Here is a 144179-nt window from a genome sequence, read left to right as displayed (position 1 = left end):
TCATCGGGTGCGTTTCATGACCAAGGAAGAAAGTTGGTCTCTTCTTCGTATGAAGGTTTTTGGTAATGAGTGGTGCCCTCCTCCACTTGAGAAAGTGGGGAGGAAGATTGCAGCCATTTGTGAAGGTCTTCCTCTTGCAGTTGTCATGGTAGCCGGTATCTTATCTAAAGCAGAGAAGACTGTGGAGTATTGGAACGAAGTGGCAGAAAAAAGGAATTCGGTTTTCAAAGATGCATATGATAATATGTATGAGGTATTATATCCAAGCTATAAGCACTTGCCTATACATTTGAAAATGTATTTTCTTTATATGGGAATTTTCCCTGAAAATTACCATATTCCGATTTCAAAGCTTTTCCAATTGTGGGTTGCTGAGGGGTTTCTAAGAATATCTCAGACAAAAGTTTACGAAATTATGACTGTGGAGTGGTTGGAAGAGCTTGTTTCCAGAAGCATCATCATAATCCCTCAAAGGGGCTCTAATTACAGATTTAAAACCTGCAAGCTCCACTCTGCCTTTTGGTATCTGTGTATTAGAGAAGCTGGGAAGAAGAAGTTCCTCCACATCATGAACAACTATTCTGATGGTTTTGCAGAAGGTATGAAAGATCAACGTCGGCTGTGCATCCACAATGGCGTCTTATTCGGAATCAAAGATGTGCATGACTCTATGGCTTCCGTCTCAGCTTTGCGCTCGCTCCTATGTACTGGTCCACCTCATCCATATCCAGTTCCCATGTGTTTTGAGTTGAGGCTGCTGAGGGTGCTCGATGCTCTTGCAATCCGTTTCTATGAATTCCCTGCTGAAGCACTGAAACTGGTTCATCTGAGGTACCTCGCCCTCACTTGTAATGGCACCCTTCCTGCATCAATATCCCTACTTCCGAGCATCTGTTTCCTTATAATCCGTTGTCATTTAAGCTTGAGACCACCTGGAGAGTGGCTGTATCTGCCAAAGGAGATATGGGATATGCAAGAATTGGTGCATCTTCAAATCATGGGAGGCAACCTACCTAATCCCAATGGTTCTGTCTTGGAAAACCTCTTAACACTCTCAGACCTGAATGCTCGGAGTTGTAGGAAAGAGGTTCTAGAAGGAGTCCCTCATCTAAAAAAGTTAGGAATTCAAATTGAATTGGAGCCCGATACTGATGCTACTGATCCATTTTCCTGCTTCGATCATATCTCCCATCTCTACTTTCTAAACTCCCTTAAATGTGTCGTTGTGAATCCAGATCTGTCAAATGGGATTCCCATCCCATCCCCTCTTCCAAACTTCCCCAAGCGTCTCAAAAAGCTGAGCTTGAGTGGCTTCGGATATCCGTGGGAATGCTTGAGAAAGATTGGTCTGATGCCTAACCTTGAAGTGCTTAAACTGCGATGCTACGCCTTTCAAGGTCCAGAGTGGGAACTGCGAGAGGGGGAGTTCTTGAAACTCAAATTTTTGCTACTCGAAGATAATGATCTAGTGCGATGGAGAGCTGATGATCCTTGCTTCCCTTGTCTCGAGCATGTGATCCTTCGCCACTGCTACGAGTTAGAGGAGGTTCCATGGGGGTGGCTGACTTCGGTTCAAGAGGTTGAGCTAGTCGACTGCTACCCTTCATCGCTACAGCAAATGCCAGATTATCAGATGCAGCTAGGAAATGTCAGTGTTCATTCTTCATGGGAAGGTGGGACTATTTCTGATTCATATTTTTAATTACGTTATTGACTTATATTCAAGTTAGTTATATGTCATCTGGATTTGTTTTTTGTTTTTGGGTCACTCCCAAAAGGGAGTCAAACTCTAACCGGGGCTCATCCCGAGACCACATCGGAAACGCAGTCGACACTAACATGACTGCAATATTAGTTTGATATTGTCCGCTTCGGAAACGCAGTCGACACACTAACATGACTGCAACATATGATCCTTGCTTCCCTTGTCTCGAGCATGTGATCCTTCGCCACTGATACGAGTCAGAGGAGGTTCCACGGGGGCGGCTGACTTCGGTTCAAGAGGTTGAGCTAGTCGACTGCTACCCTTCATCGCTACAGCAAATGCCAGATTATCAGATGCAGCTAGGAAATGTCAGTGTTCATTCTTCATGGGAAGGTGGGACTATTTCTGATTCATATTTTTAATTACGTTATTGACTTATATTCAAGTTAGTTATATGTCATCTGGATTTGTTTTTGTTTTTGGGTCACTCCCAAAAGGGAGTCAAACTCTAACCGGGGCTCATCCCGAGACCACATCTGAAACGCAGTCGACACTAACATGACTGCAATATTAGTTTGATATTGTCCGCTTCGGAAACGCAGTCGACACACTAACATGACTGCAACATATGATCCTTGCTTCCCTTGTCTCGAGCATGTGATCCTTCGCCACTGATACGAGTTAGAGGAGGTTCCACGGGGGCGGCTGACTTCGGTTCAAGAGGTTGAGCTAGTCAACTGCTACCCTTCATCGCTACAGCAAATGCCGGATTATCAGATGCAGCTAGGAAATGTCAGTGTTCATTCTTCATGGGAAGGTCGGACTATTTCTGATTCATATTTTTAATTATGTTATTGACTTATATTCAAGTTAGTTATATGTCTTCTGGATTTGTTTTTGTTTTTTGGTCACTCCCAAAAGGGAGTCAAACTCTAACCGGGGCTCATCCCGAGACCACATCGGAAACGCAGTCGACACTAACATGACTGCAACATTAGTTTGATATTGTCCGCTTCGGAAACGCAGTCGACAGTAACATGACTGCAACATTAGTTTGATATTGTCCGCTTCGGAAACGCAGTCGACACTAACATGACTACAACATTAGTTTGATATTGTCCGCTTTGGGTCAAGCCCGCACGGATTTATTTTTGGGTCACTCCCAAAAGGCCTCTAACTAATAGGGGTTGGACAGGAATTATATATACCTTCCAACTTCCCTCTCTCATCCGTGGGACGGGTTTGTAACCCAACAATCATTAGTCGCATGATAGATGTATGGATCATCTAACATGGTTAAAATCATTTTGCAGAGCTACCCAGATTGTGAATGATCATGGCTGATGGTCCATCCATGCATATTTGATCTGTGGTCATCATTTCGGAGTGTGTATTCAAGAATTTTGATTTGAAGCCATTTATGCATTTTCTATGTTAAAAATTCACCGAAAGAGCTACAACTGATATATTTTGTGTCATCAGTAGTCATCTGATATACGGAATACATAGTATCAACTTATAAGTTCTAAAATTCTAATGTTAAAGATAGTTCTTAATTGAACCACTGTTTCTCTAAAATAAAAAAAGATATATCATCATATATTCTCAAAAATTGAAATATACCCTTTCAAAATTCGAAAATGTATGTAGAAAAGGTAAATTATTTTTAAAATAAAATAATAATACAAAAATACATTCCAAAATGATTTTTATGAAAAGAAGACAAATATGATAGTTATAAAAAAAATTCTCTCCATTAATGAAGAGGTAAAGATTTAGTAAAACACCTTTTCAAATACTTTGTACTTGAGAATGATTTTTCATAAAAAAGAAAAAGATAAATATGGTAATCATAAGACTTACTTGACTTTTACAATCGGAATGATTTTTCATAAAAAAGAAAAAGATAAATATGGTAATCATAAGACTTACTTGACTTTTATAATCGGATTAAAACGTGTATTGCTAGTTTTCGGATAAACTAAACACACCTGATTTAGAGTACAACATTTTCACCCAGTAGTAGACTACTCTATAAATCAACAGTAATTTTTTGAGTTTGCAAACCAGAGTTTATCAATTTTTTTCAAGAAAAATGATGAGACAGTAGAAAACAATTCCTTTTGTCAAAATTGAGAAAATCTGCCCCTTCCATTTCATAGTAACACTACTGAGACACAATTTATTTTCTGCATTTATTTTTAAAAAATATACTATAAATAACTAAAGTGGATAAAGAGTAGTAAACGAGATGTATGTATAGAAGACTCTTATGTACAATATTATTATTTTTTTCCGTATTTTACTATTTTTCTATTTTAACTATTTATTACTTCTTTTCGTCCTAATTAAGTTGAGTCAAAACTTTTGAGCACAGAGATTACGAAATTGTGTTGAAAAGTATGAGAGATGATTAAAATAGAAGACATAAATAGAGCATAAAGTATGTGATGAAATAAAGTAAAAGTGATTGAATGTTTTATTTTTAATTAAAAAAAGAAATGACTCAATTTAGTTGGAACATTAAAAAAAATATATAACTTAACTTAACTTAATTGAGAGTAAAGAAGTATAATTTTCATATACAAAATAAAAAAAATGAAATGACTCTAGAGGAGGGAGTATTATAACACAAATCGCGCCACTCCCACCAGTCTATCTATCGCATCCGCCACCGTGCTGCCTGCCTTCGGCAGTTATCTCAGCCGTCGCCATATCTCTCACGGTTAAGGTAGCTAATATATTTTCTATACATTTTTCTTTCAATTTTTTTTTGTAACTGTAAAAGAAATTACTCTTGATTATCGTAATATTATTTGTATTCAGTTCCCATCGTTCTTTCTCCAATTTTGTCTCTCATTTCATTAATTGAACTGTAAATTATTCCAATTATTTGTTGAACACTTGTGGGAGCAGAGAGACTTTGGTTTGAATTTTGAAACCCGTTTGATTTTATTGTTATGCAGCTCATATGTTTGAATAAATGCCAACTCGAACTGGTCTCTCTAACCATCCTATTTCATAGGTCAGTTATTTTATGCTCTTGATTCGAAATCTTGCACTATGTTCAATTGTTTTTAGCTTGTGTTTCATACACCTGAGAAAGTAGAAGATCGGTTGCCTCTTAGGCGCTTCCGTACTTGTTATATCAGTTTGTCAAAGAAGAAGATGGCTTGTACGTGTAATTCTCACAACCTATGACTAATTCTTCAATGGGACTCAATTTGATGCAGTATATTGGTTCTCGTTTGCTGCTTTCTTTCCTTTTTTGCTGTGCATATATACACATGAATATAGTTTTTTACGATAATTATTTTATCAATGCGTGTCATTGACAATCGATACGTTAAGCATAATTGCGAAAAGTATTCAATGTTTTGAAAATTGACATTTGTGTCCCAACATAAATATTCTGGCGCGCCCGGATTATGAAGTGGCACGCCAAAATTCGCATGTGGTGTTTCTTACAAATTGTGACACAGAGTTCTTTAACAAAAAAAAATTTGATTTGAAAATGTCATTTACGTTTAACCCTGGTAGGAGGTTCTAACTTTTAAGATATACCCAAATGGGAGTATGATGATACGTTGAGACATAAATGTTGTACTCTGTGGCAAACATTGGGACAATAACAATTACTCAAGTTCCTAAGACCTTTATTCAAATTTTTTGTACATATATTTGGTTTTGATCATATATTGGTTGTGGTTGCATAAGTTACAATCCCAAAGTCACCAAATGAGTTTTTCAAATTAAATTTCCCTTCCTTTTTTTTTGTTTGCTTTGTTATTGCAGTTTTGTTGTCTCTGCAGTTTCCTGGTACACATTTTGGTCTAATTTTAGTTCAGATTTTGAGAACTTGGACAAGCAAAGGCCCCTGAATTCTTTTGTTAACAAAATGTTCCCGGTAATCATTAAATTGATTGAAACAAAAAAAGAGCATTACCATCACATTATTCCATGATATTATGTTACAGTTGGTAATGCTAAAATTCAATTTTTCAGATGGATTCAATATTTGTTATTCACGGAATTTGACTAAAGAAAATAGCACTCGTCTATTAAGAAATTTGGTAACCATGATATTTTGTTATCATCCTAAAGATTGAATTGGAAATGGAGCTAGAACTAAAGCGGTAAGGCCTAGCTCCTATCTGGCATTTCACCATTATTCTCCTACAGCATGCGTTGTATTTCCAGTCTCTTTTTTTATTTCAGTTTAAGTAATGTATTAATAATCGGAATAGAAAGATGCTTTGAGATTTCTTGTTCTTGTTTATACGCAGAAAGCACCTCAGATATAGCTAGTTACTTGTGGAGGCAACATCCATTATGCACGTTGGTCTTCACTAGCACTATAGTATGAAAAGTGAAGACATTGTTGGTTGGCTAATCAATTACTACTGTTTATGCTACGTACTTCCTTTGCCATCAATGGATTTAGACTTTAGGTGTATGAGATTTTTGTCTTTCTTATACCTTCTTTTTGGTTTTAGTTTTCTTTTAAATAATCAATATTCCTGGTAAACTTTGAATTGAACAGAGTGCAACGATATTATGAATATTTTTAATTAATTTGTAAACTACCTTATCAATGGCAATGGGGAAATCTTCTAAAGATATAGTCCTTATGATGGCTCCTTTAAATTTTAGGAGATTGTGAGTGGGATTTGTTACAGATTGACTTATGCTAGTCTTAATAAATATTTTACAGGATGATGCAGATGAAGAAATGGGGCAAATCACAATAACGATCTGGAAGGAAACAAGAATGGATAGTGAAGACCAAGATCAGAAGTACTGTTATACCCCTCTCAGATAAAACTGTAGTAGAGAATCACTTTCCCCTCACTTTCCAAATTGGTAAGTTGTACCTTCCATCGGTAAAAAATCAGCATGTAAGGTTAAAGACACTTTCAATGATTGAAAGAGGCGTTGGGTTTAGACTCCCAACAGACACAAAATTCCTCACTCAACATTGCAAAATTCTGAATCAGCTCAAAATTATCCATGCCAAACTTGTGAAATGCCCCTTCTCAGCTGACACGGCCACTTTTACCTCTCTCCTCTCAGATGCTGCCAGCTCCTCTAGCATTACCTTGTTCTCATATGCTTGTGTTATATTCCAAAACCTTTGGTCTCGTACTACCTTTCAGTACAATACTATAATTAGAGGCTATGTGCAATCCAATCAACCCATAAAGGCCATCTTGTGCTACAAAGATATGATGAAAGATGGACTTATTAAGAATAACTACACTTTTACACCTCTAGTCAAAGCTTGTTCCATGGTTTCACAGGAGTTTGAGCGTATAGGTTTATTGGTACATGCTAATATTTTTAAATTAGGATTTGGTTCTGATCTATTTATTGCAAGCGCTTTGATTGAGTTCTATGCCTTAAATCTTGACATGGGGACAGCAGAAGAGTTGTTTGGTGAAATTCCAGTGAGAGATGTGGTTATGTGGACCGCAATGGTCGATGGTTATGGTAAAACGGGAGACATTAAGAAAGCGAGAGAATTATTTGAAAGATGCCAGAGAGGAATGTGATATCTTGGAGTGCAATAATTGCAGCATATTCACGGAAAAGTGATTTCAGAGAAGTGTTATTATGCTTGTATAAAACAATGGAAAACTTGAGTTTGAAGCCAAATGAGTCGGTTCTGGTGAGTGCACTTACTGCATGCGCTCATCTTGGTGCATTATCGCAGGGTTTATGGATACACTCGTATGCCAAGAAATGCAGGTACGTCTCCAATCCAATTCTAGCTACCGCATTGGTTGACATGTACTCAAAATGCGGTTGTGTGGATCTAGCTTTAACAGTTTTTGAAGAGATTCAAGAAAAGGACTGCCGAGCCTGGAATTGTATCATATCTGGAATGACACTACATGGGGATGCGAAGAAATCACTCAAACTATTTAATAACATGGTTCTGAGTGGGACCCGACCAACTGATGCTACATTTGTTGCTGTCCTCACTGCTTGTACTCATGCTAGGATGGTCCAAGAGGGCCTATCTCTGTTTGAGAGTATGACAAGAGTCTACAAGATTGAGCCCAAAATCGAGCATTATGCCTGTGTTGTAGACCTCTTGGCCAGATCAGGTGAGATAGAGAAAGCCGAGAAATTTATTGAAGATAACATCCATGGAATTGGGGAAGGGGATGGTAATGTATGGGGAACTCTGCTGGGGGCGTGTAGGATTCATGGGAAGGTCGATATTGGGAATAGATTGTGGATAAAGCTAGCTGATAAGGGAATTGCTGATTACGGGATCCATGCACTGGCTTATAATATGTACTGGGAATCTGGTTGGGTACATGAAGCAAAAAACGTTAGGGAGACAGATTGAGACGAAACAAACGAGGAAAAAAACGGGCTGCAGCGCTGTAGAAGTTGACGGAATCGTGGAGGAGTTTGTTGCTGGTGATGTTTTGCATCCTCGGGCAGGCGATATTTGTAAGATTCTTGATCTTTTACTGTGTGGTGTATCATGTCCTATAATATTGTATGAGTATGATGACAGCACTACATAGTAACTACATGTCTGTGATAGCATTTCATTTTTTTCTAGATAAGGTAATAAAATGTCAAGATTGAGATAAACCTGGCCACAAGAGTAGTTGTACACTTTGCAATTTTAACAACTGTTCCAGTAATTTCCTTTGCAATTTTACACTCATTTTCTATCTTTAACTAGTGTAACACCTGACAGAACGCACAGATCTTAATTTGTTTTAAACTCATTAAACTAAATTTACAAAAATAAAGCACATCTACACCATACAAAAAAAAACAAGTGAAATTGCATATCCGAGTCGGTAAATTGAAGCCCTGAAAATTTATTTCTTTATACGTACATTTCTATTTCTCTTCAATTTTCATGGGGTTCGAGGCGAAATTGCCTATGGAGTTTTCCGGCGGAACTCATTGGACTGACGGTACTGTTTCATTTAGCTTCTAATTAGTATTCCCTTCGTTCCATAGTAGTAGAGATATTACGTTTCGCCACGGAAACTAAGAAAAATGTGTGTGATTATGTATTAAATAAAAAGATAATAAAGTAAAAGTGGGTTAGAGAGAATAAAGTAAGAAAGTGGTAAAAATAAGAGCGAAAAAATGTGTTACAGAATAAAGTAAGAAAGTGGTAAAAATAAGAGCGAAAAAATGTGTTACTTTTCACTAAAAAAAATAAATGACCTATACAATGCTCAAAATGAAAAAATGACTCTACACAGAGAGAGAGTATTTTATAGAATGAATGCATCAAAGATATTGCATAGCATCTATAATACCAGTATACATGCACTTGTGAATAATTGTTAAGAACTTCAAGAATGAATGATTCATTTATAGAAGTAATGCATCTATAATACCAGTATACATGCACTTGTGCATAATTGTTAAGAACTTCAAGAATGAATGATTCATTTATATAAGTAAAAGATCATATATGTAGCATTCAGTTGTCCATCAAAAAACAAAGAAAACTAAGTCCTCATGTTGTAAGAACAAATAAAAATAGAAAAACATTATAATTATTAGATTACGGTACTAAACAAATACTACTAAAAACTTTAGATGATGGAGTCATCTTGAAAGAAAATAACAACAATCAACATTTGAATTATGTAAACTCCATGTATGTCATCACAATAATCAATAGAACTCCGAATTCAAAGCTTACTAAAACTGAGTAAACTGCCTCAAGTTAGTTTTGCTACAGAAGAACATGCATTATCTAAGAGACTACACACATATAAAGGGGGATTTTTGGTCCCAAACATTTTCCATAAAATTCTTTTCGGGTCCCAAACATTAAGTTTGTGACCTTGTTTGGGACCAAAATGTATCAAAACAATATGTTAAAAGCCAAAAGGTCACACACTTAATGTATGAGACCAAAGGCTGCGTTTGGTACTCGGAATTGGAGGTGTGAAATTGGAATTGAAGCCATCAATTCCAAATCCAGTGTTTGGTATTATAAAAATTCTTGGATTTGGAATTGAATTCCAATTCCACAATTTGAATTCCATATCAAAAGTAGTGGAATTCAAAATATTCACACACTACACTTACTTCACACACTACACACGTTTCACACACTACACACATTTCACATATTTCACACACTACACACATTTCACATATTTCACACACTACACACATTTCACACACTACACAAAATACACATATTTCACACACCACACAATTTCACACATTTCACACACTACACACATTTCTCATATTTCACACATTACACACACTTCACACACCACACACACTACACACATTTCACATATTTCACACATTTCACACACTACACATATTTCACACAATACACACAATACACACACTAAACATATTTCACACACTACACACAATACACCCACTTCACACACTACACTAAACATATTTCACACACTACACACAATACACCCACTTCACACACTACACTGACACACATTTCACACACTACACACATTTCACACACTACACACACTTCACACATTTCACACACTACACACACTACACATATTTCACACACTTCATACACTACATACACTACACATATTTCACACATTTCATACACTACACACACTACACACATTTCACACACTACACACACTTCACACATTTCACACACTACACACACTACACATATTTCACACATTTCATACACTACACACACTACACACATTTCACATATTTCATGTATTTCACACACTACACACAAAACACACATTAAACACACACCACCCACTTCACACACTAGACAATTTCACACACTACACACATTCACACACTACACATATTTCACATATTTCACGTATTTCACACACTACACATATTCACACACTACACACATTTCACATATTTCATGTATTTCACACACTACACACAATACACACATTAAACACACACCACACACTTCACACGCTACACAATTTCACACATTTCACACATTACACACATTTCACACACTTCACACACTACACAATTTCACACACTTCACACACAGTTCACACACCACACATTTGAACTGTGTGTAGTGTGTGAAATGTGTGAAATATGTGAAGTGTGTGTAGTGTGTGAAATATGTGAAGTGTGTGTAGTGTGTGAAATATGTGAAATTGTGTAGTGTGTGTGAAATATGTGAAGTGTGTGTAGTGTGTGAAATGTGTGAAATTGTGTAGTGTGTGAAGTGTGTGTAGTGTGTGTGAAATGTTTGTAGTGTGTGTAGTGTGTGAAAAGTGTAAAGTGTGTGAAGTGTGTCTAGTGTGTGAAATGTGTGAAATTGTGTAGTGTGTGAAATGTGTGGAATGTGTGTAGTGTATGAAATGTGTACAGTGTGTGAAATGTGTATAGTGTGTGAAATGTGTGTAGTATGTGTAGTGTGTGAAGTGTGTGAAGTATGTGTAGTGTGTGTAGTGTGTGAAATATGTGAAGTATGTGTAGCGTGTGCATTGTGTATATATTTATCAAACATGTCAATTCAATTTCATATCAATTCTCATATTTTACCAAATATAGGATTTGGAATTTCTTCCAATTCAATTCTATAGAATTCCAATTCCAATTCCAATTCCAATTCCAATTCCAATTCAATTTCAATTCTGTGTACCAACCGGAGCCAAAAAAATTTTTAGAGAAAATGTAAGGGATCAAAATTGAACTTTAGTCTACTTGAAAAAAAGCCTTTTTTCATATTAGATGTAAATACCAATTTATGTAAAAAAACGTATGTTGTGCAAGTTTATAACATATTGGTAAAAAATTTTTTTAAAAACTTGTGTATTTTTTCTGAAAGGAGGATGTAACATATAATATTAAAAAAAAGACTACTGTAATTAATAAAATCAATACGATATGGATAGATCATTAGAGGAATAAAAGATCTGTCACCAGATAAAATCGTAATAAATGCAGTTATTGTGTGATCCGTTTTAACTTTATTAAGTTACTAACTCTGTTAAATGTAAGAGCATCAGCCCGATGCAACGGGCGGGCTATCGTCCGCCACTGTAGCCATGCGGACGATACCTGATGCATCGTCCGCGGTATTGTCCACTCCACTGCGGGTCACGCGGACGATGCAACGCGTTTTCCTTTTTTTAACTTTTTTTGAAATTTTTATCTATTTAAACCCCCATTTCTCTTCCATTTCCCACACCAATAATTCTCTCTCATCTCTCACTTTCCCCACACACCAATATTTCACTCCCAATCTTTCTCACTAAAAAAATGAAACTCGGCGACGAATGAAGTACCTCGGAGGGCATTACTCGAGCCTTGACTCGGGCCTTATTCGATTGCGTTTATGAGGCTGCGGCGGAATGCTTGGCCGAAATGGAGCGCCAAGCGGCGGAGCAGGCCCAGGCGGTGCAGATCCCACGTCCGATTCGACGTCGGACGTTTGTCCGCCGCGAGCACTGAAGGGGTTCGCAGCGGAAGCGTGCGTTCAAACGGATCACATAATAATTCTGATCTATTTTGCAAATTATTTAGACAAATTCTATTCGCGTAATTCTCACATGTATCATACTTATAACTTGAATTTAAACATGCTTTAGCGCAATTAACACCTAAAACATGTTTGCTACGGAGTAAGCCAATTTACCTCGTTGATTCACTGAAGAATCGAAGATAGCTCGGGCCTTCTCCACGTGAAGATCTTGAGTACTAAACCACGGATCTTCTGACTGGTTCCCGGACTGTAATTTGATATCAATGTGGGCTGATCTCACCAGAATACTAGGACTTAAATAAAGATGGCGGAATCTGCTCACGGAGGAGAGCAAAAATTGTCCATCTGCTTGAAGGAGGGGGGATGAAAATTTTATAAAATAAATCTTGTATTTTCTGTCTCCTTTATTCTCCTATTTATATTAAGTCACATATTGGGCCCAGTCAAGGATCTATGAAAGAATTTGGATATGACCTACCCCAATTAGCTTTTTACTAATTAAATTAAACCTACAATTTAATATAAGCTTATATTGGAATATTACGAGCAGCCACTACAGAAGTAATATTGCACTGCCCACCCAAATCCGAAATTACAAGTATTCCGGGTTTTCATTTATTTGTCATTTATTTCTCGCGCTTAAGATAGAAACGTCCATTAATTAATCAATGTCTGATATGGACTTAATTAATTAACATATTATTATCTCCAAGAGTGGACTTAGCAAGAAACTTTTATTTATTATTCATAGAGTAATCAAACTCCAACTAGCTAGGTTCCGAATAATAAAACCTTGTTTCGAACTCCTCTTGTGGACGTTATCAAACGAGACTCACCTCGCGCACGATTCAATATAATAGCAATCCTAGCACCGCTAGATATTAATCACCACTACCCAATATACCAGGATTCTTGGGTTGCGAAAAATCCGTACCTTTTGGTAAGTCAAAGTAGTGCATAATCAATACCGTATGCTCAATGCTAACGTACATTGATTAAGAAATTAATTATCAAGACCTCGTCTTTCAGTAGATAGCATAAAGATTCGTCATGCTGTTAGATCCAATTCAGTGCTATACCACACCATTGTGGGTCGGGTGGCAAAATGGGATCAGAGATGGGAAGTTTACACTCAATGGAGTTGAGTATTCATTTCCTATTAACAATGGGCCCAACAGTCTCCATGGTATGCATCCTCACCATCTATTTTTTTACTTTTATCACATATAATGTCCTCCTAGCAGATACAATGCCATACCGGCAAAATAATGTGAAATTCGATTCTATATCATTTTGCTTCTGCATTTAGTTTTATAAAAGAGAGAGTTTGAGATGTAAAGATGAACAAGTTTGCAGTTTCTTACCTTTGCAGTGCTCCTTTGTAATATTTTATGATTGTAAGAAAAGTTTGCTGAAAGGATATCAGTGTTGGTTTTTCTGAGGGCGTTCTTGGACAAAAAGATTTGGGGTGGAGGAGATATTTTATGAAAAAAGATTCAAATTATATGGATTACAAGAACACCACCATCTCCAAGAAGATATATCGTGAATGCAGTCGTAAATAAGGATTTAAAATCTGTAAGATATTTATCGAAGCAAAATCAAAACTTGAAACCACATCCCTTCTTCCCACAGAGTAAGTATTCAGTGTTGGGACATATTGCCTCGTGGTGTGTCTAACCATCACAATTGCAGAAAAAAGATTTAAAAAAAAGGAGAGAAGTGGTTTATGCAATTGTGATTGGTTGGACACACCACATGGCAATAAGTCCGGACCACTGAATTTTTATTTCTTCAATTTAGGCCGTTAACTTTATAACAAGAGGACATTTCCCCATCTGTAACTTTACTGGTTGAACAGAATTTTATAAAATAACGTGGAACGGACTTCTTTAATCCAACTAGAAATTTCCAGTTTTGATTTAATTTTAATCTTTTTCGCGATACTGCATTTTTTCATGAAGGTGGGAACAAGGGATATGATAAGGTCATCTGGGAAGTGGCTGAATATAAGCAGGGTGATACACCATCAATCACCTTTAAGTATGACAGTCTCGATGGGGAAGAAGGTAACAAATGCATTAGACCTCCTTACCTCGATACAAACTCATACATTCACTTATTTTATCATTTGCAATGCAGGTTATCCAGGTGATGTTTCTTTCAGCGCGACGTACACGCTCACATCCAAGACTACAATGAGGCTCGACATGGAAGGCCTGCCGAAGAATAAGGCAACGCTAATCAACCTTGCGCAACACACCTATTGGAATCTAGCCGGTCATGAATCTGGAACGGTTCTAGATCACACTATTCAGATATGGGCGGATCACATCACTCCCGTAGATCAGAACACTGTTCCAACCAGTGAGATCATGGCTGTCAAAGGCACGCCGTTCGACTTCACTACTGCAAACAAGATTGGCAGCCGTATCAATGAGGTTGGCATCGGCTACGACCACAACTATGTGCTTGACTGCGGGGGAGGAAAAATCAGGCTTGAAGCACGCTGCAAAGTTGAAGGATCCTGCTAGCTCGAGGACTCTCGATCTGTGGACCAATGCTCCTGGTATGCAGTTTTACACTGCAAATTACGTGAACGGCGTTGTTGGTAAAGGTGGTGCTGTGTATGGAAAGCATTCGGCCGCTTGTCTGGAGACGCAGGGATTTCCGAATGCCATCAACCAGCCAAACTTCCCTACCGTTGTCGCCCAACCGGGAGAGAAGTACAGTCATAGTATGTTGTTTGAATTCTCAACCGAGTAGGGTATGTTCAAGTGTATCAATATAAGTTTTAATCCTTTTTAGTATCAGAGTTATGCTAAAAGTACTAAAATAAGTAGTACTTCAGTACATATGGCCTCTAGTTTTTATTTGGGATTTTGAGTGATCAAGTTTGACAATTTCAACTGCAGATTTTGCTTAGCCTTTTTTATTCTGCTTCATTTTGTACATGCAGTTCAAATATTATATATCTTGCAATACATGGAGTGTATCATTATTACGTTTCAGTATGTGTGCATTAAGTGTAATAAATTTACATAAATTCAATGTAGGTAAATAAAGTTCTAATTTGAAAGTTACAAAATAGACACTGTTTGATTAGTTAAACCATTAGTGATCAAGAAGCTACAATCTTTCGGGTCTGCAGTTCTTGTAGAATAAATTCTTGAATCGATTTTACTGCATTGTATCGTGAGGAACAACATTGATGGACAACAGTGTGTGAATCTCTTGTCCATGGATGTAGATCATTTAAGAGATCGAATGACGTAGAATTCTTGTCATTGCATTTCTTTGACAATAGATCAATCTCGATAATCTTTACAATTTGGCGCCATTTGTGGGAATAGGGGAAACGAATCAATGGCGACGACAAGGTTAGTTCAAAGACAAAAACAACTTCGGCCTTTGGTGCATCAAAATGAAGGCCATGCTCGTGCAACAATGGCTTGTGGATGCTCTAAAGACCGATCCTAGGGAGTAGATTGTGGTAGAAGGCGATGATAAGACCACCATCAAGAGGGTTGAGATCATGGAGAAGGCACACAACGCTACTATTTTGTCTCTCGCCAATGAAGTCTTGTGGGCAATGTCGAAAGAGACCATGATCGCTGCGGTATGGCTCAAACTTGAAAGTTTATACTATATGACTAAGTAATTGGCTAATCATTTGTGATAGTTGTCTAATACAATGTGAATGTACGAACTAAGGCCATGAACGAAGGACCTCAAATATCAATTTTCATTTCTAGGGAAAGCGAATGTACGAACCCAATAGCTTAGAGACCTTCTATAGTCTATACAGCCATGATCAGCTAACACAAGTAGTGTCAAAGATCCCATAAGTTCTACTGCCCCAAACATCATTACTATCGATGTAATAAGACTTGAGGCAACACTGTATCCATGGTGGATCTCTGGTAACATACTCACCCGTCGGATCTCTATTAACTCCAAGCAACACGTCCCGCATCTTTGTTAGCTCATCAACAGACTCACGATTCTCAAAAAACTTGTCCTGCATGCCAAAATAACACAAATGACTCAGTTTTTTCTAAAGGAACACAAATGAATAGTTATGTTTATAGTATTACTCACGCCATGGTTAAAATGTTCTCGAACACATTTTCTGTACTCGAGGTGGACACATCAATTTTCCAGTACCAGAAAATGTGTTCCGGGACATTTTTGTGACAATATTTACACATTGGAAATCGAATGAGTAGGATACAACTAAAATAAGTAGAGATTTCAATGGTAGATTAATTTACCCCATCCTTGTCAAAAAGAAAAGCATGGATTCTTGCAGTCGGATCCTCCAGAGTGAGCTGCATTCTGTAAACTCCACTAGGCGAGCGGAAATCCTCTGGCCTCCATGGGGCTAATGCAACAACCCTGACCAAACACTTAAATTTATATGTAACCTGCAATGCACAAAATCAATAGTTGAAAGCGGCAGCAAGCCATATGACCTTCGTGATTCAAGTTGTTAAGTGATACGTAAAGGCATATCCAGTTGTAAGTCACTAGTAATGTCTGTATGATAGGATTTCCCTCATATTCATTTATATTGTGTACAAAATGTTGCATTCAGACCAATTAAAAAGAAATGATAATGCAGTCAGCTCAGCTGAATATCACATATCCAGTTTTTACATTGTTCAACCTTGAAACAAGTAATTCATAGCGGCGTAGATATAGGCATTAAAACATTTTATATAAAATAGAATAATAATATAAAGCTGCACAAAAATATAAGTAAAATCCAATTAAACATTAAATATGACCAAACAATAAATGTAATAAGACTTCTAACAGAAAAGGTGAGATGTCAAAGGGAAGTGGATGAAATAATAACAAAGATGCATGACCAGCAAGTAATCATCAAATGACAAACGACTTGGGAGGAAGAGCATGTTTTTTTTCATAAAGGAATTGCACTAACCAATTCAAATTGACACGAAGGAAATATTACTGTATGGGTGTTTATCCAGTATCCACCACATATGTAATGACAGAGATATGTTGAGTAACAGAAGATAGGTAGGTTGAGAAATCACATAAGAAAGGGTACCTCAGGATAAGTTAGGACGTCCATCAACGTTACCAAGTTCGCATCAGGATGGCTGGTCTCTAATTTCAAAAAATTTAAGCAGTAAGCATGCAATGCAATACACATCATCATTATTGGCAACAGAAAGTACAAAGTCATCATATACTCAAAGCAACAAGACCTGTTATGGAAGAGGGCCAATAAAAACATGAGAAGGGCATCCTTCCATATCGGGTAGGGACACGCTCCTTGTAAATCCTGATTTACACATGCCTTCAGTTATTACTCGAAAAACAAAGATATAACCTTATGAGTAGACATGGGATATTGGTTAAGGGTGACTCAGAAATATCAAACAAAAGAAAATATGAGACGATTAGTTTGCTATTACTATATTTGGAAAGATAATCTATCAAACGCAGCTATTATATTAAGTTTATGACCTTTGACGATTCATAACACTGTAGTCATCATCGGGCAAGTAGCAGAGCTTAGAGGTGGGTGTCAACACTGCACGCCACAAAGCAGCATGAACTTCAAATCTTATGTTGATAAACTTCATCCATCTGTTACATTTAATAAACTTAATGCCAAGCTTCTCCTGGCCTTGATCAATAACCATCCTCAAGACTGTTCCAACAACTGGAAAGGTGCATAGAATGTCTCTTGATAATGGAGCAGGTTCCAACATTAAAGGTAGTGGATTTTGCATCGCGTTGTCATATCTGAAATAGCAGACCACAAGAGCAAAGGATTTCAGTTCATGGTTATGGTTTGGTTCCTTAAGTTAATAGGAATTCTCATTATAATCATAATATGACATAAAATGCATTATGCTCAATCTTGATTATGCATTATGCCTCTCAGAAGTTTTTCAGACAGCATAATCAAGAGTAAATATCTATTCCTTATTAATATCTGTATGCATTTCATAGGTTTATTTTTCTAAATGCATGGTGCATGGATAGGAAAGATGATAAACTGGGCAGGGCTCCTCCTCAGCACAAGTTCCATAGATTAAGTAACTAACTAATACTCAATCAATTAATCAAATTTAACTCCCAAACCACAAATCAACTATCAACAATGACTTAACAGCACTATAGCTAATCCTCAGGTGTCACGTACATTCGAAGGGATACGCATTATAATCAAACAGTATGCAGTTAAATGACATAATCAATTATATACAGCTCCTTGGTCAACTGACACAAAAGAGGGATACAATTACAAGTGCCACATATCCAATTCACATGCACAAGGGGGATACCTTTTGTACTCATGAGTTAAAATTATGCTAAAATATATAGTTTTGCGTCAACTGAACAAGATAGAGAGGAAAAAATTCAGTTCCTAACTACAGACAAAAGAAGATAAATACTAACTTAGCTTCAACAGAAACTGGATTTGTGTCACTTCCATCCCAAATAAAGAGCATCCACTCATCCTCCTTCACTTGAGAAATATGCAAAATCTAACACGGTGATCAAAGAGAAAAAGATAAATATTAGCACAAGTTGCAATACCAAAGATGAAATCCAACTCTCTAAAACCAGGGGAGGGATGTAAGGCCTACAGCATTTCAAACTACCTTGCATACCACGTTAAAGTGTCCGCCTTCTTTGATCTCTCTCAGGAAAAAAGTCTCATACAAGCCTGTCTAGCAAGCATACATGTATAAAAACAACATAAAAAAATGTTTTGAGTGATTAAAGTAATGCAGTGGCAGGCACACACCTTTAATTCTTTCACCAAACGAACATTTCCTTAACCCCACTATGACCTTCTTATCCTTCTCTCTAGGTTCATATCTTGCTGAAATCTGATAAGGCACAAGTTCCTTAATACTAGAGCCTCTTCCTTCGAATATTGCAAACGATGAAAATTTCTTGTTGAACATAGCATAAACATCGTCAGGCCAAGTTGATATCTGCACAAATTAGCTGCTATAAAGCTTTAAAATAAAAGAGGGGAAAAAGAGAGAGAAGCTATTCGTTTACCACAACTTGATAAAGCAGAACTATATCTCCAACATTCTCAATTGCAGGGAGGTCCTCCATAGTTGGAAGGAAAAAATGTATATGAATCCCACTTGGCAGCGACTCATCGATGATCCTTACCGCGCAAAAACAGTCTTCAAAAGCAACCAAAAAAGGCACATGAGCCCCGTGATTTCTGAGAAATATGAAAAAAGGTGGGAAATTCGGAATTACCAGTTCCTTTAGTAGATTTCGGAAGAGTGGTGTCGACTGCTACACCGATGAGATTGACTCGCTGATTGATGCAAGATACTGCGTCAGCAATTTTCATAAATGTGTAATCGGCGCCACTCATGTTGCACGAAAATCGAAACCCTAGCTTTTGTGAGCTCAATTGCGTGGCGAGTGGCAGTTAAGAAAGCAAATTAGTTCCCGCCCATTTCTCTACTCCCATCTCCAACGCTTTCCTATATTTTTCTTGCATAAATAAATCATGTTGAGTTAATATAGCAAGACATGACAATATAATAATTAATCTGTAAGCCGCTTCCTTCATTGAGGCCACACGCATATTAAAAAACAAGTGGGGTAAAACATTTTTAATTGGGATTTTGGCTACTTCGAATTCATCCCTTTAGATTTATTTATGTTTTGCCTGAATCCTATGCACATTAGTTTAAATCTTACCCACAAATGTTTTCTTTATTACAAGTTGCAATAAGCATATATTTGTGAGTGATAATGTGATAACATATCCCACCTCTACTCTTTTGCAGCTTGGTTATTCTCTTTCTGGTGTCTTGTTTCGTGGCGATGAACAATTATAAGAGGAGTTATAAATTTATCAATATAAAGAGTGCAACTCAATGAACAAACACGAATTTCAATTGCATCAACAAATAGTTGGGGTTTAGTTTAATCGTCTCGCCGTTTACGCATAAACATGCCCCGCACCCCCTTCCCGATTCTAAAAGTAGGGAGTGTAGAGGGAGGAGTATCTTGAACTACAACGTTCTCTAGATCCACCCCAAAAAAATCATCTCGCACAGACGACCGCGGTGGAGAAGCGTGGGCATCACTGAGGCCAATATCTTCTCCAGTACCACCGGTGTGGATAAAAGAATGACGACCTCGAACTGCAGATCTAGGTGGAGGTGGATCCACAAAATCGTCATCGGAGTCATCTACCAACTGAGCATCCATCCTTGAAGATGACGACTCTCCGCAGGCAGTTTTCTTCTTGGTTCGTCGTTTCCCCTTTTGCCTCACAGGCATGTCCATGTCCAGCGCAGAGCGCTGGGAAGGACGGTAGTCCATCAGCTCAACCTCCCCAGATATCTGCAGCCCATCTTCAACCATCCTCGAAATGGTTACCAAAGCCGGATGTTCTGTCATATCTTGGCCACTTAGAAAGTGGCGTATGTTGTGAAGTGTCTCCACCTACAATTTTCAAAGTTAATTACATATCATCATATGAATTTAAATAATTAACAGTTTTTTCAATTTACCGCGAAGTTATGAGAAGATGCTGTTTCATGGAAGCCCTCTTCAGCATGCACGCCAGGTTTGGTTAAATACACCACGGTTATTTGGCGAAACCAATTCATATATTCACCGGTTGCAATAGGCTCTATAGTGTACTCCAGATCAGTCCACACCAAGTTGTGCCTATTGTCCCACTCCTGTATATGATGGGCGTGGTAATCAACCCAATTCCGGCCAGCTTTTCCACGGCGACCCTGTTTCGTAAAATCAGAACCGTGGAACTGGTTGACGAGCGGGACATACGGTTGGACAATCCCAAATTGTCGCAACACTCGATGCGGCAAGTGTGGCTCAACCATATTCCAACAAATAAGAGTTGTTATCGACGTCCATATAGCACGACCGTTAACACAACATTCCGGCAAGGTCCGCTGGACATAAGGCCTCCAAATAAACTACATGTGAAACAAATTTACTCAAAATAAATTCAATCAAAAACAACAAACAAAAAACAATGTAAGTTATATAAATTACTTGGTTGCCATGCATTCTGGAGAACTGATCTCGGAAGTTCTCAATGCAATGCCCGAGTGCTTTGACATATGACGCCGGCCCATTCCATCTAAAAAATTTAAATTATGAGCGAATAACACGGAAATTGATGAAAATTATACTTAAAAAATGAATTAGTGAACAACTTACGCGAATGCACATGGTGTGTAGTCCCTATGCTTGGGAATTAGCATCCTCGGTCTAATATTTGGGATTTTCTCCCAAGCCCACAGCTGTAACAAAGTTAAAGCTCCCCCGACATCAGTCCTCCTACCAACGGCAGCTTCACATAAATTGTGGTACAAGTAAGCAAGCGTCGCACCACCCCAGCTATAGGTAGAACACCGTTCTACATCCATGAAAAATTGCAAGTAGAATAACGGAATTTTATTTCCGGAGGCGTTCGGATCATCATACCACCAAGTAATAGCAGGCAATAAATACGAGCACGCTGAACATATATGTAGTGGTCGTGATCATCACTCAGCTCAATCCTCAATTGATTTGATAAGCTTGTCTGCTTCCAAACCATTTCTTTCAACCCAGATGCGTTTGGTACAAATCCTAGATAATCCAGACACAGTTGCTTCCAATATCCCACATCCTTCGTGGGGATGTATCCCGTCACAGCTTCTCCGTCAACTTTGAGGCCCCATAAGACCTCCACATCTTCCAATGTCATAGTCGCTTCACCGACTGGAAAGTGAAACGTGAGAGTCTCTGGCCTCCAACGTTCAATCAAAGCGGTGATAAGATGGTGGTCAATGTCCTTTGGTTGACCACACCTCAATATACCGCCGAACCCCATCTGGTCCACTACTGCCAAAACATGGGGATGTATGGGAACATCCCAAATGATTCCTTCATATCTTCGGCATCAGACGTCTTCTAATGGAACTCCTGCCCATATATTATTAGAGACGTGTTGTCTCTAAAGATACAATACAGAAAGATCCGCAGGACCACATAAGAGCCGACAGCGAGAAGTAAAAGATGATGTCATAATTTACCTACACACCATTCACAATTCAAATTAAACAATAAACAAACCTAAACAATTTCAATAATTAGATACACAAAATGGAACACCAATATCAAATAATGCGCATTACACAAGTTCACCTACACAACATTGCACAAAATCACCTACACAAAGTTACACAAAATTAATAATAATTCACCTACACGATATTACACAAAACAAACTAAACAATATACATCAACCTAATCAATTTCAATAATTTGTCACTATTGAACCCAAATAATGCAATACACTTTAAAACCCATATAAACCAAAACAAGTTGCCCAATTTTTAAGTTAGAACAACATTAGGGTTTAGGTTTTTAATTCAAATTTATACCCTAACTAAACACCAATATCTCAACTATTAATCAACAATAACGTCATTCTAACAATCCAATATGCTAAATAATAATTCAACACAATATTTCAACTCAATTCATAACCCATTACAAACCTTAGCTAACTATCACAACAATTACTCTAATAATGTAAAAGATAAGCATACTAACCGAAAAAAATATACGAATTTGGGGAAGAATAGCACCGATTGATGAATGGAGGGCGAAATCACGGAGAGGAGGACAAAATCGCGACGAGGGGCGCTGCTTTGGATAAAATCGCGAAGTGTGTGGTGTGAGTTTTTCGCGATTTGGTGGAGGCGAGGCTGCTATATCAGTCTGTATAAACACGCCACTCGTGTTGGCGTTTTTCAATTATAAAACACCATCCGTGACAGCGTCTTTATCTAAACACGCCATTCCCTTCGGCGTTTATAATTTACTAAACACTCCAACCAAAAAGGCGTTTTTTAATTATACACGCTAACCTAGTTGGCGTGTTTTAACTTAACTGTATTTGGAGAAAATACGAATAAAATACGACGACATTATAAAACGCCAACTATGCTGGCGTCTTTACGTATAGACACGCCAATGCGCGTGCCGTTTTTCCCATTTATGGAAGAGTTAACAAAATGTGTACATTTTCGGTATTTTAAAAGCAAAGTAGGTATAAATCCGATTTTCTCATCACAACATGCAACAACAATTGATCAGCTGATTTTTCTGCAAAAATGCCGTCTTCATCAGCGAATTTGTGGGTTTTATTAGGGCTTGGGATTGCGGGGATATTGATTATGACGAAGAAGCTGAAGCGGGCGGTGAGGGCTGATTTCGGAGCCTTTATAGAGCGGTTGCAGCTGTTGCCGCCGCCGCAACCCCTCCCTCCCAAAGCTCCTCACCCTCTTACTGGCCTATCCTTTGCGGTTTCTGATGTGTGAGCATTTTTACTTTAGTTCAGCGTGTGTATGTTTATTTTTGCAGAGGTTTGAGATCACTTGGGGTGTTTGGTTGATGATTTGGATAATACTGATATTTACCTTTTGATGAGCTGGACTATGAATTACTCACACACATAGGAAGATATAGCTCTGTATGTTGTTTCTGTTTGGATTGGGTTGGGTTGTTTTTTATCATTTGGTTTAAAAATTGGTAGGAGTTTAAATAGCTTATAAGTAGCAAAAACTAATCTGTGCTTGGAAATAAATGCAATGTAAAGAGGGTGTGGTTTGAAGATTACCATTATCATATTTGAATGTTGTTTGTGGTTTGATTCTTTTCTTTTGCAAATTTTGGTTGGGAAGTCGAATGTAAAACATGTTCATGGGGATTTAATTCTTTAATATCTGAGCTTATTTCTGAAGAATTTTGCGTCTGCTTATAGTCTATGATTTATTTGCATATGATGAATTAAGCCCAAAGTAAATTTTTTATATTTATTTTCAGATTTGACGTTGAAGGACTTGTTACTGGGTTTGGCAATCCAGACTGGTCCAGGACTCATGAACCTGCAATCCGGACATGTCCTGTGGTTGCAGCCCTTGTTGATGGAGGTGCGACATGTGTTGGGAAAACTTTTGTGGATGATATGGCTTTAGGGTATGTTTGTTACCCTTATTCTATTTAGACACAATTTATGGCTACTTCTTTCATTCCCTTTCCTTTTAATATCTAGCTTCCTCTTCTGTTAAAATAGTGTTAGTGGACAAAACAAGCATTACGATACACCAACTAATCCTGCTGCACCTGCACGAGTACCAGGCAGAGCTTCGAGTGGTGCTGCTGTTGCTGTTGCTGCGAAACTTGTTGAGTTTTCATTGGGTGAGACGATAGTTCACAGTTTTTTAATGTTATTTCCTGGCCTCCCCATCAGTATTTTGGTGGACTGGCACGTTAATCCTGTTGTTTAATGTTTTAAACAGCATTATAGATTTCAAATTTTTTCTTTGGACTTAAAACTAGCTCTGCGGGTGAACATAATTGCATGAGTTTTTACCTGATGCTATGAGTGGTAAGAACCAAAGACCCACCTCCACATAGTGGGATGAAGTGAATGTAGTTGTTGTCAGTTAAAACCATTGGAAGTTAGAGGCTTACAAGGAAATTTGGAGCATATATATCTCGATTTAAGGGTTTATATACTGATCAAAATTTCAAATATACCAGCTAGAGATGAAGGTTGTGTCATGTTATGTTTTCATGCTTTTTTAGCCATGGCATAAAAATTGGCCTTTCCTTGATTTTGTGTGTGTAATTTTTTCGTAGATTAAACGCTGCTAGTATGGTGTTTCACTTCAAAACAGAAATTTGTTTCACGATTAGAGGTATTGGAATCTGTTCCTTGACCATCTAAAGTTTGCCACAATCTCACTTATAGGAAGTTCTTGCCTGTATGCAATTTGTAATTTTTATGTTTGTAAATTCGTTCAGTACCTTAAATAATAAATATAAATATCAAATTAAAACCCGATTATTCCAAAGAAATTACCAGGATCACTCATTTGAGTGGGAAGAGGATGCCTTACTAAGAACCAAATGTTATATGTATTTAAATTACTTTGGGTTTCAGCGCTACGCTGTTCCTTTTCTTATGTTAAAGAGATGTGTGATTATGCTTCACTTCTGGGGATGACTTAAATTTTTTTTGATAGGCCAATTTGTCTAGCAGTGAGATTAGCGGTATGTTTTCTATTGTGGGTTGTTACTGTTTATGTACGAAGTTTGATGAAAAATACAGATGATTTCGATGTCATAGATTATTCTTATGGTAATTGGTAAACTTGACTCCTCTTATACTGTTTATGAATGTTATGTAAAATGATGCCCATGTCAGATGCTGTGCATATTTAACTTTGAAATGTAACAGGCATAGATACTGATGGCGGCGTGCGATTACCTGCTGGAAACTGTGCCGTAGTGGGCTTTCGACCATCTCATGGCACCGTCTCCCTTTCTGGGGTAATTCCTGTTTCAGAAAGTCTTGACACAGTTGGTATGTGCTTTCAATGTTATACCCAGATACCTACCATTAACAGTTTGACTATTTTCAAACTTTCCTTTTATACATCACTGAAGTGATTTTTCTTACCCTTATATTTTGCATATTCAAGAGACTTAGTTTGACTGATATGCTGGTAGCAAAATTCTTGGAAATGACTTCACGTGTGGGGTTGGGGTGATTGACATTATATGTAACACTGTACTTTGTAGTTCTTCTCCAATACTTTAACATGACGGCATTGGCATATGATGTGTAGTGAGAACTATTTACTGCTGGTGAAGTTGTTTCGAATGTACTGGTGCTAATTTTTCTCGTTTAGGACTTAATTCAGGACCATTTGCATTCAGGCATTAGAGCTCCTCTCATACATTTAAACTTAGAACATAAGGAATGATATTGTCTTGTCTGTTAAATGTCTCAATAATTTTTTGTGTAGGTTGGTTTGCAAAGGATCCCAGTGTACTTCGTCGTGTTGGTCATGTGCTGCTGCAGGTCCCATATGCTGCACAATGCAATCCAAGGACTTTTGTCATTGCTGATGACTGTTTTCAGTTAACAAAGGTTCCTGCAGACCGGTCTCAGATGGTGACAAAAGCCATCGAAAAGCTTTATGGAAGTATGTCCTTTTTCTCTTAACAAATGTTGTAAAGATTTTTCATTTGAATTCTTTCAGTAATTTTGTCTTTGTTTGTTATCCTGGATTGTTTATTAGGCTCACCTTTCAGGACAAGTTCTACGGCATGAAAATCTAAGTGATTATATAAAATTGAAGGTTCCAAGCTTAAAAACATTCAATGTCTTTCAAGCAAATGGTGATGGCAATTCTTCTCCATTAAGAATGCTAGTGAATGCCATGCAGATAATTAAAAGGTAACATTATTGGTAGTACTTAGATAGTACTACCTTTAATTAATGTGTTTCAGTTTCTTCTTTTAGATTATTTACTTCATTTTTTTTTCATGTGGACCTTTCAGTCCATGATGCATATATTTGAGGACAGTTACAGCCCCCCTTCTTGTTTTGCGTTCCCCCTGTAGCTATTGAAGGTTAAAATTGGAGAAAGTACTAACACTTAAAGATAATCAAGGTTTTCGACTGCTGTGATTGATGTCCTTTTATTCTCACCTTATGCCTTCTCCGTGCTCTAATTTCTGTAGTCTGTGCCTTCTAGTTTATCATTGAAGACTCAGGAGGTCTTTAATTTCATGTTATGCATATTTAATATCTTTATCTCATGATGGAGTCGTATGAAAGTCTTGAAGTTAGCATGACTTGGTTTACATATGCCAATTCTGGAAATCCTCCTTTTGGCCTGAATAAAGTACATTCCTGTTTATATGCAGTTATGAGTTCAGGAAAAATCACAACGGATGGATCAACTCAGTAAATCCTACACTGGATCCTGTTATCTCAGCACAATTACGAGAAACATCGGATTTGAGTGATGCAGACATTGAGAAATGTCGCACAATTAGGATCGAATTGCGTTCTGCTATAGATGCCCTTTTAAAGGTACTGGACTCAATATAATCTTTAATCTCACATCGTATAGTTTTAGAGGTGATCATTTAATATTTCTAGTAGCAACTGGAACACTGCAGAACAATTCCTTAATACTCTTTTCTTTCCATTTCCTTGTTTACTGCTTTATGTGGCTATTTGAACTAATTGCTTACCCATGCTTAGTTTTTAGTAGATATATTGAATAATACACGTATAATATCAAGTTGTTACTAATGAACAAAGAAGTATCAGCATTAAAAAACTAATTTTACGTCTTCTTGATACTGTCAGAATGGACTATCTATATTTGCTCTTTTGAAATGACAAGTATCTTTGCTTTTATGATTCAATCTAGAGATCCTTCCTCTAATCAATTACTTTCCAAGACAAGTGTTGTCATTTTGATACTTATCACATCTCTGATTGTGCCACTGTCCATCTGATGCTTGTTGACTGAAAAATTATGCTCTAAACAGGATGATGGAATATTAGTTATTCCTACTGCCCCTGATCCTGCAAAACTTGAATCCAAAGAGAGTTATTCTATGGAATATTTAATTCAGGCGACCACCCTGTCAAGTTTAGCTACTATGTCAGGCTGTTGTCAGGTTAATCTACCTATCTCTTTCTTAGGTACTTGTAAATTTGGCATGCACATAATTCTTACCGCATTGAGTTTCTTTTGTCATTTCAGGTTGCAGTACCACTGGGCTTCCACGAAAAGTGCCCAGTTTCTTTGTCGCTTCTTGCCAGACACGGTGGTGATAGGTTTCTGCTAGATACAGTGCAATCTATGTATACATGTTTACAGGAACAGCTTGATACAGCCTCAAAACCTAAAGTATCTAGTAAAGCTGTGACAAATGAAGAGTCTGCTAATGTTGCCAAAGAAAAGGTAGATCCTAAGTAAACATATCTTTTCCTATGCTGACATTAACTGCCTTGACAGGTTGTTTATGAATTATTGGCTCTCCTTGGGTATTCCTAAGTTAATGAGACTTTTCTCATCTGACCTTCCAAAATCTCGAGAAGATTGTTTTTGTATCTGTTTAAGTTACAGATGTTGCTATCTTTTTCTCAATGACTCCTAGCTGGTGTTGGTTCTAACTGGAACCCAATGTTGTCAATGGTGTGGAGACCATTGACCACCACAGTTTCATTTGAAATGGACTGGGAATCTTTTGGACAAGTTTCTCTTATGATTTGGGTATTTTAGAAACCATGCGCTGGTTGTTTGACTGTAGGTTACTTGCATTCTTTTTTTTTGAAGTTTGGATTCTGAAATTTGATCGTTTGACTGCCGGATTATTTATGACCAGGATAGTTGATCATCATATATGAGCGGCACAGATGAAGTAACCATATTTTTAGTATCTGCTGGTTCAAATCATTATTAAATTCTAAAATTAAACCTTATTTCCAAAATCCAAACGCATTACTTTATTCGTTTTGTTTTAGCTCAGAAGTCTCAAATAATACAATTTTATTTATTGTGTTCAGACTTTTTTAGAAAATATAAACAAAATATGTAGGAAACATAATTCTCCCTCCATGCCACTTCATTGGCCTGTATTCCTTTTTGGGTAATTATTTTACTACACTACATTAAATATATCGTCCACACATCTTTACACTAGAATCTTACTCTCAGAATTAACTGCAATGAAAGAAATAGGCCAAGTAAAGTGGAGCGAGGGGTAATAAATATGAACTGCCATCAGCAGCGGTTTTGTAACCAAAACCAAGATGGTCTATATAATATGAGACTTCAGTTTTGTTTTTGCCTCTGGCGATCTAAGGGAAACTGGTAATTCAGATCTGTTGAACATCTATAGGTGTAGAGTTTAATCTTGTCTACATAAAAAATCAGACAAGTGGTGTGTTTTCATCCATGTTACATGAGAAGTTCTGTTACTGCTTAGATGGTCCTTTTCGTTTGAGTTTTTGATGGAGAACAGACAGTTCATACTTCTAGCATTACCAGATTATATGTTGCAACTTTGTTAATAACCCATTGCATGAATGTATCCTGATTTGCTCTCCCCTATTTGTACCATGACCTATGACAAACCTCAGTTCTCACTTCTCATCCATAAAATTCGCTTTCTTGGCGAAGTGGATTGAGAGTTTTCTTTTGTTCTCTTCTCCTTCTGTATGATATTTGCTGGTTGCCAAAGAATAAAAATTTTAAATCACTTGCCAATATATCTGCTTTATTTGTAAAAAGCAATCTGGCATCTTGTTAATTTTCTCTTATCTTAGGGCAATCAAGCATTCAAAGATAAACAATGGCAGAGAGCTATTGGATATTATACAGAAGCCATCAAGCTCAATAGTAGTAATGCAACTTATTATAGTAACAGGGCCGCAGCTTACTTGGAGATTGGAAGGTAGTTGAGTTGAAATGGCCGTTTTGATTTATTTATTCTGCATGGAGATTTATGTATATCTTTGTTGTTTATATTTAGTTACATTCAAGCTGAAGCAGATTGTAGCCAAGCAATTGATCTCGATAAGAAGGTCAGCTTTCTGCCTCTCTGGATTTCCCGATATCCCTTCTTGAGTTGGTCTTTTGTGAATGTATATATATCATATCATTCTTTACTATTTTTGGACGTCAATTTTTATTTATTCAGTGTGGACATTGTCCTTTGATGTGTTATCATGCACGGTGCACCCATTATATTTATATTCTCTCACCTTAATTAAAATACACCTCGATGCTTCTGTTATCAAATTGATTGGATGTTCTGTTGTTCATGTATTGTTAGTTTGCCTCTAGCATGATATTAACAAAAGGATACATATCCTTGCCGGTTTGCTAAAAAGCTAAAAATGAACTTCGATATTCAATTGAGCATTGTGTGGTTTATTACAGCAATGGACCCTTTTGCCTAGCTACTTTGACATTCTATATCAAATTGAAATATTGTCTCTTATCTCATACTCCTGTATCCTTTGGCTTGTTTCTGCATTCTCTACATAACAAATCTCATGTGACTATTAAGTAAGCATTTTTTATACTATTATGGTTTAAAGTTGGGTTGTTCTTTTGCCATCTAATTGGCACAATGGTGTATTTTGATTAACTGATAGCTGCATCCTTCGCTAAACAAGTCCTGAATTTATATGCCACTTCAAACACATACGCCACTCCTTGGTTGTGATATGCCTGCAATTCATGTTGACTCGGTTGCAGAACGTAAAGGCCTATCTGAGGAGAGGAACAGCTCGGGAAATGTTGGGCTACTACAAAGAAGCAATGGAAGGTAAGTCTACTTTAATTATTTGGCCAACCAAAACTTAATATTAGTGCTCGAAAAAGGCTTCCTATTTGAAAAAACTCAAAGATCCGTGATGCTTAATATTAGAGGGTCTGCTTTGTTCAGAGTGAACTAGGTCGTTATTCTGCTTCAATCTTTTCTCTTTGTTTGCAGATTTCGGATATGCGCTTGTTCTTGAACCAAACAACAAAAGAGCATCTCAATCTCTGGACAGGCTGACGAAGTTATTTCAGTAGTTAATCGGATATACCTCAATTACCATAGATGTTTTGTGTAAACGGTGCATCCCTCGTTAGTTCGTTTTATTGAAGCAGCTTCCAGTTACCAATTTTCTACGAAAATGATAGCTCCTTCTTGTCATCTAAGCGAGAGACACAGTCCTCGACTCTTTAGTTGTAGCATAGGCCATTTAATTTTTTTTTGTTGTAGCACCACACTATTCATCTGAGATATGGGCCGTCTTCAGCTTGTAATTCTCAAACCTTTTTGGCCTTGCTGTGCCTTAGCCAACAATAAAAGGGTTGGATTATTTTTATAGCAAGTAGAGAATACTTAGTATGCTTACAGTGATGATCATTTTTCTCAAACAAGATAGTATTAATTAAAAATTAATTGAGTTATTGAATTGTTAGCTAAACATGCTAGGCACTACTAGGGTTTTCCCCTTAATTTGCCTTGCTGGCTTTCCCTTAGAAGTTAATGTTTTAATTAGTCACGTTTGAAGTAATAAAGTATCCTAAAACATTGTAATCATTGGTTGGCTGTGTAGACAAATCGACTAATTTGCCTTGTGATTTCTGTAACATTTGTAAGATTCAAATTCAATATTCCATAATATTCACTCATACATCGAAATGGATCTTGCAATTTCCTATTCGTGTAATTTGTATTGAAAATTATTGCAGTATTTCTATGATTGTAGGAGTTTGATACAAATTGTATTGCAACTCTCTATGTATATAGCATATAACTCTTAAAATTTCTTGAGGGATCTGCTAAAATACACAAAATAGCAAAATGACAGCTTGAAGATGTAAAGATTGGTAATGTAAAACTATGGTAACGTGTGTTTGGTTGGGGGTGAAGAAGAGCATGTACATTCTTTTTCTAATACTCGAAAATAGAACTTTTGCAAACCTTATCAGAATAAAGAAGCATCATCCTCATCATCTGCAAAAAGTTCGTTCAACTGTTCGTCTGTCCACTGTGGAGGAGTGGCTGTCGACATCAGAGGCTGCGTTTGCATTTGGACTTCATTGGTCCCTCGACCATTTTCACCTGTAGTTTCTGCAAGAGGGTTGATCATTGTATCAGTGTCGTCACCTTCCGAGTTACCTCCCTTTGTCCCCCTTTTGGTACCATTCACTATCTCTTGGTCGTCACCAGTAATCCTAGTCCTGCTCATGTCTTCAGGTCCTTCATTGCACACATGCTGGCTTATATTAATGTACCCTCCTCTCTGGGTTGCAGATACGTTTGAGCTGTCCCTGTTATTCGATTGACTGTTTCCATCAAAAAGATTCTGCTTCCGAATTACATTCTCATTTTGGGAATTCTCAGCTCTCTTGGACAATCTCATCTCAGCGTCTTCCTGCACCTCATTTTGCATGGAGGACATCCTCTCCACTGCTCTGGCTTTTCGACTAGATTCTGTTCATCAAGTGGTGAAGATTAAAAGGAAGAAAAACCCTTGAATGCTTTAGCTTCCAGTTGATTTAAAACATGAGAATTAAATTTCTCCTACATACCGGTATCGGGATCAGCATACTGGACTGGCTGAACAGACTTATAAAGTACTAAAGTAGATTCCTTGTTTTGGCAGAATACCTGCAGATGAAAGCCATTGGAGCGACAGACAGATCAAATATACACCTAGATATTAATAGATGTAACCATGAAAATATAAACAGTTTTACATGATCATTTCCTGTCAAAAGATGCTAACAGATCAAAATGCTTATCAAACAGTTAAGGAGTGAGTATATTTTGCATAATTCATGACAGCCTCTAGGATAATGTCAATTTCTAATTTACAGGCTTAGGCACACACATCCAGAATAACTCACGAGAAACTCTTTTAGGTGCAGACAACAATCCAATCCATATATAAGTTCATGTGGAAATGAAGCTCTTTTTGGATCACTCAGTTAAAGGGGAAAATTACCTCCACCAAATTCCTTGTTGTTACATTGAGATAACGTGCTGTCCTCACAGGGGCAAAGATGGCTACCTGATACGACTTCTAGTCAGTAAACAAAAATTAAAACCACAGCAGAGCAAAATATGATCCTTCTGACATATCCAACTATGGTATAAATAACATTCACATGAAGAGGAAACTACAGTTGGGCGATACCTTCTGAAGTATTATAACTGCACCAGTAGTTAACTCCTTACCAAACTCGTTTTCGGAGAGGACTTTGTGGTGAATAGTAGCATCAATTGTACCAGTTGGGTCCTAAATTTGAAGACCATCAAGTCAGTTACATATACTCCTCGACCTTATATTAATATTTGATTTTGTTATTATTCTTATCTTTAACGCCCTTTTATTTTTACCTTCAATGACACTAACAAACCCCCAAGACCATTAGGAGTAGGGGTGGGACGGTACGGTATACCGTACCGACCATGCCATACCGCATACCATACCGGAAATTACGGTATGACAAAATTCCATACCGATACCGTACCGAATTTTCGGTATACCGGAATTCCGGTATACCGAAAATTCGGTATAATATTTTTTTATACCGTTACCGTACCGTTATTACGGTATACCGTACCGTGTTTCGGTATACCGGTATACCGAAACACGGTACGGTATACCGTAATAACGGTACGGTAACGGTAACGGTATACCGGAAATAACCTATTTTGTCCAAAATATTTAACATAACAATTCAAGTGTTCAACTATTTTAAAAAGCCCAAAACAATAAAACTTCATCACAATCAAATCTTGTTCATAGCATTCAAATTAATAAAACTTCAACATTCAAATCCAAAACAATTTATGAAGTCACGATCAACAACATTATCTTCATTTCTTGCAACCTCGTTGTCTTCATTTCTCAAAATTCCACAAAAAATCGTTGAAGATGACCCTGCATTTGATAACCTTTATTAATAGTCGAGCATAATAACAATACACAAACAACCAAACCAAAATAAAGTAGTTTCGAGGATGAAGGAGTTACTCAAATGGGCTGCCACTGCCAAGGTCACACAGACAGACATTCTAGATTTAATCCTAAAGTTTAAAATGTTAATTTAATTGGTGTGGCCTTGATCAGGTTTTATAATAGATATGGAGGATGCAGCTGAAGCTGGAATTTGAAACTGGATCACCTCTGATTCTGAATGTATGCATGAATCATTCTGGCGCCACAATCCCAACTACCTCTTCCAACAACAGCCAACTATTTTTCTTAACACCCCCCACCAAAAAAATTAGGAGATGAAATTTGTTGGATAATATTAGTACCTCATCGTTTGTTGGATCAAGTAGTAGATAAAACTTGAGAATCATCTTGACTCATGTGTGCATCTACAAAAGAAACACAAAAGTAATTAACTTCTATAAGACAAAGAAACTTAATAAATTAAAGTAACACTTACTCTTTTCAATTTCTTCAATTTCTTTATACAAATCAAGGTCATCATCAGTTGGATCCTTATATAAGCTAAACTTATCTGCTTTGAGCCAATCATTCGTGCACACCAATGCCTCTACCATTTTTGGACTCAAGCTGGTCCTAAAAGGATCCACAACCCTTTTACCCAAGCTAAAAGCGGATTCACTAGCAACTGTTGAGCTTGGAATTGCAAAGATATCCTTTGCAATGAGTGAAAGGATTGGATATCTAGTTCCACTTCCTTTCCACCAATCCAAAAGATCAAAAGAAGGATCAGACCGCTGCTCCATCTCATCGGCTAGGTACTTATCCACTTCGTTTGATATTTGCTTAAGTTGGTCTTGAGAAATCTCTTCTTGCACTCCATTGAAAATTTCATCAAAGAGATGCAAACCACCTTGACCGATATTGTCGTCATTGTCCACATGTTCTAGGTACAACTTCTCAGTCTGAGTGGACAAGGTATCATTCACCCCCTTGTACTCTCCCCACAAACATACCAAGTCATTCTTAAAACGATCACATAACTCTTGAAGCTCTTGATCATCATCTCTCAATTTATTGCCTCTCAATTTCTTGACGCTTACCTTAAGCATTTTGAGCTTGTTCCTTGGATCCAGAACACTAGCAATAAAAATCAGTGGATTCATCTTATTCCAATCCCCCCAGTATTTTTCAAATTTCACCTTCATTGCTTTTGCAATATCTTGAAGAATCGGATCTGAATAATCACTGCACTTTTTCTCAATCTCAATTTGTAGAGCGAACATTGAAATTGAAATCAAATGAGATGTAGGAGTTTTTGATGCACTTAACCCTAAAGTCGCATCATAAAAATTCTTGAGAAAATGTACAAATGCTTTTGCATTATCCCAATCATCTGCAAGTGGAGGCCCCATTCTTTTCTTACCCTTTTCATCTTTCTCATTAAAGTAAGTCGTGAAAGGAAGCCATTCTTCATACATCCTTTCAAACACCCTTCTAAACTTCAATGCAACGTCAAGCATCTTATAGGTTGAATTCCACCTAGTTTTCACATCCATTGGTACTGTTGACATATTTGAAAACTTGGCTAGTACAGCAAACTCCCTAAATTTGTTCAATCTAGAAGGGGATGAATGAAGGAAGACAACTGCATTCCTAATAGCCTTAATGGAAGAACCAAGCTCTTTCAAGCCATCCTTTACAATCAAATTAAGTATATGACAAGCACATCGCAAATGCAGATACTTTCCATCAAACAATAAAGTTTTTTCAATTCTCATTCTTTTTTTCAAGTAGTCAATTGCACTATCATTAGAAGATGCATTATCAACTACAATCGTAAATATTTTTTCTATCCCCCACTATCTCAAGCAAATCTCAATCACCTTGCCAATTTCCTCCCCTACATGACTAGTGATTTTTGTGAAGTTAATTATTCTCTTATGCAACTTCCAATCACTATCTAGAAAATGAGCTGTGATAACCATGTAATTTATGTTCTGGATCGATGTCCAAGTGTCTGTAGTAATACTCACTCTCTGTCCACTAAGCACACTCTGAATTTTCTTCTTCTCATCTAAATATAAATCATAAACCATACCTGCAACTTTCTTTCGATCGGGAAATCGAAATCTTGGTTGGAATTCATGCAGGAGAGCAACAAATCCCTTCCCTTCAACAGCCCGGAAGGATACTTCATCAATAATCACATATTCAGTGAGCTTCAATTCACACCTTTTCTGATTAAAATTGTGTGAAACTAATTGACTTCCTTGTCCCATGGTCTCTTTCGTCAACACGGTCTGACCCTTCTCGTGACAACTGTGATCATATAGTGGGCATAATGTGCATCTCTTCACTAAATGATTTATCAGCCCACTTGTACTTCCACCACCACATGGTATTTCAACTTGGCAGTATTTGCATATCCCAGTTACTTGTAAACTGCCATCACTCAATTTCTCTACTCTTTTTTCGCAATGATCCCAATATGGGCTACGTTTCTTCTTTTTGGGAGCAGGAGGAGGCTTTTCTGTTGAATGTTCTATTGTTCGCTTTCGACTAGCACCACCATCATTTGTTGAAGTGTCAACTGTTTTTGATGATTCAGGAATATGTGGAGTTGGAAGCGAATGAGAAGATTCTGATTCCATCCTAAAAAAATAAAAACATAGTGAGTCCTATAATCTGTGAATCTCAATCTCATTATTATAAATATACTGTAACTTGTAAGTGATAAAAAATTTAAGGGAAAATAAGGTGCAAATCTGATCAGTTATTGTATTAATTAATTTCCAATCAAGTACACAAGTTGTTGAGTTGTATTCAATGAACATAAAGTTAAACTTTGCAGGAAGATAATGCTTGGCCATCAATGCACATATAAATATGCATACCTTATCAGAAGCTACAACATTAACTACATAAAGCTTCAAGCTTTCCTTATTGATATTTAATTTTTGCAAAACACCAAAATTAATCGTGCATTGTGGTTAATGTTCTGGTTAGTTCACATTTTCCAATTGAAATTTGAAACTAACTGGTAATTGAGATAATAACACACAGGTAATTAAGAAGCCACCTTCAAATTCTTGATCTCATCCCTCTCCAAATCAAAAGAAATTTCCTTCCCCTTTCCGTTTTGTAAGCTTGCGTAAGAATGTAAGACGACGACCTCGGCCTCGTGGTGGCGCAGCGGAGCGGAGCAGAGCTGAGGCTGCGACCCAGGCGGCGAAGATGTGGTGACACCGTGGAGGTTTGATGATTCACGGGAAAGGGTTTGAGAATTGAGGCGGCGGGAGCGAGATTATTGTTTGGAGTTGGGAAAGTAGGGTTTGTCCATTTATCTTTATTCTTTTATTATAATACCAGTAGTTAAAAATTTGTTCATTTAATGCTTTATCATTCAACAATCATCTGTCGTATTTTAGTTTATAGAGTTTTTCATGCTATATTGAAAATAATTACTAATATAATATTCTAACAAAACTGAAGATATTCTTACACTTTTATTTGTCTAGATTATTTTTGCATATATATTGTATATATTTGAGAAAACTAATCAATTCCTAAAATGTTCCGTGCATCGTACGGGCGTGACACTAGTTAGTAATTTAAATTGGACATTTATTTCTCTTTAAGAATTAAGAATGACTGATCAATATCATATTTATTCATCCTTCAATTTAAGTAGTATATAAAATAAGATAACATACAATGAATTAAACACTAATTAAACGATTTGATTCATTTTCAGCTGCACATATTTTTAATTGACATTTTATGAAATGAAGAATTAAACAAAATTTTTAATTACTTTGTATATTTGGAATATGACATTACACAAAGAATCATATACTAAATGGTGTGAGTTAATACAAATTCTTTCAAATGTGCTCTGTTGAAACATATTCCCGAAATCGTATTTTCAATCTTGTTTCGGTGTTACGTGCTATTGTGTTTATTATATTTAATAGGATGAGTTGATAAAAAAATAATTCAGGTTAATTTTAAATTTGTTTGAATAAATTATCATTTGAATGTTTAATTTTATTGTATTAATTGATGTATTAATTTTTTTAATATAATATATATATAAATGTAATATATATATTAACATATTTAATAATAATATATATAATAATCTATCGGTATACCGGTATACCACGGTATACCGAAACTTCGGTATATACCGAATCCACGGTATACGGTATACCACGGTATACCGTGGATTCGGTATATACCGAAGTTTCGGTATACCGTGGTATACCGGCATACCGTGGATTCGGTATACCGCGGTATACCGCGGTATAGAAAAATTGCTACCGTTACCGTACCGAAACATTGCGGTACGGTATCATACCGTACCGGAAACTGCGGTATACCGAAAAATCGGTATTTTCGGTATTTTTCCGGTACGGTAAGTCCGGTATTACGGTATTTCGGTATAATTTCCCACCCCTAATTAGGAGTGCATGACTTGACAATAGCTACAACCTGACAAAAGAAAATCAATCATGTCAAGATTCAAATATAAGTATTCTAAGCTACTTTATAGATTAAGCAAAGAAGCAGGTATACTTTGTCAACATCAAATTTTCTAACTGCACAGCTCATTGACTATCTAATTCCGCTATCAAAAGGGCAGATCTTACTCCTGCGAATTATATCAATAATTTATGCTTCAACATGGCTTCCCTTCACTCAGATTACTGAGTTTCAAGCCATATACCATGATTTTAGTCAACAACCACGCTGGAAATCCTACCTCAAGACAAGAATCGCCTTTATGAATTAATCATCTAGAGTCACTATACTCACCAAAATCTCTCTCTACATACTAATTGAATACCTGAACAACCTTGTCGCCATTGAGACATTTCTTGATAGAGCTGATAGGTGTGCTCGGAATCAAACCATCTTCAGCACCTGAAGGTGAGAAACAACAATTCCGTTACAATCATCGCAATCCATCCCACCTAATAAGACAAACAAGCGAAACTGAAATAGAAATATTAACATATGTGAAACACGGCTGTAGTTACACCAATGGACCAAAATCTCCCAACAAGGAATCAATCAGCTAACTGGCACACACCCTACCATACAGTGAATAGGATTGGACAAATCAATCAAATTAACACGAGGTCACAATTACCGAGAAACTGGAGGGCAGAAAGCCAAGGACGGCGGGAGAAATCATTATCGAATTCTGGAGTATTGTCCAAGGCCTTCCGTATGTAGTCTTGGGTAGAGAGTAGGTCGTCGTTACCCTTATCATGGTCAGAGGAATTGTGTTTCTCGCGGTCATGAGATTTCTGGAGCATCGCAGCATGGACTGCTCCAGCAGGTCCAGGAATAGAGCGGTGTCTCAAAGAAGAAGTTGGCGGCTGTTGCTCGGGTGTTGGCTGCAAAGAAGGGATCTCAGCAGCAACAGGAGCGGATGAGGGGAAGACGGTACGTTGCAGTTTGCAAGGGCGAAGGAGAGAAGGAAGATCAGAATCGTCGAGATCTAAAGCTTCCCAAGGCTCGGACTCCATTGATTACCTCATTCATCGCCTTCAAAGGGAAAACTGTAAGACAGCTAGTTTGCAATTCAGAAAAGAGATAATTCTTAAAGCCTGATAGATATTCAACTTTGAAGGCAAACGAAACAACAGATTAACATGCATCACTCCTTATCAAAACATAATTCCAGCAACCATGCGAACGAAGATCATATTTGATAATGGAAAGAAAATTCAAATGCTGAGATCCATGCACAAACTAAACAATCAATTAATTTCTTCAATTAACAGAATTCGAGAGTAAATTGCATAATAAATAAAAAAATTTCAGAACAAAATCCGCAATAAAGTAATTCATCAACTAGCGCAAATCAGAGCTTACAAACACAAGAATCAATCAAGCGCAGACCTCGCGGCGAGTACGGATGTGTGAGCAGCGTTTAGGGTTTTCTTCGATCGGCAAATTCCGCAGAAGTCGCAGTAATATCCCCTGATATCTGTTAAAACTGCATCTCGCGCTTTGTCTACTTCGTCCGCCGCCAATGTGAAGCTGATATGGAAATAAAGGTGATGAGAGGTAGAAAAGTGGGGGGACGAAGCTAAATATATAGTACATCAGGCCATCCACAATAGAAATAGCCCAGCAATAGCCCAGCCATAGCCTAGCCACTGCCACATCATCAGCACTAAAAATCCTTCTGCCACATCATCAAAACAAACAAATAGCCCAGCAATAGCCCAGCCATAGCCTAGCCACATACTATCCACATCACTATTAACAAATATATACAAAATGCAATAATTAACAATAACGCAATATACGAAATTTAATTTACGAGACATATACGGGAAAATTCACTAATATTAATAAAATTTAAAAAGTACATAATTAAAAAAAATTACATAATTAAAAAAAATTACATTAATTAAATTTACAAATGAAAATTTAAAATAACATTACAACTTAAAGTTAAAAAATAAAAAAAAAAGACATAATTAAAATCTTAAAAAAATAAAAATGACATAATTTAAAATACAATTTTATAGAAAATCCTTGAATGAGATTGTCTCACATCGAAAGTGGAACATAAAACATTCAAGGATATCTCTCTATAAAAGAGAAACATCCTTGAATGAGATTGTCCCACATCGAAAGTGGAACATAAAACATTCAAGAATATCTCTCTATAAAAGAGAAACATCCTTGAATGAGTTTGTCCCACATCGAAAGTGGAACATAAAACATTCAAGGATATCTCTCTATAAAAGAGAAACATCCTTGAATGAGATTGTCCCACATCGAAAGTGGAACATAAAACATTCAAGGATGTCTCTATAAATAAGAGACAACCAAGAATGAGTTTCATAAATTCGCAAGCCCATTAAATATATATGGGCTATTACGAATTTCTAGTATAAATTTATTTATAAAAATTGTTTTTATATATAGAAAACAATTTTTATAAATAAATAATATTTTTTTATATTTGATTTTTTTTTAAAAATTCGAATTTCAAAAATTCGAATTTAAAAAAAAAATCGCGCTGGGCGATCCGGGCGCTGCAATAGCGCCGAGCGGATCGCCCAGCGCACCGCCCAGCGCCACGAAACCGCCCAGCGCTGCGCGGTTTCTCTCTCCAATCGTCCGCTGGGCGGCTGCAATAGATCGCCCAGCGAACCGCCCAGCGCCGGCGCTCGGCTGGGCGGTCGCTGGGCGCCTATTGTGGATGGTCTCAGTGAAAGCGAGGGCCAATTTAGAAAAAAGAAAGTCCAATCATTCAAAAAATTAAATAGCACCATAATCACTAACACAAATTAGGTTAAAAGAGAGGCAAATGCCTATAGCCAAATGTCTCGGGTTTGCCTTTTAATTTAACTTCATTTACTCATTAAAAAAAAGGGTAAACTGTCTTAACAGTCACAAACTTTTTCCATTTTCTGATTTTTCTCACGAACTAAAAAATTGGCGTATAATGTCATGAACTTTATCGGGTTGTTGGAATTTCCCATTTGACCCGACCCTAGAGTTTTCCGGTCGAAATCTTGTGCACGTGGCAAGCCTGAAATTTGACGTGGAAAACGCCGGAAATTCATTAGCCCTAAAAGTCACAACCTTTTCCTATTTTCCGATTTTTCCCACGAACTTTTCCCATTCTCCCGTCACGATTTCTTCTCACGGGAATTCTGTCGTAATCCAATTTCAATTTTTTTCAATTTCAAACAATCGATTTTTGGTCAATTTTGATTGAATGTGCGATTTTTTGATTTGTTCGAAACTAGTCAATTTTCTGGTTTGAATGTATGGTTTTAATCTCAAATTTTTTTTTAGAATAATCACTCTAGCTCCCAAATCTCGACCAATTCAATGTATCTTTCAACAAATTAAACGACTTCATTCCAAAAGGCCTTGTAGGAAAATAAAAGGAATAACTTCTCGACACTTCTCTTTGTGGGAAGCCTCTTGACACCGTGTGCCCCAAAACTCTGGCTATTGCCACGAGTGGCGGCGGCGAAGGGAAGAAGAAGCTCTCTAGCGGCGCCATTGTGGGAAATGCAATTGGATCTGTTTTAGGGCGGTTTCTCTTGCTGTTACTACTCCCTCCGTCCCAAGATAAGCAACTCGTATTCCTTTTTGGGATGTCCCACTATAAGTGAGTCATTTCTCTTTTTAGCAAAAAATTCTCTCTCTTACTTTATTCTCCACCTACTTTATTCTCTTTTCACTCCTCTACTTTTCTCTCTCATACTTTACTATCCCCACTTTAACTATTTAAATATGAATTCCTTAAATCTCGTGCCAAGAAGAAGTGTTTCACTTATCTTGGGACGAAGGGAGTATTATTTATCCTGTGTAGGAAGCAGAGCAGGAAGAAGTCGCGGCCAGTCGACGTGGCGGCTTTAAAAAAATAGGAAAGTGACTCCTCCGCCGGCGCGCAGAAGCCCTTCGCCGCCATCGTGCTCATTGTCGTCGGCACCGATTTGAGAGTGAAGTGAAAGGAATTTGGGGATGAATCTAGGGTAAAAATGGGGTGAATTAGGCTAAATTTGGGGATTTTGTGGACTAAAATACGAGTAAGCTTAATTTTAACACATCAGTACACATTCATCACGCTCTCAGCAACCACGTTAGCTTAATTTTAACACATCAGTACACACTCATCACGCTCTCAGCAACCACGTTAGCTTAAAAGGACACGTCAGTAGGACACTTTTTTAGTTCGTGGGGAAAACAGGAAAATGGGAATAGTTTGTAACTTTTTGGGCAGTTTGACACGTCAGCAGCCACGTCAACTTATACACTCAACAGCCACGTTAGCTTAAAAAGACACGTCAGCTTGCTTTATGGCCGGAAAACCAGTTATGGGAAAACGGCAACCGAATGTAAAGTTCATGACATTATACGCCAATTTTTTAGTTCGTGGAAAAAACCGGAAAATAAAAAAAGTTTGTGACTTTTAAGGCAGTTTGCCCTTAAAAAAAATATAAACCCCTTGATTGGTTTTAATTTTTTATTCTCTTCATTTTTACGACAGGGGTGGGCAATTCTAGGAGGCATAATATTGTTAAAGTGGAAATTATTTCTTTTCTGCAAAATTGTACTGTAAATTGATTCACATACACATTATGGTATCAGTAAATAACCATTCAGAGCTTGCCCCTCTTTTAAACATTTTTTAGGAAAGCAGGTGACTGATGTTCAAAGTCTGGGTCGATTCAAAATGTTATTTATAGGCCGTGGACTCTATATTTATATAATAACTAGTATCACACTCGTGCGATGCACGAGTCATTTTAATTTCTTCATATTTATTTCATTATACGAAATAAAATTTGTGAAATGATAAACAAAAGAATATTCGACATCCTTTTACTTTGGATTATATTTTTTCAATCACATTAACCCCACATGGCCACAAGAGTGCGTTTAAATGCTAATTTTTTTAAAATGTCAATACGATCATATTAAAATTTCAACACATATTTGTGTTGACATTTTAATAAACTATCTTGACATTTAAATATCAGACTTAAAATTAAAAAGCATTTTAATCCTGTGAAAATATGAATTAACCGTTGAATTATAACTGTAGGAGTAAGTTTACGTTGCAATAATTTAAGATTGCACTGGTGAGACACTTCCTAGTCGAGCTTCATTTCATTGCAACATAGTGACCCTATACACTAAAAACCCAAACCTTGAAACCTAAATTCTAAACCTTTAACTTTAAGATATACTCATCATGACCAACAAATGAGTCAAATATCAATAAAATTCTCCCTCCGCCCCAGTTCAATTTTATTTTGTTGATCACTTATTCTATTTTGGGGGTTTTAAATTTGTATTCGATATCTTACACTGGGTTGGCCTACTTGATAATCCTTACTGATAGTAGAGGTTTTTTTACCTGAATCTTGACTGTAAATCCAATTATATGCTCATATCAAGAAAGTGCAATTTTAATTAAAAAAAACATGATGACATTCTGTTTTTTTATTTGTGCAAATCTATACACATATAAAAGAGAGTTTTGGATCAATAAGAGTCGCTCAATCGATACATTTGAATCATAAACCATAAACACTAAACTCTGAACTCTAAACCATAAATACTAAACCCTAAACCCTATTAGCTTCTAGATTTGAGATCAATTAGAATGGCTCGATACACTTGAACCCTAAACCATTAATCATAAACCCTAAAAGCTAAACATTGAACCCTGGATCTAAACCGTTACCTTTATCTCAATTATATGGAGATATGTATTAATATTAATTTTCATAAACTTTCTCACTAACTCTTTCGCCTAATTATCATAAAAACAAAAAAAATATTTCCAACTTCTAATTTTATTGAAATATACATAATAATTTATTATTTTCTATTATCATAAAAACATTTAAATGTCTTTTGTGATTCAACATTTAAATTCCATAATTAATATTACCCTACCTACATTATAAGAAAAAAATCTGTCATTATAGCTTTGAATGCTAATCAATTTTTAAATTTAATATTCAGTTTTCTGACCTAATTAGCATACTTAAAACCTGTGTAAAATTCATGGTCCAAACATGTGATGAGAACTCCATAGCCATCGTCAACCCATGAAGAAGAGCTAAAAGCTCCGCCTCGAAGGTCGACGCAGCTACAAGGGGCGTGCAAAAGGCCCTCAAGAGAGAGCCATCTGAACCACGAACCACTCCCCCACCACAGCCTGTCACGTCGAGGGTTTAGGTTTTAGAGTTAAGGGTTTAGGTTTTAGGGTCAGTATATTGCAATGAAATGAAGCTCTAATAGGAAGTGTCTCACCAGTGCAATCTTAAATTATAGCTTTTGATAAACAATATCTTAAATTAATTTTACATTTCATATGCTACAAAGTTGGGGATTTTCAGTCTTTTGGTATATTTTAATAATTTTCAAAAAAATGTTCTTATTTTTCAAATAATTTTATAAAATAATTATTATTGTTGGATATTTAAAATATATATATATATATATACATATATAAAATGGTAGTTTTGGAAAAATTTAAAATAATGTTGTTTTAATTAAAAATTATCTATCAATTGAAATTATTTTTATTATTTGAAAGGTCAAATAATTATAACTCCATATGTAAAAGGAGAGTTTTAAACTAATTTAAAATAATGTCATTTTAATTAAAAATTTATATATAAATTAAAATTATTTTTATTTTTTGAAAGGTCAAATAATTATAACTCATTTACATAAATGTTTAAAACTAAAATACCAGTAACTAATACCCTAAATAGTAAGGTCATTAACAATCCATATTCCTCAATTTTAGTTTTACTCCTATTGTCATCACATTCCATCAAAATGGCGTGAGTAATGGAATGTGATCATGGGGAGCGCTTTGGCTTTTCACTTCTTATAACATTCATTACCTTAACTTTATTATGAGGGAACATCATTTTAGGTCCACGAACTTTGCCAAAGTATCATTTTAGGTCCGTGAACTTTGAGTTAGTATCATTTGAGGTACTTTCTACTATTTCCAAGTTTTTTTGGACGAAAATACCCTCAATACCCTAAAGTGTATATATTTTTTAATAAATTTATCATATATTCATATTTTTTATAAATATCTTTACAATATATTTTTGACAAATTTTCTAAATATAATTTGACCTTAAATATTAGTATTACTTAATTTTGTGACATGCAAGTAAAATTGCTTCTTCAATTTTTTATATTAATTTTTTTAAAAAATTGAATAAAGAACTTTCTTTAATAATAAAAAATTGAATAAAGATCTTTTTATAAATATCTTTACAATATATTTTTGATAAATTTTCTAAATATAATTTGACCTTCAATATTATCATTTAATTTTGTGACATGCAAGAAAAGATCTTTATTCAATTTTTTATTATTAAAGAAAAGTTCTTTATTCAATTTAAAAATAAATTAATATAAAAAATTGAAGAAGCAATTTTACTTGCATGTCACAAAATTAAGTGATAATATTTAAGGTCAAATTATATTTAGAAAATTTGTCGTAAAGATATTTATAAAAAATTATGAGTATATGATAAATTTATTAAAAATATATACACTTTAAGGTATTAAGGGTATTTTCGTCAAAAAAAACTTGGAAATAGTAAAAAGTACCTCAAACGATACTAACTCAAAGTTCACGGACCTAAAATGATATTTTCAAAGTTCACAGACCTAAAATAATACTTTGGCAAAGTTCGTGGACCAAAAATGTTGTTCCCTCTTTTATTATTTATAGAGATTTAATTTCATGTCTTTTTATATTCTTATTTTGTGCCTATAAAAAGTATCAAGTTGTATATGGATTACACACCAATAAAAGCATTCTCCCTCATCTCTCAAACTCTTCATTTTTTTGTGTATTTTAGGACCACTATATTGCTTGATTCTCGGAGCTTCATCAACTTTGTCGGTGCCTACAACAACATAATTTGTCTTGTGGAAAGAAGTCTTCTCTCGATGCAATTATGGACAAAAGTTATAAAACTGCATTGTTTTGTTCTTTTTCTTTTTTCATATCTTGATTATAGTGTATATTTATTAAAAAACAAACATCAGACATTATGAGTGTTGAGAATTCAAGAGAAAAGATTTATAGGGATGAGTATCGTTCATTTAAAAGCATAATATATAATTGCGAGAATTAATGTGGCAACCACAAATTTTTTATTTGACTTTTGGGATGATTTGCACATAAAAGAGCCATAGTTATTATTTCGAAATAAATTAACGATAATTCAAATACTTCTAATTAAATGATATGGTTAGATATCAATATTCCAAGAGTTTTTTTTAAAATGGCCGAATAATCTAATTTAACTAACTTATTCATATAAAAGGCGAGTTTTAAGGTAATTACTATATGGGTTTAAAATTATAATTATATTTAGTATTAATAAACATGTATAATAGTTTATATAAATTCTGGAATACATAATGTAAAGGGAAAATTTATTTAAATACATAAGTAATCGATATCATTTTAATACAAAGTCAGATTTAATGATTCTTAAAACCTTAGGAAGCTATTTCACCTCCAATTTTATTTGATTTTATAACTTTAGGGTAGATAGAATAAATGGCTAAAAGTGCGTAACTATTTTAGAGTTATAACAAAAGTTTTGTTGATTATGTCTTATTTATCGGAATTCCAGTTTTAATATGCTTTCCACGATAAAAAAATTCTATATCAAACTGATATTATCCCTAAAAAGAAAAAAAAGTTATATCCTACAACTGATCCACTTTCGCATGTCCGATTTTTAATTATTGTAGGAGTTTGTGTCACAAATTAATTCACAATTAGTTGTAGAAAAGTTTATATCACTAAATATTTTCGATTGCAAAAGTTAATACATTGCACATATTTGAGAATTTAATAAAATAAAATTTTGAATGTTCATTATAGAAATAAAGCCAATTTAAATACATAAGTTAATCTAATATAAGATTCTCGTTGTCCTTATCAGAGTCCTCCTCTGTTCCTCGTCCATTCAAATCAGGTATGTCACTCTCTTTCTGGCTTTCTATCCATTATCTAAATTTCTACCTGAATATAGTAAAATCACATAAATTTTTTCAACAACAAATTTAGGAAGAACAAGAAAAAATTGCACGAACCCATTCACATTTGGCACGCGATCTCTAATAACGCAAACCGAAATTTAAGAGAGAGAGAAGAAAATTTTACAATCCAGAGAATCATTATGCACACGAAAGCTACAAAGGTCGAAAGAAAAGCACATCAAATTTCACTCTGTAATTACACTGCAAAAATAAAATTCAAGATGAAATACATAGATCAATGCAAAGCTTTGATGTTGCTAATAGGCAATGAAATGAAATATTTGATTGCTGGTATTTATAGGGATTTGCATAAGAGTCTCTTCATTTCAATTAATCATTTTTATTTCTATGTAAATTCTTATGAGTCCGTTCATTGTCTGTTAGGCTTATAAATAATCAATGGCAATAATCATTATAATAAGCACAATTTAATATGACGGCCGTTTTTAAATAATAAATGGCAATTATCAAAGGCATAATTATTATAAAACGCACAACTTAATGCTCTTAATTAATTGGCTCTCCTAATAATATCATTATTTGTGTGATTAGCCGGCTGTAAAAAAAATTGCTTAGTGATACAAATGAAGCTTGCCCCTTTACTTCTTCCTATAGGCATAAGTAACGCCTCAGCTTTTCTTATTTGTATTTATCTCCCTTGCACAAAATTATTATTCAAAACGTCCCAAAACTCAACTTTTATATATGTATAGATAAAGACCCATTTTGATCCTTAACATATTACAATTTTTTGATTTTGGTTCAAAATATTATCTTTTGAATTATTCGGTCCCTCACAAATAAAAACGGGTCACATTTGGTCCATTTTGGATGGTTCCTTCAAATTTGACGGAAATTCTCCCCTCCAGCATCTCCGCCGCCAAGCTCCGCCATACCATTACCTTCGGTCCTCCTCCTCCCACTTCCTATCTCTGTCATGTCCTTCTCTCGCTCTTTTCTTCTCAATTAGAAGTTCCAAATTGAAACACGGCCTTCTCGGTGTCATCCCCCTCTGCCTCAGAATCGATTTCGCGGCACCCTCATTTCTCCTCGGACATGCCGGCTTCCGACTCCCGGTGTTCTGCCGCTGCTGCTCACCGTCAAGTCGTCGTCTCGCCTCCTCTCCCTCTCCCTCACCCTCGACCCCTCCATCGACCACCTCCCTCTCGCCCTTGCCGTCGTCCAGGCACTCTCCGCTACGACTGCCTCCCCCGCCACAGTTCCACCTCCTCCTCTCAAATAGTGGTTGCGGCAACATCGGAAGGCGTCGTCGTCGCTAATTTTGCTGGAGATGAAATCGATCGGATACACCCCCGATTGCGGCACCTGCAATTACCTATTTCTGACTCTTTCGAAAATCAGTCAATTTGGGGAAGCGGTGGAGGTGTTGAAAGGGATGGGGAGGGCGGGATGCGTCCCCGATTGCGATAGCTAAGAGGGTTGATTGTTGAGTTGAGCGAGGTTAGGAAGGTGGACGTCGTGGCGGAGGTGGTGAGGGAGATGATGTAAGGAGTGTTGGTTGAAAAAAGACTGTGATACAAAGATACACTAACCGGGCATAATACAACCCAATGAAGAATGGAGAAATTAGACGGAAATAAACTGAATTGAAATTACAAAGAAGAATTCGAAATAATAAACCGTAAAGATGTAAGCCGAGTTGAGGAGTCCTCTTTCCGCAAGACGAGATACGCCCCAGTAGTGCTCACGGTTTGGCGTGTCGTCCCTAAAGATAAAACGGCTTCGTCTCTGAAGTAGCAGCACCGCTAGCAGGAGAGCTCCTGCGAACGGGAGTAAGGCGGGGGCAAAGCTTCGACGGGGAAGATTATGCAGAGAGGGAGAGAGCGTGTATGCAAGATGCTTGTGTATGTTCTGTGTAGAATGCAATGGATGCATGCCTATTTATAGGCCAAGTCCACCTGCAGGGCATTGATGGAGTCAACAGCCATTATGTGTGCCATGATGGATTGACTGTAACCGTCGGGGGTTACTGACTGGTGCACTAGCCATTGGGAGCTGAAGAGACACGATGCATCTGGACACACTACACAACGGGATACACCATGGACCGTCGGGGTCCAGAGGGGACCTTTTGTCTCCCGTTATGCGTCGAGGTCCAGCGGGGACCTTTTGTATCCCGTTATGCGTCGGGTACCGTCGGGATCATGACGTGGACCAGGACCACCATGAGTCGGGGTCTGTCGGGGATAGCGTGGAGTTTGAGGTGGTCTAAAAAGAACAAGCGGGGCTTGAACCACGCTCAACGACCAGCTCTAAAGAGCAGCTCAAAGACCACCCAAAGACCAATTGCCAAGATCCAAGGCACAAGGAACACGGCGCCCGGTGCATGGGTCACGGTGCGTGGCTCGCGGCCGGGCGGCGGTGCGCGACGCTCGTGGGCTCTGTCACCCATCTTATTCCATGATAATTATTACACATAATAATCCATCTTATTAGATACTTTATCAAAGAAGTTTATAATCCCCGATGTGGGATAATTAACACTCAGTTAATTAATCCCTTAGTTTTTCTCATAGCTCATTTCTAGCTTTATTGTGACCAACTTTAATATATTATTTCTCACTCACCGGGAATCGGATTTGAGAAAGTGAACATACTACGGTCATCTACTCGGAACGTAGATCGACGCTATTGCATTTAATGTCACAAAATTAAATGTCTTGTAATATTTATTATTAGTCAAAGTTGTTTGACCAAGCACGATTCCAACAAACCCCCACATGAGTGGAAATTGGCAAATGCATATGTATGCAGACACAAGGTCAACCCTCAAGAGGTATGTAAGCATAAGGATAAGTAGTTTTTGGCTTTGAACCATCCATAGTCAACACCATCGGATACACAGGCGGACTAGTAGCTCGATGCTTTGAACTATTCCTCCACGGCGTGCACCGAGACAATGATGTTAACACTTAAACACCTCAACCTCATCCGTTCTCACGTTTTGTGTCCATTTCAGGCCTTGAACACCACTTTGGATTCATAAGTGTATTGTTTGAAGCGGCCACACTTCACACTTACATAGGTGATTCCTCGTTAAGTATCTTGCCATTCTCGGTCTCCTTGAGAACTTCATCTAAACGAGATCCTTTAGGGATCTTTAAAAGTCATAAACTTAACCTCACCACCAGGCAAGTTTTACAACACTCTATTGCTCTCTAGGGAATAGATATAGATGAGTGTTTCACACGAACTCTCATAGCTTAGTTTTCTGATTGAACCAAGTTCTTGAGATCTCCAGTAATCATGGTTGGGTTACCACTATGACAATTCTTTAGTTTGTGGATTTCAAACTCATTCCCTCTAGCAATTTATTCATTTGATCACGATTTAACCCTTTGGTTAGCGGATCCGCTAGATTATCCAATGACTTCACGTAGTCAATTGTAATCACCCCTGTTGTGATCAAATGTCTCACGGTATTATGTCGTCGATGGATGTGTCGAGACTTACCATTGTACAAGCCACTGTTTGCCCTCCCAATAGCGGCTTGGCTATTACAGTGTATCAACACTGGAGGCACAAACTTTGACCAACATGGAATATATTCAAGGAAGTTTTTAAGCCATTCGGCTTCTTCCGCAGCTTTAACTAAAGCTATGAATTCAGATTCCATGGTGGATCGAGACAGCACCACCCCAATAGTAAAGACATATCCACTTGTTGAAAGTGAGTCTTTGTTATCGGATATCCAGTTTGCATCGCAGTACCCTTCAAGTACCGGGGGTATCTCGAAAAGTGTAGCCCATGATTTTGAGTATACTTGAGATACCTCAAAACTCTTACAAGAGCTTTCCAATGCTCTTTGCTTGGGTTGCTCGTATAACGACTCAACTTGTTCACAGCGCAAGCAATATCAGGTCGAGTGTAATTAGTAAGATACATAATGCATCCAATGACCCGTGCATAATCTTCTTGTGCAACGGGCTCACCCCGGTTCTTGCTCAAGTGAACATTGAGCTCTATAGGCATCTTAGCCGGGATGCCATCATAGGCATTGAACCTCTTTAATACTTTCTCAACATAATGAGATTGTGTTAATGTGATTCTTTCGGATGTTCTTAGAATTTTCATTCCAAGAATTACATCGGCTAGACCCATATCCTTCATGTCGAAGTTTCTCTTTAACATGGCTTTCGTGTCGTTAATCAATTGGGTGTTACTACCCATGATTAACATATCATCAACGTAGAGGCACACTATAACGTATCCATTATCAGTGTTCTTAATGTAGACACATTTGTCACATTCGTTGATTTTAAATCCATTTGATAACATCACGTTATCAAATTTCAAGTGCCACTGCAACAACGCTTGTTTCAATCCATAGAGGGATTTAACCAGCTTGCATACCTTTTTCTCTTGTCCAGGTACTACAAAACCTTCAGGTTGTTCCATATAGATTTCATCTTCAAGGTCACCATTTAGAAACGCAGTCTTAACATCCATTTGATGAATCTCAAGATTGTGTACAGCAGCAATCGCGAGAAGCACTCGAATTGATGTAATCCTCGTTACAGGTGAGTAGGTATCAAAGAAATCGTACCCTTCCTTTTGTTTAAAGCCTTTGACTACCAGTCTAGCTTTATACTTGTCCACTGTTCCATCGACCTTAAACTATCTTTTAAGGACCCATTTGCATCCTAAAGGTTTAGCACCTTCAAGTAGATCAACCAACACCCACGTGTGGTTTAGCAAAATTGAATCAATTTTGCTTTGAATAGCTTCTTTCCAATGCAACCCGTCTGGGCTAGCAAAGGCTACTTTTATCGATGTTAGTTCTTCATCCAACATAAACGCAATATAGTCAGGACCAAATGTCTTTGGTGTTCTGACCCTGCTACCACGTCTTAGTACCGCATCGTTTGGATCATGCCTTGTTCGCTTGCACAATTCAGGCTCTTCATCCACTGATTTAGAACTAGTGGCTTCATCCTCAATTCTCGTCTCAGAATTGGGTGCAATATTTTCCTTGTCTTTGCGAGGAAATATATTTTCAAGAAATACAACATTTCTTGACTCGATTATTGTTCCCACGGTCACAGTCGGTATTTCAGACTTGTGGACAATGAATCTATATGCACTAATATTAAGTGCATTCCCAATAAAGATACAATCAACCGTTTTAGGACCGATTGTAACTTCTTTGGGCGGATGAACCATTACCTTAGCCAAAAACCCCACACTTTGAGGTATTTGTAGGATGACTTCCTTCCCTTCCACAGCTTATAAGGAGTAACGTCCTTACCTTTGCGTGGGATTTTGTTTAGGATGTAGTTGGCTGTCAAAACAGCTTCCCCCCACATGTTTTGGGGCATCCCCGAACTGATCAGTAACGCATTCATCATCTCCTTGAGAGTTCGATTCTTGCGTTCTGCAACACCATTAGATTGTGGTGAATATGGTGCAGTCGTTTGGTGAATTATATCACTTGCGTTGCACAATTCCTCAAACGGGGCTACGTATTCACCCCCTCTATCACTTCAAATCATTTTGATTTTACATCCAAGTCCATTCTCGACTTCGTTCTTATAATTTTTGAACGCTTCTATTGCTTCGTCTTTACTTCTTAAAAGATAGACATAACAATATCGTGTGCAATCATCTATGAATGTGATAAGGTATTTTTTACCACCTCTCGTTTGCACCAATTTTAAGTCACATACGTATGTGTGAATTAATTCAAGGGGTTTTGTGTTCCGTTCAATCGAATGAAATGGTAACTTAGTCATTTTCGCCTCAAGACAAGTTTCGCATTTGTTTTGAGCTTCTACTTCATTTGCCTTTAGTAAATCTGAACTTACTAATCTTTTAATGGCATTTGGACTTACATGTCCCAGTCTATTGTGCCACAAGTTAGAACACTCAACCAAGTAAGAAAAAGTAGATGCATTCTTATTATTAGTCAACGGCTTAGGGACATGGCTTACAACTACACTAAGCTTGAAAAGTCTGTCGGTTACAAAGCCTTTGACTTTCCAAACTTGTACAAAGAAAACCTATCAGATTCAAATACAAGTTTAAACCCCTTATTCACTAGTATTGATCCTGACACTAGTTTCTTGCGGATGTCCGGGACGTGCAGCATATCCTTCAAAGTGATGGTGACACCGTACCCCCCACAGTTGCGTGGACCATGGAAGAGACCAAATCCGTTGCCCCCTTAGGATCTAACAATTGGTTGGGGCACCGTACCCCCCACAGTTGCGTGGAGCATGGAGGCCCCCGCATTTGTGCCGACTCCGATGGATCCAGCACCCGTGCCGACCCCGGAGGGTCCAACACCCGTGCTGCCCCTGAAGGAGCTAGCACCCGTGCCGACCCCGGAGGGTCCAGCACCCGTGCTGCCCCCGAAGGAGCTAGCACCCGTGTCGACCCCGGAGGGTCCAGTACCCGTTCTGGCCCTGAAGGAGCTAGCACCCGTGCCAACCCCGGAGGGTCCAACACTCGACCCAATGAAGGATCCAATGGAACCACTGAAAGTGGAACCGACCAATCCACCCGAGGTGAATCCGGAGATAGTCCCAAAGGGGTTGTTAAACACCCAACGGGATGTTGAAGAGGAAGTTGAGAAGCCAGAAGTCGGAATCATCGTTATGTCCGACGACGTGTTGACGGGAGCGACGAGGGACACAGTGGATGGAACGGTGGCAGCGGCGGTAGACGGGTCAGTCGACATCTCCAAGCAAAGGTGTTGATTTAAGTTCAGTTGGTGTGTAAACTCCTTTAGTGGCAAGAGTATCTCGTCTTGCGATTGTTGGCTGAAAAAAGACTGTGATACAAAGATACACTAACCGGGCGTAATACAACCCAATGAAGAATAGAGAAATTAAACGGAAATAAACTGAATTGAAATTACAAAGAAGAATTCAAAACAATAAACCGTAAAGATGTAAGCCGAGTCGAGGAGTCCTCTTTCCGCAAGACGAGATACGCCCCGGTAATGCTCACGGTTTGGCGTGTCGTCCTCAAAGATAAAACGGCTTCGTCTCTGAAGTAGCATCACCGCTAGCAGTAGAGCTCCGGCGAACGGGAGTAAGGCGGGGGGCAGAGCTTCGGCGAGGAAGATTATGCAGAGAGGAAGAGAGCGTGTTGCAAGATGCTTGTGTATGTTCTGTGTAGAATGCAATGGATGCATGCCTATTTATAGGCCAAGTCCACCTGCAGGGCATTGATGGAGTCAACAGCCATTATGTGTGCAATGATGGCTTGACTGTAACCGTAGGGGGTTAGTTACTGGTGCACTAGCCATAGGGAGCTGAAGACACACGATGCATCTGGACACACTACACGACGGGATACACCATGGACCGTCGGGGTCTAGCGGGGACCTTTTGTCTCCCGTTATGCGTCGGGGTCCAGCGGGGACCTTTTGTCTCCTGTTATGGGTCGGGGTCCGTCGGGAACATGACGTGGACCAGGACCACCATGAGTCGGGATCTATCGGGGATAGCGTGGAGTTTGAGGTGGTCCAAAAAGAACAAGCGGGGTTTGAACCACGCTCAACGACCAGCTCTAAAGAGCACCCCAAAGACCACCCAAAGACCAATTGCCAAGGCACAAGGCACAAGGCACACGGCGCACGGCGCCCGGGTCATGGTGCGCGGCTCGCGGGCAAGCAGCAGCGCGCGCGCGTGGGCTCTGTCACCCATCTTATTCCACGATAATTATTACACATAATTATTCATCTTATTAAATACTTCGTCAAAGAAGTTTATCATCCCCGATGTGAGATAATTAACACTCAGTTAATTATTCCCTTAGTTTTTCTCATAACTCATTTGTAGCTTTATTGTGACTAACTTTAATATATTATTTCTCACTCACCGGGAATCGGAATTGAGAAAGTGAATATACTACTGTCATCTACTCGGAACGTAGATCGAAGCTATTGCATTTAATTTGATAAAACTAAATGTCTTGTAACATTTATTATTAATCAAAGTCGTTTGACCAAGCACGATTCCAACAAGGAGGGGGTGAGGCTGAGGGATGAGACGGTGATGACGGTGGGTGAGGCTGAGGGATGATGGAAGGTGGATGTCGTGGCGGAGGTGGTGAGGGAGGTTTGGGTTTAGGGTTTCCGTCAAATTTGACGGAACCGTTCAAAATAGACCAAATGTGACTCGTTTTTATTTGTGAGGGACTGAATAATTCAAAAGATAATGTTTTGGACCAAAATCAAAAAATCGCAATATGTTAAGGACCAAAATGGGACTTTAATCTTTATATAATTCAAACGAACATAGCGTTTTAGTTTTGGTTTTAGGTTTAGTTTTCAACTAACAAGCAAGAATGAAAGTGACTCTTGCCTAGGTCACTTTTCTGCATCTGAGTCTGAGCTTATACGGGATTTATCTAGTGGACCAATGCACCTACATATATATATCTGTGATTATGTGATGTTACTATCTCTTAAGATAAATTGATGATAAACTTTGGCATAGAATTTACTCCACATTTTGAATCCACCAATGCAAACAGACACTGATCTCTTCCTTAATCTGAAGATATCTCTGTTTTGGTAATACAAATCTTTGGAGTTTGGACGCTTTTTTAACTGACATGCTTTTGGTATCTGTCTAGTAGTGCCGCTAACTTTCCAATGATAGATAACATTTTTATCATATTTGATCGAATATCAAATTATTTGAAATGCTATATGTCTGAGTATACATGATTTTTTTCAGAGACCTTTGGCTTTTAACCTTGTTTCTTCAGATGGAGATAAAACTGCACTATGACAAAATTTTGAGTATACCGAAAAATGCGGTATGATAAAATATTTTTTGGGTATTGATGCTGGGTTCGCCCAAGACTAACTGTCAAACTGCATGTTATGTTTTCGACCTAGAATTGGCTATCGGTTTATCCGTGAGCGCGATCATGGATGATTATGTTACGATCATAATTTGAGGAAGGAGGGGAATGCCGGGGAATATTAGGGACACATGGAACAACTACTATCTAACTACGAAGAGAGAAAAAAATGGGGGAGAGAGAAAAGAGTGCTGGCTATAAGTAGGAGAAGAGAATGTTAGGGAGATTTAATGAATCGTGAACAACTGGATATACTGAAAGGCGTGAATAACACTTTCAGATCAAATCAATTTGGTGGTTCTACCAATATTTGATCGAATACAATTCAGGTTTTAGAAGTTTCGTAGGTTGATTCTGCGATTTTCCTTTGAACCGAAAAAAGATCAATAAGAAGAGGCCTGAAACGAAAACATCGCGTCTCTTCACAAAGCATTGCGTCTCTTCCATTTCTTAACTAATTGAAGAGAGGATTTTTGCACGTGTGTCGTGTGCACGTGTTCCTCCTTTCAACAAGATTTATAATATTCCCGCTAATGCAACAAATATTACAAAGTATAAGCGGCAAGAGCGGTGTCGAACCACAGAGACTAGGGACCTACTCGAGATTGTTTCTATGACTCAATCGGAAAAGGGATCGGCTACTGCCACGCACTCATTAAGTGGGTTAAGACTCTAATCTACTTGACCTGGAGGAATTAAACTGGATCTATCTACCTGACCTAGTGGATGAAAAAAGTACGAACACTTGCATGACAACCAAACTCATGGCAACTTGTAAACTGGAGTTAAGCTAACTAGAACACCTGTGACTGAAGGAACATGCTAAAACTTTCCCAAAATAGGCAGACAAAGATGCAAAAGCAAGTGGGGACCATTTTTCCTAAACTGACTGGGGCTGGCAGAAAACTGTGAAAAGCAAAAAAGCAAAAGCAAAAAGCAGATCCGATTTCTAACAACCTCTCACTTCATCTTCTCCATGAATCTAACGGGAAATACAGAACAAAACAGAGCATTAAACACCATGAAAACAGAGCAATCTCATATCTAAATTTAAACATGAAATTAAAGCCTAAACTAACAGATCTAAGCTACAAGGAGTCTAGCAGATGCGAGATCGAACAGTAAACAACCATAATCATGCAGAATAGAAACATAAAACTTCAGATCCACCAACACAGATTCAAATCCACCACAATCTAACAAAATCCCAACGTCTCCACATCCAGATACACAAAATCTAACGACAATCCAACAGATCCCAACTCCAAACAACCAACAAACAGCAATTGTGAAACAGAACAACAGAAATTAAACATCAACAAGGAAAAATCAACAGAAGATAAACTGCAATTTCCATAGCTCCAGATTCAAACAGAGTGTGACTTGAACTTCAGAAACAACTACAACAACTACAGAATTCAGAACCCGAAACAGATCTAAAAACAGCAAGGTCCAGAGCATAAGAATAAAACAAACTTCAAAAAACCGGAAGTAAATGGAGATCCAACGTTGGAGTCGTCAATTCCTCCGTCAAAACCACGAAATTACGCTAAGAAAAAGCAAACTATCTAAACTAAGCTATGAAATCAGCAACTCAACTAAACTAAGCTAAGAAAGCGGTGGCATTAAGCGCCTATGAGTCCGGCATATTTTTCACACACCTGCTCTCCTGATAATTCTCCTTGACCTAGCGGATTTTTGACAAATTTTTACTCCTTTTCTGCTCATTTTGCATCTGCTCGGTCAATTTGCAGCATCTACTTGACCCAACAAATATCTGCACACTTAAGCTCAAATTTGCGCATTATCTCCCCCAAAAAGCATGTAATATCACCCAAAACCAATGCATGAAACGAGCCTTATCAAACTGCTCACACTTAAACCATACTTGTCCTCAAGTATGAAAGACAAAATAAAATACATAAGGAAAGTTTCAATGCATGGTTATCAACTGTCCGACTCTAAAACGGGAAACAAAAGACTCCTAGACCTAGACGCAAAAAGACTTGGACAAAGAAAACAGACACGAACACACATACAAAGACAAAACACATTAACGCATAAACTGATATTTTTCCTAGCAGTCATCCCCACAAGTTTAAGGATCCAAACGTTTACAGCCTCAGATTCTTCCCTCTCCCTTCTTCTATCTAGTCAAGCTGTCAGTTTGTCAAGATAGCCATAAATTTTACATCCTGTTGAATTCACTGGATCACTCATTCCTCACCAGGGATGTTAGGATCATTCACTCTTTATTTACCATACCAGTGATGCCTTAAGATCGATGCCATATAGTAGCTCCTTAAGGTCTTTCATTCGGTTGTAATGGGGTTAGGGGATTACAATGTATATCAGTGAGAATCCTAAGGGGCCTAAGTTCAAAATGCTCAAGTGAAAATAAGATTCGGACATGTGAACTTAAGGACAAAACTTGGTAACAACCTCCCGTGTGTGATTTTATCTTTCCCAACATTTTGGAGATGTTTCCTGGCTACTTAGCCTTATTTTCCTACTAGATCTTCCCTGGGCCATAAAATTTTTTTGCTGCCCTTTTCTTTTTATTTTTTTTATATCTTTTTTGTTTTTATATCTGTTTTTTTTTCTTGGATCAGGTAACAACTGTTCCTGCCCATTTTCTTTTCTTTCTAATTTTTTTCTGGGCCTGATAATATATATATCTATTTTTTTTTGCCCATATTCTAACATTTTTCTCGGGTCAAGTTACAACTTTTCTTGCCCGTTTCTTTTTCTAACTTTTTTCACATTTTTCTCTTGTTTCTCAATCTATCTTCTACCCTTACCATCGAGCTACTCCATCCCTGCCCCCTTGTTCACATGGCATGAAGGCTAAAGGTTCCAAAAAATGGATTCAGTTTAGTACAGGCCCAAAGAGTTCACTAAGGGATGCCCTTCCAATGAGGCAGGTTCAACAAGTTCGAAAGAATTAAGCTCAAAATGGTTGTCCCTATTGCCTTTAGTTCTTACTATCTGTGTCACTTTTCCCTTAGCATCAATGGCAACCACTCTATTCTTTTTTAATGTGTTTAGTAGAAAGTGTTCTACTCTAGGCTTATAACTCACTTTTTAAGAGGGCTTTACAGTTAGTTTCAAATTTAGGCATTTTCTATCGTTCTTACTTCATCCAACTGACTTTGATTTATTAAGGAAAAGGGTTTCACAAATTGGCATGTATTCTCTCTTCAATTACTCTCCCTATGGGGCTTTTGCTATTTATTATACCAGTTATGCATACACAAACACAAAACCTAAAAAAAACTACAAACTCTTAGACCTAACAGATAATTTACATGCTCGACACTAACTGCTCACCCCCTCCTACTTCAGTCATGCTTGTCCCCAAGCAATTCCAATGAGGTGGAAAACAGGGCAGTTAGTGACTACACAGAACAGAAATCACAAAAACAAGTAAAACACACACTTCTCACACTTAGACCAAGAATTGGGCTAAGTGTAAGAAGGTAAAGACAAACAAGACATATATACATAACAGTTTCCTCACACTTAGGCCAAGTCATGGGCTAAGTGTGAGCAGATACACAAAAAACACGGAAAACAACACATGCTAAGCACACAAACTTCGCACACTTAGGCCAAGCCATGGCCTAAGTGGGAGAAGGCATAGAAACAATAGCAAGAAACAACCTAGCATGCATACTACCACACGAAACAGAAACTAAAAACTAAAACTGAAATTTAAAATTTACTTGGTTTACTGGGGGGTGGATCAATTCTGACCCTGGTTCCTTTGGGAGTCAGCCTTCCTGGGGGTGCTGGTGGTGTTTGCCTTCTTGGTCCTCTTGCTGATCCTGAGGGTTGCATTCACACTTGCTGGTACATCAACATCGACAGTTCTGGAGTTTGTAGAGCAGATTTGGCCACCCCCTGCTGGGCGGAATCCCCTGTTTCCCCTATTTCTGACTTGCCATTCTGAAGGGTCAGGTAGTCGTCTTCCTTATTTCCTGAATTGGGAGCTTCATCATTGGAATTCCTTGGAGGTCCCTTGTACTCTCTTTCTGACCTACGAAACTAAAACTTGAAATTCTTAAGCAAACTGGTCAAGTGGATGTAAGATCCAAAAGATTTTTTTTTTCATTTGTAAACTTCTTTCCCAGATTTACTTAGAATTTCAAAAATATTTTTGGGATTAAATTTTTTTCTTTGTTTGGATTTTAATAAGGAATTTCAGAAAAAACATATTCACACTATGTACAACTTTTGCTCAAGTATTCTTGGGAGTATACTGGTTCAGTCCAAAAATTGTCAAATTCCTTCCTATCTACCTGACCCAGCAGATTCCCGAAGAGTACTTAGCAAACTGACCAGTTATGCAAAAATAAGGTGCATGCGTAGTGGAGTTTCTTCCATTACGCGTAACTCCGAATTATCCCTATTTTTTTTAAATAAAATTAATTAGAAAAATGGATTTAAAAAAACTAAAATCTTTTTGCAATTTTCTATTTTTTTTAATTTTTTAAAAATGTTTTTGGATATTTCTTAGAAAACTATTTACAAGAATTAAAAGTCGATTAAAAGTATTTACAAAATGAGCTTCTAAAGTATTCAAGGATCATATATGCAAATATTAATCATAAAATTGAAAGAACAAGAAAACTCCCTGGCCCCATAGGCATTCTCTCAGCCACATGTAATCGGAGAGCTTTCCTTCTCCACTTCAGCCTTGATTTTTTCAACCTTGAAAAACACCTTGGATAAGAAGACATGCCTGGACAAAAGAAAACGATCAAAAACAGAAAATTAAAGAAAACCGAAAGCTATTTACAGTGTCATAGAAACAAAATCAAGTAGATAACATCATAGTCCCCGGCAACGGCGCCATTTGAAGAGGGAATTTTTGCACGTGTGTCGTGTGCACGTGTTCCTCCTTTAAATAAGATTTATAATTTTCCCACTAATGCAACAAATATTACAAAGTATAAGCGGCAAGAGCGGGGTCGAACCACAGAGACTAGGGACCTACTCGAGATTGTTTCTAAGACACAATCGGAAAAGGGATCGACTGCTGCCACGCATTCATTAAGTGGGTTAAGACTCTAATCTACTTGACCTGGCGGAATTAAACTGGATCTATCTGCCTGACCTAGTGGATGGGAAAAGTACGAACACTTGCATGACAACCGAACTCATGACAACTTGTAAACTGGAGTTAAGTTAACTAGAACACCTGTGACTGAAGGAACATGCTGAAACTTTCCCAAAATAGGTCGACAAAGATGCAAAAGCAAGTGGAGACCATTTTTCCTAAACTGACTGGGCTGGCAGAAAACTGTGAAAAGCAAAAGCAAAAAGCAAAAAGCAGATCCGATTTCTAACAACCTCTCACTTCATCTTCTCCATGAATCTAACGGGAAATACAGAACAAAACAGAGCATTAAACACCATGAAAACAGAGCAATCTCAGATCTAAATTTAAACATGAAATTAAAGCCTAAACTAACAGATCTAAGCTACAAGGAGTCTAGCAGATGCGAGATCGAACAGTAAACAACCATAATCATGCAGAATAGAAACAGAAAACTTCAGATCCACCAACACAGATTCAGATCCACCACAATCCAACAAAATCCCAACGTCTCCACATCTAGATACACAAAATCCAACGACAATCCAACATATCCCAACTCCAAACAACCAACAAACAACAATTGTGAAACAGAACAACAGAAACTAAACATCAACAAGAAAAAATCAACATAAGATAAACTGCAATTTCCATAGCTCAAGATTCAAAACAGAGTGTGACTTTAACTTCAGAAACAACTACAGCAGTTACTGAATTCAGAACCCGAAACAGATCTAAAAACAACAACGTCCAGAGCATAAGAATAAAACAAAGCTTCAAAAAACCGGAAGTAAATGGAGATCCAACGTCGGAGTCATCAATTCTTCCGTCGAAACCACGGAATTACTCTAAGAAAAAGTAAACTATCTAAACTAAGCTAAGAAATCAGCAACTCAACTAAACTAAGCTAAGAAAGCGGTGGCGTTAAGCGCCTATGAGAGCTTCCTACCTAAACTACGATAGCGTTAAGCGCTACCTTCTTCATTCATGTTTGTCCCTATGCTTCAAGCTCAAATCCCTAGGGCATGCTGCTCTTCATGATTTGACGTTTGTACCCTTAAAATAGGATCTTTTAAAACTGCTCATTTCTTCACTTTTTCTGCTTCATTTTCCCTGCCTCGGGTAATTTGTGTGCGTTCCTAGGTACGACAGATTTTTCACACACATTCTCTCCTCATAATACTCATTGACCAAGCGGATTTTTGACAATTTTTACTCATTTTCTGCTCATTTTGCATCTGCTCGGTCAATTTGCAGCATCTACTTGACCCAGCAAATATCTGCACACTTAAGCTCAAATTTGTGCATTATCTCCCCCAAAAAGCATGTAATATCACCCAAAACCAATGTATGAAACAAGCCTCATCACTGATTTTAACAGTTTTTAAGGAGTTTCAAAAATTGCAAATTAGTCCTTCGACTATCAGAAATTATATTTCCGGATGAATTTTCTACACAACAACTTTAATGGAAATAAAAATTTTCTACACAGCTCGACCCCAGCCAGGGGCTCTGCCCGGGGACCCCGCAACTCGAGGGCGCTGCCCCCGAACCCCCATCTAATCATTATGAATTCAAACAAGCGTGCACTCCGTACTTCCAAACTTATATGATGTCTCATTATGATAATATTGATCAATCAAGTTAATCCAATTACACTAAAATAACCAACAATCCTCCCATATTTTTGTGCAATCCTTGATTAAGTAAAACAAGTCATCTCAAAATTCAAACTTTTGCATAAATGAAATATCGTAACGATTGAATTGCACCTTAGTACATTACACATTCCATACATTCGAATACCCAGGGTGTCTCTAAGGATTGAACCCTGGGAACTCACATTGAATACACGAAGATAATGTACACAAAATTTTACATACGAATATTTTCTATCTTGACACTATATTTACTAGCCTATGTCCTTATCCTTCATAAACATATCGAAACCAAGTCCTAGTTTCTTGAAGCGGCTAATCTTCATGCTTATATAGGTAGTTCTTTTATTCTTGCACCTACATATGCAATTTTTCAAAAGAGCTATTAAGAATATATACATTCAACCTCCTTAACTTGTAGGTCTGAACACATACCTTGGGATGATTCTTCAATGTGTTCCAATCTCCAAATATTAAGTCTTCCACATTGAATTCAGCATCTAGTTTCATACTAAATGAGAATTGGGTATCTTAATATTAGAGATTTGTTTGGATTTTAATCCCACCCCTATAGCCGACTTGTGCACAAGGTCTCTACTTAACCCTTTAGTTAAATGATCGGCTAAATTGTTATGAGTTCTCACAAACTCCACAGATATCACACCATCCGTAATAAGTTCACGAATCATGCCATGTCTAACACCTAAGTGTCTTGACTTTCCATTATACACTTGACTATATGCCTTAGCCAAGGTAGCTGCACTATCACATCTGATAGATATAGGTGATATCGGTTTAGGCCACAATAGAATTTCATAAATTAAATTTCTTAGCCATTCAGCCTCTTTACTCGCTGCTGCTAATGCCACAAACTCTGTTTCCATTGTTGAATTAGTGATACAAGTTTGTTTCTTTGATGCCTAACATATAGCACCACCTCCAAGACGGAATACCCAACCACTTGTGGAAGAATGATCTTCCATATTGGTAATCCAACTTGCATCCGAATAACCTTCAAGAACATAAGGAAATCCAGAATAAGACAAACTATAATCCATGGTTCCTTTTAAGTACCTAAATACTCGATTCATTGCTTGCCAATGGATTAAACTTGGATTGTGATTATATCGACTCAATTTTCCAACTGCAAAGGCTATATCGGGTATAGTACTAATCATAACATGCATGAGTGATCCAATAGCCTTTGAATATTCAAGCTGATTCACAGCAGCTCCTTTATTAGGCACGAGTTTTGCACTTGGATCAAAAGGAGTCTTAACTGGAGAACAATATTTGAAATTAAATTTTTCCAACACATTCTCAATATAATGTGATTGAGAAATGGAAATTCCTTGTTCTCCATGTGTGATCTTAATTCCAAGAATCACATCAGCCTTCCCCATGTCTTTCATCTCAAACTTAGACAACAAAAATTCCTTTGTTTTATCAACTTGATCTTGGTCAGTACCAAAGATCAACATGTCATCTACATATAGGCAAATGATCACCCCTTTACCAGTAGTATCAAATTTGCTATATACACACTTGTCTGCTTGGTTTAATACAAAACTATTAGATAACACCACGTCTTCAAACTTTTGATGCCACTGCTTAGGGGCTTGCTTTTGTCCATAAAGAAATTTTACCAATTTACATATCTTATGTTCATTACCAGGCATGACAAAACCTTCTGGTTGTTTCATGTAAATCTCTTCATCTAATTCACCATTCAAAAAGGCAGTCTTAACGTCCAATTGGTGAATTATAAGATTATGTATAACAACAAGTGTTAACAATAATCTAATGGTGGAAATCCTAGCAACAGGAGCATAGGTGTCAAAGAAATCAATTCCTTCTTTTTGTCTAAATCCTTAGATAACCAATCTGGCTTTATATTTGTCTATGCTTCTATCCACCTTCATCTTCGTTTTGAAGATCCATTTACTATCCAAAGTATTGTTTTGGATTATAGAATCCATCTCATCTTGGATTGCCTCTTTCCAAAATGCAGCATCCCTCGATGCCATAGCTTCTTTGTCGGTCCTTGGATCATCACCAATATTAAAACAATATTGATATTGAAAGTTAATTCCATTCCTTGATCCTTCTACCAAGTACAATTGGAAATCATCACCAAAAGACTTAGCTTTTCTTGCTCTACCACTCCTCCTAGTCTCAGGAGGTGTATTAGTCACTTTGTTAATCACATCAGAGTTACTAGAGCTAGCAATCATGCCTCCAGGTTTAGGTAAAGACGTGAATCTATCTTCATTGTCAAAATCAACATCTCTTGACTCAATAATAGAGTGCACGGATACGTAGTCATTAGGTTCTATGACATAGAACCTATAGCAGACAGAATTTTCAGGATAGCCAAGAAATACACAATCTATACCTCTTTGACCTATTGTTTTTATTTTTGGGCCAGTTAGTCTTACCACAACCCGACAACCCCAAACTCTGAGATAACTCAGTTTTGGTGGTTTCTTATGCCAAAGTTCATAAGGGGTTATCTTGTTCCTTTTATTAGGAACTCTGTTCAATAAATAACAGGCTGTTAACATAGCCTCACCCCAAAATCCTCCACTTAGGCTAAAATAGCACAACATTGAATTAACCATTTCTTTCAATGTTCTATTCTTCCTTTCTGCTACACCATTTTGTTGTGGTGTATATGGAGCAGTGGTCTGATGTACTATACCAGTAGATTCGAAATATACTGGATCATAATACTCACCTCCGCTATCAGTGCGAAGAACTTTAATCTTCACACCATGATGGAGCTCTACACTTTCTTTGAAGATTTTAAATTTATCAAGAGCTTTATCTTTTGAATGGCACAGATAGATATGGCGATATCTAGTAGCATCATTAGGGGTGGGTCGGTACGGTATACCGTACAGACCGTGCCATACCGCATACCGTACCAGAAATTAAGGTATGGCAAAATTCCATACCGATACCATACCAAATTTTCGGTATACCGAAAATTCGATATGATAATTTTTTATACCGTTACCATACCGTAATAACGGTATGCGGTATGGTAACGGTATACCGAAAAAAAACCTATTGTATCCAAAATATTTATAAATGTAATATATATATATATATATAGTCCCATTGTTCACAAATACACTCTTAAAGACCGAACCACCGAACCATACCAAATTAGGGTTTTTAGATCTAGTTTTTTATGGATGAGAGACACAAATTTATCAATTATTTTCGCCTTCATCACGAGCCTATTTTAATTCATCCGAAGGTAAATAAGTCATACTAACATGTTACGAAGATTTAACTTCATTCCAGTAGGTTTTTACTTCATTCCAGTACGTAAATGCGGTTTCGCCGTCGCGTGCCGTTCTTTCTCTCTACAATATCTATCACCACCGCCACAACGCTGATATGGTGTAATAAACACATGGAATGATGTAATAAATTATTGGAATGAAGTATGTGTAGAAGCATTTGAAGTCCTACTGGAATGAAGTAAAAACCTTATCCAATGAAGTAATAACGTTTCTGAATGAAGTAATAAACGCACTTGAATAAATTGCATTTTTTTAATGTAAATAAAATAAAAACTCAGGTCAATGAATTCAAATGAAACATATGTTGAATCATTTCAAAACCTACTGGAAGAAAGTAAAAAATGTTGTAGTTTCAAGGTATTACGTATGGAATGAAGTAATAAACCTATACAATGAAGTAAAATGAGCTTGTAATGAAGACCGAAAAATTTACACAGCAGCACATCTCATCAAAAAAATTAGATCTAATTTTATTGAAAGGTTGTCGAGTAATTTTAGTTAACATGCAAGTTTTACACCTTTCAATATTCAAATCAAAAGCTGGTATTAAACTCATTTTCGACACACCTTTCAATCTCTTGTAATTTACATGTCCTAATCTAGCATGCCACAATTCTGATTTACTAACATGATTACTAGAACTAGTAGAAGTCATGCAAACAGAATTATTAACAAAAGAAACATCTAGATTCAACTTAAACATGCCACATAGATAACCGAATCCAATAAAAGTATCATGTCTTGACAGAATATATTTGCCACTTTCTAAAACTTGTTTATAGCCACAATTATTTAATACAATACCAAAAACTAAGTTTTTACGAATACCAGGTACATACACAACATTTTTTAAAACTAAAAAGTTTCCAGAAGTAAATACTAGGCTAACAGTTCCTATTCCTTTGATTGGTTCAGTTGCAACATTGCCCATCTTCAATGAAGATTCATCTTCAATTGGTTTGAAATCCTTGAACCATTGACGATCCTTGCACACATGACATGTTGCACCCGAATCAACCCACCACGAAAGATCATCATCCTGCACATAGAGTGCTTCAGAGATTATTGATGCATAATAATTCTCAACAGAATGATCATTAGGTACATAAAACGAACCTGATTGTTTTCCAGGATCCTTGGATCCACTTGTACCAGCCTCGTTCTTTCCTTTACCTCCACCGTTTCTAGACTTACAATCCCTCTTGAAGTGCCCGGATTTACCGCACTTCCAGCACATCAGTTTAGGCTTCTTATTCCCAGCCTTACCGTTGTTTCCTTGAAACTTTCGTTTCCCTTGAAATGTTCGTTTCTCTTTACCAGTTTTGGAGGATTCACCCTCTTCCACCATGTTCACAGAAGAACCAACCATTGTTTTACCATTACCGACAGAGCCTTTTTCCATATCACGTATGGACTGTTCGATTTGGAAGTCACTTCCAAGTTCGACCAGATTCAACTCCTCCTTCTTATGTTTCAGATTATTTTTAAAATCCTTCCAGGAGGGTGACAATTTATCTATAATACTAGAAACAGAAGTGGATTCATCCATTTTCATATCATATTGGGAAAACTGTCCCAATATCCTCAACAATTCGTTGTATTGTTCCATGACAGACCTCGAATCCACCATTTTATAGTTAATAAAGTTCCCAACAAGAAATTTCTTGCTAGAAACATCTTCTGGCATATATTTTGCTTCGAGGGAATTCCACAACTCTTTAGCAGACTCTACGTTTTGATACACATCAAATAGGGAATCAGACATACCGTTTAAGATGTGACCACGACATATGTAGTCGTCGATCTCCCACTTCATCTGCCTCCTCGTTTGTTCCAGAGTTTCATTCTCAACAGCCTCGGGCATGGGAGTACTCAGAACATACACGACCTTCAGATTCGTCAACATGAAATGCATATTCTTTTGCCAGCGTCTGAAATCCTGGCCAGCAAACTTGTCCAACTTCGCGAAACCTTTCGTTGCTTCCTTCGTCGTTTCCTTGTTCGACATCTTCGGAAAAATTGATTTGATCTTTGTTAGGGAGATTTACTGAATCGTGAACAACTGGATATACTGAAAGGCGTGAATAACACTTTCAGATCAAATCAATTTGGTGGTTCTACCAATATTTGATCGGATACAATTCAGGTTTTAGAAGTTTCGTATGCTGATTCTGCGATTTTCCTTTGAACAGAAAAAGATCAATAAGAAGAGGTCTGAAACGAAAACATCGTGTCTCTTCATGAAGCATTGCGTCTCTTTCATTTCTTAACTGATTTTAACAGTTTTTAAGGAGTTTCGAAAATTGCAAATTAGTCCTTCGACTATCAGAAATTATATTTCCGGATGAATTTTCTACACAGCAACTTTAATGGAAATAAAAATTTTCTACACAGCTCGACCCCAGCCAGGGGCTCTGCCCGGGGACCCCGCAACTTGGGGGCTCTGCCCCTGAACCCCCGTCTAATCATAATGAATTCAAACAAACGTGCACTCCGCACTTCCAAACTTATATGATGTCTCATTATGATAATATTGATCAATCAAGTTAATCCAATTACACTAAAATAACCAACAGATAACAACAACTCTAGGGCATGAAATTAGTGTGTTAGCTTGAGAGTTGTGGTCATTGTGAGAATCCAGCAATTCTCTATTGAATGTATCGTGTTCATCTTATCATTCTTCCTTGAGTGATTGTAGTCCTCAACCATTCATGTATCTTTTGTTTCCAATTACATTTGAAGTTCCATTTTGTGCAGTACTCTCACCAACAGTTCCTATTGAGTCTTTCTATCGATTTGTGTATTTGATTTTAGGTTGAGTTGCATCAAATCACGAAGGTAGAGATCAATTGGAGCTCTTCTTGTGGTTACTTCTCTAATACCAGAAAAAAGATGCAACAGATTAATGTTTAAATAAAATTGAAACTGGATACACAAATGACATGCCTGCGTATTTTTGATCAGGCTGAGACGGACTCTTGTGTTTTATAGGACTTCAAGTTAAGCATTTCTATGATATCAAATAAATAGAAAAGTCAACATATAAATCTATATCTTGGCATTGCAGATATTTTTATGCTTTGTAAATATATAAAGATAATTAGTAAGAATAAAGATGGTCTGGAAATTTATTTTATTATATTAAATATTCATCAACAGCCATAAAATACTCTTAAAATAAAATAAAGTAGATATTAAATTTGAAAATAACAATTAAATTTAAAATTTACATAAAAAAATAAAACTATTACAACCAAAATGATCACTAATCAAAGATGGAATTCTTTTCAAATAGCCCACGATAGTGCCTTTTATTTAGAAATAGTTTACTAAAGAAATTTTCTATATATATCAAATTTTATCATAAGTGTGTGTCATGATGTATGCTTCAACTTTAAATAATAACTTATATATTTCCATTTCCCTACCTATTAAAAAATGAGTAATGCTATGTGGCCATAATGTGGCCAGCCACACAATAACATTTTTGTAAATAATTATTAAAGTCAATGCAATAAATTAATAGTAATAGTTAGTGCTAAGATAATTTTACTTAATTACCCTTTTCTCAATTTTTTACTTCAAATTTAAATTTACAACATTCTCTCTCCATAATAATTTATGCACAATTTATTTTGACTTACCTTTTAATTTGTCTATTTCTAATCATTATTATTTAGCATTCTCTCTCCATAATTATTTAGCATTCTCTCTACATTTAGCATCACAATTTACGAGTCCTATCAATAATTTATGTATTAAACACTAAGGTGTATTACAATCTAATAATAATATATTATAGTGCACTATGATATACGATTATTAGATTGTGAAATATTATGACAAAATAGTATTGAAACTTAATATTAAGTTATAACTAAATTATGAATTTATGATAGCTTTTTCGTCATACTTAATTTATAAAAATAAAAATAATAATAGTAATGATAAAAATATTTCTTAAGATTACAGTATATGTCGAGTAATATTATTTTAAATAAACATTTGAATAAAAAGCAAAAGGATATAAAGTACTCTAATAAAACGTAAAGATCTTCTAAAAATAATAAAAACATTGTTGGATGGATGAATATAAAGGACTTACTTCTTAAACTAAGGTAGGGGTAGAGTTATCTTAAGAGTTTTGATACTTTTAAGGTGAGTTAATTATTAATTGAACTCATTTAATTTTTAGCTAAAAGATAAATTATGCTTGGCCTAATATGACCATTTAGCACCCCTCTTAAAAAATTAATTAAGATTACTCCGACAAAGCGCACGCAATTAATGCTTATATACCTAGATAAAGCAAACAAATAAACACTGAAAAAGTTACTCTCCAGCTCTGAGGTAATTTCTCCCTTTGAAGATATCTATGTTTGTTTGAACCGAAGAATATGATCTGGGTTAGGTTAAAACACAACTAAATCGTGTATTTTTTTCGAACCGAAAGCGTTAATTTCTCATTTCCTATAAGTTTTTGTTCATCACACTTTTACAGCTGTGTGCGTTGATACTCGAAATCTTGCTAATCGTGTTCATGGATTTTCAAGGGTTTATATCAAATCTAGGGATTTAAGGTTCAATCCGGTGGGGATTTGATTTTTCAAGTCTAATTTCTGATTTTAATGGCTATGCATGATGCAGGAATCCGGTGCTCGCTGCAGTGAATTTCTGCAGTGGTAACCATTCTGTTATGGTTCATTTGTGACTGTTGACTTGTTAATTTTATTTCTTTTTAGTTTCTGCGTATCTCTAGGTTGAAAAAAAAAGTGTTCTTGGCTTGTGCTGAAATAAACAGACTAGGTAGTGAATTGTTTATGTAATTTAGATTTTCAGCAATCTCACGGATCTACCCCACTGTTTAGCGAAAGGGGTTGTATACGTTGTAGTTGACCGATTTACATCGTGGTTAGATGGAGCAAGGTTTGAACTCTGGTTCAAATGCCCCTCCTAGGCTAATTGATAAGTCTAAGGTATATGATGTGAAGCCTTTAAGAATCCTTGCCCCTGTTTTTCCTAATCCCCCAGGCATGTGTTCGGCTTCAACCCCGAATCCAACTCCTTTTGGATGTATTCCACCTTCTGGCCCTTTCCCTGCTGGAGTCCAACCGTTTTACCCGTTTTTGGTTTCAAACGGTTCTCAGCCCACCACAACTCGAAACCAGTCAGGCAACACTGGTTTTGATAGCAGTATACCAGGTCCAGTTCCATTAAACGCGTTTAGGACCCCTGCTCCACATGTGAATGGGATAAAGAATCAAAGTGACCAGTATGCTAGCATGCCTGTCCCTGATGCAGACGGGGCTAGCAATTCAGGGAAGAGAACAAAGGGGCGTCCAAAGAGGAGACCAGCAGGGAATGGGGAAGAGATTAATGTTGAATCAGTCGCTAATGATATCTTGACCTTGTTTAAGCTTAAAGAGTTTGATGATTCTAGAAGAGCTAATGGTGACAAGGATACAGCTGCAACTGTGCTCTTGGTCTTTGACTTGATCCGGAGAAGGCTTACTCAACTTGAGGAAGCAAGGAGTAATTCTTCTGGACGAGCCTGGCGTCCTGACCTCAAAGCTTCCAATCTTATGATGACCAAAGGATTGCGGACAAATAAGTCAAAGAGGGTTGGCCATATACCCGTGATTGATGTCGGAGATATCTTTTTCTTTAGAATGGAGCTCTGCTTGGTGGGATTACATACTCAGACCATGGCTGGGATAGATTATATGAGCGTCAAGGTCACTGTAGATAAAGAGCCTGTGGCTGTCAGCATAGTTTCCGCTGGAGGCTATGATGATAATGATGGAGATGATACTAATGTGTTGATCTACAGCGGTCAGGGTGGAGTACACAGGAAAGATGGCCAGAAGTTCGACCAGAAACTCGAGGGGGGAAATCTTGCCCTAGAAAAGAGTATGCAACGTGGTAACGATGTAAGGGTCGTAAGGGGTATTAAGGATACTACTAGTAATGCACCCAGCAAGATTTATGTGTATGACGGTCTTTACAAAATTCATGAGTCGTGGATAGAAAAGTATAAGTCTGGTTGCAATGTGTTCAAGTATAAGTTAATAAGGCAACCAGGGCAGCCCGAAGCTTACTCATTGTGGAAATCGATACAGCAGTGGAGGGACGGGACTGCTACTCGACCCGCCCTTATAATCCCAGACCTATCTTTGGGTTCTGAGACTCAGCCTGTGGCTCTTGTAAACGACATAGATGGGGAGAAAGCACCTGCTCATTTCTCCTACGTTGCTAGTCTCAAATACTCTCAACCTTTTCCGTCATCCAAGGTGTTTTCGGGTTGTCATTGTGTAGATGGATGCGAACCAGGCGATACCAGTTGTCCTTGTATCCAGAAAAATGAAGGCTTGCTCCCCTATTCGTCTACAGGTGTTCTTTTAACTACTAAATCACTGATACATGAGTGTGGACAGACTTGCCAGTCTCCTCTGAACGGTCGAAATCGTATCTCTCAGGCTGGTGTAAAATTCCGCTTGGAGGTTTTTAAGACAAAGAACCAGGGTTGGGGGCTTAGGTCGTGGGACCCTATTCGTTCGGGGAGTTTTATCTGCGAGTATGCTGGGGACATCGTCAAGGTCACTGCAGGTGAATTCGAAAATGCAAATGATGACAGTTACATCTTTGATACTGGTCGCTACTACGTACCACTGGAACGGGTTCACGACTCTAATTGCTCCAAGAAGGCCCCATTCCCTCTTGTTATAAGTGCTAAGAACAACGGGAATGTGTCCCGTTTCATGAACCATAGCTGCTCCCCTAATGTGTTCTGGCAGCCCATTCTACGGGAAAGTAACAATGGTGTTTGTCTCCACATTGCTTTCTTTGCCATACGACACATCCCTCCAATGCAGGAGCTGACTTACGACTACGGAATACCCGCAAAAGCAGACAGAGGGATGAAGAGGTGCTTGTGTGGATCAGTGAAGTGCAGAGGCCAATTCTATTGACCATCTCTATTATGGGGATCCATGAATTTCTCAGTGATTCATGCTTTGAAATAAAGGTTAGTTATCTTGATCACCCTTAAGTTTTAGTGTATGCATTTTGTTACTTGTTGCCTTGATGCCACTTTCCATAATTTGTGTGATTGGAACTTGTGTAATTCGAGAAAAGGTGTGTTGGGTCATGCCTTAGTTCTTTCAGTTATTGCCAACGCATATGACTCAGAAATACACACCTTAAACAAGGTACATTACGCATGTTCTTAAATCTTGAGAAATTGTGATAGTACTTTTGTTGTCTATTGGATATGCTTATTTGATATGGTTTTTGAATGAGCCCTGCATCTTTCCCCTTGCCTGTTTGGCGGCAATTTGATAAATCAACCAGTCTTCAGGCTAATCTAATGCTTGTGATGATTTATAGGTTACAGTATAAGCTTGCAGAAATATGGAAATTTTCCCTATGCATCCTTTATGTGCGTGCCTCCCGTCTCTCTGTGAAAGAGAGATGGAAGGAAGGAGCTGGCGTCTCAAGGTGTGCTAGACTAGAATGAGCTCGTCGACGGTAGTTGTTGTAAAATCTATGTAGTTTGCAGTGTGTTATTGTGATACAGAGGTGTTGGAATTTCATTAGCTCTTTTCATGTTTTTCTGCCTACTCCTAAATCAGAAATGCTATTATGTTCTTCAGTTTCTAGGATTAATCTGTAATGTTTAGAAACAATTGCCCCTCTTTTGCTCTCCTGGGATGTTACAACACTCAAGAGTTAGATGTATGTAGATGATATTTTTGCAGGATACTACGGGATGGCAGAGTATTACAATTTTGAAGATTTTTATTATCTTACATTAAGTAGAGGTTTTTATTGCGCAATAAAATATGATTGATAATAGTATTATCCAACTTAATTGGATGTTTCACACGAATCAATCTAGGGTGGGTAGTTTGGTCAATTTATAAATGTTGTCAAGGAAATAATAAGAATAAAGAATAGAAAAAAGAGAAAATCTCTTGCTCGTATTATGAAAGATTTCATCAGCTTTTAAACTCTTGCAAGAATAAAAAACAGTTTGCAACTCAAACAAGAATTTGGGATTTCATATTTTTCATCAGTTCAATTTCTGTTTATTTCACTGAACTGAAGAATATATGGAACCGGAGAAACACGAGCAGCAAAGGCTTTATCAAGTTTGGAGAGGAAGCAATGTTAGTTCTGTTTACGGATGGTTGTATATACATCCAATATGTTTGATAATTTGTTCAAAAGAAATATTCTTGGTTTTTGAATGCAACTCCAATAACTCTCTTGCTGAGGTTGAATTGGATTTGTTCTTGTTTATTTTCATAATTTCATGTCATTGGTGACTGAATTCAGTTTCAGTTGCTCTAACTTTTCATCTACTAAGATCAAAACAGGATCTTCTCAGATGTTGAGCTTTAAACATGGTGAACTTTTCATACTTGCAAGATTGAATTTGAAAATCCCTTTTCTTGTTTAAGATGACACGTTACGACCACAAGCAAGCATTTGCAGTTATCTTTGTTTGAAGAGTTTCTTCTTTGGAGGGAGATTGGTGTTTGGTCCGGACGTATCTTCTTTGTTTTTGCCGGCCTTCTTGATCGCTGCCCCTGCCCTTGGATTTTGTATAAAGGTTGTCCTTAAAGAAGACAAACCTGCTGTTTCTTGTTATATTGTGCTTATAGTAGCTCTTGTACTCACAATTTTGGTAAGCGAATCGATCAAATTTCGTGTTATAGATTCTGTTGTCTCAGGACATGGATGTTTTTGCAGGATGTAGTCTTCCTTCTCCTCACTTCCAGCAGAGATCCCAGGATTGTACCAAGGAACATGAGGCCTCCTGAATGAGATGATCGTTCGAGATGGAACACCCCTTCAATGGAGTGGGTGAATGGCTGAACACCTCATCTCAAACTTCCTCGAACAAAGGATGTCATGAGCTTAAAGGAGAAAATTGACATTGAAATGGGAAACAAATTTGCAGAGGGAAAGAGCTTACACTTCCTGAGATACTTCTAAGCATAGAAATATGGTGCCATTCATGAAAACCTTAAACAAAAGGTGATTGAGCGAGAAATGGTTGCCGATTCAGACAACTTTGCTGTTCCTGTTGATCAAGAACTTGAGGAATCAGCAGCTTCTCCCACAGTTGAAGTTGTGCCCTATGAAGAGGAGAAACATGGTGTCATGAAATTTCAACAGAACACAGCACCAGATCAGACTGATTATTAAAAACACGATTCTCTGAGTTGTTATCATTGGGGGAGTGTGTGTTTTCTCTTCTCAAAATTTCAACATAGTTAAACCAGTTTGCAATGATTTGAGTTGTTTACCTTTGTTTGAGAATCCTGAATCCAAGTGAAAGCTGCTGTTGGAGATACTGGAAAGGATCCGCCTCGTTGCAGCTCTTGCTTCTGAGCTGCTGTCTGCGTACCTCATGAAATCAGCCCCCTCTGTCTCCATCGACTTGGGTTGAGTTCAAACTGCAGCTCGTTTACCGATCGTTCTGCAGAAAAACACAGATTCAGTTCATAAGAGGAAACATTGTATTGTATAATTAAACAAACTTACTTTGCAGTATCTGAAATGACATAATAAAGTTTGCAGATTTCTGCCATCTGTTTCAAGCATTAAGAATGACTAAAAATGCAAAACTGCAAAGTTATGAGATGAATAAAATTAGCAACAAGTTTATTTATAACACGAATTCATATGTTCAACACAGCACTAATACAATTGCAATGTTCTAACACACATCAAAAGAATCAAGAATGCTAATATGCTATCATCTCTAATCTGCAGACTTCAGTTTTGTAGTTGCATCCTTCTTAGAAGCTACGGATTTCTCCTCGTTGTTTTTACCCCGAGCTAGTATGCCAAACACCCAAACTGCTGCGAAAGTGGCCTGAACCGGAGCAAGCCAGTAAACAACCAAATGCTCCTTAGTGATATGTTCCCCATTAGCAAAAGCCCACCCCATCACCTAATGAGCAAACACAAATTTCCAGTTGCTTTCATGGCAACAATTGTATAATTGAATGTATAAAAAATCCGAGGATACTTACAGAGGCTGGATTCATGCAGCCACCGGTTAGGTCCGCGCCTAGGGTATGGAGACTGAGCTTAGATAAGCTGGAAATCCATGTTTTCATGAAGAAACTATCCTTGACCTTTCTAGCCAGCCCGAGGGAGATGAACACGATGCAAAATGTTAGCTGACCTTCTGTTAGTGCACCCTTAGCAATGCCGACATTCAAGACTGGCCCCCGTCCTATCCCAGGAAACGTGCTCAAGATGAGCCTTACGCCATAAATTGCCCCAACGACCTATTCCAAGAGATATGAGAGTAAAAAGCTTTGCTTACCAACACATTTACACAATAAACGAAAACGCAGAGGCAATATAATCATTGATGAGTCAGAAGTTAGTTTCTAAAAAGCACCCCCATTCTACCAAACAGTGATGGAAGCCCGTTTGCTCAAATCAGTTAATAAGCAAAAGTTGAAACACATTCCTTGTCACTTCATTACTAATGTCAACGCCGTTTTAAGACCAAACACTTGAATCACCCAACCCTTAACCTACTAATTGTCATGACAATCTTTGAAAACTCAATAAACCCTGCGAGAGCAAACAATCGCCATGACAAAGAGCACATGCTGCCTCATTTTCAAGCAACTGATCAGCTAAGCACAGTTCTAGATCATGGCAAGCAGAGCTAGGGCGTAATCAAATAGGCTGAGCTCACATCTATTGAAGAGTTAAATTTCTGATTTTTAGTACTCCATATTAAAAATTCAATTTATTATAGAAAATACATCTTAGCACATCTGTCCTGTCCTCATCAAAGTTCCAATCTTGCAAACACAGAGGAGTTTTTATTCACAAAAAGCACAAAATACTTAACACCAGATCTTCAATTCAGTTTATCAAAATATGAATTCCTCATAATTTCCAATCCAGAAGAACTCATAAGACACTATCACAATATTGCCCTATCAATTGAACAGTCGGCTCAACTCACACAGGCACACAAAATATAAATAAGAGTTGTGCAACAAATTGAAAAATTAGAGAAACCAAGAAGAAAATTGAGCTTAAATTTTGGAAATTAGGGAGGGTTAATTACCTGGGCGGGAACTCTGGCGCCAAGAGTGAAGAGGAAATTGGGGAAATCGCAGGTGTAGGCGGAGGAGAGGAGGGAGAGGGGGTTGTAAGCTCCACCGTTGGTTGCCTAGACCATGAAGGCGAAGAAGAACATGTTGAGGATGGAGAGAGCGTATCTGACGATTTGGGCGTCGAGATCGTGAGGTCCATAACCCAAGATTTTGTGCACAAAAATCTTGTTTAGAACGCTTGACCACACCCACATGAAAGACATCGCGAAATCTGCTGCCAGCAGCCGCCGTCCGCCCGCCATTGCTGATTCTCTCTCTCGCTCCAATTCTCAAGAAACGTCAGAGCGAAAGAGAGAGAGAGAGAGTTGACCAATAGAAATTGAGTTTGAAAGAAACCCGAGGAATGCGTGGAGAAGAAAGACATGAACAAACAATGAGTTTAGCAAAAGTTCACCATATTTTTCAAGTCATCGAAACATATACTCAATGTTGGAATCATCTAGAAACCTAGACTAATGAACTCATTACTAAACTAAACATGCTTTACATTTTTAATCACAATAAACTCTGCAAAGCATCTCCCTTCTTGATTCCTCGGAGCAACACGTCTCTCCAAGTACAATGGTGGTCCTCCACCTTGGCTGTCAATCTTGGCTCTTTCACTGCTGCAACTCGTGTGAGATGGAGGATTGGTTCTCCTTGTGTACATGCTGCACTTGCTCTTGTCTCATTCACAACATTAGCTCGTGTGGAGTTGTTTGACACATTTCTCTCGTGCATCATGTTTGGATTTCACACATTGATCAATAGCATTCATCATCTCAGTATTGCACAGTGAGACTTGATCACCTTTGCCTTCACTTCCAACACACCCCCTCAAACCAAGTGAGGCTAAGGACACCACACCTAGTCTCTGTCTTAGCTTCACGAAGGGTTGATGACTCAAGGGCTTAGTGAAGATATCTGCTATTTGATCCACAGTTGGCACATGTCTCAAATCCAACTCTCTATTCATAACCTTATCACGAACGAAGTGCATATCCAGTTCAATATGCTTGGTTCTTGCATGCAAAATAGGGTTTGAAGCTAGTGCAATGGCACTCATGTTATCTACCCAAATCACTGGGCTGCATTTCTTCTTAATCTTCAATTCATTGAGCATCGAAGTCAGCCAAGTCACCTCTGCAGCTGCTTGAGCTAAACTTCTATATTGAGCCTCAGTACTGGACCTAGCCACCACTGTCTGCTTTTTCACACACCATGACACAAGATTTCTTCCATGATAAGCACACACACCTGTAGTAGACCTCATATCATCCAAATCAGCCGCCCAATCTGAGTCAGAAAAAGCTGAAATCTCACCGGTTGTCTTCCTAATCTGAATTCCATAGTCTAATGTTCCTGAAAGATACCTCAAGATTCTCTTTACAGCCTTCCAGTGTGTGTCAAATGGTTTTGCCATATATTGGCTCACCTTGTTCACAGCAAAGTTGATATCTGGTCTGGTGATAGCTGCATATTGCAAGGCTCCTAAAACTTGGGATCAGAGACTGGATCTCCAGAATGTTTGCTGAGTTATGAGCTAGATATCATGGGAGTTGGACAGCCTTTTGCACCTATCATGTTAGTTTTCTTTAGAAGATCTTTGATATAGTTGGATTGACATAGATGAAGACCTCCATCAGTGGTCTTAACAACTTCAACTCCAAGAAATAAGCTCACCTCCCTAAGATCTTTTAAAGAAAAAGAAGAGTTAAGTTGAGAGATCACAGTGTCTATCGAAGTCTGAGAAGATCCAGTAATAAGCATATCATCTACATAGATGAGTAGATAAATAATGTCTTCTCAAATAAACATGGAAACATCTGATTTCGATTGAGAGAAGCCCAACTTGAGTAGAACAGAATGAACTGTAAAGAACCAGGCTCTAGAGGCCTACTTAAAGCCATAGATTGCCTTGTTGAGTTTGCACACCAGATGAGGTCCACCTTGTTCAAAACCAAGAGGTTGCCTCATGTAGATATCTTCTTTCAATTCACCATTCAAAAAGGCATTGTTGACATCAAGATGAGTCACTGCCCATCCAAGAGAGGCTGAGTATAATCCTGATGGTAGTAGGCTTCACAACAGGATTGAAAGTTTCATTAAAATCAAAACTGGGTTGCTGGGAAAATCCCTGAGCAACTAATCTGGCTTTATATCTAGCAATAGCCCCAGATAAATGAAGTTTAATCTTGAAAATTCAAGTACAACCTATAAGATTCTTGCCTGGAGGAAGTGTTGTTAATATCCATGTTTTATTCTTAAGAAGGGCATTAAATTCACTCAGCATAGCAGTTTTCTAGTTAGGAATTAGAAGGGCTTCAAAGGCTGATTTGGGAAGAAGAGAAGTTGAAGCAGAAAGAGTGAAGACCCTAGGCTTGAAATTCCCAGACTTTGATCTTGTTGTCATAGAGTGAGTAGGCTGAGGGGATGATGGAATCGGATCAGTTTCCGTGAGTGGACCAACAGCTGAAGGAGGTTGAGGTAGATGAGAGGCAAGTGAGTCATGAGACTGGGGAATGAGAGCAGGCTGACCTAGTGATAATGAGGTATTATCAGAATCTGAGACAGATGGTGAGGATTCTGATCCAACATCCTCTGCATGGGTTGAAATAGTAGGAGTTTGGATGGGAAGCGAGGGATATTGAACACATGGAGGAGTAGAAGGAGTAGCAGTAGCTGAAGCAGAAGAAGAAGCTTGATATGGAAAAACAGACTCATCAAAAATGACATCTCTAGTCACAATGACTTTTCCATCTGGGAGGAGAACTTTGTATCCTTTTTGAGATATGCTATATCCTAAAAAGATTCCTCTAACAGACCTAAAGTGGAGTTTGTGCTTGTTGTAAGGTCTAGTGTGAGGAAAACACAGACAACCAAAGACTTTTAGAGCTGAGTAATCTGGTTTGGTGTGAAAAAGGGCTTCATGTGGAGAGATGTTGTTGATTATTTTGGATGGCATAAGATTGGTTAAGTGAACAACAGTTACAAAAGAATCATCCCAGAAGTGTTGAGGAAGAAAAGATTGAGCTAGCAAGGCCAAACCAGTTTCCACAATGTGTCTATGTTTCCTTTCTGCCAAACCATTTTGTTGTGGGGTATATGGACAGGAGACTCGATGGACAATCCCACACTCTCTCAGAAAAGGAACTAGCCCTTGAAATTCACCTCCCTAATCAGATTGAAGAATTTTGATTTTTGATCATAAAAGGTTCTCACTCATAGCCTTAAACTGTCTAAAGACAACAGTAAGATCACTCTTGTTTTTAAGAAGATATATCCAAGTAAATCTAGAAAAATGATCAATAAATGAGACATAGTATGAAAAACCACTTATGCACTTAATTGGAGAGGGCCCCAAAGATCACTATGAACAAGTTCAAGGGGAGAATTATGCTGAGTTAGAGACTGAGAATATGAGAGTTTGTGTGATTTAGACACACATCAAGGATAACAAAGTGAATAAGTTTTCATTGCATTATAGTGAATATTACAGTTGTTGAGAGCAAGTTTGACAACATCTAGAGTAGGATGTCCTAGTTTATTATGCCATAAAGACAAATCTGAACTAGAAACTTGATTGGAACTACTGCTGGATTGAAGGCTGGCCAGGCTCAGGGAATGGACAGCTGGACTTTTTGAACTGGAAGAAGAAATGGGGACTATGCCACGCTTGATTGGAGTGTGATCTACTAGGCCACGCTTGATTGAAGTGTGATCTACTAGGAAGTGATATAAACCTCTCTCAAGTGTTCCTTTGAGGACAATTTCCCTGGTGCTCAGGTCCTTAACAAGACAAAATTTGTATGAAATTCAAAAAAGACAGAATTGTCTTGAGCAAATTTGGAAACACTCAGAAGATTTTTAGTTATGTTAGGTACATGCAAGAGATTTTTAAGATGTAGTTTTTTGGAAGACTTAGCTGAGTGAGATTTAATAACACTTTCTCCAATATTTTCAATATTAACAGCAGATCCATTTCCAAGCAAAAGATTCTTACCTCCAGTGTACTCATTGCTTATGTTGAGGTTACTTAGATCATTGGACACATGGTGTGTTGATCTTGAGTCCGGATACCAGCTTGAAGAGGCATTGGAAGCATAGTTGAACTCAGATGGAGTTCCAACAGAGAATGAACCTGATGGAGATCTAGGCACCGATTGAACAAGATGTGCTGAAGGATTAAAGAGTCCTTGATTTTGTTGCTGAGAAGAACTTCCTCTGAATTGAACTTGAGGTGGAGTAAAATTCTGCTCAAACCTGTGTCAACACTTTGCTGCAGAGTGGCCAGGCTTCTCACACAATTGGCAAATGATCTTGTTGTTTCCTCTGCCAAAACCTCTTCCACCTCTGCCTCCTCTATGAAACCTTCCTCCAAAACTTCTTCTATTTCCTGGTTCAGACCTGTTGCTATTGAAGTTGTGTGGCTCTCTTTTCTGTGCAGAATGTTGTTGCACCAAATTCAAAGCAGACTGAGATCCATCTGAGTTGATGGAGTTGTTTCTGGTTGACTCCATTCTTGATTCAAAACTAAGTATGAAGACACTCACATCACCAAGGCTCCATGGATCTGATCTGGATGTGACTGCACAAACTGCAGGATCATAATCTTGTCCAAGCCCTACCAAAATGTGAAGGACTTGCTCAGCTTCTGAAATTCTACATCCAACTGATCCAAGCAAATCAAAATAAGTTCTCATTTTACCCAAAAAATCAGTCATGGACATCCCTTCTTTCTTTAAGTTCTGCATCTGTTGCCGATATTGCATCACCTTGGCTGTGGAGCGGCTTGCAAAGTTAGTTTCTAGTGCACTCCATATGTCTCTAGCAGACCTGAGCCCTACAACCAATGTTAGAGCACTTTCTGATAAGGAGGATAACAGTCATCTAGCCACTCTCCTGTCTTGTCTTTGCCAGCTTATGAAGGCCGAATTGGACACCATGGACTCTCCATCTTGATCAACAATTAGCTGTGGAGGTAGATCAGTTTCTCCCGTGAGAAATCCTTCAAGGCCATAGCCATACACTGCAACATCAACTTGTTGCTGCCACATGAGACAATTTCCATCTGTGAGCTTGACTGAGATTAGAGGAAGTTGAGAGAAGATAGGTGGCAGTGTTGCCACCGGTATAGCTTCATTGGCTTCAGCCATATATTTTTTTAAATAGGACAACAAACTCTAAATTATTTGGGTAGAAGAGACATGATCATAGGAACCATGCTCTGATACCATGAAAGAAACCCGAGGAATGCGTGGAGAAGAAAGACATGAACAAACAATGAGTTTAGCAAAAGTTCACCATATTTTTCATATCATCGAAATGTAACAATGTTGCTTACATATACTCAACGTTGGAATCATCTAGAAACTTACACTAATGAACTCATTACTAAACTAAACATGCTTTACATTTTTAATCACTACAAACTCTGCAAAGCATCTCCCTTCTTGATTCCTCGGAGCAACACGTCTCTCCAAGTACAATGGTGGTCCTCCACCTTGGCTGTCAATCTTGGCTCTTTCACTGCTGCAACTCGTGTGAAATGGAGGATTGGTTCTCCTTGTGTACATGCTGCACTTGCTCTTGTCTCATTCACAACATTAGCTCGTGTGGAGTTGTGGGCACATTTCTCTCGTGCATCACGTTTGGATTTCACACACTGATCAATAGCATTCATCATCTCAGTATTGCACAGTGAGACTTGATCACCTTTGCCTTCACTTCCAACAGAGTTGAGCTGTTGGAAATTGGAATAGGAATAGGAATCTTGTGCTGTTTTTCGGAGAATCAACTACGAAGTGAGGTTTGAAACCTTTTCTGCATTGGTCGGATTTTTTCATTAATGTATGTGGGGCCATGTTTTTAGTGTAGGATATTGGTTCAATTTATATTTTTTATTTTGATTTTGATTACTCTATCAACTTTCATTATCATTTATAGGAGTAGAAGTTTTCTGAATTAAAATAATTTAGAGGAAATCACGTTTTATTTTAGATCAATTCTTAATACTCCCTCCGTCCCATGCTACTCGCACTTTTCATTTTAGGCCGTAAATTTGGGATTGATTTTTTTGTGTAATTAAAAAAGAATTTTAGGTGTAATGAGACATCACTTAATAAAAGAGCTCTTAACTTAAACTAACATATTAATTAAATGCATTAATTCTAACTTAAATTATAAATAGTGTAAGGACTTTGTGACGAGCCGAAAAGTAAACGTGCAAGTAGCACGAGACGGAGGGAGTACAAAATTTACTCTTTGTTTATTCTTTCAGTGAAATCTATTTTAATATTTTTTGGGTAGTATTTTTGGAACCTACATGTGGTCATAATATCAAAAATTTATTTTAAATAAAGAGACAAAAATGCCCTTTAGGTCTTAAAAGTATTTGGAATTTTTTTTCAAAATGTATACAAATCCTTGATTAGAGTTGAGTTAGTATTTATATTATGGATAAATAGAAAAAAATACACCAGCCTTTAGTTAATTCAGGTTTTTATTAAGAATTTTAAATGTGGTGACAAAATACACCAACTTTTGATCATAATTTTTTTTGTCATGAATTTTAAATATCGTGAAAAAATACATCAATTTTCAATTAATTTAGGTTTATATGTACGATTAAATTTTCCGGCGAAACTAATTATACGTGGCGACTTGGATGTCTGCGTCATTGCCAAACACATTCAACACAACAACAAATATCAAGGTTGACTCCCTCATTAGGCCATCCACAATAGGGCGCCCTAAGGCGTACCCTAAAGCCCGTCCCATGCACCGTCACGTCAGCATTTTATCTTCCTGTCCTTCCACCTGCAGTGGGGCGCCCTAAGGTGCGCCCTAAGAGGTGCCATAAGCATTTTACTATTGTTTTGTTATTTAATTTAAATGTTTTAAATATATAAATGCAAACTTATTAAAAAACACAACGATTAACTAAAAGAACGGTAAAAAAATTCATTGATTTAAAAAAAATTACACGAGTTAGAAATAAAAAAATGACTATCCTACAAAAGCCCCAACTTCCGGCTCAACTCATCGCTCAACCTCTGGAGGCGCTCGGCTTGGGCCGGATCTGTACACTTCATAAGGGCGTTGTGTGTATCCAACAACGTCCGCGCCATCGAGGCCGTTGCCAAATCCGCATAGGCAAGTGTCGTCTGGATCGTCGCCGGGGTCGGGGTCGAGATCGGCGAGGGGGGGGCGGCCGAGGAGGATGTCGCCTTCGCCTTCCCCTTGTTCTTCACAGCCTTGACGCCTATGGGACGCCGCCGGGAGGACATCGGTGTGCCGGAACTCTCTTCCTCCGTGAATGTCTGGTTGAGGTCCACCGGACGAGTTCCGCTTTCGCTGGTCGTGTAACCACCAGTGTCGGTGGTCTTCATCCTCTTCGCCGCACCGGTGTGCAGAATCCCGCCTTGGAACTTCTGCTTGTCCCTCAAGAGCGCCAAAATGTTGAAATGCTTGAAGTCGCCGTACATGGACTGGTACGATAACAACGCTCTATCACGCAAGTCGCTCAAGCCCTCGCCGCTTCTCTGATCCCTCGAGCACTTCTCGTACTCCGCCGCGAACAGGTTGACTTGCTTCTTCACCTGATTCCAGTGCTTGCAGAGCTGCTCCCGTTGGCGCTTGTACGCGCTCGGCGGCTTCGCCTCAGTGTAGCGCTCGGTGATGCGCTCCCAGTACGCGAGCTGCTTCTGGTTGTTCGCGAATATCAGGTCCTCCGATATATCCACCCAACACCTCACCAAGACGAGGGTTTCATCCGGCTGGTAGTTCGTACGGCCGGGGGCGTACTCTTCACAAGTTGTCGGAGGTGGCAACTTGTGCGCCCGGTGCTTGGTCCGCTTCTTTCTAGCGGGGGCGGGGGCGGCGGAGGGGGCGCCGGCGCGACGGGAAGCGGCGGCAGGGCGAGTTGGAGACGGCTCCATGTCGGAGAGACCGTCGAAGCAGTACTGAAGTCCGGATCGTACTGCGTGTTGGCGTCGAACGACCGATATTCGCCAGGTTGTGTACCCGGCCACTATGCGCCATCTCTAAACATCGGGCTACTAGGACCTGAGTATCCACCGGAATCCATTTTATTTAAAAGTTAATCGAAAAGTTACAAATGAAAAGTGAAGCTGGGGTATATATATAACAAAATTTTCGAATTAAAAAAAAAAACTAAAACGCGTTGCGCCATCATTCGCGTCGCCCACAGTGGGCGGACGATGAAGCAGACGATGCCCTATCGTCCGCGCTTTGTCCGCAGACGACGCATCGTTCGTCATCCGCGGTGCCACAGTGCTATCGTCCATCGGGCGCGCTATCTTCCGTCCTATTGTGGATGGCCTTATAGTACCTTTGTAGATGTCAAAATAATTAGCATGAAATTTTCAATTATTTATTTAGTATTTTAAGGTGTTATCAATCTAAAAGTTGGTGTATTTTTTTTGAGCATATTTCTAATTTTGTGGAGTATTTTTTTAAGGTGCTACAAACAAAGTCCTCTAAAGGTGGTGTATTTTTATACCACATTCAAAGTTTGCGTACAATATTATAAGTTCGGTTTATAAACTACGTGGAACCGACGGTAAAATGACGTAACATCTCGATCGCCACATAAGATTAATTCACCAGAAAATTTAATCGTGCTAAAAGTTGAATTAACCAAAAAAATGGAGTATTTTTTTTATCACAATTAAAGTTCATGATAAAAATCTGAATTGACCAAAGCTGATGTATTTTTTTAGCTATTTACCCTATTTTATCACCTTAGTATTTTTTATTTTTATATTTTCTACTTTACACTGTTTAATTTAAACATTCATAAAACGTCTCAATTACATAGGGTAAAATATCGTATTTTCGGTTTCAAGCAGTCAAGCTCCTATTCCAATTTTCTTGACAATTCTTATTTTTTTATTAGAGCGTCTCCAATGGTAATAGGTCAGTCATAGGCCAGCCACAAACTCCTCATGCCACATCATCAGCACTAAAAACTCCTCATGCCACATCATTAGGATAAGCAACTGGAGAAGCAATAGGCTAGCCACAATAAACAAAATTATAAAAAACAAATAATTAACAATCACACAAAATACAGAATTAAATTTACGACACAGATACAGGAGAATTCAATAATAATAGTAAAATTAAAAAAAGTACATTAATTAAAAAAAATCTAAGGACGTGCAGTCCTCTGCGCCCACAACTCTTCAATCATCCACTTGGCGCATTTCGACATGTGCCTTTAGGCGGCCGCCTTCATCGTGAGGTACCCCCCTTCGTACCTTGGGGGCGGCCACGCCGTGACTTGGGCCGGGTTCATTAGCATCGTCATTGGCCCAACTAGTCAGTTGTACACATTTATCTTCGACAATCATGTCGTGCAGGATAATACATGCGTACATTATATCAGCAATGCAGGCGACATGCCACAAACGTGTTGGACCCCTAATTGCCGCCCATCGAGACTGGAGCACACCAAATGCGCGCTCCACGTCCTTGCGCGCCGACTCCTGCCGTTCCGCAAATTAGGTCTTCCTCTTATCTGATGTGCATCTGATCGTCTTCACAAAGACGGGCCACCTAGGTTATATCCCATCCGCCAAGTAGTAGCCCATATCATGCTGGTTCCCGTTGGCGATAAAATTGATGGCCGGACCGACACCCTGACACTGCTCATTGAAAAGGGGCGACGAGTTGAGGACGTTGAGGTCGTAGTTCGACCCGGCTACCCCAAAATATGCATGTCAAATCCACAGCCGGTAATCAGCTACGGCCTCGAAGATCATCGTGTGATTCTTTCCCTTGTAGCCGGTCGTGTAGAACCCTTTCCAGGCAGCGGGGCAGTTCTTCTACTCCCAATGCATACAATCTATGTTGCCCAACATCCCGGGGAACCCTTGCTTCTCCCCGTGCATCTGCATCAGATCTTGGCACTCTTCAGGGGTAGGGCTTCGAAGATACTGATCACGGAATATTTCAATGACACCCTGACAGAAATACTTCAGACAATCCAGGGCAGTCGGCTCACCGATGTGGAGGTACTCGTCCCACATGTCTGCCGCGCCTCCGTAGGCCAACTTCCTGATTGCCGCAAGACACTTTTGTATAGGTGTGTGGCCGGGTCTGCCAGCTGCATTGTATCTGAACCGGAAACACAAATATCGACGCTCCAAAGCATCAACGATACGCATAAACACTGCCCTACGCATCCTAAAACGCCGCCTAAAAAGAGGCACCCCAAACCGCGGCTCCTCCGCAAAGTAGTCTTCATATAGCCGCTGATGTGCAGCTACGTGATCCCGATCAATCACTGCTCGTCGGTGGACAACGGGTGGAGGTCGAGGTACCGCCGGATGCAAGGCCCTTTGTATCAACCGGTTTATCTCGCGAGACGTATAGGCCTCCAACTGTTCGTTCATTTGCCATTCGTACTCCTCAGCATCACCACCACTACTACCACCCGCGTTACTCATTTCACGTTGTTGCTCTTGTACAAAAATTAAGATGGAGAGAAAATTCGTTAAAACAAGTGGTGCGGATGAAAATAACGTGCAAATCGCGTATATATAGTGTTTCGAAAAAAAAAAAATTTGAGCTGACCGATCGCTCGCCGATCGGGAGCCTGCAATGGCAGCCAGCCGACCGAAAATCGGCTTGGGTCGCCGATTTTTTCGCCGAAATGGCGCTCGCCTATTCCAATGGTTCGGCGAGCGGACCGGCCAGCACCGGGAATCGGCTAGCCTGTCCGCTCGCCGCCATTGGAGATGCTCTGAGTTTTCTGCAGATTTTACGGGACGAAAGCGCCTCAAATTTCGATTGAGGTTTTCGACTGTGGTGCGTTCTTGCGTTTTCCCTTTCTGACTTGTTTCCGTTGAAATAGGTTATGGGTGTCGATTTTTGTTCTCATCCCCTTTTGTGGTTCTGGAATTAAGGGTTTGTGTGGAATTCGATGTAATGGGATAGTGTTCAACTAAAGCTGCTCTCACTTTAAAATGGCCTTCTTAATTCGGTTATTTGTTCTTGATCTTGTTGAAACGACGAAATCGGTAGATAACTTAGTTTTCAATCTAATTTTATGCGATTTGTTTTGGTTCCGTTTTGATCTGCTGTTTATGCTTTGCTTGATTTATAGAATATTTTCCTTTCTATCACTTGTGTTGTCTAATTCCTGAGCTGGTTTCATGGAATCTTTCCATTATGATTCCCCAATTGTGCTATTTGAGAATGCTGGGAGTATTTGTGCTACTGGTTAGTGTTAAATGGAGTATAAAATGGTAGTAGTAAGTATACTTCTTAATTTCTACTGTATCTGTTAAAAAAGTAAAAAGATTATCTAAATTCCATAAAATTGAATAACTGTGAAATGTGGATTGAATATGCGCAACTTTATCGAGCTAGTTCTCCGGTTAGAAATTACATTATCCAGTTCTTGGTCAGTGTAATTGTTAACTGCACTCTTCTGGTCTTTGGTTGTATGTTAAATATAAATGAGGACACAGAGATGTAGATAATACAATACAATCTTTATTCCCACACGTTTCGATGATTTCACCAGTTGCTTGTATTCGTTCTTTTCTTTTTCGAAATTACTGTCCATGCTTACCCATGCTCGCAGCCTTATCCTTTTTAAAAGGCTTGGCTATTACGATTAAATTGAGTTGGTTGCTAACTGCATGCAGATTCTAAGCATCCAAGGAGGCGCTTACAATGGCTGGTCATAGAGTTGCCCATGCCACGTTGAAGGGGCCAAGCGTTGTGAAGGAGATACTCATTGCAACAGCACTTGGCATTGCTGCAGGCAGCGTTTGGAAGATGCACCACTGGAATGAGCAACGGAAGGTTAGGGCTTTCTACGGCATGCTAGATAAAGGTGAAATCACTGTGGTTGCTGCTGAAGAATAGATATCCCCGGAAACAAATTCTTGATTAGTCCTTAGTTTCTGGACTCGTAAGAGAGATTGCCCAGTTCGAACTCCAATAAATTAAGTCTTACTGTTCTTGATTTCTTTGGATCATCATACCATCTTTTTTCTTCAGTAATCAGTTCTGATATTGAGGCGTTATTGGTTTCTAACTGTCTTGATTTTGGCTATGTTATTTTCGAGATGTATCACGATGATCTCTTTGACTGTTTAATATTTGAAGTAGTTATAATTTGAGCAACAACTTCGGCCACTAAATTATTGTAGTATTTGAAATTGGAAAAATAACGTAGTGTAGCATTATTACGAGGCCATGATTTTATTTAATAAAGATAACGATAAGGAATTTTTATACACGATGACCATAGTTTGTTTTTTTTGAGAAGTCAATGACTGTGTGAATACGAGTATTTATCACGGAGGTCTTCCTCCACAAGAATGCAAATATCTCAAACCATGCTTGATATTTACAGAGAGGGAAAGAATCTAGTTGCAAATTGCAAATTACTATGAAATACTATACAATTTTAAAGATGATGCTTTAGTGGTTTAAATTCGCATGCCATTTGTTAAAATTCAGCTGTAGAATTTCTATAACCAAAATTGTTAAAAATTTGACTGTTTTCTCTTGTAGATTGTGACATAATTGTAAAAATATCGATGCCATTCTATGAAATATATAATCTTTAAATTTAATGAAGACATTTTTGCGCTAATGACATTGACAGAGAGACACAATTACAATTTACAAATGGTGGTTGCCAACTTCTTTCATCGAAATTTACAGATAAAGGATTTATAAATACCTCTTTCTTTTTCATCAAGAATTGCAAAATCCCAGTGAAAATTCCCCAGCTACCTCTTTCTTCTCTGTCCATAGTAAGTCTCCTCTCCTAGCTCTACTCTGTGTGTGTGTGTGCGCGAAGAAATTGACAAATCTTGATGATTTTGAATAGTAGTATATGTGATATTTCGTCTGTTGTTATGTTTGTGTGTACAAAGAAGGAAATGATTTTGGAAATCATTCATTTTTTTCATTTTTGATGCCATTGTTGGCAGTGGATTGAAATGAAAGATTAGTTTTGTACAAGTACTGAAATTGATGATCACCATCTATGCGGCACGGATACGGATACGCGTATCAGTATCCGAAGGATACGGATACGCGGATACGGCTCTTTCCCAAACAACCCGATACGCGGATACGTTTTAACTATTTTTTTAATAAATAATAATAGTGCATAATAAATTACAAAATAGATATTCTAATGTTATTATACAAATAAAAATAATAAAATTACAAAATATTAAAAGCTAAAGTCAATTTCTTTTATGGTCGATTACACCACATCGATTTTTTGGTTATACTTATCCATATTACCAATAATATTGATCAAAATATTTATTTATAGTTACAAAATTAGACAAAGTTAATGGAGTAATAAATTGGCCCAAAAAATGAGCCCCAAATATACTCCTTTTCCATCGTGACTACTTCTTGCCCAATTCATTCTCCCATTTCCAATTTTCTTCAATCCCTAGTTGAGGCAATAGCGGCGCCTCCCCTTTCTTCTTCTTCTTCTTCATATCCGATTAACTGTCGATTTTGTTCCCAAATCGGATTGAAGTTCGTAAATTGAAAGTTGCGAAGTTCTTCGACAGAGATGGACGTTGATTTCGAAGAGGAGAACCTCAGATCTTTGCAGATAGAGGAGGATGAAGGCCCAATACGGCCCAGCTCGCGGATACGCCGAAGGATACGTATCGAATCTGAGGTTTCCCGGCCCAATACGGCCCAGCTCGCGGATACGCCCAGGATACGTATCGACGGTGTATCCGTCGCGTATCGGTATCGGATACGTATCCGATACGCGATACGGCAACAGGGTGGCGTATCGGTGTTATATAGATCACCATCATAGCTTAGAACCCCCAACATAAGCTCTGGTTTTCTTGAAATCGACTTCTTGTAATGACCGGTGATCACATCTCTTTCCGAGCATGGACCAGATTCTAGAAATCATGATCTATAATCTAAAAGTTCTAGCTCATTGAATTCCATGTGATTCGGTGTACACTTTATTTTACGGCCTTAAGTTTTGGTTTCAACTTTAGTGCACCAAGAGACAATACAACATGTTATGCAATTATGTACTATTAATATAGATGTGGCTTTAACCTTTTCGTTAAACTGTTTCAGATCGGTCGTCTGAATTGGAAAAATGGGTCAGACGCTTGGTTGTATTCAAGTGGATCAGTCCAATGTTGCTGTGAAGGAACAATTTGGCAAGTTTCAAGAGGTGCTAGAGCCCGGCTGCCATTGCCTTCCGTGGTGTTTTGGCTACCAATTGGCCGGTACCCTATCGTTACGTCTACAGCAGCTCAATGTCCGCTGTGAAACAAAAACTAAGGTTGTTCGCCATTTACTTGCTGCTTGTTTAACCGTTTTCATCAACTATAATATCTCAGCCAAATAAGAAGAGAAAACAAAATCAGTTTGTAACTGAGAATTCTCTTTTGTATTTTTAGCTATTTCTCAATTATACGAGTTTGTATTATCCAGGACAACGTGTTTGTGAATGTGGTTGCTTCGATCCAGTACCGAGCACTGTCCGACAAAGCATCTGATGCATTTTATAAGCTATCTAACACCAAAGAGCAGATCCAAGCATACGTATTTTATGGTACGTTTGTCTAGATATATTGATTTAACCTGTGTTTTCTGATTAGAAACATAAATGATATGGTTGCGGTGTTGTGTGAATTTCGTGACAGTCATCAGGGCAAGCGTACCGAAAATGGACCTTGATTCCACTTTTGAGCAGAAGGATGAGATAGCTAAAGCTGTGGAAAATGAACTTGAAAAGGTAGCGTAAAACGTATGCTCTTCACAGACGATACAAAGCTTCAACTTACGAAATGTAGACAGAGAGCTTATGCCAATGCGAAGAAATGTGTCTTCATATCGAGAATGCATGAATATGCCTCCCTATTTATAGGCCAAGTCTACTACTCATGGAGCATGTAGAAGCAATGCAGAGACGTTAGATTGTAACGGTCGGCCGTTAGAGACGTTACAAATGTCTATCTTCGAGCATGAACTTGGACAGATGTATCTAGACACCTCTCACGTTGATGTTCGTTTTGGACGACCCGATCAATGAGCACGCATGGACAAATATGTGTCCAATGTGAGATCAATTAACATCTCACTACACCTCAATGTTTTAAAAACTAGACGGTTTGGTGATGAACCAATGCCTAGTTCGGTTCAGTTTGTGCTATAAAATTAGTACAGAATTGGGCCATTTTGGACCAGGTGAGTTGATCAGTTCAGCCGTAAATCGGTGACTGTGTAACCGATTAGTCATTATATAACACCGCTATCACTCCATCACGTACATTTTATCTCAATCCATCCTAGCTTATTTTCCTAGTCACTTTTCACCTTCCCATCCCATCATTTCTTGTTCAACTTTTACTAATGTGCAATTTATGATGGGAAGTTACTTTTTAGATGGAACACCTCTTTCAGTACATCAACTATCCCAAATGAGTAAATTTGGTCCGTAACATTTTATAATATTTTTTAAGGTCCATTAACTATAAGTTAATATCAATTCAACAACTTTTTTACTATTTCCAATATTTTCATGACCTAAATACCCTTAAGGCGATGAAGGGCAATTCAATCTATTTATTCATTCACTTTTTTCTTTCTTCTAATTTATTTGGGATTACCTTTAATAGATCTTATACTATTATTATTAATATATACCATACCTTATTTGAATATTATGATATTATTTTCTAGTTCTAATTAATACTTTTATATGGTTACATTCTCAATTATTTAGATAAAATTAAGATAAATATTTTATTTTAATATATCTCGTAATTTTATTAAACTAAAAATTTAAGTTAATCATAATATATAATATCTACTACATTGAAATAAAAATTTAAAGTAGAAAAAATACGATTCACGAATAGTCAAGAGAATAGATATAAGATCTATGAACAGTTTTCAAGATGTTGTAAATGACCTAATGATAATATTAAGACGCGACATTATGATATTAAACAATTGATAGCAACTATTGATTTTTTATTTAATTAAACAATCATGGATTTAAATTAATCATATATTCAACTAAAAATGTCATTGTCTTTTTTATTAAATTGATTATTGATAATTTCAACTAATTTTTTCAGACTACAATTACTATATAAGAATAGATAGAATAAAACTTAACTCTTTAAATTATTTAAGATTCTATGTATGTTAATAAATTTTATTTTATTTTTAATCATCAATTTTGTAATGCACTTAAAAATAACATATTCTATGTATAGCTTTAAGATTGAAAAATTAATATTCCATCTAATAAATTGAACTACTTTTATATACAAATATTGTATAAGTATAATGTTTACATATATTTATATCTAAGTTATTTCACTATTAATATTAAATATAGTACAATGATTTAAAATATTACAAATAAGTAAAACTAAACGTAAATAATTAATAATAATAGAATACTAATATCATTAAGATATTTATATTTTGAAATTAAAATTAGAGGGAACATCTTTTTTGGTAAATAGACTGAATTGCCCTCATTGGCTTTAAGGGTACTTTGGTCATGAAAATATTGGAAATATGTCAAAAAGTAGTTGAATTGATATTAATTTATAGTTGATGGACCTTAAAAGATATTATGAAATGTTACAGACCAAATTTGCTCATTTGAGATAGTTGATGTACTAAAAAAGATGTTCATACCGTTGGGCTTACTCACATAGAAGAGGAATGAAGGAGGGTCTAAATGAAGGAAAAACTTTAGGGAAGGGGCTTTTCCGTAATTAAACAATTTTCATTTTCTCCAAATTCACCCATCTGCGTCGTCCTAAGGCCACCCGCAACGCGTTATGCGGGTGGCCCGTGTCCCGTTACGCCGTGACGGAACCGAGGCGGGACGCGTTGCAGCGTCTCGTCGTGACCAATCGTGTGACGTCTCGCCACGTCGCCTCGAGCTCCCAGTCGATGCGTGACGCCCACTCGCCGGGCCGCGAGTGGGATTCTTCACGCTGACGCAATAATTCATTTTTTATAAAATTTCGAAAAAAAATTAATTGTGAATACGGTAATGTTACCGTTTTTTATAGCCATTTCCAATTGTTTTTATTTTTTATTTTTTTACTCTATAAATACTCCTAATTCATCCTCATTTCACACACAACTACATATTTATTCTTCCCAAATCATCTCCATTTCCTCTCCAATTTTCATCTCAAATCATCTCTCTTTTATTCTTCCCCCAAATTTAATCGATCTCATGGATCCATATGAGCAAATGCGTCAAATAATGGAAGAATCACTTGAAGAAGATCGACGCCGGGAAGCGGAGGAAGCGCGCCGCCCCAAAGACGCTCCAGGACTTACATCCATCGTAACCGAGAGGAAGCCGCCGCAAGGTTAGTCCGCGACTACTTCTGCGATAATCCGGTGTGGGGAGATACCTACTTCCGTCGCCGTTTCCGCATGCGGCGACCGCTATTTTTCCACATCGCAAATACATTGGCGGACCGGGAAGAGTTTTTCCAAGAAAGGTTCGACGCCGTCGGCCGTCCCAGCCACACGACGCTGCATAAATGTACTGCAGCAATCCGTCAGCTTGCGACTGGACAAACGACCGATGTGTTCGACGAATACCTCCACATTGGAGACAGCACTGGGAGAATGTGCTTGCTCCAATTCTGCAAAGGCATCCGGGCAGCCTTCACCGAGGAATTTCTCCGAAAGCCAAGCACGACACAATACCAGTTCCTGCTCCGCCTTCACGAACAAGTGCATGGCTTCCCCGGGATGCTTGGCAGCGTCGACTGCATGTACTGGCGATGGAAGAATTGCCCGGTGGCGTCAAGGGGGTCGTACACGAGCGGCCACAAAGGCACCCACCCCACCGTTATACTCGAGGCCGTCGCCGACTACCGGCTATGGATCTGGCATGCGTACTTCGGGTCCCCGGCTCGAACAACGACATAAACTTGCTCCAGCAATCCGACCTCTTTGCCGAAGTTTTGGATGGTAAAGCGCCGGCCATCAACTTCACCGCTAACAACCGACGCTATAGAATGGGGTACTATCTTGCCGACGGCATCTACCCGAAGTGGCCAACCTTCGTGAAGACGTGCGCTAGGCCTGTGAACGCAAAGCAGACGCTTTTTGCGCAGAAGCAGGAGGCTGCTCGGAAGGATGTGGAGCGGGCGTTCGGGGTTCTCCAAGCGCGCTTCAACATTATCAAAGCCCCGGCTCGTTCGTGGTTCATGGAGAACATGGTCGACATCATATATACGTGCATAATCTTGCACAACATGATTGTCCAAGACGAAGGACCCGAGGCGGGAAATTGGTTCGACCCCGAAGCCCCCGAAAGCTCAATCGCCAGTAGTCTGCCTCGAAGTGGAGTGCATCCGTCTATACAAGAATGGTTGTCTATTCGGGCAAGGACACACGACTCTTCCGCCCACGCCCAACTCCAAGATGATCTCATGAAGCACATTTGGACAAACTTTGGTGGAGGAAATTAAATTATATATTTTTAATTTTTTTAGGATTTTTAATTATGTTTTTTTTAATTTTTTACGAATTTTATGTTGTAATGTTATTTTATTTTTAATGAAGTGTGTTTTTATTAATTGAATTTGGTGAAAAAAAAATAAAAAAATGAAATTGAATGAATAGTAATTTAAGGGACGGAGGGTTGCCGGTTCTGTCCCTTAGTTAAGGGATGGAGTAAAAAGGTATAGTGGGACCCGCAAATAGTGTTTTAAGGGACGGCTAAAGGACGGTATAGTTAGGGCTGTCAATTTTTGACACGACACGATAGCACGACACGAACCGGCACGAAATTAATGGGTTTGGGTCAGAGCTTATTGGGTTCGTGTCCTTATCGCCATTAAGGACACGAAAATTTCGTGTCGTGTTCATGTCGGGTTCGTGTTATCCGTTAACAAATAATATTTAAATATTATTAATTCTTATTATTTTCTATTTTTAATATTTATTAAAATGACTCTCATAGTCTCATATGGTCGTATCTCATTTAAATCATTTAAATATTTAATCACTTTCCAATACGTGTTGTTATCGTGTCGTGTTGACCCGAAGTGGTTCATGTCGTTAATGGTTCGTGTCGTGTTCGTGTCTGAGGGTAGCGGGTCGTGTTCGTGTTCGTGTTTGAGGTTTTCTTATCTGGTCGTGTTCGTGTTTGTTGTTATCGTGTTCGTGTCGTTATCGTATCGATACGATAATGACCCGACGCGCACGATTTGCCATCCCTAGGTATAGTGACACCGTTGTGGATGACCTAATAGTCTTGTCAACAAAGAAACCTACATATATTTGTTTCTTTAATTATATATATAAAAAGAATATCTATAAGAAAAGGCACATCAGTAGAGAGGGGAAAGATGAGCAGCATAGGCACAGGCTACGACCTATCGGTGACGACATTCTCACCGGACGGCCGCGTTTTCCAGATCGAATATGCCGCCAAAGCCGTCGACAACAGCGGCACCGTCGTTGCCATCAAATGCAAAGACGGTATCGTCATGGTAAAACAAGTTTTCGACTAATCATTTTCTACAGTTTTAAATTGCTAGGCTTTCTCATTTCTCGGATGTTTTTCAAGGGAGTTGAGAAGCTGATTGCTTCCAAAATGCTGCTGCCAGGCTCCAATCGAAGAATCCACTCCGTTCATCACAACTCCGGCATGGTGCCCTATTTTTCCTTAATTCTCCCTATCCATATGTATATGTAAAAATAATTAATAGTTGTAAATTTATAGGAAATTGATCTATTATGCGCTCAAGCTGTAATTTAGGATTTTTACCAGCTGTTAAGTTTTTCTAGAGTTTTGTTGAGGTATTTGTTATTCAAACTGCTTCCTCAGCTATTTTAGGCTTCTGGCTTTCAGGTTTTATTGCCTGTGCTAATGTTGTTTGACCATTGTTAGGCTGTTGCCGGATTAGCTGCTGATGGCAGGCAGATTGTTACACGAGCAAAGTCTGAAGCAACTAATTATGAGAGGTTTGTTTCTTAGACGCTTGTTTGGTTCTCAACTCTTCCAACATTCTTTGTAAGCATGCATACTCCTACATGGAAATAATTCTGATGAGAAGTGATACTCTTATTTTTTTAACTTTATATGTAAGCTCTAGATTGAATTGTTGCCCTATAATTTTCTTCTAAATAAAGGTGAAGTACCTTTAGTTTCTGTTGAACAGCTGAGTCAGGTGAAACTGAAATCTGATAAATAAGGATGTATGGGTGCACCTTTTTTAGTTCTCATAGAGATGTGAATTTCTAGAGCATGAGTTCAGAGTTTAAGGTTCGGAATAGGAGTGAACTGGGATACTAAGGGGTAGGGCTGACAATTTTTGACACGACACGATAACACGACACGAACCGGCACGAAAATAATGGGTTTGGGTCAGAGCTTATTGGGTTCGTGTCCTTATCGGGTCGACCCGTTAAGGACACGAAAATTTCGTGTCGTGTTCGTGTCGTGTTCGTGTCGGGTTCGTGTTATCCGTTAACAATACGTGTTCGTGTCATGTTCGTGTCGTGTTCGTGTTATCCGTTAACAAATAATATTTTAATAATATTAATTCTTATTATTTTCATTTTTAATAGGTTTAACCGTTATCAGGTCGTGTTGTTATCGAGTTGTTATCGTGTCATCTCGTGTACGTGTTGTTATCGTGTCGTGTTGACCCGAATTGGTTCGTGTCGTTAATGGGTTCGTGTCGTGTTCGTGTCTGAGGGTTTCGTGTCGTGTTCGTGTTCGTGTTTGAGGTTTTCTTAACGGGTCGTGTTCGTGTTTGTTGTTATCGTGTTCGTGTCGTTATCGTGTCGACACGATAACGACCCGACACGCACGATTTGCCACCCCTACTAAGGGGTGATCCCTGGTTCGTTAAGTCAGATCATTTTCCTCTATAGAGGGGCGGGGATATAGCATTCTTTAGGCTGGATATCTGTATGAGGTAATATAGTATGAACAGAGACTGCAGTTCATGAGCTTAAAATAAATGAGAATTAGTGGTACAAAATTCAGGCTGGAAATGGCATAATCACCAACAAAATGTTGTACCTCAGATGAATCACTTAAAATTTTTGCCTGAATTTTATCTATTCAATTTTTCTCTGTTTGATAGATGATGGTTCAGAAAAGAAGCTTAGCTTCATAAATTTTTGGTTACCTCTCTATGACTAAATTTGTGATTGCTTACAAGAATTAGTATTCTGTTGTATATTGCTTGGCATATACCTTCACATATTGCTGTATCTTTAATGTCCAGGGTTTATGGTGAAGCAATTCCTGTTAAAGAACTTGCGGAACGAGTGGCTAGTTACGTGCATTTGTGCACGCTTTATTGGTGGCTCAGGTTGATACCGCATTTGTTCTATTTATCAACTTCATTTTCTTGCCTGATTTTCCAATTTAAATCTTACATTAAATTTTGCAGGCCTTTTGGTTGTGGAGTGATTGTGGGAGGTTATGATAGGGATGGTCCACAGTTGTACATGATTGAACCTTCTGGAATATCTTATGTGAGTTTTTATCTCTTGTAGCTTGCAAATGATGGTTATATCATCTAAGATTTGTGTTCAGTCTCAAGTATAGTTTGAATTATATGTAGTGTTCTGAGACTTAAATTTCATTGTACTTATATAAAAATTTAAGCTTTATTCTTTTACATAACCATCTGTGATCTGTATATTTACTGCTACAGAGATACTTCGGTGCAGCCATTGGAAAAGGAAGACAGGGTGCTAAAACGTAAGTTTTCTGTTTCTGGTTTGAAATTCACCAATTCTTGTAAATCATGGATTAATGAGATCCAAAAGGCAGGAAATAAAACCTACTCAGAGCCCCCCGTCTCTTCAATTTTGTAGTCAATACTTTCTCTTTCTCGTTATGTTGCATTAGGGTGCTATAGGTTTGATTCTCGAGGCCATTCAGCCTCCTTAGTTTATGTTATTGATTTCAAATCATTTTCTATTGTGGCGAAGAGCTTTTTCAACTTATGCAGAACTTCTTCATATTTGTCATGCATTTTTCTTTCTATCTACTGCTAATACTGATCTGCTGATGCTGAAACATTTTTTAAACTGTCAGTGAGATCGAAAAATTAAAGCTTTCAGAGATGACATGCCGACAAGGTGTCATTGAGGTGGCCAGGATGTGAGTCATATCTTCTAAAATGATGTTTGGCATATAGTTTTAGACTTTTAGATATATATACAAGTTATGTTTATGTGTTGGCAGTGTCATTATTCATTTTTCTTTCTCCTGGCTTTTCCATGAGCAGCATCTATGGGGTTCATGATGAGGCCAAGGACAAGGCTTTTGAACTAGAACTGAGCTGGGTCTGTGATGAGTCGAACCGCCAGCATGAAAAGGTAATTACTGGTTTAGTATGTTAGGTATCCGTAGCTAATTTCTATGTCCTCTTGCCTTCTAGGTGTATCTTTTCCTGAGCTCGACACGTAATGTTTATATGTCGTATACTGACCAGGTTCCGGAAAATCTACTAGAGGAAGCCAAGGTAGCTGCTAAAGCTGCTCTTGAAGAAATGGATGCAGATTAAGCTGTTGGGTTTTGCTGAGATCCTTAACGCCCTTTCTCATCTGTTTTCCTGATTCCCACCGGTTACATTGTATTAAACCCTGTGTTCGTTTTAATAGACTTCATTTACGGTGAATTGGTAATACGAGACGCTTGCACTTGTTTTTATGGTGTGAGATCATTTGATGGATCAAATGTTGGATTCAAATCTGTCAAATACTTTAACATAAGAGTCCCCTATGAGCAGTTCAAAAGTAAAACTCGGATTCAGATACCAATATGGTGTAGAATAAAAAACAATCTAGCTATTCTTGAAACTAATACACAAGAATTGGCTAATCGTGTTCCAATAGTAACAGCTCATTTCTTTACAAGAATTAATGACAGAATAACACATTATAATTGTTAACAAGAATCAGAAATGAATCCCTCTTTTTTAATCTCATCAAGGATAACCTGTTCTTGTGTTGGTTTGCTGTACACAGGAAGAGCCCCATCACTAAACCAAGAGGCAGAAACTTCACTCGACCCATTGCTATCTGTATTTTCACCACAGATAAACGACACAGGGCATGGTCCATCTTCAGAGTACACCATGATCACACAAAAGTCGCTTTGGGACATATAAAATGAGATATAGCTCTTGCCTAACAAAATGGCTTGATCCTAGCTCGATGTTTCGACTTCCTTTCCACTGTCACCTTCGTTAATCTGTCTTTTCAATCTTCTTAACCAGATTTCATAGTCAACGGAGTATGGGGTACCACATAGACTGTCAACGTAATCTGCAAATGCTTTCAGGACAGCAGAGATGTCACCGAGCTTCTGCTGAATCAGCCTCCTCGACCAAGCTGTTTCCCTCCATTGTAGTGCTCCTTCGACTGAATCCAGAACAGGTAAATCTCCACCAGAGCAGAAGTAGAGCATATATACTAGGCTTTCAGCATCAGAAGCAGAGAACAACTTCCCTTCTTGAAGAGCAGAAGTAGAAGAGAAATGAAGATTTAATGCCGGACGATCCCTTTCTTCCAAAATGGCATGTCCCCAACCGATAAGGACAAAATAAGGCTTCCTGAGACCAGGATTTACACAGATAATGTTTTCTGGCCTGATATCCCCATGTCGAATCCCAGACGAGGCCGAGGTTGAGAGAGCAGATAAACAATCATGGCAGCACCTGATAGCCTCATCAGTACCGAACTGGCCAGCTCTCACCATTTCAGATACAGTCCTACCAACTGGACTGGTCACTAGGACAGGTGTCCCACACCATGGCTGATCACAATTTCCACCTGCGTTTGTTTTCCAACACTGGCCAGGATGAATCACCCGGCCCGATGCAATCACTTCGGGAAGATACTTACTGGACAATCCTTTTTGTTTCATAATACCGAGTACTTTAGTTTGCCTCTGAACTTGATACCATAGCTTCATATCTTTCCAGGCTGGTTCCAATTGTGATGGATGCGAACCAACATACAGAAAGTGAGCCTTTCCTGAATCTTGAATGGGAGATGCAATGTAATATTGAATCTCCCCATCATTCAGAACTTTATTTATTTGATAACCTTTCTGCCAGTTTGAATCCTCCACCATCAATACAGATCCTACTTCAAGCTTCAGTGTCTTTGCCGAATCCACTTTAACAGATGCCTCTTGTACCTCTACAATCTCGGGCGAAGCATTGCGATGTTGGAAGCGAAATAAACCATCACCATTAACCCTTGTATTCTCCAACTGCCTTTCAATCCTCCTGGCTTGAAGACGGGAACTGTGGTCAGCAGCTAAGTCTTCTATAGTGTTCTTAGGCATTCCAGCATATTGTGTTATAGATTGAAATGTAGCATAAAGAACCTGTAAAGCCCCAATATCACCCCAGTTAGCATTTCCAAGCTTGTTCCAGATCCTATCAACAGGAGAGAGAGCAATTTTTGAATGGTTTTTTATCCATGCGGCAGCAGATTCATAAACATTATTCAGATCACAGTCCAGCTTACTCAAATCACCTTCAACTTTAATGACGCCACCACAATTAGAGTCAACTAGAAGTACGAACACAGAATTCAAACTCAGTGGGATATTAGATCTGCTGATGCTTCTGGCAAGCAGCACACGGAAAGCAAGGAATAAAGCTTCACAAATAGTTGAGAGTGGAGGATTAGAGTTCTCCTCTTCTGAAGCATGATTTCCAATATCAGGTCTCAGCAATGCCAACTCAATGATATCATCCCACTTCCCTTGTGGATGTCTTGGGTTCCTTAGCATTATAGCTGATGCACAAAGGCCTCCAACTTTACCTTTTGCTATGGCCTGCTCAGCTTGGTAAAATTTCAAGTTTCCTTCATGTAGAGAGGAAACATAGAAAGGCATCATATTATCTTCAGGCCCCCAGAAAGCTTCCCACATGCCATTCACACTTGCATGCAAAAAATCCTCAAGAGCAAGATAAGCTGTCGCCTCCACGTCAGTGGATGTTGAAGCATAAATAGCACTAGGCATCCGAATTAGCTGTTGAAAGGGAACACCTTCTAGGGCATAATCGAACTTCTGAAGATCTATTAACTCGAAAGGAAGATCAAAGGCAGACCTTGGATTATCTTCATCTAGATCCTCAAGCCACTCCTCAAGATTTGCTTTCAGGACTTCACTGTCCACAAATCTACAAAGAAATTCCTTTCTATCCTGAGCCCTACCACCTGAGGAGACACTGGACTTTTTGGTTGCTGAATCTGCTGAATCCTGATCTGGTGATATACCTGGTAGAAATATGTCATTCATACAACACAATTTGGGACATTATGAACCGATCAAATTATACTTGAAAAAAGTAAGACTGTAAGAGACTACAAAAATCAAGTGCAAGTATAAACTATACCACACAAGCTCTCAGCATTTTCCTTCTAAAAACTAGTAATAGATGCCTATTCTATTCATTGTCAACTTATTGGGTTTTTTCTTTTTTGTTCTAAAATAAAACTTAGATTCCGTGAGTGTACTGGACTTTTTTTTTGTTCCGATTTTGGGAGAGACGCATGACCCTCATGCGTCTCTTTTTAATGAAACGCATGACAGAGATGCGTCTTTAAGGGAGACGCATAAGGGTCATGCGTCTTTCTAACGACGCACAACCATCATGCGTCTTAGGGAGAGACGCATCTCCCTCATGCGTCTCTTAACCCATATATATGAAACCATTCTTGGTTGTTCATCTTTTATAGAAACATCCTTGAATGTTTTATGTTTCACTTTCGATGTGGGACAAAATCATTCTTGGTTGTTTCTCTTTTATAGAGACATCCATGAATGTTTTATGTTTCACTTTCGATGTGGGACAAAATCATTCTTGGTTATTTCTCTTTTATAGAGATATCCATGAATGTTTTATGTTTCACTTTCGATGTGGGACAAAATCATTCTTGGTTGTTTCTCTTTTATAGAGACATCATTGAATGTTTTATGTTTCACTTTCGATGTGGGATAAAATCATTCTTGGTTGTTTCTCTTTTATAGAGACATCATTGAATGTTTTATGTTTCACTTTCGATGTGGGACAAAATCATCTTTGGTTGTTTTATGTTTTATAGATACATCCAACACTTTTTGCCTTTCTTAGGATCATCATTTATCACGTCCAACACTCTTATTTTATAGAATATTATTTTATTTTCTAACAGCCTCAAAATTCTTATCATCAAATATATTTTTTAATTAAAAATATTAGATGATTTTTAATAAAACAATTTAGCAATCGCACGCGGTGTGAGTTTATTTGTAATCAAGGACCAAAAATTAGTTGATTTTTATGGGATTTTTTTATAAAGGTGCCAAAAATAAATTACTAATTTCTCTTGAATTAATCTATTTTCAATAATTTTTTAATCATAAATGAACTCCTCTATGCTTTTTCTATGAATTATACTTTATCTATTCTATTAGAAATGAAACATTTCTTAAAATGTAAAATATCATCGTCTTTATTTTTCCTTTTTTTTACTTTATTCTCATTTCACTTAATTTAAATAAATATATATGAATTCTATGCCAAAAAACAAATATTTCTAAATTAATAGGATGGAGAAAGTATATGTTTTTCTAAGTAAGAGATAACCAGATTTAATTCTTCTTAGCTCCAACAAAATCTATATTGGTTACAACAATGAACTACAAAAAATAAGTCCTGCTATGTCAAAATAATTAAGTCAAGATGGACTTTAAGATAAAATAAATGATATAGAATTAAGATAAAGATTTAGTAGTGTTGCTTGATTAGTAAAATAAGAATAAGAATAAAATAAATTAATTGTATGATGGACTAGATTGTTCTATAAATTAAATGTGAAATGATATTTTTTGCCTTTATAATGAACTCATATAATTTCATGTGTTTTAATGTTTAATTGTATGAAATCATTGACTAATTAACGAAAATATATGTAAAATTACTTAATTAACGATTCAATAAGCTAAAAGGTTAATGAAAATTGTTAATTAAATTTATGGAAGGTTTAATTCATTGCTTGATTAATCAATAAGGTTGTGATCGTTACATTAATTAACTAGTGGTTAATTAATTATGAAATAATATCTCTGTCTGAAGGACTAATCTCATTTGCCAAACTGTCAAAATCAGAAGCCAAACCAATATCAAAATCAAAGTCGATATCAAGACAACATGTGGAATTTGAACATTTCCATAGGGTAATCCATTTCACAATTTCTCCAAGCCAAACATGCTTAACTTTAGAATTCTTATAAGATGGACGCCAACAAATTAAAGAAGATGCATTTCTCCAAGAAAGATTTTGTCCCACATCGAAAGTGAAACATAAAATATTCAAGGATGTCTCTATAAAAGAAAAATAACCAAGAATGATTTTGTTCCACGTTGAAAGTGAAACATAAAACATTTAAGGATGCCTCTACAAAAGAGAAACAATCAAGAATGATTTTGTCCCACATCGAAAGTGAAACATAAAACATTCAAGGATGTCTCTATAAAAGAGAAACAACCAAGAATGATTTTATCCCACATCGAAAGTGAAACATAAAACATTCAAGGATGTTTCTATAAAAGAAAACAACCAAGAATAGTTTCATATATATGGGTTAAGAGATGCATGGGGGAGATGCGTCTCTCCCTAAGACGCATGATGGTTGTGCGTCGTTAAAAAGACGCATGACCCTTATGCGTCTCCCTTAAAGACGCATCTCCGTCATGCGTTTTATTAAAAAGATACGCATGAGGGTCATGCGTCTCTCCCAAAATCGGAACAAAAAAAAAGTCCAGTACACTCACGGAATCTAAGTTTTATTTTAGAACAATAAAAGAAAAAACCCCAACTTATTTAACAGCAAATGAACAGCCTTTATTGCAACTAGCTCCAGTTGGGATAGGTTTTATGGATCTAGGGACAAGCATGTGTTTCAATGTTCAGAGCTATGTTACCTTTAGAGCTCTTCTAAGGCATATTAACTCATCAACTATGGAAGCGCACATTAATTTAACAAAAATTATGCCGGTGATTTATCCAGAATGACAGCACCACGAAGAACAACGCAAATAACATTTCAAGAAAATCCTAAATTTCTAAACTAGAACGGCGTTAGTACCTAAACAGTATACATTCAAATGACGCATAGATCATAAATGATAAAAACATCAATGCTGATTTGAATAATCGAATCGCGAACTACACAAACTGCTTAAATAAATAATCGTGGAACTCAGCACACACGATCTCTCAAAACGGCAAAATTAAGCCGAAACTGAAAAGCATCCTAAGTAAAAATGGGAAAGTGAAAGAAAAAAAACAGAATTAGGGCACAGACAGAAACGAATCGAAATTGTTGCTTACCTTCCATAACAGAGACGAGAAACCGATAAAGATAGTGAGTGAATTTGGGTCCTAGATCGTTGACATCAGTAAGCAGTCATAAACGAGTCTTTCTCTTTCTAGAATAACCCCGCGCTTCTCTCCCTCTAAACAATGCTTCATAAAAGATGCCTTCCTTTTACTGCATCGCATCGCTGCATCGCATCGCAACTGCTTATGGATTCTATTAACTACCTAATATTCAAATACAGAAAGAATATAACTTTTTCTATTGCAAATAATTCTTCTATTTTTCTATTACTATTTCCTCTCTCTTATAATTTATTACCATTTAACTTGATATATATTTTAAAAATTTAATAAAAAGTGAATTAGAAAAATTAATAGTACATGAACCCTATTTTTATATATTAATTTTATAATAAAATTCGGAGAGAGTATAAAATTGTGTTAGTAATAGTTTATTGTGGAGAAGTGTGGAGAAGTAATTAATTAATTAAATAATTGTTCTATACTTTTAGGAACTTTATTGCGAAGAAGAGTATCGATACAATAAAAAATAATATTTAACTCGAGATTACAATGAAGAGAGATTGATTTTTGTGCATATATAGTGATGGTGTCTTAAATGTTACACTTTGATATGTTCTATGTCTTCAATAATTACCATTCCTTTTGAACTCACACTATTGTGATGTGCTATTTTTCCATGATGTACATTTTGACTACTCAGAATATACTATAATGATATTGGACCGATCCGGTCGTGCTCCATACAAAATAATCGATCATGAAACACTTTCGATTTAATTTAGAAATATAAATAAATTAGAGTACATATATAATACATATAAAGTCCCATTTTTGGCTGTGGTTTAAGTTTCAATTTATAAGAGAAAAAAATTTGTTCTTTAACTTATTGTAATAATTGTGTCATTGTATTAACTTTTAGTTCGAAATAATCCAAAATGTAGTTTAGTATGTATGTACATTATTGAGGACAAGAATTCAGTAAATAAATACACAATAGTATATAATTATTTTGAATATGGACCCTAGAATTTAGAATGATGTTAATCATACATAGTGCAAATATATATTAAATCAATTTTACATTTTTCATACTTGACTCATGAAATCTCTTTTATTTAAATGAAGAAAAAGTAGATAGCTAAAAGTGGTTTCAAAACACAACTAAAAAGAGCATTCTTGATCAACTCTAAGCTTCAATTGCTTCTCTTTTCTCCATTGGAACATCTTCTTTAACCTCACTCTCCTTCACTTCTCCATTCTGCAACACAACATCATGCCTAATCCACCTGCAAATCTTCTCAACACCCTCTTCATCTGCAACAAAATAAGTTGATTCATTGCATCCAACACTTTGAAACCAATATCATCCTAAACCAACACTAGATGCAATTAAGAGAAGGCTCGTGGTACCTAGCCTAGGCACGGTGTGGCCTTGAGGGTGTCGTATGATCAGAGGGTCCTCAAACGCTGCAGCCAGCTCCTCGGAAGGAAGTTTCAGCCAATCCTTCTCCCCAACAAAATGAACTGATCTAACCTTGATCACATCTTTGTAAGCAACCTCACATATGGTTGGATCCTTAAATTTTGACCCGGATATGGATACAAACAGACTCATACGCGGATGCTCTTTCAATATCTTTCCCTGCATCAACACACATTTTTCCTTATCAAGATTTTAAATCAAAGATCATATAGTGTGTGTTTTTTTCTCAATTTCATAATGAATCACCTGTGCTTGATATCCAAGTAGAAGTGCTGACAATGAAGCTCCCTGTGGAAAAACAGCCTTGAGATTTTGTTGATGATTTTAAGCAAAAAAGACTGTTTTTCACCTGAGAGAAGCCTAACAAGCCATGAAATGGACCATTTGTTGTAATGTAGTTGCATAAGTAGTCTATACATGCTTCCAAGTTGGTGTACTCGGTAAAATCCTGACCAAAAATCGCGGTTTTTATAAGAATATTGGTCTTGATTTTAGCTTGCACACTGAGATTATACACACATACCTTGTTGAATTGAAACCACTCAAAATATGGTGGTGGAAATATGCCCTCAATCTCAGATTTCCCTCCTGCAGGGTAAATCCCATCTAGAAAATCCTGCAAAAAATTCGTATACCATTTTAGCATTGTTAAGAGAATACTCATAAAGCTCAATGAGACTTGCACAAAGTTTTGACAGTACCATTTGTTGCATAGAAAAGATTGAAACTTTGAGTTTTGATTAAAATGTAGTATATATACCATGTCAAAAAGAGCAAAAATGGAAGGATCCCATTTGCTGATTTGCTTTTTAAGGAAGCTCCCACTGGTTCTGAATCCATGCAAACAAAGGATTTTCTTCTTTGCTACCTTTACAGCTTCCATATTCAACACAGAGATTGACCAGTGTGTGTGTGTGTGTTTTATAAGAACAAGAAGGGCTTCTCAAAGACAACTAACTTTTGAAGTTTGGTAGATCGGTTGGTTAGGAATGTTACCACGTGGGCACCCTTCATGTTACCACGTGGGCACCCTTCAAGATGAAATTTTTTGGTGGTATAAATTGATAAAGAGACATTATACATTAGTTCAAGAAACAACAATACAATAGTACTACTGTCTATATACCAATAACTAAAGTCTTAATAACATAAAATTCATTTCTAATGAAGCAAAAACTTATGATTCCGGCAACAATCCCACGTATCATGTTGGCAATTGAAAATGAATATAATAATATCCCACATCGCTGTATCACCAATTGATTTTAGGATGGAACTCATGGATTTCTATCATGGTATCAGAGCGGGTCGCCGACTGTGGGTTATATTTAACTGACCCAGCAGTATATCTGGGCTGAAACTGAAAAAAAGACTGACCCAGCAGTATAACTGGGCTGAAAATTTGGGCCAGTGGTCCAACTGATCAAAAAAAAATTGGGCCGATTGTCCAATCGATCATAAAAAAGTCCAAACCCTCCAAGATTCATCTTAAGGGTCACCTTGAAGGGTTTGAGGGAGGGTGTTGGCAATTGAAAATGAATATAATAATATCTCACATCGGTGTACACAAAGAGTTTAATCCACTATATAAGTCTCATGGGACTCTCCTCTTATCACCAATTGGTTTTAGGATGGAACCCATGAATTTCTATCATGGTATCAGAGTTTTAGGGTTTAGGGTTCAAAGGGGGTAGGGCAGTGGCCGGAGGAGAAGGAACCCCCAACCTCGCTACCGGCACCACATCAGTGACGACCAACTGGAGCGGAACGGAGGGAACGGTCGGAATGGCGTCGATCGCCAGAGGAGAAGGCGATCCGGATGTGGAGGCGCCGGATATTGATGGAGGTAAAATTAGGGTTGGGAATTTATTCCCAAACCCTCAAACTCCTAAGGAATTACACTCAGAACCCCATACCCAAAATATCTCTAAAAAACCCCTTATGATCCTGGAAAATTACAAACCGAACCCCAGACTCTCAAAAATCCCAAAATCGAGACCAGAATCTCGAAAATTGCCAAATTAAGTCCGAAAGTTCCTAAATATTCCCAAACAGTCCCTATACCTCGTGAAAATCAATTTCAGATCCTCGAAAATTTGCCTACATCTTACGCCCTATCAGCTTCCTCTAAAAATAAAAATAACAAATGGATTTTTGACTGCGGAGCCACTGACACTATTACTTATGATATTGCTGATATATCTTATATGCACAGGGCACCGAAAACTCATATTCAAACGGCCAGTGGAGAATGTACTTCTGTGGAAGGGGCAGGAACTGTCAAAATTTCATCCGCTCTGACTTTATCCAACTGCTTATATGTTCCTTCCATGTCACATAAGTTATTATCAATTAGTCATGTGACAAAATAATTAAATTGTACTCTTCTGATGCAACTCAATTTTTGCCTTTTGCAAGATATCAGAACAGGGGTAATCATTGGACGTGGCACTGAGAGGGATGGGCTGTATTATGTGGACGAAATAGATCAACAAGGAACTGCTTTGCTAACTCATGGATCATCAGACAGGGAAGCTTGGCTCTGGCATCGTCGTTTAGGACATCCATCCTCGAGTTATTTAAAAATTCTCTTTATAAATTTAGTCAAGAAATGTATTGTGAGACTTGTGTGTTAGCCAAAAGTCATAGACATTTTTATAAACCCAATAATACCCGAGTTGATTCATTGTTTTCCCTAGTCCATTCTGATGTGTGGGGTCCATCTCCAGTTATAGGGGGACAAGGGTTTAAATACTTTCTTCTCTTTATAGATGATTGCAGTCGCATGACATGGGTCTATTTTATGAAACACAAAAACGAAGTCTTTGAACATTTTAAACACTTTCACACCCTGGTAAAAACCCAATTTCAGAAGACCATACAGATCCTTAGATCTGACAACGGTGGAGAATTTGTGAACTCGAACATGAAAACCTTTTGCCACGATAAAGGACTAATCCACCAAACTACATGCCCCAACACCCCGGAACAAAACGGCGTGTCTGAAAGAAAGAACCATACTCTTCTAGAAATGGCGCGTGCTATGCTAATTGAATCCAACACCCCCAGAAATTTTGGCCCGAAGCCATTGCCTCATCTGTCTATCTCACAGACCGACTACCCTCTAGCACGCTGCATCTCAAAACACCGCTAGAAGTTCTTTCCACACAAGCTCAAATTCCTTTACCCTTGACCCTTCAGCCTCGAGTGTTCGGATGCTCGGTTTTTGTCCACATACCCAAGCATGAGCGGACCAAACTATCACCTTGTGCCGTAAAATGTGTGTTCGTGGGATATGATGCGTCTCAAAAAGGATACCGGTGCTTTGATCCTAAATCCGGCCGCATGTTTACCACCATGAACTGTGATTTCCTTGAATCCGACTATTTCTTTAACCACCTTAGCGGTCAGGGGGAGAGGAACGACCGTGACCTACTAAGTCGGTTAAATACTTCAACAGCGACAGATCCACCAAAGGACGGAACATCGGAGTCCTCTAAAATACAGCCCACACCAATCAGTGACATCGCCCAGGAGAACCCTTTACTGATATCCACTGTAAGTAATTCCGATACTCCGTCTGAATTTAGGATTACTCACAATATTCCCGATGTTCATATATCAAGAGAGACTGACCCTGAAACAAATAGTGAGTCTGAACCGGACAACCAAACTGAACCAAAGATCTGCGACTTACTGGATGAGCAGATGAATGAGGAAGTTGGAGGATATAAACTACCGCCAAGATCCAACCGAGGAGTTCCACAAAAAAGATACAACCCTGAGACCATAGGCAAGAAAGCTAAGTACTCAATAGCCAACATGGCTAAAGGGCAACTCTCTGAAATGGCGCATGCATTTGAAGCAGCACTTTATGAGGAAGAAGAGATTCCTTGCACGGTGGAAGAAGCTTGGAGACACACACACTGGAAAGAGGCGATGCTGAAGGAAATGGGTACACTAGAAAGGAACAACACTTGGGAAAAGTGCATGATACCAGACGGGAAGAAGGCAGTCGGGTGTAAATGGGTGTTCACTATCAAGCGGCGACCGAACGGTTCCATAGAAAGGTACAAGGCGCGGTTGGTAGCGAAGGGGTACACACAAACCTACGGAGTAGACTATGATGAGACATTCTCTCCAGTAGCAAAGATGAACACTATCCGAGTGCTATTATCGGTTGCTGCAAACAGAGACTGACCACTACATCAATTCGACGTCACAAATGCTTTCCTCCATGGGGAACTAAAGAGAGAAGTATATATGGAAGCACCACCAGGTTTTTCACAGGGGTAGAAAAAGGGAGAAGGATGTCGACTGAAGAAAACTTTGTATGGACTTAAGCAGTCCCCAGAATTTGATTCGGGAGGTTCACAGAGGCTATGACAAAGTATGGGTTCAAACAAAGCCATTCGGATCATACATTATTCCTGAAAAAGCGGGATGGCCGGATCACGTGCTTGATCATCTATGTAGATGACATGATCATAACTGGAGATGATGCAGAGGAGATCGAGAGACTCAAGGGGAGTCTGTCTCAAGAATTCAAGATGAAGGACTTAGGAAATCTTAAGTACTTCTTCGGAATAGAAGTACTAAGATCTGAAGGAGGAATTTTTCTGAGGCAGAAGAAATACATCCTAGACATCCTGCTAGACATCCTGGCGGAGACAGGACTTCTAGATTGCAAACCGGCCGATACACCAATCTTAGTTAATCACGGACTACAAATCTCCGAAGGGGCAGAGCTAGCACACCAAGGCCAATATCAACGTTTGGTTGGGAAGCCCATTTACCTATCCCACACTAGACCTGATATTGCCTATGCAGTCAGAATTGTGAGTCAGTTCATGCATCGACCACAGAAGGATCACTATGAAGCTGCATTAAGAATAGTCAAGTACCTCAAGGGAACAGTCGGTCATGGAATAATGTTCAAGAAGAATAAACTCCAAGGAGTACACGGATACACGTATGCTGATTGGGCAAGCAACCCAGTTGACAGAAGATCGACATCAGGCTATTTTACCTTTGTTGAAGGTAACCTAGTCACTTGGAGAAGCAAGAAACAAAAAGTAGTAGTATTATCCAACGCTGAAGCAGAATTCAGAGGAATCAAAAGTGAGCTAATGGAAATATTGTGGCTAAGAAAACTAATGAAGGAGATTGGACTAACTTTAGAAAAGAGTCAACTCTTCTGTGATAACAAAGCAGCCATCAACATATCCGAGAATCCAGTACAACACGATAGGACGAAACATGTCGAAGTCGACATGCACTTCATCAAGGAAAACATTGAGAGTGGGGCAGTAGAACTACCCTTTGTTCGATCTGAAGATTAACTGGCTGATATTCTCACCAAGGCCGTTAACTCGAGAAGCTTTACGAGTGTATTGGGCAAGTTGAGTTTTGGAGATCCCACCACTCAACTTGAGGGGGAGTGTTAAACAAGAGAAGATTGAGGACAATCAATCTCAATGATGCTCCAGAAATAGCTAGGCGTAATTAGAGAAATAGATTGATAGCATTAAAGGAGATTGATACTATTGAATGTATTCCATATATATGTGTCGTGTAATACCTATAAAAGGGGTCCCCTTATGTAGAACAAAATCATCAATCAATACTCAATAAACATTCATTCTCCTCCATTTCTCCTAAGCCATGCCCGATATACTTTTTATGATCTTCTACCGGAATAACAACATCGACTAATATCCTCCTATAGGTCTATCTCATTATCCACCTCACAGTTTTCCCTTCAGCCAACTCCTTTCTGCATTCATCGTCTTCTTCCTGTTTTCGTGTTTGATTTCGACACCATGCCTAATCCAGCTACAGACCTTCTCAACCGCCTCTTCATCTGTAAGAAAAAAATGTTTATCTGTCAAACAAAGACTCACAAAATCTTTGATGATCCAAATTGTTAATCTGAAAGCCTAATATATATATTTCCTATTTATGAACAAACCTACCTAACTAACAACACACAATGTAGGATGTTGGAGATCTTATTTTGATCAGATGAAGAGAGTAGCAGTACCTAGGTGAGGCACGGTGTGGCCTTGAGGGTGCCGTATGATCAAAGGCTGGTCAAAAGACGCAGCCAGCTCCTCAGAAGGCAGTTTCTGCCAATCTCTCTCACCAACAAAATGAACTGACCTAACCTTGATGAGCTCTTTGTAAGCAACCTCAGATATGGCTGGATCCTTAAATTTCGACCCGGATATGGACACAAACAGAGTTATAGGAGGATGCTGCTTCAATATCTTTCCCTGCATCAAAACACAATCTTGATCAAGATTTCAAATGAAGATCATTTTTTTTTCTCATTTTCATCTGCTCATTACTAAACCACCTGTGCTTGGTATGCAAGTAGAAGTGCTGATAGTGCAGCCCCCTGTGGAAAACAATGCAATGAGCCTTGAGATATTTAAGAATGATTTTAAGCAAAAAAAGACTTTTTTTCACCTGAGAGAAGCCTAAAAGGCCATGAAATGGACCATTTGTTTCCATGTAGTTGCACAAGTAGTCTATACATGCTTCCAAGTTCGTCTGCCCCGTAAAATCCTGAACATAAACGCGGTGTTTAGCAACATCAATGACAAATTCCTGCTAATGTATCTTGATTTTTTAGAACAATGTAAACACTTTTTTTAAGCTGACCTTAGTAAATTGAAACCATTCAAAATAAGGGGGTGGAAATATGCTCTCAATCTCGGATTTCCCTCGTGCCGGGTAGATACCGTCTGGGAAATCCTGCACAACATTCATATATCATTCGTTTAAACGGATTGTAGAATTGATTTTTATTAATACAACTTTTATTTGTGATTTGTCATTGTTGTGACGGAATAGGGTAATTGAGTAATCGAAACAAACAGGAACGTAAAGAGATACGTGGTTCATCAACATTGTGTTAGCTACGTCCATGGGCATGAAAGGAGAACAGATTGTATTACAAAATTTTGTGCACTACTTCTATATACACACATGACGGGATAGGCCCAATGTGAAAATTAGGACCCAATACAACAGCATAGCATAGGGGCAAACCATGTAGATTCAAGGCATACTAACAATCATATTATTATATTTTGATTCAATGCGAAGAAAGTTGCTAAAACTTGGCCCATTGAAACATTATCTTAGCAAGTAGTAGTAAAAATATATGTATGATTCGCTATTAGCAAATTATATATGTATGATTCCATATTAGCAAGTAGTAGTAAAGATATGGTTGATACATAGTGAACATAAAGATTTCATTTCATTGCTAGAAAAAGGATGAGGTCAGTTGTTTAGAATAAAGACCAGGACAAGATTTTCATTTGCTGATTTGCATTTTGAGGAAGCTCCCACTGTTTCTGAATCCATGTAAGCACAAGATTTTCTTCTTTTCAAAGTTTGCAGCTCCCATTTTTGGCAAAATGACGAGGGGGAGAGAGTGTATAGAAATAGCTTTAGGACGGTTGAATGGGTGAGTAGGAACAGACATGCCCGTGGTTCGTAAACCGGCGGTTCCGGTTCAGAACCGCCGATTCCAGTTTCGAGAAATGTGGAACCGGAACCGAACCGTGAGGCTATTTCACGGTTCCGGTTTCGGTTCGAAAACCGGCGGTTCCGGTTCCGAACCGCCGGTTTTTTCGACGGTTTTTTACGGTTCCGGCTAGATTTCATGGTTTTCCGACGGTTTTTCACGGTTCCGGTTTGGAACCATCCAGAACCGGCGGTTTCGGCACAGTTTCGGTTCGTAAAATTTGGAACCGGAACCGGCCCGCTGTTCAAAATATGGCGGTTCTGGTTCAAGAAAAAAGTCACGGTTCCGGTTCCGCGGTTAACCGCCGGAACCGAAAACCTTGGTCATCTCTAGATAGGATTGTTGTCGTACGTGTAACTTTGTTTAAAGATGTTTTTTGTGAGAAACATGTTTTTTTTTGTGACGAAACATGTTTTTTTTATATTTTGAATAAGTCCATCTATTAAAGTAATTACTCCGTCCTATTGAATATGCAATATTTGAAAATCGGCACAGATTTTTATATAGTATTATTTTGTGAATTAATAAAGAAAGAGTAAATTAAGGGAGATGAAAAAATAGAGATAGAGATAATTCTATTTTAGGAAACGTTTCATTTTTAATGGAATCGAGATAGTACTACTAATATATAAAAATAGAGTGGACTATAAAACTTGTACCCAGAATATATGAGATTTAAACCTTTTTAATAACCAATGTTTTAAAAATTACATTTTCAATAAAAAAAAAAACACCACAAATTCTATAACAATCCGACTTTTTATAATCATGTCTTTCATGCCTGGAAGGTTGTTTATGTCCATTTACTGGATAGTTCAAGAAATAGGAAGCAAAGCCCTATTTATAAGAACTTCCTCCTTCCCATAGAAATAAGTCATTAGGATTAGCACGAGCTTTAATGTGTAATTGATAAAGTTAGAGATTGAGAAAAAAATTAGTTAAAATTATATAATGGATGATGTGGTCCATAAATAATAAAGTATAAGAAAAGGAGAACAAAATTACCATTATAGACTGGACGCAAAAAAGAAATACCCCTCCGTTTTTTGAAATATCAACTATTTCCATTTTGGGCCGTTCCTTAAAAATAGAAACTTTAGAATCTTTCTATTTTAGAACATGGATCCCATAATCCATTAACTCTACTTTCACTACATTTTCTCTTCCTCTCTTTTCCTTTACACATTTTTCTTTTCATCTCTCTTACTTTATCAATTTTTCGTGTCGTTTCAAATATTTCTACTTTTTAATTTATAGCTTATTCATTTTAATTTATTAACACGTGTATCATTTAATAAGTGAGAAAATTCATAGAAATGCATTGTGGGTCCCATATTCTCACTTCTCATTTCCCAATCTCTTTCCTATTATCCACTATGGGATAGCCGGGGTGATCTCGGGGCGTATTATAGTGGCGGCGACCTCCGCCCCGAGGCGGACGAAAAATGTGGGGCGGATGAGGCATCGGCGATTTCCGGGCGAGGACACGCTGGTCGCCCTATCGCCGCGCCTCCACGAATTTTTATTTTTATTAAAAAAAATTTTAATTTAACCCTATAAATACCACTCCTCCACCATCCATTTTTCACCCTTTTCACACACTCTCCCTTCATTCACTATCTACACTTTCACTATCTAAAAATGCACGGTGGAGACGACGAATCACCCGGCTCACAAGAATCGGGATATGGTGGCAATTCTTCACAGCCGTCGGGATATGGCGGCTATCCTTCTCAGCTGTCGGGATATGGCGGCTCTCCGTCCCAGCCGTGGGTTTGGAGTCAATCTCCCCCGCCGTGGGTTTGGAGTCAATCTCTCCCGCCGTGGGCATCGAGTCCAACTCCTCCTCCGTCTCATTCGTGGAGGTCTTCTCCCACGCCCCAACCTTTTCAGCGGAATCTGAGTCGGTCGGCGTTTGGATATTACAGATCCAACCTCGACGAGCTTAACCAGCCGCGTCCGGAGACCCCTTTCCTATCCAGCCAATCTGCTTTCACCGAAGCAGATCAAGACGCACTGGATACCATGATGGGTCTGCTCAGTTCCGGCATCCCGGATACGCCTGCAACACGGGTCGAAACACCCGTTCCGACGAGACCCGGCGGGACCGAAGGGGCGGTGGCGGAAGAGGCGGCGGACGCGGTAGCAGCGGAGGCGGCTCGGGCAGCGGCGTCGGCAGTGACGGTGGCTCGGGCACCAAACGAGGCGTGCACTACACCAAAGCGGAGTCCGTGGCGGTGACGAAGGCGTGGGATGCCGTCACATCGGACCCCATAGTGGGCACCGATCAGACCGAGGGGAGCTTTTGGAAGCGCGTCCTGTTGGCATACAACGAGTTCAAACCTAGCGGCGCCAGACCGCGTGACGCATAACAGCTCCGCAAAAAGTGGTCTAGGATTCTGTCGGCTACCAAGTGGTTCGCGGGCATATACCAGAACAACCTGCTCAACGCTAAGAGTGGTTGAAGCGAAGCTGAGGTGAAGACACTTTCGATTGGCCAATACAACACGGAGGGCTGGCCGAAGTTCACAATGTGGGAGGAGTATCTAGTTCTCGAGCATTGTCCGAAATTCAAGGCCATCTGCGCGTAAGAGCGCATTGGAGCTCCTGGGCCGAAGCGAACGAGGCACAATATAGCCGGGGACTACAGCAGTGGCAGCGGCTCGCAATTGTTCGAGCAGCAAGACGAGCAAGCCGAAGAGCCCGCCGCTACACACACTAGACGAGGACGGCCACCGAGACAACAGGCCTCTATCCGTAGCGCCAGAGCGGGCGGAAGTTCCTCCCGCCTATCGTCGGCAAAGTCTAGATCGCGCATCCCGCAGCCCGCCCCTATCCCGCAGCCCATGGTTACTGGTCCCCACGAGGTCTTGAGGGAGAACCTGGATGTGCAGTTGATGCAACAACTGCAGGACGTCTGCAGCAAATACCTAGACGTCGACGACCCGTTCATCAAGAATATATACTTGCAGCTCATTACTCGGCTTCAACGTCATCTAGGGTTGGCTGATGAGGCTCCTGGGGGCAACGACGGCCGGCAGCAGCGAGGGAGGCGGAGAAGAAGATGAGGAATCTGACTCCGACACCGAGTAGACGGTGGCGGAGTTTTTATTTATATTTTATTTTAAATATTCGTTGTATAATTTTACCGTTTCCAATACAACGAATATTCGGTCCCAATTAGCTCGTTTTCTAACTATTTACATTGCGATGATTTTAATTATACTTGATTGAAATTAAAAACATTTTAAAATGAAAATTGATTATAAAATTTGGGAGCTATTGAAAGTGTCCACTATAGTGGCGGAAATAAAAAATTAGGGCTGTGGACAAAAAATTGGGGCTATGGACAAAAAAGGGGGCGGGCTATTGGAGTGTCCACCTTATAGTGGACACTCTTAGTATCTTCTTCCTTCCTACCGTCTGTAACATTTCAGGATCTAATTGTTCTAAATTCTCTTCGATCAAACTCCATCAACGCGTTTTTTTCTAATTCTCTCACGTCGCACAGTCACAGACATAGGCGGTAGGCACCGCGATCGCTATTTTCTTGGCCCCGGCGCGTCGGGGGGCCGAAATAGGCTTCATAGATAAAAATTATTGGAATTTTCCGGCCGTGCTTGGCCGACCCCCTCTTGGATCCGTCGCTGGTAAACGAACTAGAAGACTACTGACACATGACTCATAAGCAAAATATAAACTAAAAAAAGAGGATAACTACAAAAAATCTGCAGGAAATGCAAAATTATAACTAAGGATACCTATCACAAGCCCTCAAAAATGGATCACATGCATAATTCACTAAACAGTGAAATTGATGGGTGATCATGGGCCCCCTTGGCCCTCAAGTGGCTTAGCCATGGAGGGGGATCCTCTGCTGTGCTGGCTGCTGTTGCTAATGCAGCATTGAAATATGTTGGAATCGTTGCCCGGTCAAAGGACTTTGACCAATAATATTTCTAACGAGACATTTAATTTTGTAAAATTAAATGATATAGCGTCGATCTACGTTCAAAGTAGATGACCATGGTATATTCATTTTCTCAAATCCGATTCCCGGTGAGTGAGAAATAATGGATTAAAGTCGCGCAAAATTGCGAGCTAATTAAATGAGCTATGAGAGAACTCATGAGATTAATTAAGAGTTAATTATCCCACATTGAAAGTAACAAGCTTATTAAACAAGTATTTAATAAGTAGGATTATTACATGTAATAATTCTAGTTGACTAAGATGGGCTGTAGAGCCCCGAGCCCGTGCTCGTGCCCGTGTCCTTGGATCTTGACAATTGGTCTTTGGGTGGTATTTGGACTGTTCTTTGGGCCTGGTCATGGGGCTCGGTGCTTGGGTTCGACCCAAGGCTGGTTGGTCTAGTTCTTTTTAGAGCACCAACGTTTCCACGTCAATCAGTGGCCGTTTTATCTTTGGGGACGAAACGCCAATCCGGAAAGAGGACTCCTTGACTCGGCTAGCTTCTGTTTACGGTTTAGTTATTTCATTTTTCGTTGTAATTTCGTTTCAGTTTCCCCATTCTGTATTCCTTCTTTTGGGTTATATTACGCCCGGTTTATATCTTGTAATCACAGAAACCAACAATCGCAAGACGAGATATAACTTGCCTTTGAAGGAATTTGGACATAACTGAACTTAAAAACTTTTAAACTTAACACCTTTGTTGGTATCGACTGAATCAAGCACTGTCGTTGCCACCACTGCCGCCGCCGCAACTCCATCCACCATGTCGACCAATGCACCGGTCAACACGTCGTCGAATCTGACGATGATCCCAATCCCTGTGTTCACCTCTTCCTCGACACTCTCAATGGGGGTTTTCGAACCCCTTTGGGCCCACTGTTGGATCCACCTCGAGTGGGTCGGTTGGTTCCACTTTTAGTGGTTCCATCGGATCTTTTATTGGATCGAGTGTTGGGGCCTTCGGGTCTAACATGGGTGTCGGTTCCTTCGGGGCCGGTGCGACCATGGCGGGCTCTATGCCCAACCAAGTTGTTGGCTCCTTCGAGGGCAACAGGATTGGTTCCTTTCATGGACCAACTGCGGCACCTTTGGAACCAAGAATGATGCCTCCTGCCGAGAAGCCACCAAAGTTTGGAGGATCTGACTTCAAAAGGTGGCACCAAAAGATGTTATTTTATTTAACGACATTGGGCATCGCGAATTTCCTCATGGAAGACGAGCCGCCTGCGCCAAGTGATCAAGAGACAAGGATCGAAGTCATGGCGGACTATGAAGCTTGGCAAAAAGGAGATTATCTTTGTAAAAATCTCATTCTAAATGCTTTAGATGATAATTTGTACAATGTATACTCCGTTGTAACCACATCAAAAGAGACATGGGATAACCTAGAAAAGAAGTATAGTATCAACAATGCTGCAGGTACTGAGAATGTTGTATTAGCCAAATTCTTGGACTACAAAATGGTCGACTCTCGACCTATCATGGAACAAGTTCAAGAGTTCCAAATTCTCATCCACGCACTTGTGGCTGAAGGGATGACCTAGCCCGACAACTTTACAAGGTGCATGATCATTGAGAAGCTTCCTCCTAGTTGGAAGGACTTCTAGAGCTATCTCAAACACAAACGAAAGAAGATGACCCTTGAAGACTTGATCATGAAATTGCGCATTGAAGCTGATGTGCGCAAAAGTGACCAAAAGGCTAAGGGCTTTAGCCCACTTGAAGCCAAAGCCAACTTGTTGGAATGGGGTGGTCCCTCCAACAAACGCCCTTGCCCAAATCAGAAGGACAAATGGAAGGGGAAACAACCTGCAGAGAAATTTGAATGTGAGTGCTACAAGTGTGGCAAAATTGGCCACTTTGCCAAGGACTGTCGGAGCAATAAGAAGAAGTCGGCTGCCCACGTCGTTGAGAATGAGTTCAAGAACTGGGATGAGAATGACCTCGTTGTTGTGGTCACCGAAGAAGTGAACCTTGTTGATAACAAGGGTGGCTGGTAAATTGACACCGGCGCTACTGCTCATGTCTGCTCCGACAAAAGCAAGTTTGCTTCCTACACTGCTGTTGAAGGGATGAAGATCAACAAGGGGAATCAAGCATCGTCTGAGGTCCTCGGCATTGGAAATGTGATCCTCATGATGACATTCGGCGTCACGATAACTTTGAAGGATGTGCTGCATGTCCCGGACATCCGCAAGAACCTAGTGTCAGGATCAATACTAGTGAATAAGGGGTGGGTTTAAACTTGTATTTGAGTTTGATAGGTTTGCATTGTACAAGTTTGGAAAGTCACTCGGAAAAGGTTATGTAACCGATGAACTTTTCAAGCTTAGTGTGGCTACACGCCTTGTCCCAAAGCCGTTGGCTAATAATAATAAAGCAGCTACTTCCTCTTACTTGACCGAATGTTCAAATTTGTGGCATTGTAGATTGGGACATGTAAATTCAAAAGCCATTAAAAGATTAGTAAATTTAGATTTACTAAAGGCTAATGAAGTGGATACCCAAGACAAATATGAAATATGTCTTGAAGCGAAAATGACTAAGTTACCGTTTCACTAGGTTGAACGAAGCACAAAACCCCTTGAATTAATTCACACGGATGTATGTGATTTAAGGATGGTGCAAACTAGAGGTGGTAAAAAGTACTTTATCACTTTTATAGATGATTGCACAAGGTATTGCTACATTTATCTTTTAAGAAGTAAAGATGAAACAATTGAAGCGTTCAAAAATTATAAGAACGAAGTTGAGAATCAACTTGGTTGTAAAATCAAAATGATTCGAAGTGATAGAGGAGGCGAATATATAGCCTCGTTTGAGGAATTTTGCAATGCAAGTGGTATAATTCATCAAACAACTGCTCTATACTCATCATAATCTAATGGTGTTGCAGAACGTAAAAATCGAACTCTAAAAGATATGAAGAATGCGCTGCTACTTAGTTCAGGATTGCCCCAGAACATGTTGGGGGAGGCTATCTTGACAGTCAACTATATCCTAAACAAGATCTCACTCAGAGGAAAGGACATCACTCCTTATGAGTTGTGGAAAGGAAGGAAACCATCCTACAAATAACTCAAAGTGTGGGGGTGTTTGGCGAAGGTGATGGTTCCCCGCCCAAAGAAGTTACAATTGGCCCTAAAACAGTTGATTGTATCTTCATTGGATACGCACTTAACAGTAGTGCATATCGATTTGTTGTTCACAAGTCTGAAATATCGACTATAACAGTAGGAACAACAATCGAGTCAAGGAATGTCGTATTTCTTGAAAATACATTTCCTTGCAAAGACAAAGAAGAGGTCGCAACCAATTCTGAGACAAGAATTGAAGAGGAAGCCACTAGTTCTAAATCAGTGGATAAAGAACCTGAATCACCAAGCATGCAAGACCCGATCCAAATGATACAGTACTAAGACGTGGTAGTAGGATCAGAACACCAAAAATATTTGGTCCTGACTACATTGCTTTTATGTTAAGAACCAACATCAATAAAAGTAGCATTTGATGGCCCAGACGTGCTACATTGGAGAGAAGCTGTTCAAAGCGAAATCGATTCAATTTTGCTAAACCACACTTGGGTGTTGGTTGATCTACCCGAAGGTGCGAAACCTTTAGGATGCAAATGGGTCCCTAAAAGGAAATTTAAGGCCGATGGAACAATTGATAAATATAAAGCCCGACTGGTGGTAAAGGGTTTTAAACAAAAGGAAGGACACGACTTCTTCTATACCTATTTACATGTAATAAGGATTACATCTATCCGAGTGTTTCTCGCTATTGCTGCATTGCAAAATCTTGAGATTCATCAAATGGATGTAAAGACTGCGTTTCTAAATAGTGAATTAGAAAATGAAATATATATGGAATAACCCGAAGGGTTTGTAGTACCTGGACAAGAGAAAAAGGTATGCAAGCTCGTAAAGTCTCTATATGGATTGAAACAAGCGTCGTTGCAATGGCACTTGAAGTTTGATAATGTGATGTTATCAAATGAGTTTAAAATCAACGAATGCGACAAATGTGTCTACATGAAGAGCACTAATAACGGTCACGTTATAATGTGTCTATACGTTGATGATATGTTAATCTTGGGTAGTAACACACAAGTAATTAACGATACAAAGACCATGTTAAAGAGAAATTTTGACATGAAAGAGATGAGTCTAGCCGATGTAATTCTTGGAATGAAGATTCTATGAACATACGACGGAATTATCTTAACACAATCACATTTTGTTGAGAAAATATTGAAGAAATTCAATGCCTACGATGGCGCGCCAGTTAAGACTCCAATTGAACTTGACGTTCACTTAATCAAGAATAAAGGCGAGCCCGTTGCACAAGAAGAGTATGCACGGGTCATCGGGTGCATTATGTACTTGACTAATTGCATTCGACCTGACATTGCTTGTGCCGTGAATAAGTTGAGTCATTACACGAGCAATCCAAGTAGAGAGCATTGGAGAGCTCTTGTAAGGGTTTTGAGATATTTAAAACATACTCAAAATCATGGGCTACACTTCTCGAGATACCCCCGGTACTTGAAGGGTACTATGATGCAAATTGGATATCCGACAATAAGGACTCACTTTCAACAAGTGGATACGTCTTTAAAATTGGGAGAGGGCTATATCGTGGAAATCCACGAAACAGACATGTATAGCCCGATCAACCATGGAATCTGAATTCATAGCTTTAGATAAAGCTGGTGAGGAAGCCGAATGGCTTAAGAACTTCCTTGAAGATATTCCATGTTGGTCTAAGCCAGTGCCACCTGTGTTGATTCACTGTGATAGCCAAACTGCTATTGGAAGGGCAAACAATGACTTCTATAACGGTAAGTCTCGACATATACGTCGACGACATAATACCGTGAGATATTCGATTACAACATGGGTGATTACAATTGACTATGTGAAGTAAATAGATAATCTAGTGGATCCGCTAACCAAATGGTTAAACCGGGATCAAATGAATAAGTTGCTAGAGGGAATGAGTTTGAAATCCACAAACTGAAGAATTGTCATAGTGGTAACCCAACCATGATGACTGGAGATCCTAAGAACTTGGTTCAATGGGACAACTAAGCTATGAGAGTTCGTGTAAAACACTCACCTATATCTATTCCCTAGAGAGCAATAGAGTGTTATAAAACTTGCCTAGTGGTGAGGCTAAGTCTGTGACTTTTAATGACTCCTAAGGATCTCGAGGAGATTGAGTTCTCAGGGAGACCGAGTAGGGCAAGATACTCGATTATGAATCATCTATGTAAGTGTGAAGTGTGGTCGCTTCAAATAACACACTTATGAATCCAAAGTGGTGTCCAAGGCCGCAAATGACACAAAACGTAAGAACGGATGAGGTGTTTAAGTGTTAACACCATTGTCTCGGTGCACGCCGTGGAGGAATAGTTCAAAGCATCGCGCTATTAGGCCGCCTGTGTATCCAATGGTGTTGACAATGGATGGTTCAAAGCCAACAACTACCTATCCTTATACTTATATACCTCTCGAGGGTTGAGTTTGTGTCTGCATGCATATGCACTTGGCTATTTCCACTCATGTAGGGGATTGTTGGAATCGTTGCCCGGTCAAAGGACTTTGACCAATAATATTTCCAACGAGACATTTTATTTTTGAAATTAAATGATATAGCGTAGATCTACGTTCGGAGTAGATGACCGTGGTATATTTATTTTCTCAAATCCGATTCCCGGCGAGTGAGAAATAATGGATTAAAGTCTTGCAAAATTGCGAGCTAATTAAATGAGCTATGAGAGAATTCATGAGATTAATTTAGAGTTAATTATCCCACATTGAAAGTAACAAGCTTATTAAACAAGTATTTAATAAGTAGGATTATTACATGTAATAATTCTAGTGGACTAAGATGGGCTGTAGAGCCCACACGCTTGCGCCGCCGCCTCGAGCTCGAGCCCATGTTCGTGCCCGTGTCCTTGGACTTGCACTTGGATCTAGGCAATTGGTCTAGTTCTTTGGGCCTGGTCGTGAGGCTACGTGCTTGGGTTCGACCCAAGGCTGGTTGGTCTAGTTCTTTTTAGAGCACCAACGTTTTCACGTCAGTGAGCCAAGCGGGATGACTCCTCGTCAGTATGACGTAGTAAAGCCTAAATGGCTCACACATGATGAAGTCCATGTCGTGAACAAACCTAGACGCACAACGTGTCCCGATACGTCCGTCCAGGGTCAGCCTCTCCAGCTCTCGTAACGGTCTTGTAACGGTCGACGGTTACAGCCTCGCAATGATGACAACCATCATGGCTGGGGATGAAATGCCTATCCGAGAGCTCTGCTGATAGCGGTGCTGCTTCACTAGAGACGTAGCCGTTCCATGCATCTTTACACTAATTCACAAGCATACATAGCATCATAAGCTCTCTCACTCTCTGCATTGTTTTTCTGTCAAAAGCTCTGCCATCTCCTCCATCCAGTTCGTCGGAGCTCTGCTGATAGCGGTGCTGCTTCACCAGAGACGTAGCCGTTTTATCTTTGGGGATGAAATGCCTATCCGAGAGCACTACCGGGGCGTATCTCGTCTTGCAGAAAGAGGACTCCTTGACTCGGCTAGCTTATGTTTACGGTTTAGTTGTTTCCTTTTCCGTTGTAATTTCGTTTCAATTTTCCCATCCTGTATTCCTTCTTTTGGGTTATATTAAGCCCGGTTTATATCTTGTAATCCCAGAAACCAATAAAATAATATGTAAATAGTTAATTTATTTTATATTTTTTATTTGATTATTTTGTTCTAGTGTGTTTAACAGCAGGAACAGATGTGCTCTTTAGCACAGCAAAGGATCCCAACCTCTTCGCCATTGTGTAAAATTCCTGTCATCCATTGTAAAACTATTTTTTATGATCGAATAATTCATAGTAAATGTGAGTACATCACATTAATATAAATTATATAATAAACTTTAAATCGGGTAAATAAATGAAGCCATAAGATAAGAGTTACGTAAGCGCTAGTTGGATACAAAATATATTTGGGCGACTGGCCCATGCATTCTGTTTATGCACCATCTCTAACAAAATAACACTAGTCAAGTTGCACTTTAAATAATACTCCACTCATTTCATAGTAGTAGAGTCATTTTGTCATTTTGGTACGTTTCGTAGTAGTGGAATCATTTCATTTTTAGTAAAATTTCAACACTTTTCTTCTCACTTACTTTACTCTCTCTTCATCTCTCAACCTTTTTCATTTCCTATTTTATTATTCTTTTACTTAACTCACTTAACACAATTTTTCTTAAATCACGTGCTGAAAAGAAACACTTCCACTACTATGGAACGGAGGGAGTACTCTACAAAATGTATAAAAATAAATAACAAGCCAAATTGCATAAATATTCACGTATCTATGAATTTCAAGACTTCCAAAAATGTATAAATAGGGGTTTCTTCTCTTCACATATACACCACACAAACACAATTACACTGTAATATAGGGGGCCTATTTAGTTGGGCCAGTCTGCTTCACATGTAACCAGCCCAAGAGTTGCAGCCTGCTGGAGTAAAAGGCCTTAGCCCACTTCACTTGTTGAGCCCTACACGTGGCACTCTCTGATGGGGATGTGAGGGTTGTGTCATTTATATACCACTTGCTCTCTCTCTTCTCATACACTTCTATGATGCACCTCTTGAGTTCTAGGGTTTCTGTCTCTCTTCTCTGTTAATCTTTCTATGTTTGAGAGATTGTTCTTCTCCTCCCATGTTCCTGCGTGTGTGTATACACTGAGTCTGTGAGTGACGGAGATTGTGAGTGAGGAAACTTCTGGTTTCTGGTCTAAGGGATCTGACTAGTGGTAGTGAAGTTTTCTTGTGACTCTGAGGAGATTCAGCCGTGGTGATTTGCTGGAGCTAAGGTGCTTGACCTTGACTGCAGTCTGCGGGATTGTTCAATCTAGGGTTCTTGTGGATGCTGTGAAGCAGATCTTGATTTGCTATATTTTCTCCTTGAGGGGCAAATCAATCGGTGAACAAGGAATTGAGGGTCGGATATTTTACACCTGTGCGGTTGTACCTGGTGCAATTTGAGCCTATGATTAATCTTTGATCCTTTGGATATTTCTTTGTTGATTAACTGTTGTTAGCTTGCCTTTTTGGTTTGAGGTGAACGCATTTGATGTGTGCGTTAAGTGTTGCAGGTTAGATCGATTGAAGACTGAGGACTGAAGATCTAGCAGTTCTATAGCTAGATCTGTTGTAACATCTTGTAATCTTGGTTACCTTTTTGGTTTTAGGGATCAGCCGAGTGTCTCAGTCCCTTCGACGGACTAATCTGGAGTTTGGCTACTTCTGATCTCTCTGACTCCATTCCTGGTTCCACTGCCTGAACTTCTGCTGTTTTGGTTGAGGGTTTTGTGTTGGTTTCTTGTCTGGCTTATTTAGTTGGTGTTGATCCTACTGGTTTTGTTTTACTTCGAGTTTTAAGTCTCAATGAGAAGTTTTAAAACGTGTGGTTGCAACAGGCTGAGAGTCTCTGTCAGTGACCCCCTGCGCCCTTGATTAATGGAGTGCTTGTGAACTGGGAAATTATGACGTAGATGCTCTGTTGTGTAATTTGTTGTTGTGCTTGTTGTTTCTTGGAGTCAAATTCTTCCAGCAGCTTCTTTCCTCTCTTGTTATCTCTTTCTCTTTTCTGGTTTCCTGAGTTTGCTGTGTTTGTTTATTCTATAATGTCTAACATTCCTTTTGGTCATGTTCCCTTCAATGGGAAAGGGAATTTCAACATTTGGAAGTAGAAATTGAAGTGTGTTCTTGTCCAGCAAAAAGTCTACTCCACCATTGATGACCCTGCCAAACAGGCTGAGATAAATGAGTTAGCATGTTCTACTATCTTCTTGAACTTAAGTGATTCCGTTATTAGAAAAGTTGGTGTTGTTGATAATGCAAAGGCTCTTTGGGATAAGCTTGATGAGTTGTTTACTGAAACTTCTCTATCTAACCACATGTATATGCTTGAAAAACTTTTTAAGTACAAATTAGACCTGTCTAAGGATATAGATGAAAATCTTGACTGTTTTTCAAAGCTTGTGTTAGATATTAAGAGATCTGGTGATAAGAATATTGATGATTATACTATCATTGCTCTTATGAATTCAATTCCTGATTCCTATAGTGATGTTAAGGCAACAATCAAGTATGGAGAGACAATGTCACACTGGACATGATTGTTAGTGCCTTAAAATCAAAGAAACTGGAATTAAAAGAGAAGTCTGATACTAAAGCTGCTCTTGATAAGGCTTTGCAGGTCAGGGGTAGATCCAACGCCAAGGCAAATGATAAACAATCTAATGATAAATCCTCTGACAAGGGAAATAAGAAGGGTAACAAAGGTAAATCCATGTCTTCCTCTCAAGACTATAAAAAGTCTAAGAGGTGCTTCAAATGTCATGAACTTGGACACTTTAGTAAGGAGTGTCCAATGAAAAAGAATAAAAATGTAGATTATTAAAATGTGGTAAGCCTGGTTAAAACTGATGATGAAAATGGTACCTGCTTCATGCATTGTGATGTTACTTCTGTGAATGTTTCCATGAATACTGATTTCAACAAGTCTGAATGGCTTGTAGATTCTGCCTGTACTTATCATATTTCTCCTTTCAAAGAGCTTTTTTCTGAGTTAACTCTTGTGACTAATGGTTTTGTGTCTATGGCAAACAATAAACAGTGCAGAATTAAAGGCATTGGAAATGTATGCCTAAGGTTTAACTCTAGTACTACCCATACTTTGAAAAATGTGAAATATGTGCCCAGCCTGTGCTATAATCTCTTGTCTCGCTCTGCCCTGGAATCTGAGTGGCTTGAGGGAAGATGGGGGAATGGAGTTATGAAAATCTTTAAGGGTTCCCTATGCATGTTCAAAGCTGATAAGAAAAATAATTTGTATGTTTGCACTGCTCAGCCCTTATGTGATTTACATGTTGCCAATGCTGTTAAAATGAATAACATTGTTCTTTGGCATAATAGACTTGGCCATATGAGTGAAAAAGGCATGCATATCCTGTGTAAAAGTGGTCTTTTAACTGATAATGATGTGTCCATGCCCTTGCCTTTCTGTGATACTTGTGTTAAGGGAAAACAACATAAAGTTTTTTTCCCTAATTTTGTGCCTACCTGTTCCAGCAATGATATTCTTCAATATTTGCATGCTGATGTTTGGGGGCCTGCTTCTATCACAACTAATGGGGGGTGCTCTTATTTCTTGTCTATTGTTGATGATTTTTCAAGGAAAGTGTGGGTGTATCTTTTGAAAAACAAATCTGATGTTTTTGAAAAATTCAAGAACTGGAAATGCTTTATTGAAAACCAAACTGGGAAGAAGATTGGAACCCTTAGGACTGATAAGGCCTAGAATTCTGCAACTCCCAAATGAATGACTTGTGCACCATGTCTGGTATTAGGAGACATAGGAATGTTCCTTATACACCTCAACAAAATGGGGTTGTAGAAAGAATGAATAGAACTTTGCTGGATAGGGTTAGATGTCTTCTTTCTTTAAGTGGTTTGTCAAAAAAGTTTTAGGGTGAAGCTATTACCACTGCTACCTATTTGGTAAATAGATCCTCCTCTGTGCCCTTAAAAGGAAAGTGCCCCGAGTCTGTTTTTTGGGGAAAACCTGTGAGTCTTTCACATCTGAGGGTTTTTGGGTATACTATTTCATTCACTCAAAAACTGATAAATTAGAACCAAGGTCTAGAAAATGTGTTTTTTTGGGTTATCCTGATGGTGTGAAGGGCTATAGGATCTGGCTTAGGGATGAGCCTAGTTTTAAAGTTTCTATTAGCAGGGATGTGATTTTTAATGAATCTGAGTTTCCTTGCTTGGTTGATTCTGTTGTCCCTAAGTCCAATGATACTTCAAATGAGGTGGAGCCTGCCTCAAGTGAGGTGGAGTCTGCCTCAAATGAGGTGGAGGTTTCTGTGCCTTATGAGTTTGTGCAATCTGACAGTTTTTTGCAGGATGACTCAGAACCAGACATAGAGAATGTTGGTCCCCAACCTGATCCAGCTGAGACTCAAGGCTCTCCTGACACAATGCAATCTGATTCTGATATTGTTTCTCCTAACTATGTTTAGGCCAGGGATAGGGCAAGGAGGACAAATGTTAGACCACCCAATAGGTGGAGTGATGAGTTGAACTTGATAGCCTTGGCTTTCAATGTTCATGAATCAGATGGAAATGAACCACGTTCATACAAGCAGGCTCTTAAGTCCATGTTTTATCCTAAGTGGCTGATAGCCATGGAAGATGAAATGAAGTCTCTAATTTTGAATAAAACTTGGATTTTGGTTCCTAAACCTAAAGATTGTACTATTGTTGAGTGCAAGTAGCTGTTTAAGCTGAAGCAGGAGGTCAATGGCTTGAGAAACAAAGCCAGGATGGTTGCTAAGGGATTCACTCAACAAGAGGGGGTAGATTACACAAAAATCTTTGCTCATGTGGTAAAATTTACAATTGTTAGGTTAATGCTTGTTTTGTGTGCTTATTTTGACTGGGATCTCAAACAAATGGATGTTAAAACTGCTTTTTTTACGTGGTGATCTTGACAAGCCTACTTATATGAGTCAACCTGAAGGGTTTGTTGACCCTAAATACCATGATCATGTTTGCCTCTTGAAAAAGGCCTTGTATGGTTTGAAGCAGTCACCTAGGAGATGGAATATTAAGTTTGATCAATGTATGAAATCTATGGGTTTTACTAGAAGTGCTTTTGATCACTGTCTTTATTTTAAATATCTCCACTTTGTGCCAACTTTTCAGTTGTTATATGTTGATGACATGCTTATTATGAGTCCTAGTTCTGCTGCTGTCAAAAGTGTTCAAGATATGTTGAGTACTAACTTTGATACGAAGGATCTAGGACCTGCACAGAAAATTCTGGGCATTGACATTGTCAGAAACAGGAAGAAAAGGGAGCTGACTCTTCACCAAAGCTCTTATGTAAAAAAGATTCTCAGTAAGTTTAGTATGATGGATGCCAAGCTATCCACTGTTCCCTTGGCTGCACATTTCATTCTCAGTAAGGACTAATGTCCAAAAAATGAGAGTGTGATCCAAATGATGAAGAGTGTACCCTACTCTAATGTTGTTGGGTCTGTAATGTACTTGATGGTGAGCAAAAGGCCTGACATTGCTTACTCTGTGTCATGCCTATCAAGATACATGGCCAATCCAGGGCAGCCTCATTGGGAAGCTCTCAAGTGGTTACTGAGATACCTAAAACATACTGCTCATTATGGTTTGAATTTTTTCAAGTGTACAAATGATACTAACCTTTGTGGTTTTGTAGATTCAAACTATGCAAATGACATGGATAAGAGGAAGTCCACAACCTCTTATGTATTTACACTTGGTGGATCTTGTGTAAGTTGGAAATCACAATTACAACACATTGTGGTCTTATCCACTACAAAGTCTGAGTACATTGCTATAACAGAAGCAATGAAGGAAGCTCTTTGGCTGAAGGGTGTTATGAGTGAACTGAAGTTTCTCAAGCAGCCTATTGTGGTTTTTTCTGACAGCCAGTGAGCCATACGAGTGTGCAAAATTCATGTGTTTCATGACAAGACTAAGCACATAAATGTCAGATTTCATTTCATCAGAGATATAGTGGAGAAAGGTGAGGTCCTGCTAGAAAAGATCCACACTGATCATAATCCAATTGATATGGGGACAAAGTGTCTCTTAGTGGAAAAGATGCTCTCCTGCATCAGGAAGCTTCATATTGAATCTGGATAGGTAAAATGGCCAGGTATACTCCCTTTGTGTATTATCTTACTTTGCTATACTTGTATAACTGTGGTAGATATACTATGGGGATGATGTCTGCTTAGTCCTGACTTGGCAGGCATCAATAGGCAATGATGAAAGGCACAGGCCAAATGCCTCACCGGTTTGATAAAGCCCAAAGTGGGGAAATGTAATATAGTGGGCCTATTTAGTTGGGCCAGTCTGCTTCACATATAACCAGCCCAAGAGTTGCAGCCTGCTGGAGTAAAAGGCCTTAGCCCACTACACTTGTTGAGCCCTACACATGGCACTCTTTGATAGGGATGTGAGGGTTGTGTCATTTATATACCACTTGCTCTCTCTCTTCCCATACACTTCTATGATGCACCTCTTGAGTTCTTGGGTTTCTGTCTCTCTTCTCTGTTAATCTTTCTGTGTTTGAGAGATTGTTCTTCTCCTCCCATGTTCCTGCGTGTGTGTATACACTGAGTCTTTGAGTGACGGAGATTGTGAGTGAGGAAACTTCTAGTTTCTGGTCTAAGGGATCTGACTAGTGGTAGTGAAGTTTTCTTGTGACTCTGAGGAGATTCAGCCGTGGTGATTTGCTGGAGCTAAGGTGCTTGACCTTGACTGCAGTCTGCGGGATTGTTCAATCTAGGGTTCTTGTGGATGCTGTGAAGCAGATCTTGATTTGCTATATTTTCTCCTTGAGGGGCAAATCAATCGGTGAACAAGGAATTGAGGGTCGGATATTTTACACCTGTGCGGTTGTACCTGGTGCAATTTGAGACTATGATTAATCTTTGATCCTTTGGATATTTCTTTGTTGATTAATTGTTGTTAGCTTGCCTTTTTGGTTTGAGGTGAACGCATTTGATGTGTGCGTTAAGTGTTGCAGGTTAGATCGATTGAAGACTGAGGACTGAAGATCTAGTAGTTCTATAGCTAGATCTGTTGTAACATCTTGCAATACTTGTGTAATCTTGGCTGATTGAGACCTTACATACACAATAACTAATATTCCAAAGATGGCCAACACCTCCGCCCTTTTCTTCGCCGCTCTCTTCCTCTTGGCCGTCGCGAGCCCTGCTCGGGGTGCTGGCATCTTCTTGAACGGCCTCACCGTCAATGGCCAGCTCTGCTGCACATCCACCGGAAACTGCCCCGGCCAAGGCGTCGACGGCGTGCCAGTTGTATTGAATTGCACCAATATTTTTGGCAGCACCACCACCGCCGGTCGAACCACCACCACCGACACCGGATCCTTCAAATTTACTATCCCACTTGTGGGGCTCATTTTTGGCAACATTATTCCTTGCACGGTGGGAGTTTTATCTTCCGCTGCGCTCTCCGCCACCACCGGGACCCTCTCCACCGTGCAGTCCGTCGGCACGGTGGTCACGGGCGTGTTGGGGCTGCTTCAGAACGCTACTATCACCGGGTTCAGCCATTTGGGAGTGTAATTGCAAATGCATCAATATTGCATGCATTTTGCAATTTACAATTTAATTTATACTACTATCTATTTGTGTTACACTTACAATTTACAATTTACTACTTATCCAAATTATACATTTTGTACTTATGTTTTCTATTTCCACCTGCCGTTTAATAAACATGTTGCACTATAATTTGGCTTGACCTTAGCATTTGCGTCACTAATTCCATAGTGATTTTCTTTGAATAATTGATTTATTTTTTACTATTATTTGAGATGGAAGAGAATACTAGTAGTAGTAATATTTGAAAGCCGAAGTTCAATATTAGTAGCCGAATGAATCCAAGGTCTATAAATACTAAACTTAATTATAAGTGCCCCAACTTTTAAAGATTTAATCTTACAGTATTTGTTAAATTTTCTGTTTATAAAACGAATGGTAATATACTAATTGGATTGTCATCTTTACGAGCTATGATTGAATAAAGGAGGGTGAGATTTCAGTGTTTGTTTGGTGATCAAGCGATACAAATCACAAGTTGTCCTCAAAGATATTGTAATATAAAATTTCTGAACTTCTCTTTAATTAAGCCTATTTACATATTTATAAAAAGGGTTATTGGTCCCCAGTACTATTAACTTTCTAAAAATTTGTTATTTCCCATTAATTATTAAAATGGTATGAAAAAACACAAACTTTTTAGCATTGGTTTTTTTATCCCTAACGAGTCAGAAGGCGAATCCGACTGAATTACATGGCATTTTTAATCCTAGATGTTGCTGAAAATTAAAATATTTAAGAAACAAAATAGTATATCAGGCATTTCCCCAAATTCTCCAACCATTTTCCCGATTCAAAGTATTCAAAGATTAACTTCGAGCTGCGATTAGTCAGCCTTAGATTTATCGAAAAATCTAGAAAATGAAACTATGTCGTAAGATTTTAAATTTTCGGTGTGCACACACAGACTTTACGACTAACCACATGGATCACATTTTTCCTGAAAATTTTAAAATCAGGAAAAAAACACGCTCCGTCAAAGTTCATGGTTTTTCGTACCACTTTTATGGTGAAGGAGGAAATAGCATGTTTTTAGAAAAGTTAATGGTTCTTGTGAACCAAAATCCCTTTATAAAAACACTTCACTTCCAACCATGGGAGACACAAAATTTATTTTGATTATGAAAATAGCTTTGTAGAACAATTGATACAAAATAATATTACTGAAAATTTAAAGCTATTATATAGTATAAACTTTTAAGCTTGGTAGGAGCTCTTATAATCCTTCATTGCTTTCGATAGTCATGAAAATAAAATCATTATCCTCTCCCAAACAAAATATTGAACCATGTAAACAAAATGCAATACTCCGGTCCCCGAAACCATTCAAGTTGGTAACTCAAGTCTCATTTTTGTTTGTATTAAATTTCTGTAATGTATCCATATGACCATATTCCTAACTGAATGTGTAACATGCATACTATATACATACAATGATTGGATAACTACAGCATAACAATATTGCATCGAAATTGTAAATTTGGGAAAATACATTTACGTTGAGAAAATTCAGATAAATGATTAATGAAGTGAAGAAAAAATAATAAGAGCATTCAATTTTTTAAATATTATTTATCTGGACAAGCATTATTAAATTCGCAATCTTAGAAATTGCCAAAGCTTTTTTAATATGTTAATTTATTTAATATAATGGACCCCATATTCTGCTGCTAAGATCGATAATCCGTTAATCAGTTACGGGCTGAGCCCATAAATTAAGGTGGGCTGCGCAATGCTTTATCTACTCACATCACATCACGTGTGTTAAGGTGGGCATGTTAAAAGTTCTCTCTAGTTTTTCTTTTTTCATAATTTTATTAATTCATCCTTTTTGTGTTAATATAGTTGTATTTGTTTTTGAGACATTCCACAATAATAGAGTCGTTGGTATTTTTGGCAAAAATCTTACTTTTTTTTTCTCTCTTATTTAATTTATTCTTATTTTATCTCTTTATGTATTCTCTACTACTTTAGTCTCTCTCCATACATATTAAATATTTATTTCTTAATCTCCGTGCAAAAAAAAAAAGTTGTTATTATCTATTATGGGTAGATTAGATATAGTGTATGCTTCCAACTTTAGAGCTTTTCAATTTCAAGAAACTTGTACTCCATTTATTTGTAAAAAAAACTTGGAACTTGGTGAGAACTTTGATTTTAGTATTAGTAACACGGTGGCTAGTTTGTTAACATTCTACAAACACAGCATCAAACTTGACCTAGAAAGGCACCAGCAATGGCATCAAACTTGAATGGTTTGACCGTGAACTGCCGGCTTTGCTGCACAGGCAACGGAAACTACCCTCGCTAACTTGGGGTCTGATTGAATCGGATACACCATCACCATCCCTGCTCTCTTTGGGTCGCCGCTGCAGCATCAACACTCCATTTCCGGCTGCTGACGTCGATGCTTGTGTCGGTGTAATTGTCATTTCCTGTCTTGCTTCTTCTCCAGTGAACATTGAATGATCAAACATGCATCTGAACTTGATGATGTGTTGTGTGCAATTTGAGTTTGTGTTATCTTCACAACTCAATGGATAGGAAAATCAAACTTACATTTCTAATTGTTTTGACGTTGAAACAAAATAGTGTTACTCAACCCTGAGCTCAAGAGAGAAAAAAGAAGAAAGGCAAGCAAGCACTACTACCAACACCAATTGTCTCAATGATTCAATATTTGACATAAATACTTTTAAACTTAATGCAAATAAGAGCCAACAACAAACCTCACAAGAAAATAATCCACCACCATTCAAACTCTTTCTAAACCATAAATGCATTACACTATCCAACCAACAACCTTCATCTTCTTCAGAAGATATACTCTTGACAACTTTTATATATTTCTACATTTTATTGCAGACAGGGAGGATTACTTTGCCATCATAACCTTAACAAACTCTTCGTAGTTGATTTGGCCGTCGCCATCCACGTCGGCTTCCTTGATCATCTCATCTACTTCCTCGTCGGTCAGTTTCTCGCCCAGATTTGTCATCACATGGCGCAGCTCAGCAGCAGAGATGAAACCATTCTGGTCCTTGTCGAAGACACGGAACGCCTCTTTCAGCTCCTCCTCGGAGTCAGTATCCTTCATCTTCCTAGCCATGAGGTTCAAGAACTCTGGGAAGTCAATAGTTCCATTCCCATCAGCATCAACCTCGTTGATCATATCTTGGAGCTCAGCCTCGGTCGGGTTCTGACCAAGTGATCTCATCACAGTACCCAGCTCCTTTGTCGTGATGCAGCCTAGAGGAGAGCCGAGTTAGTTAAAGGGAGGTTTGACCACATTGGTCGTGTCTAGTAGCTAGTCGAGAATTCATTAAGCATATTACTTAAGTCCATGGATCTTCCAAAAAAGAAAGAACCATCACTAAAAGCAAAATCAAGACAACAAAAAAATAACTACACCTTTGTTGTGAACTGTGAAGCATGGACAAAATGGTTTAGCTCTTAACATATTATACAACACCAACAAAACCCAAGCATCTTTTACGAGATTAAAGAGGCGTAAACATCAGAAAACCTTCCGCCCTTTACCTCAATTGCAACTCAAATTGTACTAGAGCATATTCATATTAACTACAACAAACGTGGTCGAGTTAAGAAGCAATCGTATTGAATACGTTCATACTCTACCTCCCTATGTAGACTAACTAATCTGATTTAATCTTCATATTTTTACGCATCCCAAATCAGAAACCCCACTCTCATTCTCCTAAGGAAATCAGGACATTCACAAAGGACCACCAGCCCGAATCTAAACACCACAGCTTGTTTCCCTGATGATCGATTAAAGGAACCATTCACCCTGTGGAAGAAGCACCAGAGATAAACCATCCTAAGGTGAAGACAATTGACACAGGTATAATACGCCCATTTTCCTAACGACGGATAGTTAAAAAAAACCACAAACCCCACTCTAACAGCACCACACCCAATTTTCAGACGTCGAACTTAACCATCAGCTAAATTATCAAACAGCAGCATACTCAATAGTCAATTCTACTATGAACACTGCAACCACAGTCAGTTTTAGATAATTTATCAAAGCCACAGCTCTGGTCCATCTTAGATCAATTTAATTCACTCTAGTTCATTTTATATCAATTTCTTTTCATGTTTAACTTTGATTATGATACTAAAGCAGATACTTGGAAAACTACCCATCTGTCGAAAAAAATAGCCACCAAGAGCTACACAAGCTCGCATGACACACATAAAAGTCCCAAAAAACCTAATCCTATTTATACCTAAGTATCAAGATACACTTTTTTGTTATATTTTACAGAAAGGGATAGCTGGGATTACGTTTTTATTGCTCGAATTCAATCAATGTTTTTATATTTCAACCTCCCAAATATTATATATATGCTATTTCGCCCAAAATGCAATCAATCTAAACGCATTAACATATATATCTAAACCAAGAATCAATTATTTTAACCGCAGAAAAACAACAATATCATATCCAGCGTAGAAACAAAGCAAACAATCTCCATATTCACGCACACGCGATTAATCAAAGAGAGGGAGAAAGAGAGGGAACCATCTCCATCCTTATCGAAAAGGCTGAAGGCCTCCTTGAACTCAGAGATCTGATCGTCCGTCAATTGATCCGACATTTCTTCTCAACTAATCGATTCCCTAACCTTTTTTCTCTATCAATAAATTGTGGTTTCGGATATTTTTTGTCGATGAAATGAGGAGGAGAAGAGGTATGATGAATCTGAAGGAGATGACTACGGCGGGAGGAGTGCGACTAAGTCAGCGTTATATATCAGCTACACAAACTATCAAACAAATGGGATGAATGAAAGGGACAGGTTACTCAATGTCGATAGATAAATATAGTAATCTAATCTCTGAATTTCGTAATTTTATTTTCTTTCGCTTTTAATCCTCCTTCCTCCCGACTTTCCCGCTTTGCCCTTTAATATTTCTGGTTTTAATCTATTTTCTCGTCGAAATTTCTTGCTACCTTATTGTTTCACCTCTTATTTCAATCGTTCTAATTTTTAAATTTGATTAATCGTTATTCTTTACAAATACTAATATCTCAACAATATGTTGGGGGCACAATGGTAATTATGGTATATTATACACCCGGGAAATATTTTAACTGCCAAATACATCCAATTATGTGGATACATATATTGACGCTGTCTAATTATTGACTTTAATAAATTCGCACGAAAAGAATTAAAGAGGTATGGCATCTTTTCTTTACTTAGGGACAAAAGGTGATTCGCTCACCCCAGGCGCCCCCATAATCCGGCCCGACATCGCTATGGAAGGGTTCAAACACGGTACCTCAGCGGCCCATTAGGTGGAAGGAACTTACACTGGTAACCAGCACACAAGGAGCCACCACAGTGGTGAAACTCCCACACTGCGGCTGCCAGCATTCGATCCTGTCTGCTTAGGGACAATCTACCACCCAGGAACCAACTGAGTTAAGCCCGTGCGGGCAACATCTTTTCTTTACTGTCTCTATCTTCGGATCCAATAATACTAGATAGGGATGTCAATGCAGCCCGCAACTTGTGGACCAGTCCGAATAGCCCGCTAAATTTATAGGGTTATGGTTGAAAATTTCTAACTCGATAAAATTACAATCCGATTAGCTCGCACCCGATAAACCCACAACTCGTTAGGGTCAGACCTGAAAACCTGATGGGTTGGCCCGAAAACCCGATATAATTTCTATTGTTCTATTTATTGGACTCATAATTTGATACTTTCATGGATTATTTTTAAAATATAGATAACTAAAATTAATAATTTTCAATTTCATATTAAATATACAAATTATATATTAAACTTTTATTAATATAATAATAATAAATAAATAAATTAGAATCTTCTAATTCATTAAAAAAATATTTAAATTTATGTTTTATTTTGTACAAATCTCAAATATTAGCATTTGATTATGTTTGTGTTTAAGTTTAAATATATATCTCAAATTTATCATAATTAAATATTTTATATTTATATAGCTAATTTCGCCATTATTTATTGGACTAATCACATGTTAATTTTATTCGTATCAACCCGATTAACCCGCTGGGCTAGCCTGAAACCCGAGCTTTTAGGGTTAGGGTTGAACTTTTATAACCCGAAAAAATCACAACTCGATTAGCCCGCACCCGAGTAGGGTTGGCCCGATTGACATCCCTAATACTAGGAAACGCGTATCCAACGAGGTGTGTCTTTACATTGCCACGCAATGTGTGGTTTTGGGCCCCTTGATTTTAACTTAGATCCGATTCATATCTATTGGGCTTTTGTATCTCAGCCCACGGCATTCATATCTATTGGGCTTTTGTATCTCAGCCCACGGCTTGCAAAACTAATATCGGTGGTGCTTCAAATCTACTCCCGCCATTCGCCATTAGGAGTCTCATGTCTTGGCGGCACGAGTTTTAAGCAATGTTAAGAAAATTGGATAAAAAAAAGTTAGTGGAATAAGAGTCTCACTTGTATATGTATGTAATGAAATGTGAGTGGAGTGAGTTAGTGGAATATGTGACCCTTTTACCATTTATGATAAAAGTGAACCGAGACTCCTATTTGTGGACGGACTAAAATGGAAAAACGAAACTCCTATTTGGGACGGAGGGAGTGCTAGTTACTCCCTCCGTCCGCGAATAGGAGTCCTATTTCTAACTAATTAGTTAGGTTCGAGCCAAAAAATTTCGTTTAAAAAGGACGGTAGTTACAATTTACAAAGGTAAAATTTTATATACGTAGAAATACAGAGTAGATTTCAAACTCTCAATAAAGAAATGAGGATTTGAATACTACAAATTATCGACAAACGAAATCATTTAAGTGCAATGAAATGTTCACTAGCTGTTAAAAATGAGAAATGTGCCGAGGTTTTTTGTCACTGCCATTGGCCCTAATTTGCAATATTTAATGATAGATTGTGTTAAATTTTACATCTCGACTCAATTTTGATAAATTGCTGTATCAATTTATAGATTATTAATACGGCTTTCAATCCAAATTTGTAGCTATAGTTGGAGGTAGACTGAAAATATAATTTAAACTAACATTTTGAAAATATCGCAAAAATCATAATATCGGATTGGAATAATAATCGTATCAAAAAGCAACTTGTCCCCAAATGCTAAATTCATACTATCTCTTACAATTGTACAATAATGGGGACTGTTCCTTGATTGGATTCTTGTACTTGGGTTGTTCAAGTTTGCCAAAACCATAGTAAAGTTTGCTTTCTTCAATAAGTACAATAGTAAAAACCATATAATGTACTATGTGATTGTATATACCATCATGGGTGCATTATATTGCTAACTTTTTAAATTGCTAATTCTGTTAACTTATCAACGCAGTGTATTAAAAATGTCAATACGATAACATTAAAATATCAACACATAATATCAACAAAGTATATTGAAATGACGATAAAATTATGTGTTGACATTTTAATGTCATCGTGTTGATATTTTTAATACACTGCATTGACGAGTTAACAATTTATCACACCCCATCATTATAATACAAAAGTATGGATCTTTTCTATATTACACATCAGAATATGATACAATTATTAACATAAATTATGATAAGTAAATCTGATTGTAATAGATGAAACTCGACTAATACACGTGAGTCATGTGGCATTCTCATCACAGCTACTGGGCGTTTTTTTAACAAAACAAAGATATGATCCTAGATTTTATTACAAGAAATGACTAAACAAATTGCAAAACAGTGCTAACAACTCTTTTGTATATGTATATACTTATCATATGCACTCCCATCCAACCTGTTGTATTTAGCTTTGTTCATACTTCAAAATAGCAAAATCTGCCCTTTTCTTCTATGCATCATACATATTCGGCAGTCGAAGAAGAAGCCGAACAAGTGATCATTACTGTAATTTTTTTTATAAGCTGATTCATGCTTTCTTGGCTGATTGTGTGTGTTCATAATGAGATAATCCCATCAACAAAGTTGAGATATTGATCTTCTAAATCTTGTGCTTTGGCAACTTTTTGAAATCATTTTCGACGAAATTTATAATTTACGCAGATTTTGACTCATGAATTTATTGTGCATTCAGGTAACCTGCCTTAAGGTAATTCTTCAAATGTTTTCTTAATCAGTAGCATGTTAATTATGAGATCTTCTGTTAACAAATTCTAAAATGCTTGTATTAGCTCTGTTTTAGGCTCAAATTTATAGTTGTAATAGTTTCTGTTTTCTTCCACAGACGAGATATATTGTATCAACGTAAATGGAGGAAACGATGAAGGAGCAGCTGCTGCCGAACAATGGAGAAGATCTCAAGAAAAAGATATGGAACGAGAGCAAGAAAATGTGGATTATTGCTGGCCCTGCTATCCTAATCAGATTCTCAACTTTTGGGGTAAATGTTGTCAGCCAAGCTTTCGTAGGCCATATTGGCGCCACCGAGCTTGCTGCATACTCGCTCGTCTACTCCGTGCTTCTCAGATTCTCCAATGGCATACTGGTATGTTCACACCATAGTAAAAAACCGAAGACTTCTCTTTAGCCTTATAGGGACTAATTTTTGTGTGTACATTTTGTGAGTAGGTTGGCATGAATAGCGGGTTTGGAACGCTGCACGGGCAAGCATTTGGCGCTAAGCAGTACCAAAATCTGGGGATATATCTCCAGCAAGGGTGGATTGTGCTGCCTACAGTCTCGGCTATACTCTGTCCGCTGCTAGTTTTTGCTGCTCCGATCCTAAATGCGTTAGGCCAAGACCAACTCATTGCAGAAACCGCGGGAATCATAGCTCTGTGGTTCATTCCGTTAACGTTTTCCTTTGCTGTGCTATGTGCCTCCAACATGTTTCTGCAGTCACAGAGCAAGATCGTCGTGCTCTCGTGCTTATCCACTTTTTCTCTATTAGTACATGTCTTCCTCTCGTGGCTTCTCACCGTGAGGTTTGAATTCGGGATGACTGGTGCCATGGTTTCTACTACTCTGGCGTATTGGATCCCGAATGTAGGGCAGATTATCTACATTTTCTGTGGTGGCTGTCGGGAGACGTGGAGAGGCTTCACAGCTTTGGCGTTCAAGGATCTCGGGCACACAGTCAAGATTGGTGTGTCCTCGTGCCTTATGTTCAGGTTCGGGTTCTGTTTTGGTACTAAAAAGGGTGTCGATTTTAGTTAGCGCGACGTGATGTGTTTTTAGCCTTGCAATGGCAGCCTTGAGTTCTGGTACAATGCAGTGCTGATTCTGTTGAGTGGAAACATGGTAAATGCTGAGGTTTCTGTTGATGCTCTTTCTATCTGGTAATAATAATTAAGCAATGTCTAGTTTTATTATGAAATTAGACGTTGTCTTTTTACATATATGTGTCATTGTTTCAGCCTCAACATGAATGAGTGGGCTCAAATGATATCAATAGGTTTCATGGCTACTGCAAGGTATCCATATTACATATATATGTGGTGTTAGGTTTGGCAAAATTGTTGATTTATTTGGTGTTTGTTCGTTCGCTCTCCAGCGTGCGTGTGGCTAATGAGCTGGGGAGGGGAAACGCGGGAGCAGCAAAGTTTTCCATTCTGATGATACTCGTTACTTCATTCTCCATCGCGCTTGTGGTGTTTGTGGTGTTTATCGTCTTGAGGGGTGAGCTAGCTTACGCGTTCACCACAAGCGAGGAAGTGGCGGGGGGAGGTGGCTCGTTTGTTGCCTCTTCTTGGGTATAGCTTGCTTCTCAACGGCGTTCAGCCTATACTTTCAGGCGTGGCAGCGGGACGACAAGCCACGGTCACATATGTCAACCTCGCGTCTTACTATTGATAGGAATACCTTTGGCAGTTATACTTGGTTTTATCCTAAATTTGCAAGTTCAAGTGAGAATTCTATTGCTAATTGCTAGGTAGTTAGAGCACCCGCAACGCGGGTCGCGGCCGTTCCGCGTTTCGTTCCGGCGGAACGAAACCGGCGCGCGACGCGTTGCGGCGCTGCGTTCCGTCGGCGTGTCGTTCCCATGTCGTTCCGGGTGCCGTCGGCACGAGACGCGGCACGGTGTGTGCCGCCACGCGCTTCGGCGACGTGGCTCCCCCCTACGTCGTGCGTGACGCCCACTCGAGGGGGGTGGCGTCGGGGTGGGCAGCGCAGTGGTGAAGGATTTGGTTTTAGTTTTGGTGGTGGTGTTGCCGCCATTGTTGGAGGGAGAGAAAGCTTGAAATGAGTGATAATGGAAGAATGGAAATGGTTATGGAATCTGAAGCTAGTTAATGATGATGGTTATTTAGATTTAATTATTTTATTCTTCTTTATAATTTTGTTATTCCAATTGCGTTTGTTTTAATTGAATTGGGTTGGAAATAAAAATAAAAAATGAAATTGAATGAATAGTAATTTAAGGAACGGTTAAGGAACGGATAAGGAACGGAGGGTTGCAGGTTCCGTTCCTTAGTTAAGAAATGGAGTTAAAAAGTACAGTAGGGCCCGCAAATAGTAGTTTAAGGAACGGTTTAGGAACGGTATAGAAACAGCGTTGTGGATGGCCTTATGATCGTAATTACTTGACAATAAAATGTGACTAATGTTTGTTTGATAGGGTGTCTGGATTGGGATGATAATCGGGTCGACTGTCCAAACCGTTATACTTGTCGTCATGACTTGCATGACTGACTGGGATGAACAGGTGAGTAAACTTGTGTATAGTTAAATTATAAAAAAGTAAAACTTATATATAATTATACCATAACTATAATTTATATTCATCTGCAGATTTGTCTAGCACACAAACGAATCAATCGCCCACTCATTTCGGAGTTGCCTCGGAATTGAAACCTTAATTCCACACAACACAACCATTCTACTTCAACATCATCTATTATTTGAATTCAGATTTTCAATATTAATTTCTTATGGTAAGAGTTTCATGCACATTTTGGGTTGGATTTTTTCAATCGCTAAACGACATACGCTTTAGGGATGTAATCATATCTAAACTCTAAATATTGTACAAACTTCAGACTAGATCTGGACTATTAGAAAATGTTATATTAGAAACAAAAAATGTAAACACATTGTCAACGGGTTGATGTTGTGTTGACACTATGTTGACATTTTTTGTTGCTGTTATTTTGTCATCTGTTGACATTTTTTAACGGTACATATCATAGTTTGAAGTTTGTACAATATTTAGAGTTTGCATCTTATCACTACACTTTAATATATATACAATTGTGATAATATGCAAAACTCAATCTTATTGTAGAACCACATCTGGAGGTCATTATTAGACAAAGGTCATTCTTAGTCAATTTTTAGGTCATGATAG

The 144179-nt window shown here is 38.4% G+C and overlaps 10 protein-coding genes, 2 long non-coding RNA genes and 5 pseudogenes across 17 annotated transcripts in view; 9 read left to right on the top strand and 8 right to left on the bottom strand.

Annotated features, from left to right (window-relative positions):
- LOC121808638 (putative late blight resistance protein homolog R1A-10) overlaps nt 1-3150 on the top strand; it is a 4398-nt gene extending 1248 nt beyond the window's left edge. Inside the window, exons 1-3 of one of the 3 annotated variants that reach the window (XR_006052232.1) lie at nt 1-1673; nt 1779-2522; nt 3019-3150. The exon at nt 1-1673 is cut by the window's left edge and continues 1248 nt beyond it. Coding sequence is in view for 1 of the 3 variants with exons in the window: in XM_042209222.1 (XP_042065156.1) it covers nt 1-1673; nt 3019-3035 (1690 nt within the window). In the remaining 2 variants the exon portion in view is untranslated. Of the gene's footprint in view, nt 1674-1778; nt 2727-3018 lie in introns of those variants that run through there. The other 2 variants (XR_006052233.1, XM_042209222.1) reach the window with 2 other exon arrangements.
- Nucleotides 3151-5847: 2697 nt separating this feature from the next.
- On the top strand, nt 5848-8370 carry LOC121806290 (annotated as a pseudogene).
- Nucleotides 8371-8594: 224 nt separating this feature from the next.
- LOC121808868 lies at nt 8595-14945 on the top strand (annotated as a pseudogene).
- An 856-nt stretch (nt 14946-15801) lies between these two features.
- Nucleotides 15802-19836, bottom strand: LOC121806274 (protection of telomeres protein 1b-like). Of its 3 annotated transcripts, none has more exons than XM_042206261.1 (10): nt 19449-19836; nt 19236-19369; nt 18973-19123; nt 18827-18891; nt 18621-18709; nt 17679-17960; nt 17417-17493; nt 17257-17315; nt 16454-16606; nt 15802-16200 (listed from the first exon to the last, which is right to left on the bottom strand). In XM_042206261.1, exons 1-10 carry the CDS (start codon nt 19567-19569, stop codon nt 15994-15996), a joined length of 1338 nt encoding a protein of 445 aa, XP_042062195.1. In that variant the 5' UTR covers nt 19570-19836; the 3' UTR covers nt 15802-15993. The 3 variants fall into 3 exon arrangements, with proteins under 3 accessions (XP_042062195.1, XP_042062194.1, XP_042062193.1); XM_042206260.1 differs by having other exon boundaries at nt 18836-18891; nt 18973-19165; nt 19449-19835; XM_042206259.1 differs by having other exon boundaries at nt 18973-19165; nt 19449-19832.
- A 3486-nt stretch (nt 19837-23322) lies between these two features.
- LOC121806783 (outer envelope protein 64, chloroplastic-like) lies at nt 23323-30942 on the top strand. The gene is made up of 13 exons (XM_042206931.1): nt 23323-23550; nt 24060-24212; nt 24310-24434; nt 25480-25605; nt 26051-26230; nt 26340-26484; nt 26958-27126; nt 27594-27725; nt 27812-28012; nt 29380-29507; nt 29586-29637; nt 30317-30386; nt 30555-30942. Exons 1-13 carry the CDS (start codon nt 23348-23350, stop codon nt 30635-30637), a joined length of 1767 nt encoding a protein of 588 aa, XP_042062865.1. The 5' UTR covers nt 23323-23347; the 3' UTR covers nt 30638-30942.
- Nucleotides 30943-31340: 398 nt separating this feature from the next.
- Nucleotides 31341-32993, bottom strand: LOC121807614. The gene is made up of 5 exons (XM_042207882.1): nt 32961-32993; nt 32758-32859; nt 32566-32631; nt 32150-32228; nt 31341-32051 (listed from the first exon to the last, which is right to left on the bottom strand). The coding sequence occupies exon 5, from the start codon at nt 32017-32019 to the stop codon at nt 31543-31545; it is 477 nt and encodes a 158-aa protein (XP_042063816.1). The 5' UTR covers nt 32020-32051; nt 32150-32228; nt 32566-32631; nt 32758-32859; nt 32961-32993; the 3' UTR covers nt 31341-31542.
- A 4993-nt stretch (nt 32994-37986) lies between these two features.
- Nucleotides 37987-38728, bottom strand: LOC121808070. The gene is made up of 3 exons (XR_006052097.1): nt 38681-38728; nt 38375-38451; nt 37987-38019 (listed from the first exon to the last, which is right to left on the bottom strand). It is a non-coding gene; the product is annotated as an uncharacterized LOC121808070 (long non-coding RNA).
- Nucleotides 38729-70317: 31589 nt separating this feature from the next.
- On the top strand, nt 70318-73741 carry LOC121806821 (histone-lysine N-methyltransferase, H3 lysine-9 specific SUVH1-like). 2 transcript variants are annotated; one of them, XM_042206974.1, is made up of 3 exons: nt 70318-70388; nt 70686-73062; nt 73425-73741. In XM_042206974.1, exon 2 carries the CDS (start codon nt 70955-70957, stop codon nt 73004-73006), a length of 2052 nt encoding a protein of 683 aa, XP_042062908.1. In that variant the 5' UTR covers nt 70318-70388; nt 70686-70954; the 3' UTR covers nt 73007-73062; nt 73425-73741. The 2 variants fall into 2 exon arrangements, with proteins under 2 accessions (XP_042062908.1, XP_042062906.1); XM_042206972.1 differs by lacking the exon at nt 70318-70388 and having other exon boundaries at nt 70395-73062.
- Nucleotides 73742-75689: 1948 nt separating this feature from the next.
- On the bottom strand, nt 75690-77809 carry LOC121806822 (annotated as a pseudogene).
- Nucleotides 77810-89841: 12032 nt separating this feature from the next.
- On the top strand, nt 89842-92616 carry LOC121806683 (hypersensitive-induced response protein 2-like). The gene is made up of 4 exons (XM_042206802.1): nt 89842-89979; nt 91301-91511; nt 91664-91784; nt 91876-92616. Exons 2-4 carry the CDS (start codon nt 91323-91325, stop codon nt 91974-91976), a joined length of 411 nt encoding a protein of 136 aa, XP_042062736.1. The 5' UTR covers nt 89842-89979; nt 91301-91322; the 3' UTR covers nt 91977-92616.
- Nucleotides 92617-96554: 3938 nt separating this feature from the next.
- LOC121808596 (proteasome subunit alpha type-3-like) lies at nt 96555-99938 on the top strand. Its single transcript, XM_042209163.1, has 9 exons — nt 96555-96723; nt 96801-96884; nt 97125-97198; nt 98473-98559; nt 98641-98725; nt 98908-98954; nt 99294-99359; nt 99487-99577; nt 99694-99938. The coding sequence occupies exons 1-9, from the start codon at nt 96580-96582 to the stop codon at nt 99763-99765; spliced, it is 750 nt and encodes a 249-aa protein (XP_042065097.1). The 5' UTR covers nt 96555-96579; the 3' UTR covers nt 99766-99938.
- Nucleotides 99939-100028: 90 nt separating this feature from the next.
- Nucleotides 100029-105802, bottom strand: LOC121808595. Its single transcript, XM_042209162.1, has 2 exons — nt 105599-105802; nt 100029-102499 (listed from the first exon to the last, which is right to left on the bottom strand). Exons 1-2 carry the CDS (start codon nt 105603-105605, stop codon nt 100410-100412), a joined length of 2097 nt encoding a protein of 698 aa, XP_042065096.1. The 5' UTR covers nt 105606-105802; the 3' UTR covers nt 100029-100409.
- A 782-nt stretch (nt 105803-106584) lies between these two features.
- On the bottom strand, nt 106585-108000 carry LOC121806817 (esterase CBG03338-like). Its single transcript, XM_042206969.1, has 6 exons — nt 107854-108000; nt 107617-107709; nt 107443-107541; nt 107340-107381; nt 107021-107252; nt 106585-106924 (listed from the first exon to the last, which is right to left on the bottom strand). Exons 1-6 carry the CDS (start codon nt 107974-107976, stop codon nt 106797-106799), a joined length of 717 nt encoding a protein of 238 aa, XP_042062903.1. The 5' UTR covers nt 107977-108000; the 3' UTR covers nt 106585-106796.
- Nucleotides 108001-112840: 4840 nt separating this feature from the next.
- Nucleotides 112841-114513, bottom strand: LOC121808867 (annotated as a pseudogene).
- Nucleotides 114514-126274: 11761 nt separating this feature from the next.
- LOC121808252 lies at nt 126275-133015 on the top strand. Its single transcript, XR_006052162.1, has 2 exons — nt 126275-131003; nt 131077-133015. It is a non-coding gene; the product is annotated as an uncharacterized LOC121808252 (long non-coding RNA).
- A 2498-nt stretch (nt 133016-135513) lies between these two features.
- Nucleotides 135514-137680, bottom strand: LOC121808251 (calmodulin-2-like). Its single transcript, XM_042208647.1, has 2 exons — nt 137418-137680; nt 135514-136117 (listed from the first exon to the last, which is right to left on the bottom strand). The coding sequence occupies exons 1-2, from the start codon at nt 137491-137493 to the stop codon at nt 135744-135746; spliced, it is 450 nt and encodes a 149-aa protein (XP_042064581.1). The 5' UTR covers nt 137494-137680; the 3' UTR covers nt 135514-135743.
- A 2925-nt stretch (nt 137681-140605) lies between these two features.
- On the top strand, nt 140606-143247 carry LOC121807106 (annotated as a pseudogene).
- The last annotated feature ends 932 nt before the right edge of the window (nt 143248-144179 follow it).

This window comes from Salvia splendens, chromosome 6, assembly GCF_004379255.2.
Source record: "Salvia splendens isolate huo1 chromosome 6, SspV2, whole genome shotgun sequence".
In the NCBI taxonomy this organism is placed as follows: Eukaryota; Viridiplantae; Streptophyta; class Magnoliopsida; order Lamiales; family Lamiaceae; genus Salvia; species Salvia splendens.
Note: the sequence above shows the minus strand (reverse complement) of the source record. Positions and strands in the feature narration are given on the sequence as shown.

Coding starts and splice junctions, on each gene's coding strand:
- LOC121806274 (XM_042206259.1), bottom strand. CDS start 19,569: ATGAGTGGCGCCGATTACACATTTATGAAAATTGCTGACGCAGTATCT. Junction 18,892..18,972: donor GTTTGGTGAAAGAATTAAAG/GTGTGTGCCTGC, acceptor CTTGCTAGACAG/GCTTGTATGAGACTTTTTTC. Junction 16,607..17,256: donor ACGTCCTAACTTATCCTGAG/GTACCCTTTCTT, acceptor TGTGCATTGCAG/GTTACATATAAATTTAAGTG.
- LOC121806783 (XM_042206931.1), top strand. CDS start 23,348: ATGCCGTCTTCATCAGCGAATTTGTGGGTTTTATTAGGGCTTGGGATT. Junction 24,435..25,479: donor ACTTGTTGAGTTTTCATTGG/GTGAGACGATAG, acceptor GAAATGTAACAG/GCATAGATACTGATGGCGGC. Junction 29,508..29,585: donor GCTTACTTGGAGATTGGAAG/GTAGTTGAGTTG, acceptor GTTTATATTTAG/TTACATTCAAGCTGAAGCAG.
- LOC121807614 (XM_042207882.1), bottom strand. CDS start 32,019: ATGTCCTCCATGCAAAATGAGGTGCAGGAAGACGCTGAGATGAGATTG.
- LOC121806821 (XM_042206974.1), top strand. CDS start 70,955: ATGGAGCAAGGTTTGAACTCTGGTTCAAATGCCCCTCCTAGGCTAATT.
- LOC121806683 (XM_042206802.1), top strand. CDS start 91,323: ATGGGTCAGACGCTTGGTTGTATTCAAGTGGATCAGTCCAATGTTGCT. Junction 91,512..91,663: donor GCTGTGAAACAAAAACTAAG/GTTGTTCGCCAT, acceptor TGTATTATCCAG/GACAACGTGTTTGTGAATGT. Junction 91,785..91,875: donor CCAAGCATACGTATTTTATG/GTACGTTTGTCT, acceptor ATTTCGTGACAG/TCATCAGGGCAAGCGTACCG.
- LOC121808596 (XM_042209163.1), top strand. CDS start 96,580: ATGAGCAGCATAGGCACAGGCTACGACCTATCGGTGACGACATTCTCA. Junction 98,560..98,640: donor ACGCTTTATTGGTGGCTCAG/GTTGATACCGCA, acceptor TAAATTTTGCAG/GCCTTTTGGTTGTGGAGTGA. Junction 99,578..99,693: donor CGAACCGCCAGCATGAAAAG/GTAATTACTGGT, acceptor TATACTGACCAG/GTTCCGGAAAATCTACTAGA.
- LOC121806817 (XM_042206969.1), bottom strand. CDS start 107,976: ATGGAAGCTGTAAAGGTAGCAAAGAAGAAAATCCTTTGTTTGCATGGA. Junction 107,542..107,616: donor AGTGGTTTCAATTCAACAAG/GTATGTGTGTAT, acceptor ATTTTTGGTCAG/GATTTTACCGAGTACACCAA. Junction 107,253..107,339: donor TACTTGGATATCAAGCACAG/GTGATTCATTAT, acceptor GTGTTGATGCAG/GGAAAGATATTGAAAGAGCA.
- LOC121808251 (XM_042208647.1), bottom strand. CDS start 137,493: ATGTCGGATCAATTGACGGACGATCAGATCTCTGAGTTCAAGGAGGCC. Junction 136,118..137,417: donor TTTCGATAAGGATGGAGATG/GTTCCCTCTCTT, acceptor GCTCTCCTCTAG/GCTGCATCACGACAAAGGAG.